The sequence below is a fragment of the Mustela putorius genome, unplaced genomic scaffold, assembly GCF_011764305.1.
Source record: "Mustela putorius furo isolate JIRA1106 unplaced genomic scaffold, ASM1176430v1.1 tig00000135_pilon_pilon_pilon, whole genome shotgun sequence".
In the NCBI taxonomy this organism is placed as follows: domain Eukaryota; kingdom Metazoa; phylum Chordata; class Mammalia; order Carnivora; family Mustelidae; genus Mustela; species Mustela putorius.
The window spans coordinates 2090891-2217641 of NW_025421292.1; the positions used below are offsets into that span (position 1 = coordinate 2090891).

The following is a 126751-nucleotide window of genomic DNA, read 5'->3' on the forward strand; positions in this document are numbered from 1 at the left end:
CCAGGGGTCTCTGTGAAAGAGCCACACACCCAGGGTCTTTTCATTCTCTTGGGTCAGCAGCTGTCTCTTGGCTCTCAGCGGCCTCCACCCGTCCCTGGGTCTCTCTTCTTCCTGCTTCAATCCAATCCCCTCCTCCCTTTCTCCCAGGGACAACCCCCCCACCCCCACCCCCTTCCCAGGAAGTCCGGGTGGGGGTTTCTGAAGACAGTGAACGTGATCCAGTCCGGGTGGCCGTGGGCACTCTGTCCCAGGAGTTAAGATAAAAAGACTAAAAAGAAACACCCAAGCACCCGGGGGCCAGAACGGAAAGTAGGCGAGCTGGGGACGTGGGTTGGAGGGCAGGACTTCGTGAGCCACAGCTCGGCGGCGACACCGCAGCGGGTCACTCCCAGAGAGCCAGTACCGGCCTTGTCATTGTTGGCACTCGGTTCGCTATTAACTAGCGAAGGTAGCTTTCTCTTTTGCCCCCCCCCCCCCCCCACCCCGCTTTAAAAGAAAGATAGAAGGAGCCAAGAGTTTTGGAGCCAACTCCTGGAGAGGGAGCGGCTGAACTGATTCGGAAGTTGGATCTCTTTGTACACAGGAATGCAGAGAGAAAAAAACAAAACCCACCCCATTGCTTCATTTCCCCTCCAAGCCCCAGCGCTTTCTATTGTGCAATGAAAAGGCTTTTTCACGTTAAGAAAAATGAATCCCGATTTGCGCTGTGAAGGCATGAGCGCGCCTCTCGGTGCGAGACGGCTCTCAGCTGGGACGCTCTCGGGTCTTCCGCGCGCGGCGGGAGATAGCGCCTGCGGGGGCGCCGGACCCCGCACCGCGCACCGGCTCTCACCGACCCGAGGGCAGAGGAGTAGATAGCCCAGGGAACCCCGAGAGCCCAGAAAGCCCCCAGCTACGGCTGGGTTTCCCGGGGATGGCGGTTCCGCGAGTCTGTTTGGGAACTCGCTGGAGCTGGAACTCTGAACCGGGGAGCCCGCAGGAGCCCCAGGGCTCCTCGGAGTCGCGCGGGTCAGGAGGCCCGTCCGTGCCCGGGAGGCCTGGCCCTGGACGCACGAGGGGCGCAGGGCACAAGGAGGCGGGCAGGCGCACATGGGTGCCGGCGGGCCGGCTGTGGCGGGGTGCGGGGGGGCCGGGGTGTGGCTTCCCCGCCTCCCGGGCGGGATTTGCATGTGTGTGTGGCGGCCCCAGACTTCCTGCTCCTTCTACGCTGCAGGTACGCGCGGGCCGGGCCGGGCGGGCGGGCGGCGGGCGCGCCGAGACGCGGGCACCTCTTCACCCGGACGCCACCAGCGGCTCCCGGGCCGCCCAGCGCCGCCTTCCGCCCCGGTGGCCGCTAGCCCGTCCCGGCCGCGCGGAGCGTCCTGCTCGCGGGTGGGGGCGCGCCCCTCCGGCCTCCGCGGTCATCTCCGTCCTCTGCACCGAGCCTGGCCGCGCGCCCCTTGGCGCCCTCACCGCCCCGGGCCCCCGGCGGGCCGCAGTCATGAGCGAGATGTCCAGCTTTCTCCACATCGGGGACATCGTCTCCCTGTACGCCGAGGGCTCCGTCAACGGCTTCATCAGCACTTTGGGGTGAGTGAGCCGGGTTGGGGGGGGCGCGGGCAGGGAGGGGGCGCCGTGGGCCCTGGTGCCACTTGCGTGCGTCCTGCCGCCGCCCCCTCCCCCATAGAGAACCTGGAAGTCCCCAACTTCAAGGAGCGAGGTAACGGCTTGCCTCCTTTTTTTAGAGAAAGGAAGTTCAGTGTTTGCCCAGGTAGAAGTCGGGGACCCTGCGGGAGTTGGTAGGGGACACCCCTCCGCGAAGCCTTCACCCTCCTGCGCTCGCCCTTCTTCCGAGCTGGAGGAGAGGCCGAGACTTCCTCTGCAGGTGGTCCCGGGGCGGGGCAGGTGGGTGGCTGGGGCCTGAGTTGGGGAAAGGCATCCGGGCCTGGACGTGACTGGCTCTGGGGGTGGGGCGGAGCAGTGGGGGAAGGCAGGCTCACCACGGAGCCCGGAATCCTCAAGTTATGGTCTGGTCCCGTCACACCTTTGAAGGGTCGCACCTTTCCCTTTTAGCTCTTCGCTGCCCTGTCCCCTCTTCAGTAGGAGTGCCTTCTCTAGTCCTCCCCTAGCAGGAGTCCCAGGTCCTAACCCGCTGCTCCTCTCCCCGCCTCTCCCTGTCAATTTCCTGCGCGGCTCATCTGGCGCCCCTGGGTCCCCGGTCCCAGGATCTAGCGAGCACTTTACAAACATTAATTAACTCTGGCGGTCACCCCCCAGGGTCTGGCTAGCAGGGAATTTATTCAAGTCCCCGGAGAGGGGTAGGCCTGAAGCAGGCCTAGGGCAGGAAAGGAATTAGGCAGAGCGAATAGGTTTATCTTCAAAGGAGCAGCTGGGGGTGGGGGTAGAGTGCTTTCTCTACCTTTCCAGCCAACCTCCAGGGCACAGCCTGCTGCCTTTGTCCCATTTTCAGTCTGGGGACTTGGGTTAAATTGTCTCATCCCCACCACACCCAGCTGTCCTTTGGGATAAACCCACCCTCTTCTGTTCCCCCTACTCATCAGGACACCAGCCAGTCACAATGTGTGTCCTCTTGGGGGTGGGGGTGCTTTCGAGGACCAAAAGTCTGACTCTGGACCTGGCCGGGCCTCACCCTGAGCCTGAGAAGTGGGAGTCACCTGGCTCTTGGTCTCTCCCAGGGTTGTTGGAAGTTTGGTTCTAGTCCTGATGGAAAGGGAGTCCAGCTGGCCTGTGGGGGTTGGAGGGCTGGCTCTGCCAGCAGGGGATTCTGACTGGGAATTCCAGCATACCTGCTCTCCTTATCTCAGCATCCTTTTTGACTCTCTCATTCCCCTCCCTATTCAGATGTGGAATCCCCAGCCACAGGTCATCCCCCGCACCCCATTAAATTTGATCTAGCTCATTTCCGCAGAGGAACCACATGTGGGCCAGCATCTGTGCAGGCCTCCCACAGAGCGCTGACCAGGGGGTCCCGCTGCCAGGCACACAGTAGGCACACAGTAACCCCCCTGATGATGCCGAGGAAGCAGGAGAGGGGTCTGTGGGGGAAATGGGGGGAGATGGTGGAAGCCGCCCTCCCTCCTAGTGTCTGAACGGCACTGGGGGCTTTTGGGAAATGATCAGCTTCTCTGTTGCTTTGAGCCTGGGTCAGGGCTGAGCACAAAGTGGGTGGTTTTTTAAGTACGCGTGAGATCTGTTAGCATCCGGAGACGCACGGGAGATTCTGTCGTCTCTCAACGTAGCTTCTTCCTGCCTTGGCCCTTCCTGCCCCCGGAAGCTGCTTCCTCTGGTCCATTTTGACCCTGGGGCAGGAACTGGTGACCCCCGAGAGGGCTTCTTTCCGGGGTGCCTGTTCCCTGTGCAAACACCTCTGACAGCTCCCAACTTTCCATCGAAAGATGCCCGTCTCCCAGCTTAGAGTTCTAGCACCCTAACTTAATTTTCTATTTTTTCCCCCCACCTTCCCTTTCACAGCCTCTGAAGCTCTAGGTACGTGAGGCTACTCTGATTCCCGGAACCTACCCCATGCTCTAGGTCTCTTTACCTTTGCTCCTGTGTTGCCCCCGCCCTTCAGCCAGCCTCCACCTGGGTAAATCTGACCCACCCTCTAAGACCTAGTACTAAGTGACCTCTTTTGAGAGATCCAGCTCCTCCTCTCACAACATGGCAGTTAACTCTTCTGTGCTTTGCACAGCTTTGCACAGATTTCTCTCTGGTATTGTGTTTTTTCACAGTTAGTTGCAGATTTCTCTGTAGGGCCGTCCAATGCTGGGCCATTTGCCAGGATTAACTAATTTATTACATCGTTCATCCACTCAGCGTGTCCACAGCCAGTGTACTGGGCACTGGGGACTTGGTGGCGACTGAGGGAGCAGTGTGTCCCACCTTCTTGGAACTTAGAGTCAATGAGAGCATGATTTCTAAGCCCTGCTGAGTCTTTGTTACTCGAAGGGTGGTCCGCAGTCCAGCAGCATCGCCATTCCCTAGAAGCTTGCTGGATAGACAGGATCTCAGACCTGTGCCCATCCCTCAGAACCTGCATGCTGATCCCTGTGGGATTTGGTGCCTTAAAGTGTGAGCTGCTTTGCTCTAAGTCAACTCTGCCCCATCCTTGCCAGCATCTGTCTCCGTTCCCTTCCCTTCCCTTTCCTTCCCTTCCTTCCCTTCCCTTCCCTTCCCTTCCCTTCCCTTCCCTTCCCTCTCCTCTCCCCTCCTCTCCTCTCCTTTTCCTCCCTCCCTCCCTTCCTTGATTTATGGGAGCCAGCAGCCTTGGCCCAAGCAGGGGGAGGGGCAGAGGGAGAGGGAAAAGCAGACTCCCCACGGAGCAGAGAGCCTAATGTGGGGTTCAGTCCTAGGCTCTGGAATCATGACCCGAGCTGAAGTCAGACGCTTAACTGACTGAGCCACCCAGGTGCCCCACTCACCAGAATCTTTCTGCCTCTATCCTTAACTCTGGTCCCCATTGGCCTTCATCCTGGCTCATGTCTGTGAACCCTAGAGGCTGATTTGACTGAGGTCCCAGGCTAGCCCAATACTTGGTGTCCAAGAGGTGCCCATTAAGGGCTAGATGAAATGAATGTGTTGAAGACGGGGGGTGGCCTTGGTGGGCAGAGGGGCTGGTCAGCTGGGAGATGGAAAGGGGGTTGTTGGTGGAGCAGGGAATCTGAAGCAGCCTTCAGATTCTGGCCAGACTCTACCGGGAGAAGCAGAGGAGGCCAGTTCGACCTGCCTGAATAATTCGAGCTCTTGGGGAAGATTGTACATTAACTCTGGGTTGGAAGGGTGGGAGGGTCTGGGCAGTAGATCCTGGAGCAGGTCGAGACCTCGACGGGGAAGGGAAAGCAGGCCCACGCCTGTTCTCGGCAGGCGAGTGTGGCCAGGGCCACTGGCTCACACCTCACCCTGGGTGGAAGGCAGTAGAGGCCAGGGCTGGAGTGACTGATTGGGGCCAGGGAAAGGTGGAGGATTCCGTGTGGCTCCTGGCCACATCTGTGTGCAATGTGCGGCCTGGGCCCCTCAGAGTCTGATACCCAGTTCTTTGAAGATTTCTCTTAAAGGCCTCTCTCGCTGAACGGCCAGAGGGGTGGGCTCCAGCCCGTAGTGTGTAAGTTGGGGAGTGTAGGGTACCTGGGTTTTGAGGCTGAGCTCCCAATATTTGTCAGAGTGCCTCGGAGCACCATCTCGAGGCTCTCGGGGCTTCCGGGCCTGTATCCCCAAGGGTTGGGTGATCACAGAGCATAAAATCAGAAGGGTCCCCTCCTCCTTGGGCTTCTCTGTCCACCTTCCAGCCTGATTCACTTCCCCAGGAGGGTGGGCCCTGGAGGCCAGCACCCAAGAAGGGAAATGTGGTAAATGTAGAGGAAACCTTGGGTCCCCAGGGTCAGGACCCTTGAGCTAGTAGCCCCAGGGGTGAGGCTCTCTGCTGCTTTGTCACTAACTTGCTGGGTGATTTTGGCAAAGCCCTGCCTTCTCAGAGTGTGTTTCCCTCAGCCTGGATGTCCTCTAGAGGTGCTCTGTTTGCACCGAGAACCCCTGGGATCTTTAAAAAAATTTCAGCTTCTGAATCCCAGGTCTGACCAACTGCATCAGTATTTTTAGGGCTCTGAGGGTTGGGTTTCTTAAAAGCTCCCCGGTGATTTTACCTGGGGTGGCGCTTCCTGATCTAAGGGCCCTCGGTGGCTGACAGGCTGTGAGGAGGCCTACCTGTTGGATCCACCCGTCCCTTGGTCCAGAGAGCCCATCTTTTAGCCCTCATCAGACTTCAGTAAGTCATTCAACAAACATTAACTGACCACCTACTTTGTGCCAGGCACCTTTCTAATCCTGGGGGAATCCAGAGTAACCAAGATAGAGTTCCAGCCCGTTCTAGTCTCTACACAGGGGAGCTGGGTGAGGATGTCTGTAAGGGCCCTTTGAGCCTGAAGTCCCTGAGACACATAAAATCCCTGTGGTGTGGGGTGTGGGGGAGGGCACTGATCCTTGGTGCAGACTGCATTCCTGGAGCAAATTTCAGACTTGTCCTTGGCTTTCTTTTCATTGTGATTTCCCTGGAGAGGCTGGAACTCCCGCTGTCCTGTGCCCTAAGGCAGGGTCTTGACCGCAGCTAGGCCTAGTCACACAACTCGTTTTTTAAAAAATACATATTTGGGGGCACCTAGGTGGCTCAGAGGGTTAAAGCCTCTGCCTTCGGCTCAGGTCATGATCTCAGGGTCCTGGGATCGAACCCCGCATCGGGCTCTCTGTTCAGCAGGGAGCCTGCTTCTCCCTCTCTCTGCCTGCCTCTCTGCCTACTTGTGATCTCTGTCAAATAAATAAATAAAATCTCTAAAAATACATATTTTGGAGGGGCGCCTGGGTGGCTCTGTCAGTTGAGTGTCTAACTCTTCATCTTAGCTCAGGTCTTGATATCAGGGTGGTGAGTTCAAGCCCCAGGGCTTGAACACAAAAACAAAAAACACACACTTAAAAAATAAAAAGTTTTTTTTTTGTTGTTCAAAAATAATGTGTGTCCCATGGAGAAAACTGGAAAAATGCAAATAAAAAATTATTTGATACTGCTGTGACTTATATGGACATTCTTTTTAAAAAAATTTTTTTTATTTTTTAATTATTTAAAAAACATATAATGTATTTTTATCCTCAGGGGTACAGGTCTGTGAATTGCCAGGTTTACACACTTCACAGCACTCATCATATATGGACATTATTTATGTGGATGTTCTGGGGTGGTTTTTTGGTTTTTTTGGTGTGTTTTTAGTTTTATCTACACAAACATTTACAAACGATGTCAGACGGCAAATATGGCTTTGTATCCTGTCATTTTGGGGAGATACGTTAGGCTCTATTTTCCTACACCAGACAGGCCATTGTTACAGCCCCATAGCATCCCACGGTATGGTAGGATGTATCCTCATTTATTCAAGTGACTCTGGTATTGGGCATTCAGGTTGTTTCTGAATTTCTACATTATAAACAATCTGCCCAGAACATCCGAGTCCATACATGCCCGGACACTTGTCCAATTACCCTCTCAGGCTAAACTCCCAGAAGCAGAACCCTGTTTTCCTCACAGGCTTGGACTGTACTGGTTTCTCTGGTGGTAGAGGTGACCTGCTGAGGTGACCCTGCGTCCCAGGGGGCCTGACTCCGCTTCATATCCTCAGTTTGAGAGTGTTGTCCAAGGGGGTGTGGGGAGAAAGACCAGCCTCCGCCTTTGAAGTTGGGCTTGGTGACTATGATGGAGAGGGGGTAACTCGGGGAGAGGAGCTGGGTGGGGATTGCCTGAGGACACAGTCAGCCCCAGGCTTCCACCGTGGGACCCAGGGACCGAGGCTGCATCCCCTCCCCAGCCCTAAAGAATGTTGCTGTAGTCACTTGCTCCCACTCTGCCCTGCCCTACATTCCTGACCCTACCTCCCCGACTTGGCCTGATGGGGCTGTGGGGTGGGTGGGGCAGTGGCTTGGGTTGGGGGGTGGGGTGCTGTGCTGGATTTTCAGGTGGGGCCACACCAGCTTTCTGCTGTCTGCTTAAGGGGAGGGTCTGGGTTTCCTTTGTCGCTGAGCCGGGGCCTCGAAGGCCCTGTAGTCTTCCTGGGACCTGTGGTCCATGCTTCCTCGCCCCCTATTTGGAACTGGGGGGCTCCTCCCTGGAAGCAGGGGCTGTGAGGGAGGAAAGGAGGAGGTCTGGGAGAGGGGAGGAGGGCAGAGCCCAAATCTATGGTAAGTTCATCACAGGCCTCTGAGAGTGAGCTCTGAGCCACCGTGAGTGTGTCACGTTGGTCCTGCCGGCGGTGGCCCCTGGCATTGGCACCCACACTTACAGTTCCCTGCAGTGGACACTGCTGGTGTAGTGAGGCTTAAAGGACTTGCCCGGGATCACATAGCAGGGGTTGCAGGGCCCTTCACACCAGCGATGGTGGGAGCAGAGATGAGTCTAGGCCTTGACAGCACAGAGAGCCCAGTGTGTGGGTGAGGACACTTGGGGAGACAGGCTGGAGGGACTCGGCAGGGGACTAAAATGACCCTAGTGGTGGCATATGAACTTAGGTATTTTGGGGGCTGGCAGGTGGGCAGAGCCTGAGGAGGCAGTGAACAGAAATCTCAGCCCTGGAGGCCCCTCCCCCACCACTGCCACCCCAAGGTGCAGGTGCTGGTCAGCTGCAGGTGCTGGGGAGACACCTGTGTGTATTTGGTTCGCAAATCTCTTCCTCCCCTCAGCCAGCCAGCTAGCACCCTTTTCTCCAGCCTGCAGGAGTGCTGTCCTCTCCAGGCTGTGAGCTTAGAAATGGGTGACGGGGGATCTAGGTCATGGTAGGCAGAATTAAGTCTGTGTCTCAGAGATGCTGCGGCTGCTGCCACAATGGGTAGACGTCACTGAGCTTTTATGGTGGGTGGCTCTCGCCTTTACATGTCACTGTGGCCCCTCGCCATATATAATCCAAGGAAAGTAGAAAGAACTGTTTAGAATACCCATATGCCTACTACTTAGACTTAATGATTGCCCACATTTTGCCATACGTGATGTATCTATATTTTTGCTGAAGTATTTTATGGTAAATTATATAATTGCACGTTTTTACCTCTCAATACTTCATTACACAGCTGTAAGGAATAAGGATATGTTCCTGGGTAACCACAGTACCTTCATCCCACGCTTTAATAACTTCCTAATGGCACCCAATACCCTGTCTGCACACAGATGTGCTCCCTTGTCCTCAGTCTTTCTTTCTTTGTTCTTTTTTTTAAAGATTTTATTTATTTATTTGATAGCCAGAGAAAGAGAGCATAAGCAGGGCCAATGTCAGCCAGAGAGAAAGGGAGAGGGAGAGGGAGACGATGGCGCCCCACTGAGCAGGGAGTCCGATACGGGGCTCGATCCCGGGACCCTGGAATCATGACCTGGGCTGAAGGCAGACGCTTAAACCTCCGAGCCATCCAGATTCCCCTCTCAGGGGAAACCATTGTCTTCAATCAGTGGTTTCTTTAGTTCAGGGTCCAGTCAAGGTTCACATGTCACATTTGCTTCTTAGGCCCCCACCTCTTTCTTTCCTGCGATGATACTGAGTTCCTGACAAGACAGGGCTGGTTATGCTACAGACGGTCTCACTTTCTGGATTTGTCAGGGCAGCTTTTGCTGCTGTTTTCCAGAGAGCTCTGTGGCAGTCTGGAGCCAGGTGGGCTGGGCCTCAGGGCCTGCTCTGAGGAGTCCTGAGGCCTGAGTTACTCTGTCTTGCAGGACAGGCTGAGTCCAGTTCCGGGTTATGGAGAGCAGGAGAAAGGCCTAGGCTAGGCAAGGCCTGTGGGTGAGGTGAGGGCCGGCCAGCTGGCCGGCCCCTGCTTTCACATTCTTTGTCCTTTCTCAGCTTTCCCTCTTGTCTCTCCAGCTCCCGGTCCCTCTTCTTAGCCTAATGGGTGCGCTTCCCCGTGCACCCAGCAGCTCTGTTGAGATACCAGCACTTGCCAGAGCCCACTAATCCTGAGAGCCAAAAACCCAGGCCTGTGGGCAGAGGCAGCGTCCTGAAGCCATGCACATTAACCAGGCATCTTTATTTGTAGTGGGCCCAAAATTCATTCATTTTTGCCACCACCATGCCTCAGTGGGGAGATTCTTGAGGTTCTCTGAGTGTGTGGCTTACTGTCCTTTTTTTTTTTTTTTTTTTTTTTTTTTAAAGATTTTACCTATTCATTGGAAAGAGAGAGAGACCACAAGTACGCAGAGAGGCAGGCAGAGAGAGAGGAGGAAGCAGGCTCCCCGCTGAGCAGAGAGCCTGATGTGGGGCTCGATCCCAGCACCCTGGGATCACGACCTGAGCTGAAGGCAGAGGCCCAACCCACCGAGCCACCCAGGCACCCCTTACTGTCCTTTTTAGATGTAAGCTCTCTGAAGAGGAAGCCTACCTGCCTGCCCCTTGGTCCAGAGAGTCTATCTCTCTTAGCCTTCATGAGACTTCGTGAAGTCATTCAACAAACATTTAGTCATCCAGGCTTGTTCTGTATACTGGTCCCTCTGGTGGCTAGTGGTGGATCTTTGGTACAGAAAGATATGTAGAGGTTAATTAAGTAAATGGATGGTTTTCAGGGATGCAGAAATGAATTTCTTTTCTCTGATGAGAAGGCATCCCTGCCAATGAACCAGGCAGGGTTCCTGTCCCAATATCCCTCCCCACCCCCATCTAGTGGGTGTGACTTTGGTATTTGGCAAAAGAGACTCCAAGGCCTATGTGAACCACCTGCCAATCCCAGTATTCTAACAGTGCCCACATTTGGGAGTGGCTGTTCTTGGGTCTGGCCTAGATTTGTGAGATGGTGGCCAGTGTCCTGGGCTGGGAGTCAGAGACCTGGGGTCTGGAACTGGCTGTTCCTTTAACTTGTGTGACCTGAGTCGGTCAGTTTCCCCTCCATGCCTCAGTTTCCAAGCTGGCTTGGGGAGGGAATGTCTAGAATCCCTCAGGCATTCCCCAGTCCAGGGTTCCCAGTCTTGTGCCTGCTCTGATGGTGGGTGCAGGCTTTGATTCAAGCTCTTCTGATAGTCACTTGCGCCATTTCTAGCTCCCTTCTTCCTCTCCCTTATCTAATCTTTCCAGACGGCAGCGACCCGCCCCACTACCTTTTCTATTACTCCTGCCTGGATCTCAAAGTCCAGTCAGGGCAGAATGGGGCCACTCAGGTCCCTGGACACATCTGCCCTCTTCTTTTCCCTCTGACCAAGGTCTTGGGGTGCAGACCCTATGGGCATTTCAAGGACAGCACCCTCCTCCACAACTTTGTAGAGCAGAATTGTCAACCATCTCCTCTTCAAAGGGTCCAGGGCAGCCCTGCCCACAGGCCTCCTGCTAGACCCCTCCCCACTAACCCTCATCCCACTGCCCGCTCTGCCCACGCCCTGTTGGGCCATGCAAGTCCAGGCTCAAACTGGCTTTGTGCCTCCCAGCAGATACATCTCCTAGCAGTCTCTGGGCTGGCCCTCTAGGACATGGCTCCTGTCCTTAGGGCACTCAGCATGGTGGGTATGAGCTTCCTGACCCCACCCAAGCACATAATGGCTTCCCTGTAAGTTTTTGTTGAATGGATGGAGACCTAGCTTGTACATGTGTCATCAACTCACCAACTCTGTGGGCTTAGATGGGGGAGGCAGAGGCGGCCTTTAATTTTACTCAGTGAACCTCACACTGAACTGTAGTAAGAATAGAATTAGGTATTGGATGTAAAAACAGCTTATAAATTAAAACACGTTTAGCACTCTGGAAAGTTGGTTTTTCTACTGTGGACGTGTATGGGCTGGTACCTGCTTTTAGATGAGGGGCGGTGTCAGTGGTGGGACCAGGAGGGGAACTCTGCAGGAGCCTAAGCGCGGCCCTGAAGGTGGCAGGACTTGGCAGGACTTGGGACAGGGTTTCTGGTGTGCAAACGTCTGGAGGTGGGGACGATGAGATCAGCGGGCTGGCAGAGGGTGGGAGTCAGCCCTTCCCCGGACCTAGGGAGGAGACGGAGGCGCTCTGGAGGGGAGGGGTCCGGGTGGAGTGAAGCGACGCGGCTACTTCCCCCCGCCCGCAGAGCTCGGCTCTGGTTACAGCGCCAGGTGCTTACCCGAAGCACCTGTGACCCGTGTCCGGCTAGTTTTATAAACCCAGATGTCCCCGTGTGGGAGAGTGAGGGGTACAGCCCGGGACGTGGGTGCCACGTGGGGGGAACAGGTCGAGTCGCGAAGGGGAGGAAAGCGCGGACTCGGCGCACGTCACCCTCCCGCCCCCGCGCGCGCCTGCAGCCGAGACAGGCAGGGGCAAGGCGGCGCGGCGGGGCGACAGCTGCACGAGGGGTGGCGAGTTTCGTTGGGTGGCGGGGGCGGGGCAGGGGCGGGGCATGGAGGCGGGGGCGGGGTAAGAGGTGGGGCCTGGCGGCGGGGGGGCGGGGCCGGCCGGGGCCTTGTGGGTGAGAGCGCAGTGCCCACCCGGGGTAGGAGGGCTCCTTGGGGAGCCCGCGCTGGGCGACCACCGTAGCTGCCCCGACTTGGGCTGCCCCCTGAGGCGCCGCCTCCGTAAGAACTTAACCTGTCATCTTGGGCCTCCTTCTGGCCTCGGGTCTCCCTGCAGCCCATCTGATAAGCGTTTCCCTGTTTATCTATTAATGGTTTCTTGAGGCACCCCTCCCGCCCCTCCCGCCCGATAGCACCTTCCTGGGTTGCCTCAGTCCTCATGAGTACACGCACAGGAAGGGAGGGAGGCTCTCGCGGGGGCGCTTGGGGACATTTGGGACTCTGAACACCCTGCCGATGCCTTCTTTGCTTATGGGCTAGGTGGGGAGCTGCCCTACCTAGCCCTACCAGGTGGGAAATACCAGGTAGGAAATAAAACTACGAGTAGGGCAAGGTGCCACCCCTCAGACGTTTCTGGGAGGATGCACGGAATGTAGTCCAGCGTTCGTGGGCGATGTTGATTCTGCTAGGCTGGGACCCACACCTGGAGGACGGAGGGTGTGAAATGTTAGAGCCAGGAGAACCTCCGAAAGTCCGATCAACTGACCTTGTTCCTCTGATACCTTCGGGAAACACCCCTGCCTCTTTTCTCCTCCTGCCTGGCTTGCTTCTTTGCTCTGGTCCCTCCTACTGACCATTCCTGTCCCTTCTCAGCCTGCAGGTTGAGAGTGTTTTTCTTCTCAACTTTGAGTTCTCTTGGAGGCCGTCTTCCCCTCCTAATCAATCCTTCCCTTTCCCTGTGTTGTCTCAGCTCACACTCCCAATATGTGCCCTGCTTTGCACGCTGGGGCAATGGGGGGGAGGGGCTGAGTTGGAGACATCAGGGCTTCAGAAGCTGTGTTAGAGTGGGAGGGGACAGATGGACATCCGCATAATGACCCGGCAGATTTGTGCCAGGGGGATTAGGAAAAGCACGCCAGGCATCCGAATTTGTGTGTGTTTTTCCTGCACGTGTGGCCCAGATGAGGAGCTCCCAGGGGAGCCGTGGTGGGGTCAGGGTGAAAATGGGTTTTTCCTCAGAGAGTCTCTGAGGAGGTGGCCTCCCCCAAGGCCTTGAGTGCTGTTAATAGGGTCTGTTGGAGATGGCCCCAGCCTGTCCTCAGCTACACTGACTTCCATGATGCCCTGTGGCTGCCCAGCACCCCTGGCAGTGTAGGGTCCCAGGCCAGGGCCTGTACTTCCTCCCTTCCCCCGTCAAAACGCATCCATCCTGTGTCTCCTCCCTTCAGGGCCTTGCTAAGAGACAAGCAGATAATCTGATTCACTAATGTCTTACAGGAAATTCTATGAATTATTCAAGGCTCAGTACAGCTCCTGGCTCTTCTTTCACACTTCCTCTGATTGGCCAAGCTCTGACCTGTTCCTTCCCTGGATTCGGACAAAATCCACAGCTGGTACCACCAGTTGGCACTCATACATATTCTTTATATCATAAACTCTTCTGAGCGTGTGACTTGTCTTCCCAATGAGATTTGAAACTCCCTGAGGCAGGGGCTTTACCTTTTGCTTTTCATCTACTTTTCTTAGAAGCTGGTAAAGTGAATTAATTCGCTCACTGTGTGTTCCGTGTGTGTGCTCTGTGCCAGGCAGTGGTCCAGGTCTGGGGATACTGCAGGAAGCAAAAGGATCCATCCCTGTCCTCATGGCTCTTCCATACCAAGTCAGTCGGGGCTTGCGGGGGTGTAACCAAAATAAAGAAGTAAAAAGTACAGCAGGCCAGGTGGTGAGAAGTACTATGGGAACAGGGAGGCAGGGAGGACCCTAAGGAGTGTGAGAAGGAGCAGTTCCAAGTTTTAAAAAGGAGGGCATTCAGGGTGGTGGGTCATTTGAGCAGCGGATCTGAAGGAAGTGAGGGAGGGAGGGAGGGAGCCAGGAGGGAACTGGGGGCAGACAAAAGAAGCAGCACCAAGTGTCTTCGAAGGTTTGAGGAGCCTGGAGGAGGAGGGCTGTGGGCTGGAGCAGAGTGGGCAAAGGGGCAGGGGAGGGAGATAAGGTCAGAGAGGTGAGGGCTGGATCATGTGGGTTCAGGCCATTGTGAATTCTTGGCTTTTACATGGAGATGGGTAGTTCTGGAGGGTTCTGAGCAGAGGACTGCCCTGATCTGACTCACCTTTTAAAGGAAAGGTATGCGCGCTGTGTAGAGAATGGGTCTTACAGAGATAAGGGGAACATCTGGAGATCGATGAGAAGGTGGTTACCCACATCCAGGGGACAGCTGGCCAAGTGCTGGTGGCAAAGATGAGAAGGGGTAGGATTCCGCACATATGGTGAAGATAGAGCCCACAGGGTTGCCTCACAGATGGGGTGTGAGAAGCAGATGGAAGAGGAGCCAAAGATTGACCCAAGGTTTTTGGCCTAAGCAACGAGAAGAATGAAATTGCTGTCAGCTGAGATGGAGAGAGCTTCAAGAGGAGCACATTTAAGTGGTAGATCAGGAACTCAGTTTTGAACCTGCCGAGTCTGAGATGCCCGTGGACATCCAGGTGGAGGTGTTTAGAGCTGCGGTCTGGAGTTTGTGGGGGAGGTGGCTATGGGAGGCATTGGTCAGTGTCTAAAGCAGTCCTTTGAACCCACGAGTGTGGCTGAGATGCCTGAGGGAGTGCGAGCAGATGGAATGGGGCAGAGGACAAGTGCTGATTTGGTACTGGGGGCTGGGAAAAGGGAAAGAGACCAAGGTGGGGGGGGGGGTGGAATCCTCGAAGAGCAAGCTGCCTTTCCCCTCCCCATCATTGTAAAGTCCTGCCCAACATCCGCTCTGACGCTGCTCAGCCTGGCTTCAAAACCCAGCCCTTCTTGCTGACTGTGTGTCCCTGGCCAGATGGTTTACCTCTCTGGACTTGGGCTTCTCTGCCCGAATGTGGGGCAGAGAATGGAAATAGTAACAATGGAAATAATAACAATAATAACAAAATAGATTTAGGGGCTCCTGGGTGGCTCAGTCGTTAAGCATCTGCCTTGGGCTCAGGTCATGATCCCAGGATCCTGGGATCCAGCCCCGCATCAGGCTCCCTGCTCAGCAAGAAGCCTGCTTCTCCCTCTGCCTGCTGGTCCCCTGCTTGTGTTCCTTCTCTAGCTGTGTCTCTCTCTGTCAAATAAAATCTTTAAAACAACAGCAACAACAATGACAAAATAGATTTAGAAAACTAAATAACAATATATGAAAACATTAGACTCAAAATCCTGCTTGCTTTTGTTATTCTTATGGATCACATTGAGCTAAGTGCTGGTGATGCCCAAGGAAAAACCAGCGGCCTGTCCTCAAGGAACCCAGAGTGTAGATATGGCAAATAGTGGTAGTAGGAAGAGACACGGCAGCAGGAGAGGCCAGGACCAAGTGCTGTGGGAACACGGGGGAAGGGGGCTCAGTGGGAGGGAGGGCATTGGCCAGGGGAGGTTTCATAGAGTAGAAAAAGGGGCTGAGGGCCAAAGAATAAATGAGGTCTGCTAGGCTTGGGTCTTGGTGGGGAGCCAGGGTGGACTGGGCATGAAGGGCATCACGGACTGCCACTGCAGAGGTAGTCACCTCGGTAGGGATGAGAGCTCCAGGGACCTTGGAATCAATGCAGGGTTTAGCATGGTTTGCACAGGAAGTTGTGAGGCTAGCTGGGGGGGGAGTGGGTAGAGGTCAGATCACAAAAGACCTTGTTAGCCAACCCAAGGAGGAGAGGAGGGGGTTTTGGAATCAGCTCTGTGACTTCAGGCAAATTATCTCACCTTCAAACTCAGTTTCCTCTTCTGTAAAAAATGGTGTTAATGACTAGACCCTGTGGGGAAGTTGGTGAGAATTCAGAGGGAACAGCTGTGAAGTGCTGAGATAGACAGCCTCTGAAAGGGTGGATGATCATCACGGTATCCTAGCGCCTGGGATGGCATTAAAGACTTAAATGCAGGAATGGATGGATGGATGGATGGATGGATGGATGGATTGGTGGCTGGATGGATGGTGGGTAGATGGATGAATGGATGGATGGGTAGATGGATAGATCAGTGGGTGGATGGACGGATGGATGGATGGGTGGCTGGGTGGGTGGATGGTTGTCCTCCAGAGATTCAGGATTAATTCCAGTTGTGGCTTAAGAGGGGGGTTTGGGGCCCTAGGGTAGGTCAAAAAGGAGGGTGTGGAATGGGGCCTGACTGGGGTTGAGAAGGTGTTAGGTTTGTTGTCTGGTCTTTGGGACCAAAGGATGGTCCCCCTAGTTTGATGTTTCATAAACTTCTGCCATCTGTCCACCTGTCTCCAGTCTTTCTGTGCCTCTGTTTGTATCCTACTTATTTTTCTGTCTATCTTTTCTCTTCTGCTCTCTCTGTGTCTCCCCTCCACCCTCTCTGAGTCTCTCTTACTTTGTCTGTTTCTCTTAGTCCTCTTCCCTTTCCTTCTTGCTTTGCCCACTGCCCTTTCAGGTCTGGGCAGCAGGGTCTCAGGGCTTTCATGAGCCTTATGTCCACAGTGCGTGGGAGCCCAGACTGGAGGCAGACCCCCTCAAAGGACAGCTCTAGCTCCCTCCGTCCGGCAGAGGGCGGGGGTTGGGGGTGGGTTGGGTGTGTCTCTGGGCTTTTCCTAGGACTCCCCCATCTGTTTTAACAGTGGTGCCAGGAAAGGTAAAGACTTGAGGGGTTGGGAGTTGGACAGTGATGGAGAGGGGTTTTTGGGGAGGCCTCCCTGGTGCCCTGAATCCCTTGCCCCTAAGGAGGGACACCTGGGGGCGCCTGGGTGGCTCAGTGGGTTAGGCCGCTGCCTTCGGCTCAGGTCATGATCTCAGGGTCCTGGGATCGAGTCCCGCATCGGGCTCTCTGCTTGGCGGGGAGCCTGCTTCCCTCTCTCTCTCTCTCTCTGCCTGCCTCTCCATCTACTTGTGATTTCTCTCTGTCAAATAAATAAATAAAATCTTTAAAAAAAAAAAAAAAAAAAAAGGAGGGACACCTGGGGAGATGGTCTCTCCTCTCCCCCTGACTGGGCTACCTTTTCACCCAGGTTGGTGGATGACCGCTGTGTGGTGGAGCCCGCGGCGGGGGACCTGGACAACCCACCTAAGAAGTTCCGAGGTAAGACCCCCACCTCCACACCAGCCTTCCTCCCAGGCTGCAGAGTCCTGGACCAGGGACAGAACCCATTTGATCCCTTCCAGTGCCCATGGGCTGGGTCAGATGAGGCACTGCCTGGCAGTCCTCACACTACTGTAGTCAGTGGGAACCCCCCCATTGGCTTCCACTGCCATCTTGGCACAGATGGCCTCTGCCTTCATTTTCTGGAGGCTGCCTCCACTCTGAGGAGCACACCCACTTTTGGCTGGGAGCCTTTCGCCCCCACAACTCCCCACCAGCCACAAGGCCTTCTCTGTCTGCACGATGGGGCATTTTCGGAGGGAGCAGGGGAGGGAGAATTTTCTCAGGCTTTGGGAGGTCCCGGGGGTCGGGGGGAGAGCTCTTCCATGTGCTCCCATAAGGGTGGTATGGGGATTGGAACCCGTGATCCCTGTCCCACTGTGTCCCCAGGCCCAGGCCGTGGATGACTCCAGCCCTAGGAGAGTTGGTGGAGCCCCGGCCTGGCTCTGCCCCTCAGCCCCACCCTGCAGGCACAGGGGCGCCCAGGGAATTAAATGCTCTCCCGCTGTCACTGTGCCCAGCTGAGGCAAGGTGTTATTGTTGTGATGCCCTGCAAAGCCGAGACAGACAATCAGACAGATCCCGGGTGTGGTGGGCAGGGTGGGAGCAGGCAGGAACATGCCAGGCAGCTGCCGCCTTGTCTGCCCACGGGGCTGCTCCTCTGGGGAGAGATTAGCCGGGATTGTCCTTGAGGGGGGATGCTGGGAGGGAAGCGGGGTTTAAGATAATCCTGTGGCATCCCCAGCCTTCGTCGGTCTGCCGGGGCCTTGTCTATCCATGGGAGGCTGGAGGAGATGGAGGGGGGCCCCCCAGCCCGCAGAGGGGCCCCACACCTGTTGTTCTGCTTCTGTCATGGGCTCTGCTTGGGGGTCTTAGGTCGGGCCTTGCCCCTGGACTTCCCTCCCTTACCACCGTGGACCCCTCAGCCCTGCCATCGGGCCCTGCTGCCTCTCTCACCTCCATTCTGGTTGTTTTGTTCACTGTTTTCTGTGTGGTGTCTGCCACAGAGTGGGGGTCTGCTACACAGCTGAGGAATAAAGGCAGGCATCGGCCCCTCCTCAGGCTTCCTCCCGCCCCTGCTGCCTCTCTCAGGCCTGGCTCCTCTAGTTCCATTGATGTGACCTGTCCCAGAGTCCCTCAGTCAGACCCAGCCTCCAAGGCATTGGGCCCAGGCTTTAGGGGTTTCAGGGCACTCGTGCGGGCCTCCCGCTTGTTGGCCCAGGTCTGATTGCTCTCCGGGTCCTGAAGGTGGAGACAGTGCATGGGCCTCTCCTGGAGCCCGAAGTAGGAGAGCTTTGAGGCTCCTGAGGGAGGGGCCTCCCTGCGCCCAGCCAACTCAGAGAGCTTCCAGCCTGCTCCCTGCCCTTCTGCCCCAGGTCCTGGCCTGTGGTGTCTGGGGGAGGCAGGCAGGGGCCCCTCTGAACTTCCTGGGGCCCTATTTAGACCTGAGAAGAGCCGGCCTTCTGGGCCAGGATGAGGTCTCTGTGCAGCCCAGGGGTTGGTGGGTACAGCCGGAGTATTAGAATTTGGGACAAAGAGACATGGCCTCCAACTTCTTCATTTTGAGGCAGAGGAGAAAAAGAAAAGCAGAGTTTGGCCTCTTGCCTGGGAGTCCCAGTTCTCTCCTGTAAATACCCTGGCACCGGAAGGAGGTCCCGGCAAGGGCACGGCGGCCGTGGGAGGCATGTCAGAAGTGGGCTAGAAGTTATCAGGGATGGCTGTGTCCTAAGGGCCCCCGAGTGCTGTCCTGCCATCCTTGGGTGGGCCCAGCTATTGCTGCGAACCCTGGTCTCTCCCTCTCTCCCCCTGCAGCTTGGTTGTTCTCACCCGCTGGCGCTGGAGACCCCCAGGCTGAGCTGGCAAAGCCCGGGGACGCTCCCAGCCAACCTATAAGCCCCTGATTGGCTTCTCGTTTGTGGTTTCAGCTCTAGCCATCCTCTAAGGCCATTCCAAGCCCCGACATGTTCTGGGAATTCTTTCCAGAGTGTGCAGGGCCTGGGGAGGCCCAGGCTACTGGTTCCCCAATGCGTGGGATAACCCAGTTCAGCCCACCATCTCTAACCTCTGCTTCACCATAGGAATCTTGGGGTTATGGCTGCTCTGAGTTATGAGCTGCTGGTCAGGCCCTGAAGTCTGGGCATGTTCCCTCCCATGAGCCCTTTTTCTATTTCCTCTTCCATGCGGAGCCCGGGGAAATGCAGTGAAGGGCTTGGACAGCTTTCGCCTCCTAGTCAACCTTACTCCCAGCTACAGCGACCCCAGGAGTGTATGCAGGGGCCAGACTGGTGTGGGGGAGGGACAGTGCCGGGGAAGGAGGCCAGTCAGGAGGCTGGGTGCCCTCACCTCCCCCAAGCCTGTGCTTCTGCTCTATCTGCCCCACTTTCCGAGCCCCGTTTATGTATTTATTTTTTTGTTATGATTAAGACATATTTTAACTCTACACAGAAGTAAAGAGAGCTCTGTCAAAATCCTTTTTGCCATGTTCATTTCAAACCTTGTCATTTTTTTAAAAAGATTTTATTTATTTCCCTTAGTGAGAGATAGAGAGCCCGCAGGTGCAGGCACGGGGAGGAGCGGGGCGGGGGGGAGAGGGAGAGGGACACCATCTCCAGCTGACCCTGCGCTGAGCCCAGAGCCTGATGTGGGGCTCAGTCCCACATCCCACCACCCTGAGATCATGACCTGAGACAAAACCAATAGTCCGATGCTCAACTGACCAAGTCACCCAGGCGCCCCCAGACCCTGTCTTTTTTAAAGGCTCTTATGCCTGTAGCGAAAGCCCTCTGGGTCTTCTCCCTGATCCTTTTCCTCTCCCTCCCTCTCCAGAGGCAAATCCTCATCAGAAATTTGTGTATATTTCAGGAGCCTTTTCTTATACTTTTGCTATTAATCCACAGGGCTATACTCACGAGTGATACAGGGTATTATTTCCTGTTTTTATAACCCCGTATATTAAAATCTTTCTGCACATTTTTCATTCTGCATCGTTTGTGAGATTTCTGCACATTGACACATGTGGGTCTAGTTCATCTCGTCGACTGCTATACAATATTCCATTGGGTGAATAAGCAGCAAGCCTTTTATCGGTTCTCCTGCTGATGGCCACTTAGGCCATCTCCAGCTTCTGGCCGTTGCTGGCCATGCTGTGGTGAGTGGTCCCATCCACGTCCTTGGGCTCCGGGCAAGAGTTTCCTGGGTGTGTTCCCAGGGAGGGAGAGTCCTGCTGCGAAGAAGCTCTTCTGAGCCTTCCCATGGGGCTGTGCGTGCTCACCCTCCACAGACTGTGGGTGTGTCCCCCCCCCACCGCTTCCACCTGCATTCTTGCCACACTTGGGTCTATCCCACTTAAATATCTTCCAGCCTGCTGGGTGTGAAATGGCATCTCACTGTGGTTTTAATTTGCATTCCTCTGAGGACTAGTGAGATGGAACATCTTTTCTATGTTTATTGGCCCCTTAAAATTTTGTTCTCCTCACCCCCCCAACCCTGTTTTATAAAAGTAATGCAAATACAGACTCGAGGTTCAAGGTGAAAGCCGTGGTGTCCCACCTCACACTCTCGGACCTTCTGTCCCCCCTTCCTGGGGGCAACCATATAGAAAAACAGACTGGGTAATTTATTCATATGATTAAAATATCAAAACATTGTACAGATAGGGGGACAGGGTCTGCTCCCACCTGCCTGGTCCCCCCACTCCCCTCCTCTATGATCATCCCTTCAGGAGACCACTTTCCTGAGCTCCTTATGCATCCTCCAGTGTTTGCAAATACAAACATATATTTGGAGTCCCTCCTCCTTGTCTTACACAAAGGTAGCATTCTCTATATATTCTTCTGTTTTTTGTTTTGTTTTGACTTTATAAATCTTACTACAGATCCTACTGGAGACCTTTTCATATTAGCATATAGAGATCTTGAACTCTGTTTTGTTTTTGTTTTTTTCATTTAGACACTATTTCTGTTCTGTGTCCTGGACAACTGTGTGAAAATAGTGTTTCTATAACTTAGCTGCTTTGAAACATTTAGGAAATATTTATTTATCTTTAAACTGTGGTAAAGATCTCTAACACAGAGTTTCCCATGTTTTTTTTTTTTTTTTTTTAAGATTTTATTTATTTATTTGACAGAGAGAGATCACAAGTAGGCAGAGAGGCAGGCAGAGAGAGAGAGGAGGAAGCAGGCTCCCTGCTGAGCAGAGAGCCCGATGAGGGACTCGATCCCAGGACCCTGAGATCATGACCTGAGCCGAAGGCAGCGGCTTAAGCCACTGAGCCACCCAGGCGCTCCCAGAGTTTCCCATCTTTAACCATTTTTAGGTGTATGGTTCGGGGCATTAAGCACATTGTCACCGATAGGCAGCCACCGGCACCATCCGCCGTGGAACTTTCGTCTTCCTACAACACTGAAACTCTAAACCCATTGAATAGTTACCACCGCAGCCCCACTCTCCAACCACCATGCTACTTTCACCTCGAACAATTTGACTGTTCTAAGTACCCACACGAGTGCAGTCATCCAGTATTTGTCCTTTTGTGACTGGCTTCTCTCACTTAGCATAATGGCCTCAAGGTTTACTCACATGTAGCACCTGTGGGAATTTCTGACCTCTCCCTCTTACGGCTGCAGAACATTCCATTATTTGGATCGGTTGGAATGTATTTAACCAGTCCCCTCTGATGGACACTTGAGCTCTTCCTAATCTCCATCTTTCCAGACAGTGCTGCAGTGAAGACCCTTGTCCCTTGACATTTTGAACAAACACAGGTTTGCTCCCGGAAGGTTAGACCAGCTGCTGGGGAAGGTTAGACCAGCTGCGAGGTTGCCCCAGGGAGCCGGTGGGGGGGGGGTCAATGTCATAGGAGAAGGTGGTCCCTTCAAGCTCTTCATTGTTTGTTCTGTTTGCTCCCAGGTCTCACCCTGTGTTGCTTATTCCAGGAGAATTCAGCTCCCCTGGGCCACTCTTCCGCTTCCTCTGCCCTGTCCTGAGGGCAGCCTATCTCGGGGGCAGCCTGTCTCGATTCTCTGTTGTCACCTGCTATAAACGCCGGGGAGAGGGGCATGGTTCCACCTTGGTTTCCCCAGCAGGCCAGCAGCCCCTGCACTGCCCCACGCCCCTTCCCTCTGCTGCCAGACGCACATTCAGTTTTACATCAAGACCAAATAACCTTGCCTTCTCTTCTGGAACCACAATGAAGTCTTTTATGTTTTGTTCAGTAGGTAGAGTCTAAATGTTGAAAATAATTAGAAGCAGATGTTTACACGATTTACGACAGAGCTTGGACATTACTGTGGCTGTAGAATTTTATTCCTGTGCTGCGTTCTCACCTCCAGTCCTGGGCACTGGTGTTTTTCAATCTTGATGGAGCGGCAGAACTATTTAGGGTTCAGGGTGCCTTTATATAAGCATATCACCTGCCCGCCCCCCCCACCTCGCCTGGCCTTGCTCCAGCCTGCCGAATTGATGCAGAACCTAGGAGTTTGTATTTTTTTTTTTTAAAGATTGAATTAATTAATTTATTTTAAGGAGACAAGGGGTTGGGGAGGGGGACAGGGAGAGGGAGAGGGCATCTCAAGCAGATCCCCCTGCCCCTGCTGAGCATGGAGCCTCACCGGGGGCTCCATCTCACGACCCTGAGATCATGACCTGAGCCAACTGAGCCACTCTGGTGCCCCAGGACTTTGTGTTTTTTATAGCTCCCCAGTGGCAGTGGCTTTTTGAACTGTTAGGAACTTTAGTTTCAGGGAATGTCGCTAGACTTTGTTTACTACGTGAATATCCTCTTGTCTGCCGCCCCACAGGCTCTGGACCCCCTTAGCCATGAGTGCATGTCCCCCAACACACACCGTCCTGACTGTTGGAAACCTCCCCGGACCCATACTTTTCTCTTGGCCTTTGCTGCTGCTGTTCCTGTGTGAGCCCGGTCTCTTGGTCACCTTCCATCTTTCTTCCTCCCATCCTGCCCTCCTGCCCTGGGGTTTGGGGAGAAGAAAGTTTCCAGCCCCTTCTGGGGTTCTGACAGTGCTGCCGTTAGGCCAACAGCCCCGTAAAAGCCTGGACGTGTGCCACAGATATTGGAGAGGACTCAAGTCATTTATTCATTCAACAAGCATTTCCCGACATGCACTATGGACCAGGATCTAAGGGATGATCTGTGTGAGAGAGAAAAAGTAAAGTTTGACAAGTGCTAGGGAGTCCATTTCCCAGACAAAGACAGAAGAGTCAGGAGCCTGGAGAGATCACGTCTGGTTTCCTTCCCCCTCCTGGGACACTCCAGAACAGTGATTCATTCAGACAAGGGCTCTGACCCATTTGTGGCTGTGCGAAGTCCCTTTAGGGGGGCTCCCCCATCCTTTAAAGACCTGGACACAATGGAATCCGAATGCATCATGATAGTAGGGGTCGTTCCTGTTTCATTCATTCTTCCTTCAGCTCCTTCCTTCTTGGTAAATGCGTTTGATGATTTTTATTTATTTATTTATTTATAAAGATTTTATTTATTTATTTGACAGACAGAGATCACAAGTAGGCAGAGAGAGAGAGGAGGAAGCAGGCTCCCTGCTGAGCAGAGAGCCCAATGCGGAACTTGATCCCAGGATCCTGAGATCATGACCTGGGCTGAAAGTAGAGGCTTAACTCCCTGAGCCACCCAGGTGCCCCTTCGATGAGTATTAAATGTGGTTGTTGAAGCTTTCTCATTTATAGAGATTCCATTTGGTTCTTTTTCAGTCTGAGATGTTACTCTTTACAGTTTCCTCTTCTCTGCGGGGATCCTCGGGCTTTCGTGGATTTAAGCAGAGTAGGCATATCTGTTCTACTGACATCTGTGTCTGGAGTCTCTTCGAGTCTGTTTCTACTGTCTGTTTAGTGGGTTGGTTCTCTCTCACAACAGCTAGTTCTCGAGAGCTCCTGGCTGGCTTTGACTGTATGCTGGCCATTGCATCTGAAGAATTTGCTACAAGTGGTTATAGACCAGGAGGGAGGTACCTTCCTCCAGAGGGGGTTTACATATCCTATTACCAGACTCCTGGGACTCCGTCTGTCCAAGGCTGCCTGAGGCCAGGATCAGATTTGGGGTTTCCTGAACCATCCAGGGGATTCCAACAGGGTTCTAGTTCCTGGAAGGATCTGTTCTGTTTCGGGTTCAGCCTTCACTTGGGAGTGTAACCCTTTGGGGTCCCAGCTTATTGAGTGGGGTGTCTCCTGTTAGACTCCTACCTTCCATGGGCCTGGGCTTGGATTTCTGCACCCCACCCCCTTCCCCTGATGAAGCCACCCACATAAAAAGCCTCTTTTCTGGAATCAGTGACTATTCTCAGGGTGAAAACTTGGGTGTCTCTATAGCTTTCTAACTTCCCTTTGATCCTCTTCTCGGGCCCAATAATTCTTCGCTCGTTTGTCAGCTCTTTCAGAAGTCTTAAAATAATACCCATTTGAAAAATCCGGTTGTGTTAGTTGTTTTCTGGTTGGATTGGTCCAAAAGATATTATAACCATGGTTCTCAGCCCCGTCAGAGCCTGCCCCGCTTACCAGGGGCGGAAGCCCCTCATGTTGTTTCATGAAATGGTGATCCAAAAATATCTTTCCTCGAGGAGTCAGTTCAGAAAAGCTTGAGAACCTCTGCTCTAGGGTGACCTGGGGCCACCTCTCTCTTTCCTTCTGTTCTCCTTTCTGGATTGGGAGTGGTGGGGTAAGGGGGAAGAGTGGAGGTGTAGGGAGACCAGAGAGTTCATGATCGCCAAGGCCTGTGGGCTCCAGGCTCACTCAGGTTCAGGGTCCTGGCCTGGCCCCTCCCGTCCCAGCTCGCCAGACCCAAAGTGACTGGCTGCTATCACTTCACTGCCCCCTCCACGTGGTGCCCTCTGGTCCTTCCCTCCACTTGCAGTGCCCTTATCTTTTCCTCTTTTCTCGGCTATAAATTCAGGTCCCATCTCATCCGCATGAAAGAGTCGTTTCTAGATTCATGCGTTCATCTGGCAGGTATTTGTTGAGCCCCAGGCTAGGCGCTGGCGACAAGGTGATGAGCTCCATGTGGCCCTGCCCACCTGCAGATTAGCCTGTCAGAACCAGAGCATGCTTTGATATTCTTAAGTAGAATTCAAAAGTAATACAACAGATGTATATCTATATTTATATCATATAAAATGGGGGGGGGCGGGGCCAGGGTCTGAGGGAGCCTGGAGCTGGCGGGGGTCAGGGAACGAGGCCAATATAATGTCCTAAGTGTGAGCAAAAAGAGACGTAAAAGGAAAGCGATTTCTAATGAAGTAATAGGCGCTTTAGAAGTCAATGTCGGGCACAACTAGAAGGCCCAAGGACGCAGTCAGAGCTTGCCTGTGAATCATGACTAGGGCAGCCACAAATGCAAGCATCTGGCATGGCCAGGAGTGATGCATTCTCTGAAACAGCCAAAAAAAAAAAACAAACAAAAAAAACCACTCCTGGTAAAGTTTGAACAACACAAAGGACAACACAGATTCCCTCAGCTTATATCTGAGTTGCATTCTTGAAAAATTCACTGATTGCTGAAACCAGGCAAAAAATCCTTTGTGTTTTTGTGTGCCACTCTGGACCCAGAGCACTGCCCGCAGCAGTCCACCCACAAGTGTGTGGCAGAATGTTCTTGGCAGGAGTTGTGCTGGACGATCTTTTTTTTTTTTTTTTAAAGATTTTATTTATTTATTTGACAGACAGAGATCACAAGTAGGCAGAGAGGCAGGCAGAGAGAGAGGAGGAAGCAGGCTCCCTGCTGAGCAGAGAGCCCGATGAGGGACTCGATCCCAGGACCCTGAGATCATGACCTGAGCCGAAGGAAGCGGCTTAACCCACTGAGCCACCCAGGCGCCCCTGTGCTGGACGATCTTTATGGTGCTGATGTCCAGCATCCCTGCCCTGCCCACTAAATGCAAGCTGTTACCTCTCTTGGGACCACCTCCTCCCCCCACTTTGCCAGACAATCCCTGGCTTGGGTCACTGCTCTGACTTTGGCTGGGAACTGGTGGCTTCTAACAAGGCAGTGAGATCGGTGTGGTAAGCTGGGGGTCTGGGGAGCCCTGAGAGCTCCAGCCCAGCCTGAAGAAGCAGGAAGACTTCTTGGAGGAGGTGACACCTGAGCTGCTTCTTGAGGGCTAAGCAGATCCTTGTAAAGACCTACTCTGTCCAACAAACTGAGTGCTTGTTTCTAGAAGCAGTGCCCGCTCCTGCTGGTGGTATCAAGGTGGACCAGGCAGGGCAGGCCTTGGTGACTCTACCCACTTATAGAACTGCTGTTTCCCCCTCTCCCTTTAAGGAAGTTCTGTCTTCTCTGAACTTCGATTCGCTCAGTCTCTCTTCCGGATGGCACCAGGGGGCTGCGTGTTAATGGACTAGTTAGAAAATCCAGTTTTGCTGCTGCTTCTGCTGCTGCTTCTTTTTAAATATTTATTTGAGACAGAGAGAGAGAGGGCACAAGTGGGGAGGAGGGTCAGAGGGAGAGGAAGAAGCAGACTCCTCGCTGAGCAGAGAGCCCAATGCGGGGCTCAATCCCTGGACCCTGAAATCATGACCTGAGCTGAAGGCAGGCGCTTCACTGACTGAGCCACCCAGGAGCACCCAGTTTTGCTTTTTAGTTTTTGGGGGTTGGATGACCAGCCTTGACTACAGTGGGCACCTAGCCTTCCTTTGGAGGGCAGATGAAAAGGACTTGAAGGAGGGACGCTCCAACACAGCCATCCCAGCTCCTGGGCGCCATGCCGCTGGAGCCTATGCAGTCATGGAGGCCCAGCCTGTAGTATGAGAGCATCTTAGAGGCCAGTCCCTTGTCCAGGCTGTGATTCCCTCCTGTGACAGGGAACCCACTGCCTGGGAGTGTAACCCATGCCACTGGCAACCCAGCCCAGCCACTGAGCCATCACTTGACCCTGACCCATAATCCTCCATCCCCTCCTGCCACACTTCAGAATAGGATTTTCCAACTCCTGCTTCTTTCAGATGAGTAGAAACATTGGCTCCCTCTCTGGAGTTTGGGCTTGCGAAAATCAAAGGTGTTTTGTCTGCTTTCCAAAATAAAAATCGGAACAGTGAACATGTTCATGGAGTTTTGAGTGGCTTGGTCTTAGGTCTAGTTCCCTGGAAGCAGAGCCTATGGAGGAGGGGTCTCAGGAGGAGAAAGTGAGGGAGCCTTCCTCATTTAGGGCCAGGGAAGTCCCAGACAAGGATGTGGTTCCAGGGCGATACTGCAGGGAGCTGGGGAATGACCAGACCCCCACACAGGTCACCTCCAGAGGCCCGATGATTCTGTGTCAGCAGCTCACAGTGAGCTGCTCTTGAGGGCGGGGGTCGGGGATGGCATGGGATATAACTTCCCAGGCATCTGTGGGCAAGATGGCAGTGAGTCAGAGAAGGATGTAGGTATTAGCTGTCAGCCACCAATGTCCACAAAAGTGGGCACAGAATGGGCATGGGGTCGGGACTCAAGGGCCTCTGATAAATCCGCCACAGGGAGGAGGGCATGTGTCTGCCTCCCAAGTGAGATCCTGCCCTCGCGCCTTCTCCACGTTCTTTGGGGTTCTTCCAACCACTACCTCTCTGCCCTAGTGGGGCAGGAGGGTGGGGAGGGATGGGTAGAGCGGAGGTGGGATTTGGGGGCCAGGTAGCAGGCCGAGCCCTGCATGAACTGATCTCCCCCTGCCCTTGCCTGCCCTCCCACAGACTGCCTCTTCAAGGTGTGTCCCATGAACCGCTACTCAGCCCAGAAGCAGTACTGGAAGGCCAAGCAGACCAAGCAGGACAAGGAGAAGATCGCCGACGTGGTGTTGCTCCAGAAGTTGCAGGTGGGTTTGCGCGCAGCAGAGCGCCTGTGCGCCTCAGGGAGCTGGGCACACGTGGATGTCAGGGGTTGGATGTTGTTCATCAGAGACAAAGGGGCCCGGTGGCTGAGTCCAGAAGCCCAGCATGCAAGAGAGTGGTATGCGTGGGTGCGAATGCGGTGAAAGAGGGGAAGTAGCGTGCCTTCCCAGTGATCCACTCGTCTGTATGACCCTTTGTGCCAGTTAGAAGGAGGTGCTCCTTCCTTCAGGCTGGCGTGGCCCTCTGCCCAGGACATATGGGTCAGTGAGTGAAAGGTGGACTAGATTTCAGCTCCCACCCAGCCCTTCAGCTGGACAGCGTGGTGCAGTGAACAACCTGTACAGCTGTACGGGAAGTTACCATTAGTTCCTGGTGATAGTGGCTCCAGGGAACCTGACTTGACAACCAGTCTTAACCACCTCCCTCATTTTATCGATTTGGATCCTGGGGCCCTTAGAGGGGGCTGGGCTGTCTATGCTCAACCAGAGACTTTGTGGTAGGCCCCAAATGGCTCCCAGGTCTCTGACCCACCTTGGGCTCGTTGGACACATGGACAGTGCACCATGGAAGGGTTTGGTGGTTGCTCATGGGTCTCTTGGGGGCAGTGGCTCAGTGGACATCCTAGGTAGTGCTCTCTGGACAGACTCTCAGGGCCCCTAGCCCAGTCCCCATGAAAAAGCGAATAGGAGGCTTTGGCTGTGGTCAGCAGCTTCGAAGCCTGTTTCTGAGGTCCTCCCTCAGGCCTGGTGTGCCCCTCACTGTCATGGAGACTTGCTTCTCTGTGGGCCCCTTCCCTGAGGAGGTGGAAATGAAATGGGGAAGGATGGGCCTCACCCCACAGCTATGAACTGGGCTGGAAAGAGGGGGTTCAGGGGTGGGCTGCCAGAGCTCTGTCATAAATATCTCATCTTTCTTCCTGGGTTGGGTGCTGTCACCGGCATCCTTCCTGCGGCTGAACTGGGGATCTGGCCTGGGTATAGGGCATTTCCATGTGCATGTGCATGCACGCAGACACACACACACACACGCATGCACACACGCACGCATGCACACACACAGTCATGTCGTCACACACTGTAGGTTTGTGGGAAGTCACATGGTACACGGCCAGTTTCCCTCACAGCCACCCTTGCCCCCGCCTCAGTCATGAGGCCTAGAGAGTGGGGCTGAGGAGAAGCAAGGCACAGAGGGGCCAGTGCTTTCAGGGAAAGCTGATGGAGGAGACAGAGCCCTGTCTCCAGAAACCCCCAATCTGATGGAGGAGATAGAGTCAGTCTATCCTTAGGCAGCTTCCTGGTTAAAGTGAGAGAAGTGCCTAAAAAGGGTCCTAGTGGGAAGCCAACCAAATCCTGAGGGCCACTGGGGTTGGATCTGTCAGAGCTGGATGTGGCCCAATAGTGGGGGCTTCCAGGAGGCAGTGGCTAGGAGCACATACAGTTTTGGGAGGGAGGGTCACGGAGGAGAGGGGTGGAGGAGGAGGAGAAGAAGGAGGAGGAAGGAGCACTAGGCGCATCTGTCAGGGTTAGGGCTGGGGCAGGTGTCCCATGTTGGGGGCATCAGGACTCTGCTAAGATGGGGGCAGTGAGGTACAGCTTAGGTTGTCCGAGAGCATAGGGAGCTCCCGGGCCTGTTGGCCGGTACCCTCCAGAGGAGGTGGGGGGAGGGGGCAGGGGATCAGGATTCAGTTCCCCTGGGCTTCCTGCTGTCTGACTTCAGGCTGCCCCTCCACACTCTGAGGATCAGTCCCTTCTCAATAGAGGGAGGGAATGGGCCAGATTGTCTCTGGGGGGTCACTCTAGGTACAGTGCCAGGAGCTGTGCATGTGTGTGTTTGTGTTTATGTGCATCCGTGCACACATGTGTGTGCAGGTCGGGGATGTGGCCCCGCAGGAGCAGGCTTCTGAGCCTGCTGTCCACCTTTGCATGTGTCCAAGCAGCATGCGGCCCAGATGGAGCAGAAGCAGAACGACACAGAGAACAAGAAAGTGCATGGGGACGTGGTGAAGTACGGCAGCGTGATCCAGGTGAGACCGCATTGCCCCCTGGAGACACTGGGCTGGTGATGACATGCCCTGGGGTGGCTGGTGGCTGACATGCCCTGGGGTGGCTGGTGGCTGACATGCCCTGGGGCGGCGGCGGGGAGTGCTGTGTCCCCAGCGGGTGGCCCCGGCACTGTCTCGGAGACTGCATATCGTGCCTCCTACCGCCTGGCCTGAGGAACTGTGCCCATGCGTGGCTTCTGTGCTCACCGGTCACCAGTGCAAATGCTGGAATCTGAGTTCCAGTCTTGGCTCTGGGAACTCGGGGGCAAGTTCCTTAACTTTCCAGTGCCTCTGTTTCCCCATCTGTAAAATCAGGCCGGTGATAGCGCTTCCCTTTTGGTCGTTGTAAGATTACATGAGCAAACACACAGAGAGTGTTTAGAAATGCTGGCTTCTTTTGTGATCACCCAGGTGCTGGACGGGGGGCGTGTGTTCGTGTGCGTGGCTGCATGTCTCTCAGTTTGGGTGTTTACGTCTGTGTATCTGACACTGTATGTGTGTCCAGCTGTGACCAATGTCCACTGGGTCCTAAGAGCCCCCCTCCCTGCGGGGCTGGCCTCCTGGGGCCCAGCACCCTCACTTGCACCCCGCCTGCCCTCCAGCTCCTGCATATGAAGAGCAACAAGTACCTGACCGTGAATAAGCGGCTGCCGGCGCTGCTGGAGAAGAACGCCATGCGCGTGACGCTGGATGCGACAGGCAATGAGGGCTCCTGGCTCTTCATCCAGCCCTTCTGGAAGCTGCGGAGCAATGGGGACAATGTAAGGACCGGCCAGGGCTGGAGGGGCCCAGTGGGAGATGCAGGCCACAGCTCCAGAGGGGCTTCTATGGGGCCTCCGATGGGGGGACTGGGGGAGGTTGTGCCCATTTCTCAGAGGGACAGACTGAGATCAGAGAGATGCCCTTCCCACCTGCCCCCTGTTGCTCCTGTGCCCATAGGTAGTGGTGGGGGACAAGGTGATCCTGAACCCTGTCAATGCCGGGCAGCCCCTGCATGCCAGCAGTTACGAGCTCAGTGACAACGTGGGCTGCAAGGAGGTGAGCGCTCGGGGGGCGGGGGGGGCCCTGAGGGCATAGACATCCCCTCCTCACCCTGCTCTCGGCCTCCAGTCCTGCCTTGGCCTCCTGCCGCTCCTCTGCCCCATTCTCCACCCTCCAGGCCAGCAGCCCCAGGGCAGCTGGGCTGGGACCTCAGGGTGGGGGGTGGACCCTGGCTGAGAGATAGCACTTGCTCCTTGTGCTCTGACGGGAGCTGGGCTGGTCCGCCCCCAACCCCCTCACCTCGGGCCTTTCTGCACCCCAGCCTCTACCTTCTGGGGATCCACCTGGTGTCAGTCAGCGTTCTCTCTGCCCTTCCTCAGGTCAACTCCGTGAACTGCAACACCAGCTGGAAGATCAACCTGTTCATGCAGTTCCGAGACCACCTGGAGGAGGTGTTGAAAGGGGTAAGAACTGCCGCCCCCCACCTCCCTCACCCCCGTTGCCACCTGCCGGGGCCCCCTTCCCCTACCTCCCCCTGCCCAGCTCTGCTCCTCGTCTGAGTCTCCTCCTCTGTGTGCCCCCTTCTCAGGCTCTGCACCCTCTTCAGCCTTCCTCCACCCCGCAGCACCCCAAACCCCGCTCCCCCAAGCTGGACCACCCCTTCTCTGTCTCTGGACTCAGAGCCTCCCTCTGCATCCTTTCTGGGTCCCTGCTAGCCTCCGTTTTTTTCTCTTGCTAAGGGTGTGCCAGAGGACTAGGGGTCCCCATCCCCTCACCATGGGGCCCAGATCCTTTGAGCACCCTATCCCCTCCCCAACGCTGGCTCTGTGGAGCCAGGCTAGGCACCCTGCCCTTTGCCCTGTGCCCTCTTAGGCAAGGGCCTGAGGTTGCTGAGTCAGGACCTGTGCCCTGGTTCCAGACCCGCTAGCATGGGTGCTGGGGCATAGGGGTTGGCAGGCGCCGAGGGGCTCAGCACCCCCCCTCCCCCCTCTACCCATGCTCTGTCCAAATAACTTTCTTTTTTATTTTTTAAAAAGATTTTTATTTAAAGATTTTTTATTTGCGAGAGAGAGGAGCAAGAGAGGGGGAGGGTCAGAAGGAGAAGCAGACTCCCTGCTGAGCAGAGAGCCCCATGTGGGACTCAATCCCAGGACTCTAGGATCATGACCTGAGCCCAAGGCAGTCGCCTAACCACCTGAGCCACCCAGGCACCCCCAAAGGCCTTTCTCTCCCTCCCTTAAGCCTGTACATCATCCACATATCAACCAAGCCTCAGCCTGTGCGCCACCTCTTCCCAGAAGCCTTCTCTGATAACACATTCCTGCCCCCAAATCTGTGTGTGGCCTTTAGACAGTGAAGCATCACTGGGCTGAACCCCAGGGTTTCGGTGAACCGGTCACGGCTTGGATGTTGGAGGTCAGGCAGCCTAGTTCACAGAGCCCATCCCGTTTTTGGCTCTTGCCCTATACCGTGTGCATACAGAAGTCCTGACGTTCTGCCAAAGTAACGGGTTTAATCTGTGTATCTTCACCCGCTCGCTCCCTGGCGCGTTCACGCGCAGAGCTAGGTGCTGGGTAGGGAAGCCAGAGAATGTCATTAGGGACAGGAACAGGGGTGGCAGCCATGCCCTGAGAGCCTGCCGGTTGCAGGCCCGTTGCCAGAGGAAGTGTGGTGGAAAGGTGAGGGTTCCGAAGCTGCACCACAGGTTCACCACGAGCTGTGTGACCCTTGGCAGGACACTTACTTACCTTCTCTGCCTGAGTCTTTCCACCTGTAAAATGGGGATAATGATATAGGTACCCAGGCAGTTTGGGTGAGGATGGGGTGAGGAAGTCCCTGTAAAGGGCTCACACGGCAGCCGGCATGTGGGAAATGGGCAGGGTTACTTCATCATACAAATCATGGCCCTCACAATTTCTGCAAGGAGGTCCTAATATCCCCATTTTGCACGAGAGGAAACCGAGGCTCAGAGATCTTAAGGGATTTATCCAAGGTCACACAGCTTGGAAAGTAGAACCAGGGTCCAGACTTGATCTCTGTGTCCAGAGCTCTGGAGATGAATAGGCCACAGTCTCTGCACTCCAGCTGTTTCAGGCCCACGGGAGCAGAAGAAATGGGCAAGAATTACCCATATTCACCTAGGGGGGTGCAGCTGTGGGTCTGGGGGAACCCCAGGAGGTGATATCCCTCCAGCCTTAATAGAGAGGGTGACTCGAGATTGGCCCTTAGAGGTCAGGTGGGGTCCCCAGAGATACAAATCAGGGAAGGAGACAGTCAATGGTGGGCTTGACATAGGAAGCTGGGAAAGCTTCTGGATAGGAGCATGCCCTGCCCTGGAGGGTCTCAATCTGGGGTCTGGGCAGAGTGCCTGGCTGAGGGTCCGGCCCCTGGCCCTAGCCACCCTCCAGGGGGGCTCGGCCCGTGTTCGGCCCTTTGCTTGCTGGCTCTGCAAGGAGCACAAGGGCCGTGCCAGCTACGCCCACATCTGAGGTGGGGTGGGGAAGGGGGGGCTGGCCCCCAGGGAAGTCCTGGTTCAACCTGAGCCCATGGCCCATGGCTGCAGGGAGATGTGGTGCGACTGTTCCACGCGGAGCAGGAGAAGTTCCTGACGTGCGACGAGTACAAGGGCAAGCTGCAGGTGTTTCTGCGTACCACACTGCGTCAGTCTGCCACCTCGGCCACCAGCTCCAATGCCCTCTGGGAAGTGGAGGTCAGAGCTTGCCTCTTACCCAGGACCCAGCCCTCCTCGCTAGCCGTGGGGCCCGCCCCTTTTCCCCCCAACACCCTGGAGGGTAGGACATGTAGAGCCCGGTGTGGGGGTCCGGGTGCCACTTACCCAGAGCTCTCCAGGCCTCCCTGGGGTCTGAGTACCCCTCCCTGGCCACCAGTCTCTCTTCCTTGCCTCACCCCTGTGCCCCCCCAAGGTGGTCCACCACGACCCCTGCCGTGGAGGAGCTGGCCACTGGAACGGCCTGTACCGCTTCAAGCACCTGGCCACGGGCAACTACTTGGCTGCCGAGGTGAGCGGGGTGGGAGAGGGCGCCTGGGAGCTCAGGCTGTGTGGGCACATGGGCGCATGTGAGCCTGGAAGTCGGGCTCACGTCTGCACACATGGACACACGTGTCTTTGGACCCTGGCTTAGCCGCACCCTTGGATTTAACAAATACTATCAAATAAGTGCTTGATGCAAATAAGTCCGTTGAATATTACTGTGCCTCTGTTCTGTGTCAGGAGCTCCTTTGGGCATTGGGGAGTCACCAGCAAGCCAGGTTCCCACCCCTCATATGACTTACAGTCCACATGTATGTCTGTCCATAATATGCAGGCTTGTGCATACTGGGGCGTTTGCATGTGTGTGTTTGTATGTGTGTGTTCTCATCTGTGGGTCCATGAAAAGGGCGAGAAGGGCAGGGCCTGGGAGCTCTCATTAGTGGCTTCCTCAGGAGTGATTTGGGCTTTAGCACTGGGGTGGGCATCTCCAGGAGGGTGAGGGACCGTCTGCCCCAACATAGGGCCCTATGTGGACCTTGTTTTGGGGTGGGGGTCATGTGAGCATAGCTCCATATCCAGTAGCTGTGCCCATCCTTTTTGTCTGTCCAGGAGAACCCCAGCTACAAGGGTGAGGCCTGTGATCCCAAGGCAGCAGGAATGGTGAGGAGCAGGGCTCCAGGGCCCGCCGTGGGGAGGGACCGTGGGGGTTAGCCAGGAAATCCTGGGAGGTGAGCTGGAGGGAGAAGGCCTCTTGGGTGGGATCCCAGATGGTTTGGGGGGGACCTGAGAGCAGGGAGGGGCTTCTGTCTGAGCTGGGGTCCTCATCCCAGGGTGCCCAGAGTCGTGTAGGTCGCCGGAACGCTGGAGAGAAGATCAAGTACCGCCTGGTGGCTGTGCCCCATGGCAATGACATCGCCTCCCTCTTTGAGCTGGACCCCACTACGCTGCAGAAAACTGACTCCTTTGTGCCCCGGTGAGTAGGTGCCGTGAGCCTGGGGGCTGACAGGGGTGCCCAGGCTGTGCCGTCCTGTCCCTGGGCTCCCTGCATCCCATGCTCCTCTGTCCTCCTGAGCTCTGGCCTCAGGACCTGCCTGTCCTGCCCCTCTGGGGACCAAGCTCTCAGAGCGGTAGGCAACTATCCTTTACTTAACGCATGTCGTGTGCCCGGCCCTGGGTTCTGGTCACACGCGGTGCTGCCTTGTGCTGGCTGCTTCATCAAAATGCCTTCTCTCCGGTGTTCTTCATCAGCCACCTGCCCCCCTCGCGCTCTGCACATTCAAGCACAGGCTGCACAAGTTTGTCCACGGGGTGGGAGGGAGGGGGGGGACCGGGATCCCCAATCTTTAAGGCCCCCCAACCCTAGATGCTAGGACATAATGTCAAGAAACTCCCCAGGTGTCAGTCAGGCTTTGGCATTTACTAGGTGTCTGACCTCAGGCCCTTTGCCCTGACTGCCTGATCTGACAGTGGGCGTATCAAGTGTACCCAAAACAGGGCTGACGGGAGATGTAATGGCATCCCTCACTGTAGGCCCACCAGCCCTCACCTGAAGCTCTTGGGGCCAGGTGCGTTTTGAGATTCAGATTGTTTTTCATTTCAGAAAGGTAATTACATTTTGTAATCAGACAAGAATGTTTCTGCTCTGAGACGCACGCATCTTGCCGTGAAGTGGGATAAATATCTAAGTAGTCTCATTTGTCCAAATGAATCTTGGTTTCAAGTTTACAAACAAGCTCCAGCTTTTGGAACGCTCTGGGTTTGGGGCTGCAGGCGAGGCATATGCGGAGGAGCAGCACAGGGCCTGGGGCCATTTGCTGGCCACTCTTCTCTGGCTTGGGCTTCTCCTGGGAGGGGACCGGTCTCCCTTGTCCCATGGCCCCATGGAGTCATGTGGAGATGTGGCACCCTTGTGGGGCGAGGCGGGCTGCTGGGATTCACTCTGAGGCCTGCCCCCGGCCCCACCTCCAGGAACTCCTATGTCCGGCTGCGGCACCTCTGCACCAACACGTGGATCCAGAGCACTAACGTGCCCATTGACATTGAGGAGGAGCGGCCCATTCGGCTCATGGTGCGAGCCGCCCGGGGTTGCGGGGCTGGGGCTGGGGCTGGGAGACCAAGGCAGGGTCCTTGGCTTGTCCCTCGGTGCCCAGCTGACATCTCTCCCTTTAGCTGGGCACCTGCCCCACCAAGGAGGACAAGGAGGCCTTTGCCATCGTGTCCGTGCCCGTGTCTGAGATCCGAGACCTGGACTTTGCCAATGATGCCAGCTCCATGCTGGCCAGTGCTGTGGAGAAACTCAATGAGGGCTTCATCAGCCAAAATGACCGCAGGTGGGCCGCACGGCTGGGTCCTTGAAGGGTCTGCATTTCATGAACCAAGAAGTCACAAAGCAGAAGCCGGGCAGTCTTGGCTGGCTGTGGTTGGGGAGACAGAGGTGGGGACCGGTTCCTACAAGTTTTGGTGGCCCCTGGCTCTTGCCTCACAGCTCATGTGCTCCCAGAACTAATCCTGATGAAGGGTTCAGACTCAGAGAGGTTAAGAGACTTGTCTATGGTCACAAAGCTAGTAAGTGGCAGGATCTGGACAGAAATGCAGAGCCCTTCACCCCAGACACCTTGTGCCCTGTTGTTCCTTTCCAGATCTGAGTACAGAGAGATTCTTTGTCCCGGGGCACTTTGGAATCCAGGGTGGGTGGGGTGAGGGGTGTGTTTTGAGAGCCTTTTGGGGTGAAGCTGGGGAGCAAAGTTGAAAGCCGATGATGGGCTTTGTGCTCTGGATAATAGCAGGGCAGGCGAGTGGCTTGATGAGAGCATGTTTGGGGCAGGGCTAGTTGCCTTTGAGGGGCGTGTGGCCCTGGGTCCTGGGGATGTTTCCCTAGGTCGGTGCCTCACACTTGTCATCCCTGGTGTCCCTTCATGAAGGTTTGTCATCCAGCTGCTGGAGGACCTGGTGTTCTTCGTCAGCGACGTCCCAAACAATGGGCAGAATGTGCTGGACATCATGGTCACCAAGCCCAACCGGGAACGGCAGAAGCTGATGAGAGAACAGAACATCCTCAAACAGGTGTGTGCATCCTCAAACAGGAGGGGCGGGTCTGGGCCTTGGGGGAGGGGCCGGGTGTCCAGAAGAGGAACCTTTTCCCATCCGCAGTGGAGCTTCAGTCTCTCTGTAGCTTCTCTTCACCCCTTTTTGGAAAATGAGTATTTGTTGAGCCCTGGCCACATGCCCCCGACACTGCCCTAAGTGCCCTACACCTATTGGCTTGGTTGATCCTGTCCACCTTGGGGAGATAACTATTATTATCCCATGTTACCTGTGAGGAGACTGACACGTGGAGGTTGGAACGACTTGACAGAGAGTCTGCAGCTAGAAAGCAGCGGGGTCAGGATCTGAACTCAGGATGTCTGTTCTGGAACTTGTGCTTTTTTTTTCTTTCTTTCTTTTTTTTTTTTTTTTAAAGTAAGGTCTATGTCCAGTGTGGGGCCTGAACTCACAACCTGGAGATCAACAGTCGAATGCTCTGCAGATTGATCCAGCCAGGAGCCCCCAGAACTTGTGCTTTAATAAAAGGGGGGCGCCTGGGTGGCTCAGTTTTTAAGTATCTGCCTTTGACTCAGGTCATGATCCCGGGGTTCTGGGATCGAGCCCCACATCGGGCTCCCCGATGCGTAGGGAGTCTGCTTTTTCCTCTCCCTCTGCCACTCCCTGCAGCTCCCGCTGTCTCTCCCTCTCTCTCTCTCAAATAAATAAATAATATCCTTTAAAAAATACTATTTCTGAGGCACCTGGCTGGCTGAGCCAATCCGTGGCATGTGACTCTTGATTTCGGGGTCGTGGGTTCGAGTCCCACACTGGGTGTGGGGATAACTTAAAAAAATATTTTTTTCTAAGTTTTGATTGTAAAACTTTTATCTCTCTTTTAAATTAAGTTAAAGTTTTCTTTTAGATTTTTATTTATTTATTTGACAGAGGGAGAGGGAACACAAGCAGGGTGAGTGGGAGAGGGAGAAGCAGGCTTCCCATGGAGCAGGGAACCTGATGTGGGGCTTGATCCCAGAACGCTGGGATCATGACCCAAGCCAAAGGCAGACAGACACTTAACCTACTGAGGCACCCACCCATGTGCCCCTGATTGTGAAACTTTTCAAATAGTGAGAAAGTAGTGCAAGAATAGTACAGTGAACACTGTACAAACACGGCCCGAATCCACTTGTTAACATTTTGCCAGTTTGGCTTTGACGTAACTGTGCGTCTGTACATCTGTCCTTGCATCTGTGGATTTCCAAACGGGGTGAGCCTCACCCTTACGTTTTTCAGTGTTCATCTCCTGGAATAAGGGTATTGTCCTCCGTAAGCACAATACTGTCAGCACAATAAGAAAATTAGTAATGATACCAGTCCATATCAGATTCTTTTACTTTACCCAAAGTGTTTTTTAAAGCTTGTTTTTTGATCCAGGATCCCACGAAGGTTTTCTTATTCCATTTGGTTGTATTTCTTTGGTTTCTAGAAAAGTTTTTCACACTCACCCAATCTTTGCTTTTAAAATTTATTGATTACATTAACATTTTTTAAAAAAGAATTAGTGTTTTTTTTTTTTTTTTAAAGATTTTATTTATTTGACAGAGAGACAGCCAGAGAAGGAACATAAGCAAGGGGAGTAGGAGAGGGAGAAGCGCAAGGAGCTGGATGTGGGGCTTGATCCCAGGATCCTGGGATCATGACCTGAGCCAAAGGCAGACGCTTGACAACTCAGCCACCCAGGCATCCTACATTAACATTTTTAAAAAGATTTTACTTATTTGAGGGGGGCGGGTGTCAGAAGGGAAAGCAGACTCCCTGCTGAGCAAGGAGCCTGCCTTGGGAATTGATCCTGGGACTCTAGGATCATGACTTGAGCCCAAGGCAGACGATTAATGACTGAGCCACCTTGGTGCCCTACATTATTGTTTTTTGTTTTTGTTTTTTTTTTTAATGAAGTTGGCTCTGGCCACACTGGCCTGCCTTTTCTCTTAACCGCAGACCCATGAGCTATGGCAGCCCTGAGCTCTTCCCCCAGACTCTGAGCCAGGCCCAGGATCAGAGTTGGCATTCGTCACGTGGGGATGGGTGGGCTGAGGCCAGCAGTGGCATCCCAGCCAGAAGAAGGGAGTGGGGGCTGGAAGTGGGGCTGATGGTGGGTGGGCTCGGTTCTCTGTCCAGCTTAGAATCAGCTAGGGGTTCCTGTCAGTGTGGCTTTGGGGCAGGGTGACTTTGGGGCCAAGGGTTCCTGGGATAATGAGGGATGCAGATAGGTGTAGGGGGATCGCTTCTCATATTCTCTACTCCCCCAGATCTTTGGCATTCTGAAGGCCCCTTTCCGTGAGAAGGGGGGTGAGGGCCCCCTGGTGCGACTGGAAGAGCTGTCGGACCAGAAGAACGCCCCGTACCAGCACATGTTCCGTCTCTGCTACCGGGTGCTGCGGCATTCCCAGGAGGATTACCGCAAGAACCAGGTGTGCTGCCACACCTGGCCTGAGCCTTCCCGGCTGGGGTGGCCCCGCTCATGCTCACCCGCTTGCCAGCTTGCTCCCCCCCACCCACCACCACTCTGCAGGTAGTTGCTGCGGAGTGCACACCTGCTATGTACCAGGCCCTGTTTTAGGCTCTGGGGATACCTTAGGGACCCAGACAGTAGGGCCCGCTTTAAGCAGTCAGTCTCCGTACCCAGAAGGGCCTCGAGCTGGGTTCGATGCTCTGCTGTGGCCATCTTGAAAGTCCCAATGTTCGAAGAAGGGTTCTGCTGTTTCATTTTGCCCCGGGCCCCACAGATAAGGCAGCCAGTCCTACAAGGCAATTCCCCCCTCACGGAGGCTTTGCTCTGGTCGGGAGATAGGCTGCGTGAGCTGAAGAAGTCTGTTAGGCAAACCCAGTCTGCTGCTCAGAGCGGGTTTCCTCCCCCGGACCTCCGCCTTGCTAGTGGGAGTACCCAGGCCCTGGGGGGGGGGGCGGCTTGTGGGAGCAGAGCCGGGCCCCCTGCCACTCGGCTCATCTGTTCTCCAGGAGCACATCGCCAAGCAGTTCGGGATGATGCAATCTCAGATCGGCTACGACATCCTGGCGGAGGACACCATCACCGCCCTCCTGCACAACAATCGTAAACTGCTGGAGAAGCACATCACCAAGACCGAGGTGGAGACCTTCGTCAGCCTCGTGCGCAAGAACCGGGAGCCCCGGTGAGCCCACCAGCCCACCTCCCGTGCTGCACCTGCCCCCGTTTTCCCAGGGTATAGGGGTGGCGGGCGCTGATTGTGATCATTCAAACAGTGAAAGACCCTTGCCTCCACTGGTAAAGTGCCTCATGTCTGAGGCCTTGGCCTCTGCAGCCCTTCCCTGGGGACCCTCCTGATTGTGGCCCAATCTCGAAACCAGAGGATTGATGCCTGTATTGAACCAGTTGTGCAATATTTTGGAGGAGAGTGGGGTGCATCCCCACCAGGGACTGGTGTCTGAGCCCCCTCCTCACCCCCACGGTCCCCACCCCAGGTTCCTGGACTACCTCTCTGACCTGTGTGTGTCCAACCACATCGCCATCCCTGTCACCCAAGAGCTCATCTGCAAGTGTGTGCTGGACCCCAAGAACAGCGACATTCTCATCCAGACCGAGTGAGCCATTGCGCTGTCCCCTGCCCACAGCCCCGCCTCTTCCCTGCCCTGCTCCTCAGGCCCTTTACAGCTCGGGCCCCGGGTGCGTACAGACTGGAACCATCCCTCTGGCTGTCTATGCTCTGTGCCCGCACTGTGCGAGCAAGGACGCCTTGGGGACTGAGCCAGATCCTCTGTCCTTGAGAAGCTCGTGGTCTGAGGAGTGTGTTTATTTGAACTGGCACTCGGCCAAACTCCAGGAGGGGGTCTGTGCGGCTGGGCACCCATGCGGGGGCGCTCTGGCCTGGCATCCTAGCCGCCCTTTCCCCCCCGGCCCCCCACCGCCCCCACTCTCTGTGACGCACGGCCCTGGTTCGCAGGCTTCGGCCAGTGAAGGAGATGGCTCAGTCCCACGAGTACCTGAGCATCGAGTATTCAGAGGAGGAGGTGTGGCTCACGTGGACGGACAAGAATAACGAGCACCACGAGAAGAGCGTGAGGCAGCTGGCGCAGGAGGCACGGGCAGGCAATGCTCACGACGAGAACGTGCTTAGCTACTACAGGTGCCTCTGGGGGCCCAGCTCCTTCCTCGTCCTCAGCGCTTCTGCTGCCCTTGGGCCTTCTTGGAAGGCCGGCAGCCAATCCCGGCTGAGGGATGAGCTCCAGCAGCTGTGTGGCCTTCCCTGGGGAGGCTGAGTGTCGCCCAAAGAGCTCAGTCCAGGGACGGGGCTTGAATGAACCTGAACCTGTGTACACGCATATTTATTTAAAAAATAAGATTACTAGATAACCACTTAGCCAGTGCCTGCCATAATTCAAAGTGTTTCCCCTGGCCACTCACGAAAGCCTCACCGCAGCCCCATGACTACTGTCACCCTCAGAATTGGGGAGATAGGCACAGGAGGTGAAAGGACTTGCCCAAGGTCACACTTCTTTCATAAGGGGCCATGGTTCAAACCCAGGCCATCTGGGCTCTGAGCAGAAAGCTGAGGGCAGGCCAGCACCCCATGCAGAGCAGGGCCGTTTGCAGGCCTCCTTTCAGCTGATCTCCTGTCGGGGCTCTGTACCCGCTGCTCTGCGGAGACCTGTGCCCCTGCTGCGCGTCCCTCGCCTGCCTCTCCCAGCCTCTCGCTCAGCCAGCTCTCCTCCCGTGAACACCTGTCCTGGCTGAGCCAGAAGTGGTTTTCTTTGCAAGGAAGGGGAGGGCTGTAAACGCTCGCTCAGAATTGTGTCTTTTCTGTGACGCTGGTGGGTGCCTGGTTTGACCTAAGTCCCTCTGCCATTCTCCCAAGGCCTCCGCCCGGCCTGAGCCCAAGTGCTGGTGGCCCTCACCAGCACCTGCCTGCCGAAGGCTCACCCTCCACCCTGCCCTGCAGGTACCAGCTGAAGCTCTTTGCCCGCATGTGCCTGGACCGCCAGTACCTGGCCATCGATGAGATCTCCCAGCAGCTGGGCGTTGAGCTCATCTTCCTATGCATGGCAGATGAGATGCTGCCCTTTGATCTGCGCGCCTCCTTCTGCCACCTGATGCTGCACGTGCACGTGGACAGGGACCCCCAGGAGCTGGTCACGCCAGTCAAGTTCGCCCGCCTCTGGACTGAGATCCCCACAGCCATCACCATCAAGGAGTGAGATGGGGAGCAGAGGGGTGGGCCAGGCAAGGCTGGGCTGGGGGGATCTCAGCGACCCTTATCCCTCACTGCCTCCCCTGACCCCCAGCTACGACTCCAACCTCAACGCCTCTCGCGATGACAAGAAGAACAAGTTTGCCAGCACCATGGACTTCGTGGAGGACTACCTCAACAATGTGGTCAGCGAGGCCGTGCCCTTTGCCAACGAGGAGAAGAACAAGCTCACCTTCGAGGTTGCAGGGCGGGGGGCGGCAAGGGGTTGGCGTTGCGGGGGCTCTAGGTCTCCATCACCACAATGTCCACCTCAGCTGCCCCCAGCGGTGCTTTGAGGGCTCCATGACCTAACTTGCCACCGTGCCCCAGCCAGTTCAGGGAGCCCACATAGACAGCCGGGGCTCCCCAAGGGGGAAGATTCTCCCCGGCCACCTGAGAGAGGACTTGTGGGGGGGCCCTCCATTCACCCCTGCAGGCCCCTTCGAGGATCACCCCACTTCCTGCATTTCTGCTCTTTCCCTCCAACCTCCCAGTAGCTTTCCTTGCAGGCCTCGCTTCCTCAGTAGCCCACTGGGGGCAGCTGCGGTCCTCTCAGACCCACGCCCCCAGAGGTCCCGCCTTTTCCAAGGACCTTCGTCACACCCTCCTGTCACACCCTCCTGACAGGGGCTCAGCCCTGCTTTCCCATCCTGGCCCCGCCCCTTGCGAGGCCCCGCCCCCACTCACCTCGGGCCCTGCCTCCTCCCCCCGCAGGTGGTCAGCCTGGCGCACAACCTCATCTACTTCGGCTTCTACAGCTTCAGTGAGCTGCTGCGGCTCACTCGCACGCTGCTGGGCATCATCGACTGCGTGCAGGGCCCCCCGGCCATGCTGCAGGCCTACGATGACTCAGGCGGTGAGACCTAGTGGCCAGGGCCACACATCCCCACCCTCACCCAGCCCGGGCCTTCCTCCTCCTCCTCCTAGCACCACAGTCCACTCTGATCAGCCCCCTGTGCAGCCTGCCTCCTGGCTTCTGCTGGACCAGAGGGGCCCCTGTCCCAGCGCCGTGGAGACTCTGGGGCCCTGGGCAGTTGTCTTCCAACACAACTTGGTCCAGATGGGAGATAATGCGGGAGGAGGGGAGACACAGGCCCTGCCCAAGGAGCTCCCAGTCAGACAGGGGAGTGGGCGGGAGACATGTGACCACAGACACAGCCCAGTTCTCAGGGACACGCCCAGGGGTGGCACAAAAACCTCTAATCAAAAAGTGCGTTGTCTGACACCTGGTGCATCCTGCTCCCTGCACGGTATCCCCTGTGTCCCCCAGGCTCTGTAGCAGCTCTCATGATGCCCCATGAGATAATTCTCACTGCTCTCCCCACACAGTTAACCTTTGCCCTGGCCAGTCCCTCTTTACCCAGGTTTGGCTTAAAGCTCACCTCCCACAGAAAGCCTTTCTGGGTTAGCCCTGCCTCTGACAGAGCCAGAGCCAGAGCCAGAGCCAGAGCCAGAGCTCCTGAAGGGCACCCTGCAACCCCCTGGTGCTTCTCGCTCTGCAGGCAAGAACGTGCGCCGGTCCATCCAGGGCGTGGGCCACATGATGTCCACCATGGTGCTGAACCGCAAGCAGTCTGTCTTTGGGGCCCCCAGCCTATCTGCTGGCGCTGGTGCCACTGAGCCACTGGACAGAAGCAAGTTCGAGGACAATGAGGACATTGTGGTGATGGAGACCAAGCTGAAGATCCTGGAAATCTTGCAGGTGGCTGGGCCAGGACAGTGGTAGAGAGTGTTGGGAATAGAGCAGGAGAGTGGGGGCCTAGGACAGGGAGGTTGGGGCTGGTGAGCCCCTGCTCAGATCACAGTATCCAGTAGTGGGAGCTCTGCAGTGATTGGTTATGTAGCTCAGTGGTTTCCAAAGCGTGGCCCTTGGACCAGCAGCAGCATGGGCCTCACCGGGGAACTCAATAATGCGTGTTCTTGGGCCCCGTCCCAGACCCACATACTGATCAGAGGCATCCGAGGCAGTCCCACTGTGCTGTGATTGGCCTCCCAGGTGATTCTGGGGGACAGTAAAGCCTAGCTCCATCCCTCCACTGTACAGATGAGGAAGGGAAGGGGGAGGGGATTAACTGCCTTCCTGCAGAGATTTTAGAGCAGAAGTAGAGCTTTGAGGGTTCATTCCCTGGTGAGGCAGACACGGTCTTTCCTGTTCTGGGTCTTGTCTGAGACCCCCTAGCAAAACTGGGAGAAGGGGCTGGTAGGACCCTGAGGGTGGTCAGAATGCCTGCTTTTGCCTTGCTTCCACCAGAAGATGGGAGGGCTAATGCAGTGACCACCATGGGGACCCAGTCTGGGCAGGGCCTGGTTAAGGAGTTGGAGGGTTCTGGTTCATTCTAGGAACTAAGGGCTTCCGGATCTACGTCCTGGGGTGTGGCCAAAGGATAGAGGCCAGTGAGGGGTGTCTGTAAACCCTCTGTCCTCACCACTCCACCCACTCCAAACTGGCCTCTCCTGCTCCCTGCTAATCTTCAGTTCCACACCCCCCTGCCCTTCAGCCCCGGGCAGAGCAGGGGAGGAGGATGAGAGCTGGCCTCTGCTTTCCTGTCAGCATCCTCCCTGGGAAGGAGGGACGAGTGATCTATGCCTCATTTGGAGAATAGGTGTCATCCCTCATCACTGGGGCAGGAGAGGAGCAGAGGGCACTCCAGGCCTCCCCGGGGAGAGGAGCCTTGATTTTTTAGGTTGTGATGTTCTACGGTAGCTGGAATATCTATGCCGAGATCCCTGAGTGCTAGAGTTCATTCGGGGTACCCCTTCCCCCTTCCTGGGGTGCGACTGGCCTTCTGACTGCATCCCAGTCCTCACCCCATCCCTCCCTGCTTCTCCAGTTCATCCTCAACGTCCGCCTGGACTACCGCATCTCCTACCTGCTCTCTGTCTTCAAGAAGGAGTTTGTGGAAGTGTTTCCCATGCAGGACAGTGGGGCTGACGGCACAGCTCCGGCCTTCGACTCCACAAGTGAGCCTTGACCCCTGCCTTCCCCCACCTTCAGGCTAAAGCTGTGTGACTCACCCAGGGGTACACATTAGTGGGGTGGGGGCTGGGGGCACCTCGGGTCCAGCTCCCCAGCCCTGCCTCTGTTTCCCACCCAGCCCATTTAATTGCCATGGTGAGAGGCAGAGGCAAACATCATTCTCTCCATCTCCTAAATGGAGAAATTGAGGCCCAGAGAGAGGTGGGGACTTGCCTGAGGTCACGCTGTCAGGTGCTGAACCAGAGCAGGACCCAGGTCCCCTGGTGTCCAGCTCAGAACTCTGCTGGGCCCTGCAGGGTAGTGGGGCTGCTCTGGTCCCCGCCGCGGCTGGCTTCCACCCTCACCCTGGGAAGGAGCATGAAGGTGCGGCTGCCACCCAACCAGTGCAGGGAACAGGGTGGTTCGGGTGCCTCCCTGCTCCCTCACCCCTGTGTTCCCCATATTTCCTGGGCACGGACCTGCCACCTGCCCCCATCCACTCACCCTTGCTCCCCACAGCCGCCAACATGAACCTGGACCGCATCGGGGAGCAGGCGGAGGCCATGTTCGGAGTGGGGTGAGGCCAGGGTTCAGTTGGGGGCTGGTGTGTGGGGTTGGGTGGGTGATGCTGACACAGGTGTGCAAACTCCCCTCCTTGGGGTTCTCTAAGCGGCCCCTCCTCCTGGGTCTGCAGGACCTTTACTGGGCTCTGGGGCGGGAGTCTCCTTGGCTCTGTGCTTTTGCCCTCTCATGCCTATCTAGCCCCAGGGACATAGGGGCCACTTGGGCCCTCGTGTCACCTTGGTCATTCCCCTGCCCTTACCCAGAGCAGTCGTGGCTCTATCTACATTGGGACTTGGCTCAGGTAGCTGGAGGGGAGCAGCGGGAGGCATGGGGGACAGCCCGCTGTACACAGTGCTGGGATGGGGAGAGGTCGCCTGGGAGCTGGGGGCAGCACAGTCTCTGTGCTGTGCCCTTGGCATTTAGTGAAGCCCAGGGACCACGACTCAGAAGGACATTTTTAAATTCATAAAATAAAGCACATCAGTTACAAAGGAAACCAAGAGCTTTGAGAAGCAGTTATCAAAATATTGAAGAAAACAAATTTGAAGTGACAGTTAGATCTGTGGATCTTTATTAACACATTAAGTAACCAGCTGAGCTGGGGGGGGTAATTAGTACCGTGATTTCGAAGGAACAGTGCATGTGAACGGGATTCACAATTTCTGTAACCACTGTAAGGCGATGCGCGAACATCTGTGACTGTCACTGGTGACAGAATCGCTGGTACCCCAGCTTCTCCTCACTGAAGGAAAGGCTGCATTTTACTTAGTAAACTGATGGGAATTTTCCCCACCTCCATTCCTGACCCTCAGCCCATCTCCACGAACCCTTTGGTGGAGGGAGTCCTGTGGGTCGGGTCCCCTGCAGAGTCCCCGCTTCAGCTGCGTGATCAAGGGGAGTCCTGCGGGATCTCAGGGAACACGGGGCTTCCTTGGAATTTCGGGACGTGGCTGGGGTCACTATCCCGAGTGCAAATTCCACGGGGTGCGGCGTCTGCTGGTGGGTGGCAGGGTGGGCGGTGGGGAGCTCGGTGCCCAGCGCCCAGCATGGCTGTCCCTGGCGCCGCAGGAAGACCAGCAGCATGCTGGAGGTGGACGACGAGGGCGGCCGCACGTTCCTGCGTGTGCTCATTCACCTCACCATGCACGACTACGCGCCGCTGGTCTCAGGGGCCTTGCAGCTGCTCTTCAAGCACTTCAGCCAGCGCCAGGAGGCCGTGCACACCTTCAAGCAGGTGCTGCTCCTGCCTGAGCCCCCGGACAGGCCTTGGGGAGCGGGGCAGAGGCCCCAGGGGGCTTCCAGGGTGTGTGGGTGGGGGACTCTGAGGACCATCTGGCCCAGGCCCTGAGTGGGTTGGTATCCTGGCCGGGCTTTGGCCTGTGCTGGGCACTGGGGGGTTAACTGGGGTTAACCATGGGGGGTGGGGTGGAGCTTGCTGCTCAGGGGAGCTCAAGAGGCTGGTTTGGGGGTTTTTGGCCTGGCCTTGCTGAGCTCCTGAAAGGTGAAGGCCAAGTGTTGGCCACCTTTAGGACCTCTCTGCCTGACTCGAGGCTTGTCACTTTTCATGAGGCGGACAGACTCGAGTGTTTCATAAATGATACCATGTGCACCTTTGCTAAGGGCTTCAGATCACGCCTGGCACACAGCCTGCACTGAGGTGACTGGTTCTGTGACCATGATGTCGCATGGTGTCGACAGCGCCCTGTGAAACACGCCTGCCGTCTAATGAGCACATGCCAGGCGCAGAGCCTTGGCCTTGTCTTATTGGGTTGGGGGGAGCCTTAAGGCCTGGGAAGCTTTCCTGCTTTACCCTGACCAAAGTGAGTGTGGTGGGAGCCGAGGCTGTCCTGCCACGGGGAATCAGTGCTGCCAGGATTCTTTGTCCTGCCCTGACAGCCTTAGCAGCACCAGTCAATGAGCAACTGAAGCCCGCTGATGGGGCAGCTCATGACAGGCAGTGCAGAGAGACCTTTGGCCATCAGGGAAGTCTTACTAGAGGTGACGGACCATAGCCAACATTGAGGAGGAGCAGAGGCCTGGAATAGGGCAGGCATCGGGGGTCTCCGTGCGGCAGTGGAACGGGAGTGCTCATCTCACCTGGCATGCCCACGGTCAACCTTCAGGTGCAGCTGCTGATCTCGGCTCAGGATGTAGAGAACTACAAGGTGATCAAGTCGGAGCTGGACCGGCTGCGGACCATGGTGGAGAAGTCGGAACTATGGGTGGACAAGAAGGGTAGCAGCAAGGGTGAGGAGGTGGACACAGGTGCTTCTAAAGACAAGAAGGAGGTGAGTAGGGTGGCAGGGAGCTGGGATGCCAGGGCTGCCAGCAAGGGCTGGGCCCAGCTGACCCCCGCCCCGTTCCCTGTGTCCCCAGCGGCCCACAGACGAGGAGGGCTTTCTGCACCAACCTGGGGAGAAGAGCAGTGAGAACTACCAGATCGTCAAGGGCGTGAGTGGCCTGGGGCCCTAAGGCAACTCCCCACGCCCTGCCTCTCCCCCACCCCACCCCAGCTGGAGGCTCTGGGGCCTGGCCTCTCCTGCCTCCCCATTCTGCTGGCCACTTGCGTTCTAAATACACATTTTCTGGCTTTGCCTGCACATTAAAGACAATCCTGCCCAGGTCCAGATGGAATTATTTTAAAGCTGAAGGAATTTAATGAAATTCCATTTCACAGTCATATTGTTCTATTTACTTTTATGGGTGGAATTGGGTTTTTAGTGCTTGCCTGCCTTGTTGTGGTGATATGACTCAGTGAGCGTGACCTCCTCCCCCTTCCTGTCCCCGATGTGAGCTGGGCTTGGCCAGGGACTCCCACCAGCCTGAGGGAGGCGGCGGGGTGGCTGGAGGAGGAGGGAAGGGGCAGGGGCTCTGGGCTCACCCCCCATGCTCCCCAGATCCTGGAACGGCTGAATAAGATGTGCGGTGTTGGCGAGCAGATGAGGAAGAAGCAGCAGAGGCTGCTCAAGAACATGGATGCCCACAAGGTCATGCTGGATCTGCTGCAGATCCCCTATGACAAGGTGACCTCTGACTTCTGACCTCTGACTTGCCCCTAACCCTGGCCCAAGCCAAACCACGCACTAATACCCAGCGCTGACCTAACCCAGCCTCACCCTGACCCCAGCTTCTGTTGCCCTCTCTGGCCTCGTCCTAATTATCTTAGCTTCATTGTAAACTCTGACTGTTGCCTCCTCATCTTTCTGTCTTTTTTTTTTTTCTAAAGATTTTATTTATTTGACAGAGACAGAGCTTGAGAGAGAGATCACAAGCAGGGGGGAGGGGTAGAGGGAGAAGCCGACTCCCTGCTGAGCAGGGAGGTCTATGTGAGGCTCCATCCCAGGACCCTGGGATCAGGACCTGAGGCAAAGGCAGACGCTTAACCGACTGAACCACCCAGGTGCCCTGTCTCCTCCTTATCCTGATCCATGTTAAAGCTTAACTGACCCCTGCCTCTTTTTGACTCTTGATGTCAACTCGGACCTCATACTGACCCCTGACTTTGATTTCACACTCTAGCCTCACTCTGACCTCTTACCTTGACCTGTTCCCAGGGCACATCTGGTCCTGGACTCCAAATTTAGCATCATTTCAACCTTTGATCTTCTACACCTTGCCTCACCTGACCATGATCTTGATATGTCTCAAGCCTCACACTGGCTTTTGAGCATGACACCCAGCATTCACCTGACCCTGACACCTCACCCCTCAGCCTAGCTTCCCCAAGCTGGCCTCTCGTCAGCCTCTGCCCCTCAGCCCTTTACATATTTCCTATTTATTTATTTTGAGAGAGAGAAAGAGAGAGCACAGCAGGGGAAGGGACAGGGGGAGAGAAGCATCCCTTCCACCCCCCACTGAGCAGGGAGCCTGATGAGGGACTCCATCTCAGGACCCCAGGATCATGACCTGAGTCGAACTCAGACGCTTAACTTGACTGAGCCACCCCGGCGCCCAAGACACATTTTCTTATCTTGACCTGGAGGCCCTCTTTCACCTTGAACATGGCCTCCCCTTGGTCCCAGTCCCAAGCCCTGCCCCCTCCTTCCGGCCATGCCCGCTGGAGCTCAGGCACGAGGCCCGGCGTCACCTTCCTCCTCCCATCCGGATGCCCAGGGTGATGCCAAGATGATGGAGATCCTGCGCTACACCCACCAGTTCCTGCAGAAGTTCTGCGCGGGGAACCCGGGCAACCAGGCCCTGCTGCATAAGCACCTGCACCTCTTCCTCACGCCTGGGGTAAGGGCGTGAGGCCCGGGGGGTGGGGGTGGCGGTATGGGGCTGGCAGCAGGGGGGCGGGGCGGGCCGGGATCCCTCCACGTGACGGCTGCCCGCCCTCCTGCAGCTTCTGGAGGCCGAGACCATGCAGCATATCTTCCTGAACAACTACCAGCTGTGCTCGGAGATCAGCGAGCCGGTGCTGCAGCACTTCGTGCACCTGCTGGCCACCCACGGGCGCCACGTGCAGTACCTGGACTTCCTGCACACCGTCATCAAGGCCGAGGGCAAGTACGTCAAGAAGTGCCAGGACATGATCATGACCGAGGTGAGGACGGGGCCGGGGCCAGGGGGGCGCCGGGGGCTCAGGCAGCTGGACTCAGAGTGAAGACGAGTCAGACAGAGAGTCGTGAGAGGGGCCTGGCCTGTGGAGAGAGGACAGAGGCTACAGAGGCAGAACTTACAGCCCTGTCCCACTATTTATCCTTGTATTTTCATGCATTTCAAAACCGTGAGGCACCCGCTGGGGGGCCAAGGAGCACGTGTACCCAGGGGTACACGGGTGGGGTGTACTCAGGGAAGGGACCACATCCTGTGTGCTTCTGCATGGGCCCCAGCGTCTGGTGCACTGTAGGTGCCTGGTAGGCCTGTTAGCCGAAGGCATGAAGGAGGAAGGGCCGAGTCTAAATCCGGAACAGAGACGGTCTCAGCCCGGGAGGGGGTGTGTGTGTGTGTGGGGGGGGGGTGGGTAGCACAGTAAATGGAGATGAGGGACCTGACAAATGGGGTACTGGTAGTGCCCTATAGGCCGAACTATTAATTGCTGTTATTATTATTACCATGAATAACATAATCACTGACACGAGAGGATGCAGCAAGTGCTCTGGGAGGCTTTAAGTTCCACTGTGGGAGCACAGGGGAGGCAGGGGGTGAGGCAGGCAGGAATGGGATTAGAAAGGGCTTCCTGAAGGAAGCACCTGTGAAATAAGACTGAGTGTGGGATTTTTTTTTTCCTTAGGGGAGGAGGAGTCTCTTTTTGTTGGTCCAGGGATTGGCCCTGATGGCAGGTGGCCTGAGACATCAGCCTATGGCCCCATGGGCTAGGCAGGGGAGGGCTTTCCGAGTGTCAGGTGAGGGCTGGAGTCAGAGTCCTAATCTCTCCCTGCTGACAGGGGGCGTCTGATCGGGCACCCTTCCTCCCTGCAGCTGACCAATGCGGGTGATGACGTGGTGGTGTTCTACAATGACAAGGCCTCGCTGGCCCACCTGCTGGACATGATGAAGGCTGCTCGGGATGGCGTGGAGGACCACAGCCCCCTCATGTACCATATCTCCCTGGTGGACTTGCTAGCTGCCTGTGCTGAGGGCAAAAACGTCTACACGGAGATCAAGTGCACCTCCCTGCTACCCCTGGAGGACGTGGTGTCTGTGGTGACACATGAGGACTGTATCACCGAGGTCTGGGATTTGGGAGAGCTGGCAGGAGTGGGGGGGGTGTGTGTGTGTAAGGGCTGGTGGAGCCAGGCCAGGGCAGCTGTCAGTCTTGCATGGTGGGGCAGGAAGAGGGAAGTAAGAAAAGTGGGGGAATGGAAGGTGTGGGCAGAGGAACAGGTGGAGGTCAGGAGATTGGCGGAGCACAGAGAAGGAGAGCCTGGGTTGGTGGTCTGGCTCATGCCCCTGACCTTGCTCCCGGCTGCTCAGGTGAAAATGGCATACGTGAACTTTGTGAATCACTGCTATGTGGATACAGAGGTGGAGATGAAGGAGATCTATACCAGCAACCACATCTGGACACTCTTTGAGAACTTCACCCTGGATATGGCTCGGGTCTGTCCGCCGGGAGGCTGTGGGCTTGTGGTTGGGAGCCCAGTTAGCCTGCCAAGGACTGTGCGTGGAGGGGTCCCCAAGGCATCGCTCTTTCCTGCCCCAGGTGTGCAGTAAGCGGGAGAAGCGTCTGGCTGACCCCACACTGGAGAAGTACGTGCTGACCGTCGTGCTGGACACCATCAATGCGTTCTTCAGCTCCCCATTCTCTGAGAACAGCACCTCCCTGCAGGTGCGCTTGTCCTGCGTGCGCAGTTCTTGTGCGGGGAAGGAGGGAAGGAGAACATATATTCCTGTTTGCTTGTGGTGCATAGAGACATAGCGGAGGGACATAGACAAGTGTGTTAGTTACATATGCTGTGTAACAAATTACCCCCAAAGTTAGCGGTTTAAAACAAACGTTTATTCTCCTATTACTTCTGTAAGTCGGGAATTACTGTGGGGACAGTACCCTAGAACGGGAATTCCTAAATTGACTTGGTGTGACGGGTCCTAGGGTGGCAGGGGACGGCTGGCAGCCCTTACCTCCTGAAGACAAGACAGTCATGTGTACCACAGTGGTTAGCAGAGCCCGAGCAGTAATCCAGAGGTTCCAAGGCCCAGAGAACTTTGGTGTCAGCTTAATCAATCAGGTGCCCCTAGGACTGAAGTCCTACTACAGCAGAGAAGCTCTACGTTAGGGAACAGAAGTTGGCCTTAAATCACTGAAGAGTCCTGGACACTCAGTCAATTCCCAGATTCCCAGACTTCCTAGCCCAGACCCCCTTGAAGGCAAGAGAAGCAGACTTCCTGGAGGAGGGAGCCTGAGACAATACCTAAACCATAATACCATAAATCACTGGATGGACACAAGAGCCCAACAAAGGGGTTACTTATAGGTAGAGGAACTGGGGCCAGAGTGGGTCCTGGTCTCAGCAAGGGTGGGTTCATTTTGACACACAGGCGTTTGGGCCCTGGGACCTCTCTGAGACTATGAGTAATTTGTATAAGCTTTTCCCACCTTTCATCAGTCCCAGGACAGAGGTGGGAGAATGGGCTGATGGGATCAAGGCTGGGGTGAGACTTCTCAAAGCCTACCTTTCTATAGCGTATTTCAGTTTTTGAACCATGGAACTATATCACCTTTTCACAATATTAATTTATTTTAAAAAATTTTTTAAAGGAAGGAAAGGATTAGCAATACAGGATTATAAACCTCGGTGTGAACTTTGGGGAGTTCTCTCACTATGGTTGGGCAGGTTGTGCACTGCTGAGAGGAAAGGCAGTGCCTTTTTCCAGTTGGCACAAAGATATATGGTAGCTCTTGGAAGCCTTGTTGCTCCATCTTGCCCATCCTCAGGGGGTCCTGGTCACAGGGCTTGGGGCTGCCAGGGTGGAGGGTGGGCCAGGCTATAGCAGTAGGCATGTTGCTTTTGCAGACACATCAGACGATCGTGGTGCAGCTGCTGCAGTCTACCACACGGCTGCTTGAGTGTCCGTGGCTGCAGCAGCAGCACAAGGGCTCCGTGGAGGCCTGCATCCGGACCCTCGCCATGGTGGGTGAGTGTGCCAGGGGCACTGGTTAGCGCCAACCACCCCTCCCTTCCCTTTACCGCAGGGCCACCTGCCCTCAACACAAACACCTTATTCCTAAGCTTGCCCATCATCTGCTCCCAGGTTGTTCCCAGTAAGTCCTTCTTGGTGTCTCACTGGCATCTTAGCAATTGAGAAGCTGTTTTCTCCTTTGAGCTTTGAGTCATTTCCCCAGACGGTAAAGCCGGGGGACATCCCCCAACCAAAGTTTCTTACGCTTGCAAATGGTTGCAGGCAGAAGGGAGGCCTGGAGGTGGTTAGGGAGCATCGGGGAAGAGGAGAGAGCAGGTGGGAAAGAGAGGAGAGGGCTCAGGGTGGAGCCAGGGTAGAATCAAAGAGGCAGAAACTCCCTCTTTTTATTCCAAAAGTTGGTCCCAGTGGGGGCCAACACATACCCCAGAATCTTGGGGAGTTCACCCTGTCTCCCAGTTCAGCAGCCTGGAGCCTGACTGCTCTGGCTGGCCGAGCTCCCCCAACCCCCACCTGCCCTCGAGCACCCCGTTGTCTCTCTCCTCCAGCTAAAGGCCGGGCCATCTCACTGCCCATGGACCTGGATGCACATATCAGCTCGCTGCTCAGCAGTGGGACCAGCTGTATAGCCGCTGCCCAGCGCAACGCCTCCAACTACAAGGCGACCACACGGGCCTTCCCCCGTGTCACGCCCACCGCCAACCAATGGGACTACAAGAACATCATCGAAAAGCTGCAGGTGGGTGCGGGGCTGCCCGGCGTCTGCCACGACAGGGAAGCCTGCCTCCCCATGCTGCCTGGACTTCCCGGGAAAGAGGCCCCTGCTTAGGGCAGGCCCTGGGCAGGGGACTGAGAGGCCTCATTCCAGGGGAAGCCAGGAGAACCCAGGCCTCCGCTAGGTAGAGTCGGTGCTCATGAAGGGGATCAGAACACCTCTCAGTCCTGAGAGCATGTTCCTGTTTATGTGACACGCTCTTGGCCACTATCACACACTTCTGAGGGGGATGCGGTGGCTCACTACACCCACATGGCAGGAGACCGAGGCTCAGAGAGGGAGAAGAGCTTGCCCCAGGTCACACAGATAGAGGGGCTGGGAGAGAAGCCCTGGCTTGTGGCTACCCGCTAGGTGCTCTAAGCAGGCAGATGACCTGCATGGTTCAGGGTGGTTCTGTGGGTGCAGGGCCCCTCAGACAGATTCGGAGAAATCCACAGGGCCATTTGGTGTTGGTGTTGGGGCGGGCCGATTGGCAGTCCAGCCCCACTCATCTCTTGGGCCTGGGTGGCCCGCATCTGGCCCTGTAGTGACTTTGCTGTGCCCACCCCAGGACATTATCACAGCCCTGGAGGAGCGACTGAGGCCCCTGGTACAGGCGGAGCTGTCGGTGCTGGTGGACGTCCTGCACTGGCCCGAGCTGCTCTTCCTGGAGGGCAGTGAGGCCTACCAGCGCTGCGAGAGCGGGGGTTTCCTGTCCAAGTGAGCCGGACGCCAGGCCCGGGCAGGGGGCGGTGGCCAGGGTGAGGCTGTTGGGGGCAGGGCCGGACCGGACAGCCCACAGGGCAGGGAGCTGGGGCAGGGTAGGTGGCTGGAAGGAGGTGGCCACGGCTGGCCCCAGCATTTCCTCTTCCCTCACGGGCCAGGCTGATCCAGCACACCAAGGACCTCATGGAGTCAGAGGAGAAGCTGTGTGTCAAGGTGCTGCGGACCCTGCAGCAGATGCTGCTCAAGAAGACCAAGTACGGGGACCGGGTGAGTGTCCGGGGCAAGCCGGATGCCCTGCAAGACTGGCCGGTGGGGGCCAGGGGCTCGGAGCCAGTGCGGGCTGGCCCGTGGTCGGTCTGATGGTGAACCGTGCCACTGTGGGGCCTCACACCTTCCCCCGCAGGGCAACCAGCTGCGCAAGATGCTGCTACAGAACTACCTCCAGAACCGGAAGTCCAGCTCGAGGGGGGACCTTCCAGACCCCGTGGGCGCTGGTCAGTACCATTTCCCTGCCGCCACTGTGCCTCTCTGTGGCCCATGTGCCTAGGCCCTGGGCCTGCCCTTCTGTTCGCCTGCCTCCCACTATCCCCGGCTCCCTTCAATGTGGGTTCCCCAACTCCAGGCCTGGACCAGGACTGGTCAGCCATTGCGGCCACCCAGTGCCGGCTGGACAAGGAGGGGGCCACCAAACTGGTATGCGACCTGATCACCAGCACCAAGAATGAGAAGATCTTCCAGGAGAGCATTGGCCTGGCCATCCGCCTGCTGGATGGCGGCAACACCGAGATCCAGGTGTGTAGGGGCTGGGGGTGCTGGGGGCTCACCTCTTCTTGTGGGGGTGCCTTGTGCTTGGGAGAAGGTATGAGGCGGCACGTTGCTGAGGCTGCCGGGCCAGGTGCTGGTGGCCTGCACGAGTCCGGCTACATGTGGGCGCGTCTACCTTCCCCCGTGTCATGTGGCTTCTTTCTGCCCACGCAGACTATTCTGCTTAAGCCAGGCCTGAGCCTGACTCTCCACCACGCTGCCCACACTGCGTCCATCATTCCTGCCTCTCGGTCTCTGCTCAGGCTTCCTTCCCTCCTCTCCCCCATCCTCCTCAGCCTTTGGTGCCCAGTCGAAGAACTGCCTCCTCTGAAAAGTCCCTGTGATTGCCTTATCCCCATTCTTTCATTCATGACTTGTGTTTTTGTTATTCTTTTTTTATGATTTATTTATTTGAGAGTGAGAGAGTCTGGGAGAGTCAGAGGGAGAAGGAGAAAGGGTCTTAAGGTGACTCTGTACTAGATGCAGGACCCAATCCGAGGCTTGAACTCACAACCCTAAGACCATGACCTGAGCTGAAACCCCAAAACCAAGAGTTGGACACTTAGCCGACTGAGCCACCCAGGCGCCCCTCATGCCCTGTTTTTTTGTTTGTTTGTTTTAAGATTTTATTTATTTGACAGAGAGATCACAAGTAGTCTGAGAGGCAGGCAGAGAGAGAGGGAGAAGCAGGCTCCCTGCTGAGCAGAGAGCCAGATGCGGGACTCAATCCCAGGACCCTGAGATCATGACCTAAGCTGAAGGCAGAGGCTTAACCCACTGAGCCACCCAAGTGCCCCCTCATGCCCTGTTTTAATAAGTCTGCACTTAGTGTTTTCCATGTGCTTAGGCACTAAGATTTTAGCCGTGAACAGAAAAGACAAAATCCACATATCCTCTAAATTGGTCCTATAGCCTAGTGGTGTAACAGCCCATGACTGTAACCCCTACATGGAGTGGAGAGTGTTGGATAGTGCTAATGCCAGCGAGGGGTCTGGGGGTGCCAGGGCAGGGATGGGGGAAGGCTCCTGAAGAGGGGCCAGTGCAGCGAGAGCCCCGAGGTAAGCCTGTGGACAGGAGGGGCGGGCTGCACCAGGCAGAGCAGGCAACTGGTGCCAAGAGAGGTGGCAGGCCGTCAGATGGCCTCATGGGTGCTGGGAGGTGGGGCTTCTCCTGTGGGTGAGATGGGGCCACTGTGGGCAGAGGAGGGATGAGATTTAGACTTCCAAGGGCACCTCTGCGGCTGTGTGGGGGGCAGATAGAGGAGCAAGAGCAGATGTAGATGGTGTGAGGACACTTGTGCAGGCCCCTAGCTTCACAGTGACAGCAGTTATGGACACTTCCACTCCGCCTCTGACAATCCTGACCGCCCCTGCACCAGTCATAGTCCCAGGGCACGTCCAGGGACCTGTCTGCAGCCCAACCTTGTCCCTGAACCATGGGAGAGAGCCCTCCAGGGACTCACCGAGGACTGCTTAGCACCTGACTCTGTGCTGAGGCTGTCCCCCATCCTCTTGCCCAGAAATCCTTCTACAACCTGATGACGAGTGACAAGAAGTCAGAGCGCTTCTTCAAAGTGTTACACGACCGCATGAAGCGGGCCCAGCAGGAGACCAAGTCCACAGTGGCTGTCAACATGAACGACCTGGGCAGCCAGCCACGGGAGGACCGGGAGCCCGCAGACCCTACCACCAAAGGTCAGAGGTCATGGCCATAGAGGATGGGGGTGCTGGGCCCGGGTCAGAGGGTGCAGGGTGAGGGTGAGGGTCTGGTCCCTCCTGGCGGCCCCAAGCCTCAGCAGGCCTCCCCCTGCAGGCCGTGTAGCTTCCTTCTCGATGCCGGGCTCCCCGTCCCGCTATTCGCTGGGCCCCAGCCTGCGCCGGGGCCATGAGGTGGGCGAGCGCGTACAGAGCAACGAGATGGGCACGTCCGTACTCATCATGCAGCCCATCCTTCGCTTCCTGCAGCTGCTGTGTGAGAATCACAACCGGGACCTGCAGGTGTGTGCTGGCCCTGCCCCCACCCCCCTGGCCAGTGCGTGGATCCCCACCCTTGCCGCCTGCCCGCAGGCCACTGCTCTGTGCCTACACAGGGCAGGGCCCCCCAGGCCTGGCCTCTAGCCCCTGTGAGAGCCTCGCCATGCCCGCCCTCTTGTGCCATGCAGAACTTCCTGCGCTCTCAGAACAACAAGACCAACTACAACCTGGTGTGCGAGACACTCCAGTTTCTGGACATCATGTGCGGCAGCACCACCGGTGGCCTGGGGCTGCTGGGCCTTTACATCAATGAGGACAACGTGGGCCTTGTCATCCAGACCCTGGAGACCCTCACCGAGTACTGCCAGGGCCCCTGCCATGAGAACCAGGTGAGCGGTCACATTGGTGCCCATGGCCGACAGGGAGTGTGGACATGTGGGTGCAGGGAGCAGCGTGGGCAGGGGAGAGCCAGGGGCATTGGGAGCCACCAGAGGTCTGAAGGGCCTGGGCCCCACGTCCCCCGCACTGCCCCCTGCCAGACTTGCATCGTGACGCACGAGTCCAATGGCATCGACATCATCACGGCACTGATTCTCAATGACATCAGTCCCCTGTGCAAGTACCGTATGGACCTGGTGCTGCAGCTCAAGGTGGGGCCCATGGCAGCCCACGGGCATGTGCGTGCGAAGGGTGTGCATGTGCGCAGGTGATGTGTGTGCTGAGCATGCGTCCTGAGGTGTGCTGGGGGGTTTAACATGCATACACAGATGAGTTTGTGAGCAAATGTGGTGCATATACGCTCCAGGAGCAAGTGAATTCTGGGTTTCCCCCGGGGTCTCCTATGCGTGTGTCTGCTCTCTGGGGGATTGTGTGCGCCCACTGTGGGGTGGGGGTGAAGGCAATGGGAGGGGTGGGGGGTGGTCTGGATTTGCAGGACACTTCTCAGAGAGTCCTGGGGGATAGTGGGGAATGGGAAGGCCCTGGAATATCTTCCAGGCCAGGAGAGGCTGTTATGGAGTACAGGGGGTTGTTGTGGGGCATGGTGGGGGCCCTCAGACTGTGACCTGTCCCCCTTTCCCACCTCCCCGCAGGACAATGCGTCCAAGCTGCTCTTGGCTCTGATGGAGAGCCGGCACGACAGTGAGAACGCGGAGCGAATCCTCATCAGTCTGCGGCCCCAAGAGCTGGTGAGGCTGGGCCCGGGGTCAGGTTGGGAAGGAGTGATTGGTGGGGTGTGGAGGGGGGATTGGGGCATTCCCTACGCCCCGGGAAAACGGCGTTCAGACAGGCAGTGCCCCGCCAGGTGGACGTCATCAAGAAAGCCTACCTGCAGGAGGAGGAGCGGGAAAACTCAGAGGTGAGCCCACGGGAAGTGGGCCACAACATCTACATCCTGGCGCTGCAGGTACCAGCCCCGCCCTGTGGCCCCGCCCCCCAAATGCCCCTCTCCCCCGTGACCACGCCCCGTGACTCCGCACCGCCCTCGCCCGCAGCTCTCCAGGCACAACAAGCAGCTGCAGCACCTGTTGAAGCCGGTGAAGCGCATCCAGGAGGAAGAGGCCGAGGGCATCTCTTCCATGGTGGGGGCCCCGGGACAGGGCTGGGTGCGGGGCGGGGCTTAGATCTAGGGGCGGGGCGGGGCGAGAGTTTCGTTGGGCTGGTATTTGGGGGCAAGGCTAGGGAGGGAAGGCCGGAAAGAGCGCAGAGCTAAGATCTGAAGGCCCGTGGGAATTGGGATGAGCCTCAGAGCGGGGCCGGTACTCTGCGCGGAGCGCGGCCGGGGGCGTGGCCTGAACCTGAGTAAAGAGCTGGAATTGGGGGGTGGAGGGCGGGGCTCAGGGCTGGAAGAGCGACACCGGTGGCCTGGCCGAGGTGAAACCTAGACGTACAAGTGGGAGTGAAGCTCTGGGGCTGTTCTGGAAGCCTAGAGCAGGACAGCGGAGGACGGTTTATGTCCTTATTGTCTGGACATTGCTCTCCCACTACCCACTTCTTAATTTGGAGCTGCACCCTAGTTGGGCTGGGCTGCGTCTGGTCTGGGTGGGGAACCCTCGCGCAGGTAGGGCTGGGTGGCGGGCGTAGCCGTGGGAAATTGTGGGGCCTGACCTCAGTGGCCACTCTACTCCCAGCTCAGTCTCAACAACAAGCAGCTGTCCCAGATGCTCAAGTCCTCAGCACCCGCCCAGGAGGAGGAGGAGGACCCCCTGGCCTACTACGAGAACCACACGTCCCAGATAGAGGTAGGGCCAGAGGGCAGTAGGGGCACTGTGGGTGAGGGCTGTGACCCTGGCCCTTGGTGGCAGTGGCCTAGTTGTGACCCGGTGCCTGTGCGCGCCCAGATCGTGAGGCAGGACCGCAGCATGGAGCAGATCGTGTTCCCCGTGCCTGGCATCTGCCAATTCCTGACGGAGGAGACCAAGCATCGGCTCTTCACCACCACCGAGCAGGATGAGCAGGGCAGCAAAGTGAGCGATTTCTTCGACCAGTCCTCCTTCCTGCACAACGAAATGGAATGGCAGCGCAAGCTCCGCAGTGAGGACTGGGCGGGGCCGGACAGGGAGGCAGGGCTGGAGCTGCTTAGTGCTGCCCCCTTGAGCCCCCCCTCCTCCAGCCTGCTGCTGGTTGCCACACTCCGCCCCCACCTCCGCCCCACCGCTAGGAGGGCTCTGGTCATGGTTGCTCAAGTGGGACCTGGAGCTTGTGCTGGCGCCTAGGTGCCCCTGTGGGGTGGGAGAACAATATGAAGGTGAGAAACCCCTCATGCCAGCCTGCTGCCCCCCTCCTCCCCCAGGCATGCCACTGATCTACTGGTTCTCCCGCCGCATGACCCTGTGGGGCAGCATTTCCTTCAACCTGGCGGTGTTTATCAACATCATCATCGCCTTCTTCTACCCCTACATGGAGGGCGCATCCACAGGTGGGGACCCAAGGGTGGCAGACTGAGGCCTCAGAGTCCACCATGCCCCCTCCCTGGGCTTGGGCAGAGCCTCGGTGCCGGCCAGGCTCTGCGGGGACCAGATGCAGAGTGGGGAACATCACCTGCACTGCCCTTTGGGCTCTGCACCTGTGGGAGACACAGTCATGGTCCCGTGGGATGGACAGCTTCCTTAATCTCTGGAGACAGTGCATGTCTCTTGCCATCTCTCTAACGCACAAACATGAGCCAGAGATCAGACAGGGTAGCAGCAGCTGAACAGGACCTCCTGCCTTAAGCCTGAATGAGCAGGTGTGATGGGGGGGGGTGCCTAAAACCAGGTGACTAAGAACATTAGAGGGAAGGCTTCCAGGAGGAGGTGGCTTCTTGGGATGTGTTGGGGCTGGGGCTATGCTGGGCTTCACTGCCCAGGGCTCACCTCTGCATCCCGGCCTCCAGGCGTGCTGGGCTCCCCACTCATCTCACTGCTGTTCTGGATCCTCATCTGTTTCTCCATCGCGGCTCTGTTCACCAAGCGCTACAGCGTCCGCCCCCTCATTGTGGCACTCATCCTGCGCTCCATCTACTACCTGGGCATTGGGCCCACACTCAATATCCTGGGCGCCCTCAATGTGAGTGCTGGAGGGAGCCCCCACCCCACCCCACCCCTGCGCTCACGGGGCAGTAGGACTTCATGCTGGCCGTCTGCCTCCCCACAGTCCACTGCTCTGCCCTACCCCCCACCCCGTCCCTGTGAATGGGGCCAAGTTTGTTAAAGACCCACGGGTGGGGCTGTTCTGAGCCTCCTCCGTCGCCCGTGATCAACTGGGGCAACTGACACTCTGAGCCAGTTGTGGGGAGTCACGGTGGGAGTCACTGTGGGGCCCCAGCTCCAGGGCTGCTGTGTACATGGGGTTAGTGGAGCACTGCCCAGAGGCACTGTTCACACCGTAGACGTCAAAGATTTGTAATGTGATGACAGTTCCTGGCAGCTGGAAATAAAGCATACTTGGAGCAAGGCAGGGTGGCGGGGCAGGCCCAGCAGCAGGGAGTGGAGATCCGGGGTGGGTGGTGGGACACTGATCCCACTGCCCTGTCCATGCCTCCAGCTGACCAACAAGATTGTCTTTGTGGTGAGCTTCGTGGGCAACCGCGGTACCTTCATCCGGGGCTATAAGGCCATGGTCATGGACATGGAGTTCCTCTACCATGTGGGCTACATCCTGACTAGTGTCCTGGGCCTCTTTGTCCACGAGCTCTTCTACAGTATCCTGGTGAGCCTGCTGGGGGCAGGTACTGGCAGGGGTGTGGGAGTGATCGGGGCTCCCCTCAAGCTTCTGGAAGAGCCTGTGGGAAACCAGTGGGAGCAGGGCAGCCCTGGGATCCAGCAGCACCTGCGGTCCCACAGGCCCAGGTCCCATGGCCCTGTCCCTGCCCGGCAGCTCTTTGACCTCATCTACCGTGAGGAGACACTGTTCAACGTCATCAAGAGCGTGACTCGCAATGGCCGCTCCATCCTGCTGACTGCCCTACTGGCCCTCATCCTTGTCTACCTCTTCTCCATCGTTGGCTTCCTCTTCCTCAAGGACGACTTCATCCTCGAGGTCGACCGGCTGCCGGGCAATCACTCTGGAGGTCTGACGGCTCCTCTCCTTGGCGGGGGTGGGAGCCTGGGGGGCGTGGTCCACAAATGACCTATGTCAGGCCCAGGCCCTGGGAGTGTTTCTCCACCAGGCTCCGTGCCTCAGTTTCTCCTCTTGGGTTCCAGGGAGGTCTGGCTCACACCATTCTGCCTCTCTCTTGCCTGGCACAGACTGAGGGGGGTGGGAGAGCCTCTTGCTTACAGACCCCGGCGTTCGTGTTCAACTCGGTATTTGCTGGGACTGCCTATGTGCCAGGCTCAGGGGTGCAGACCCCCCTTCTGCCCATTGTGCACAGCCCAGTGGGGGCAAGGGCACAAAGACCCTTCCCTTGTCGTCTGGCAGAGTTGGGAGCTCACAGGATGGAAGGGTTCGTGGAGGGTATGATGCTAGGGACACAACCAGGGGAATGGTAAGGCCTGCTGTGTCCTCATCCTGGTGACCTCCTCTGTGTCCTTTCTAGCCAGCCCCCTGGGGATGCCACATGGAGCTGCCACGCTCATGGGTACATGCAGTGGGGACAAGCTGAACTGTGTCTCGGGGGTCTCGGTGCCTGAGGTCCCGGAAGGTGAGGGCAGTGTGTTTCAGGAGCCTGGGGAAGGGGGCACAGAGGCAGGGGGCTCGGCCTGGGTCTGAGCACACGCTCCGTGTGTAGGGAACGGAGAGCTGGAGAGCACGGAGCGGGCCTGTGACACTTTGCTGATGTGCATCGTCACTGTCATGAATCACGGGCTGCGCAATGGTGGCGGCGTGGGCGACATTCTCCGAAAGCCCTCCAAAGACGTGAGCATCCCTTGCCCTGCTCCCAGATCCATGTGGCCCAAGCCCTGGCCCAGTCAGCCACGGTGAGGTCCTGCCATGGGGTCATGGCCTGGCAGAGCAGCTTGGTCCCCGAAGCCACCCAGTCTTCAGTGTCTCAAGCCCCCGTCAGGCGTCCACTTTCCCTGCTCTCCCACCAGTCAGCGCGCAGTCACGTGGATGTTGAGAAACGCCCCCCTCTGCTCCCACATCCCACCAGCTCACCATGGTTGCTCTCAGGAGAGACCTTGGCAATCAAGCTTTGCCCAGGCTAGGGAAGGTGTGAGTCAGATGTCAGGCGGATCCCCGGCTACACTGGCTTCATCTGTGAGGCAGAGCCCTCACCCACAGGGGGTTGGGCAGGGCGGGGAAGCTGAGTTGGCTCCATGAGGAGGCCTCAGAGTTTGACTCAGGCAGCCAGGCATTACCGGTAGCCAGTCTTCCCCAGTCACGTGGGGGCAAGAAGCCGCTTCCTGGCGAAAGTTCTAGAATGTGTGAGGCCAGGCATCCCCAGGGCAGGGCAGAGGAGTTTGGAGCTGGCTCTGCCCCCATGTAAAAATCGGGGGCAGAGACAAGCCTCCACCTGCAACCTTAGTGCCCCACGCCAAGCTATGTCCACAGGGCTCAGGCCTAGCTGGTATCCTGAGTCCGCTCTTTCCTGACCCGCAGTCCAGGCCTGCAGCTTCAGTGACAAGGGTGTGGGAGTGAAGCTGGGTCAGCATTGCTGCCTTTAGGGCTGTAGGAGCTGGGGGCCTTCATTCCCCTCTGTCCTGGCCCTGACCCCCCCCCCCCCAGCCTGAGTCTGGCCTGCTTGGGTGAACTGGGCCCTGCCCACCCCCTGCAGGAGTCTCTCTTCCCAGCCCGGGTGGTCTACGATCTCCTGTTCTTCTTCATCGTCATCATCATTGTGCTGAACCTCATCTTCGGAGTGATCATCGACACCTTCGCCGATCTGCGCAGTGAGAAGCAGAAGAAGGAAGAGATTCTCAAGACCACGTGCTTCATCTGTGGTGAGGCCCTGCTCTTGCCCCTCGGGGGGCCGAGGCGGGTCTGGGGCGGCCTCAGTTGGGCCCTTCCCTGGTTCCCACGGTCCCTGGGGGGCTGACAGCTTGATGGCGGTTTGCTCCTCCTATCCCTGGGGAGAACAGGACCCTGCCTGAGCTTGGGGTAATAGAAGGGAGTGGGAAAGAGCTTCAGAGGAAACCGAAGCTCTCTGGTCTCTGTCCAAAGCTTTTCCCACTCGTGGTTTGAGGTGCTAGTCCCCTCACCCCAGGCAGAGGAGCCAGTGGCACCTGCGGGACAAGATTCCTTCTCAGCTATCCCTGTTTCCTCCCCCTGGGCTCGGAAAGCTGGCTGCCTCAGTCCTCGGCCTGTGGAGGGCTGCAGCTGTGGCGGGGGGGGGGGGTTGGGGGGGTGGGGGCTCTCCACGGCTAAGTGGCTAGAGCCTTAAATAGAAGTGATCTACATAGGCCGGGGTGGGCTGTCACATGTGTTTACCAGACCCATCAGCCTGAGACCAGATGCCCCCCCACTGCACCCAGAGGCGGTATCTGGTCGACCAGGGAGCCCTGTGATGGCTGTGGGAGGCTGACGGTCTCATCCTCACCCCCCACACCCTCAGGGTTGGAGAGAGACAAGTTTGATAACAAGACGGTATCCTTTGAGGAGCACATCAAGTTCGAACACAACATGTGGAACTACCTGTACTTCATCGTGCTAGTCCGTGTGAAAAACAAGACAGACTACACGGGGCCCGAGAGCTACGTGGCCCAGATGATCAAGGTGTGGCCCTGGAGACGAGCAACCATGGCCACTGGGGTGGGATATCTGGGAACACTTGTGGGAAGGCTGGAGAGGCCTCTGAGCTCTCCTTCACAGGCTCAGTTGTCCGGGAAAAGCCCACAGCAAACCTGTCAGCCCCAAAGGACGTGCACGGGGTTCCCCAGGCCCTTGGTTGCCCGATACTGAGGAATCAGGGGATTCCACCCGGCTGCTGCTCTGTGGACGTTCTCAAGGGGCCTTTTCCAGCTCAGCGAGAGGAATGGCAGCTTCCCAAAAGCTTTGGATGGTCTAGGCTGAGAGGGAGGCTGGGATAACTTGCAACTATCAGATCTAGGAGGGATCAGAGATAATCTGTCCAATTTCTGTAGTGAGGGAGGCAGTGACAGCAGTGAAAAATAATAATAATTAAAAAAAGGTCTCATAGTGTTTCGGGAAGAGGAAGCCCGTCCATTCCATCAGATGTAGTGCAGCTTCTAATCACCGCACAATGGATAAATTGCAGGCTAAAAGGAAAGACCTATTTAGTTGGGGAGAAATGGGGGAGTTCTACTATTTCTTAAGTCTATAATTTGATCTTTGAGTACAGGTTTATCTGATGGTCTGAGAACTTCCAGCTTGTGACAAGGAGCCAGACACCTGGTGGCCCCCTTCCCCTCCTCCCCCATCCTGGGAAATGTGGCCTTGCCTCTCAGACACATCAGATGCCAGCTGTCCTCGGCAGACCTCCCCTTGCTCGATGAGCCATGTGTCTGACTCGAATCTTCCTGGGGTGTGGAGCATGAGGGGCAGACGGGGCTGGGCGGAAGGAAGGAGCTTCGGGGTCTGGTGCAGAGGCCCCCCTCCTCCTCTCGTGGGGTGTCAGGCGAGTAAAAACAGACGGTGCTGATAGCAGTGAGACTTGAGGCTGTGGAACGGAAGTTAGCCTGTCCCAGGGCACTGGTCTCTCCGCCCTGCCCAGGGTCAGAGAGAACCCCAGTCGGTTCAGATTTTCCCCTGACAAGTCCCCGGGGAGTAATTTGTCCAGGGTGTGACAGCAGGCTCCCCTCCCTTATTGCTTTTCTAAATGAGGCCGTCCTAGGCTGGGCCCAGCTTGCTTATCCCGTGGGGGACCTTTTTCAGAACAAGAACCTGGACTGGTTCCCCCGGATGAGGGCCATGTCCCTAGTGTGCAATGAGGGGGAAGGGGAGCAGAATGAGATCCGGATTCTTCAGGACAAGCTCAACTCCACCATGAAGCTTGTGTCCCACCTCACTGCCCAGCTCAACGAGCTCAAGGAGCAGGTGTGTACCCAGTCCCACCCTTGGGGTCCCCAGCTTCAGAGCCTCACTGGGGGTGGGGTCACAGCCCAGCCTGCCATGGGGGAGAGGGGGAGGGTGCTGGGCCTTCACACCCCTTCCTTTCCTTCTTGGGTCTGGGGTGGAAGACTGAAGGTTTCAGAGACACTCTCTCCCTCATGGAAAACCAGACTTGAGGTTGGCAGCTCCTGTCTGTGAGCCCCTGGAAGAAAGGGCCAAGTGGACACTTGGTAGAGGTGTGAGAGGTCTTTCCCCCTCACTCCCCACCTCACCCCTGGCAGCTGCTAGGGAGGCTGTCTGAAGGGCTCACTGGTGATCAGGGAGGTCAGGGCATCCTTCCACTTGTCAAGGTCCCCTCTTGCCCAGAGCATCCTCCTCGCCATCTGGCAGTGGCTAAATGAGGTTAGGCAGCCCCTCTTTTAGGTGGGGTGGTTCCCCAGCTGCACCACATCAGGGGTTCGTGATGCACTAATTGAGGACAAGGGTTTGGGGCTGACATCCTCAGTGCACCCTGGGGGGGCCTTGGCCTGCTGCCAGCGCTGAACAGCAGCTGGGCCCACTAGGCAGGGGGTGGGGGGCGGGCACTGGCCCCTCCCCGGTGCCCACGGTGGGAGTGAGTGCCAGGCTCCCTGACCGGACGCGTGGGCCCGTTTAATCCTAGATGACAGAGCAGCGGAAACGCAGGCAACGCCTGGGCTTCGTGGACGTCCAGAACTGCATGAGCCGCTGAGAGCCGCTGGAAGCCCCGATGGGGGATGGTCATCACGGACAGTGGCGACTGGAATGCTGCCCCTTCCTGTGGGTCAGGGGGCCCAGCCAGTTTGCCAGCCTCTCCAGGCCAGGGGCCCACTTGGTCTCCAGATCCCACTCTGCCGGACACCCCCGAGCCATCCCAGGCTCTGGCCGGTGCGGTGTGGGGGGCCATGGGGCTGCCAGTCCTGCCTAGAGCCCTTAGAGACAACTCAGAATGTCCCTGGGACTCCGCTTACCTTAATGCCTTAGAGGAAGAGAAGCCGTCTTGAAAGACAATCGCTTTGTCCCTTAAAGCAGTAACTGACATTCCTGTGTTCCTCCTTGTGGGGGTCGTTAGGAGTGGGGTCCCCTCTCTGTTCTAAGCACTACATTTTGGCCTCTGCCCGCACCCCAGGGAGGTGCCGTAATGCTGCCGTTGCTAGTGATTTTAGTGCTGGTATTTAACTTATTCAAAGGGGGCCATGCCTGGGCCTCGAATCTGCTGTGGACAGCACGAAGACCTCACCGTTCAGGCCACCACTCTGGCTCTGCCCCAGGGAGACTGACCTGAGGATGAAGAGCCTTGCTCCTGGGACCTGCCCCTTCCTAGTAGGCCTGCTGACAACAATCGCTGGCCCACATGACAGGGCCTGGGTGTGTTTGAGTGGCTGGTTTTGGACTGCTTGTTTTATCTCTTGGTGTAACATTTTACAAATCCTTTGGCCTAAGAACTAATATGTTAATTGCCTTAAATAAATTAATAGAACTCCAGGCTGTGGGGAAAGGATGCGGATTCCTATGCTCCCCGGGGGCTGTGCGGGTTCCTGCGGCGCACGGGCAGGGGACAGAATATGAGCCCTTCCCCACCAGCCCAGCCTCACCTCGGGTTCTTGGTAGATACCTGAGTGCATCCCATCTTGCAGCACTACCGGAGAACTGTGTTGCAGGGGAACTGGGTGTATTTTATTGTCTGTACTTCAGCACACACTGAGGAGTCTAGGTACAGATGGGGTTAAGAGCTCATGTTCACTTCCCCCTGAGGGGTGCCATCAGCCCCTGCCCTATCCCTTCTCTCAGCTCTGTGCTTAACAGAAGAAAGCTCAAGTGGGGAACATGAACATTTACGGAAGAGCTAAGGTTCTGTGGAATAATAAGGTGACCCCGTGTGGCTCCGGCCCCAGGCGTTTTTGTCCTGTGACCTCCCACACAACCTGCCCAGAGGGCTGAAGCCCAGTGATCTGAGGCCCCGCCTGGCCAAGGCCCGTCCGTAGCTTTACTCTGGCCCTTAAGCCAACCAGGAACATGGGTTTTCTGCAAGGTCAGGAGCAGAGGACTGGGCTCCGTCCTTCTGAGTCAGTCAGTGGGAATGAGGGCCAAGCCGGCTCTTCTCATCTCTCCGCGACACCACCTCCTGCTGCTCTCTGCTGGCAACAGAATGCCTTCTTCGATATTTACCACTATTTCTGGCTCTCCCCCAGGAGCTCTTACAACAAAAGCGAGCCTGAGATTTTCGCCAGGAGCCAGCCAGAACCCCGCTGGCAGGTGGGGCTCCCCTGGCTGCGCAGGAAGCACCTTGCCCAGAGGTCCCGGCACCTTCCCTTCTCCGGCCCAGACAGAGACCCACATTTCCTCTCTTCTGGAGACTTCCCTACCCTGACTGGCGGGCAGGGCGGACGCTCGACGGCATCCCTTCTCAGGCAGCTTTCTTTAGAGCAGCAAGGGCTTCCTTCTTGTGAGGCTGAGGAGATTCCCAAACTGTGACGATGGGGAAATTAGGGCGGTTTTATTTATGATGACAATCAATGTACAAGACTCCACACTTAGGTGCGCGGGCGAGATAAGGGCCGAGCCCAGGCCTTCTGCTTCTCCTCGGGATTCCTGGGGGCAAACTTCTCCTGCAGTTTCTTCCACATGCCTTTATTCATTTCCTTAAACTCTTCCAAGGTGTCTGCAAGAGGGGAACACAAGAAATAGACTGAAGTCGGCAATATGATTATGTAAATTGGCCCCACGGGCTCTTGCCATCTGAGCACACCTTGATTTTTACACAGCGTGGTCTGTGAGAGGGAGTACCTGCGTAGCAGGCCCACACGAAGCACCCTGTGACTTACTGTGCCCTCTGCCCACATCTACATGCCCCCCACCCCCCGATGCCCGGTTCCACAGGACCAGCAAAGGAATGGCACCATCCCATCAGCAACATATCCCATGGGCCCAGAGGCCTCCTCTTAAAACTTGGCAGGCCTTACTGTCTCCACTTCTCAGATGTGGAAATTAAGGCTGAGGGAGGCCAGGTAACTTGCTCAGGTCACACAGCTCAGAAGCAGCAGAGCTGGGACATGAAGCCGGGCAGAGTGGGCCCACCATATGCTGTGGGCTTGAGCAGGCCCAGGGCGGGGGGCAGCGGGAGATGGACCCGGGATCCCCACCGATCATCTCACTGGGCCACAAATGATTCAACCCTGTTAGCCTCAGAATCCTCATCTGTAAGGTGGAGGTCAAAACACCCGCCTCCAAAGTTGTGGACTAAAGAAAGTAAGAGGAAAATCTGCTTGGCGCTTGGCCTGCACTCAGGAAAAGCTGGCCATCTTCTCAGCTACGAAGGTGGCAGGGAGCTGGTCGGTGAGAGCTAGTGGGGCCCTTGTTTAAGGACACACACACAACACACACATCCCAGAGACCCCAAAACCAGCTGTCTCAGTCTCGGTGCTACTGACATTTTGGGTCACCAAGTCCTTTGTTGTGGGGCTGACCTGCTCACTCTAAGACGTTTAGCAGCAACTTGGCCTCTCCCCACTAGATGTCAGTAGCAGCCCCCCTACCAGGCCCTGAGCAGGGACATCTAAAAATGTCTCCAGACGTCGTCACACAGCGATGTGGCAGATTTGCAACCCCCCCCAACCAACCACCCATCTAAAGGCTCTCTAGGGCTAAAGTTCTATGCTGCCTAATTTTATCTGTACTGTAAATTTAGATTTTCACATAGTATTGTTTTAATTTCATAGCCTAGATTTTCCTTGGTTAACAAAACTTCTGGAGAAGAAAAAGAAGAGCTTTTCTGAACAAAAAGGCAACTTACATTTATGGTCGATGGGCTCTTGACTAAATGAGGACATACGCTCTACCTCAGCCATGAGCCCAACATCCCATACTGAAATCTTTCCAGAAGTCTAGGTTGTCTTGTGGGCACAAAGGGAGGCTGAGGGGTCCTCGCCCACTTGCGAGCCACGAGGACTCTCTCAGAGTCTACCATGACCCCAAGCCCAGGGGAACACACTTGGGCCCGAGACCTTGGCCACATTTCGGACTCGCCAAGCCCTCAAACACTGTAAGGTGTGTATTCTTGCCGTGTTAGAAGAAACAATCAGGAGCTTGTGCCAAACAGTTGCAACAAAAACATATGAGGCTTATTGTGAAAACAAATTATCAGCAAATTTCCCAGAGTCGAGCTCCCAGCCACAACAAGTTGGAACCACAGGTCAGTGGTGGAAGTCTTCCAACTCCCTGTCCTTTGCTGCCGAGTCTGTTGCCCCTTCCTCACCCCCCTGCCCCACTCGCAGATGTGTCCAGAGGCTAAGGGCGGAGGCTGGGCCTCTGGAACTTATTTCCATTCTAATTTCAAGTTCAAACTTTGTTCAAACCCTCTGGGGCCCTCAGAGTGACACAGTGCATCATTGCTGGTAACTGCATGGGCCTAGGGACAGGGGAATACATTTATGTACGTATTTTTAAAAACTGTCGATAAAGTAATTCTGCCTGGCCAAAATATCTTTACCCCAGTTTTCCAGAGTACTGTAACAAAAATAGGATCAGAGCTGACATACGATAGCAGGTGATACCACTTCTGTTCAGAAGGTTAAGTGTTCTCTGGAAGGCCAAATCCCCAAAACTCAGTCACTGAAAGGCTGTCAGAGGAATAGGAAAGAGAAGTTTCTAGGGTACCAGAAGGCAAATATTTCAGGGCCGTGCCCTTGCAGAAAAGGTTAGCCTATTTTTGTATATGGTATCCTTGGCAGTAAAAATAGTAATTTTCCAGACCCTCCCTACTTCAACCCAGGCTCCCCTTGCCACTACCCTCAACTCCCCTTTTGGTGACAATGGATATGGGGAAGTAAGGAGGGGACGGCTAGGCAAGGTATTTCCTTTCCTGTTAATTGAGGTTTGTCAACAACTCCCAAATGTACCTAGTTAAACCCATATCTAACCCACAAACCACGTCCCCTGGGTCAGATAACTCTTCCACGGATATCCCCATACAAGTTTATTGAATGGCTTTTTGTTTTAATTAAAACCCTCATTGTTTATAAGGCCCCCTTAGGACCATAAAAATAAAATCATTTTCCTTCCATCCTGATTTCAACTACTTCCATTTGGCAAATATGAATTCCCCTGTTCCCTGCTGCCCAGGCTTGAATTTAAAAGCTCTAAAGATGGATTTTCTTTTTTAAAATAATGCCTTTGACCTTCTTCATATTCCATGGCCAAAAAGCATGAGCCCTCAAGCTTCAGATTTTCCTCTAGGCTATTCCACAAGACTTTCCATCATGCAGCGTGGTCTTATTAGACAATTCCCCTTGGCTGCTCGAACTCAAAGAATCATTTGCAAACCGACCAGAAAGGGCAGCGGGGCTGTCAATACCTGTGGACAGGATCAGCTTGTACTCTTCCACAGAGAGGCCACTGAAGCTTGTGTCTCTGGGCCGAGGGTACTGGTCACATGGGGCAGAGAGGACAGAGAAGGTGGGGGAGAGATTAGTTCTGCAGCAAAACGTCAGAGACCTGATGATCCTTGAGAAGCCTTACTCTTCTGCACAGTTCCCCAGCGTGGGCCTCCGCAAGTCAGGGGCCCGGCTAGAAGAGCAGCGCCACCTAGAGGTCAAAAACTTGGCCTCGCCTGAATGGATCCAAGAAGCCTGGGGGGAAAAAGCCTGTGTGATTTAGGAAGTCTGGGTGTGGTCCCCCCCATTCTGCATTTCTAACCAGTTGGGGGCAGGGGCAGGGAGATGCGTGCATGGCTGCTCACAGACCCCACTCTGAGTTGCGAGGATTTAGAAGAAATCCCTTTTCCCTGTAGGCTAGGCATTTGGTGTGTGTATCTCTAGAGAGTTACTGAACACATTGTTCCAGTCTGGGGAAAACCACGCTGAACGGAATTTGACAGTAATCACATCAGGGCTGAGGAAAAGCCCAGCTTTGTCTGACAGGACGTTCCCGAAGCACCCATCTTTATCACGAATGTGGGGAAATGCCAGCTCCATCAGAGAAGATGGGAAAATAACAGGTAAGGCTCAATAGGCGTCAGATACACCCGGAGCACACACTGGTCTATAAAACACATGGCTGTTATTCAAAATTATAAATAGCTTTTATTTAGGTGACCTAAAAGCCTCTACCAGGCGCCCTTGTTGGCTTGGTTGAAATTACTGGTTGCATTTAAAAGGCGCAAAACCACACTTCTTCACAAAGCACCATATAATCAGATTTTTCACTCACTCTCATTGGTCATTTCCAGTCTGAGGGCTGGGGATATAAAAAAGACTGACCCACTCACCTTGTGTTTGTAATAGTTTGAATGAAGTCGTGCTAGGCTTTCATACATCTGATCACAGGCCTCAGGCTCTGCAATCTGAAAAACAAAGAGCCCCCCAAGGAAGTAAGCAAACAAGCCGGCTTCCAGCTTCCACCCTGCCCTGCGTCTGCACCTCCAGTTAGGACCCCGCTTCCACAATGCAAATGAAGCAGCCTGCCGCTTAGCACCAGTTTTTCCCCTCCATGGGAAGCCAATTTGGCCTCCAGCTCCAGTGATGAGAAAGCTATTAGAAATCACCTTTCCGTGATGGCTTGACCTCATCCACTCCCCAGCCTGCGGAAAAACTCCATCAATGGCAAACAAATGTTTGTTGAGCATCTGTGACTAGTGGACCACCACACCAGCGGCAGTGGAGCCACGGCAATGAAAATATAGTATCAGAAGGGTGAACCTCATGGTGGTGTGGGAAGCAACCAGGGTCGGGGGGCGAAGGGGTGATTCATAGGCTCAGCGTATGGTGAGAGTGAGACTGAGCTGGGTTCTGAAGGATGCACAGGAGTTGGGGAGCAGAAGCGAGAGCGGTGAGGCCTTCTAGGTGGAGGGATGGTGTGAGCAAGAGACCCGGATGCTGTCTATGTTTCACACCAGATCAGTCTGGCTGATGGCCTGAATATGCAGTAAGAGCTTGGGTGGAAGAAAGAGCAAGAGTTTTTTGAGTTAAACCTTCAATATAAAATGTATTAAATACTCTTTTATGAAAGGCAAAAAAAAAAAAAAAAATTTGTCTGCGCTTTTATCTATGGTGAGCCATTACAATTTTACAAGGAAAGAAACATGATGAAGGCAGTAGTTAAAGATGAGATAGTTGAATTGAGAATCCAGAGGGAGAGTCCAATTAGGTCCTGCTAGAAAGGAAAGGGCGCAAACACTGAGGCCTTGCAAATAGAGGGAGAAAAATCAGGACACCCTGGTGCCCTTGCTGGAAACTGCAAGAAACATGGACACACGTAGACGTGAGGTGGTTTGCCCGTTCATCCCACTTTTTAGTTTTCCCTTCCTTCTGCCCTCACTATTATTTTACCTATGGTTCCTTGCACGATTCCAAGAATTCTGAAAGTTCCCCTGAAAAAAAAACTTTCTCGTTTATGTTTTTCCCTAGAATTCAAATGATGGATTTTTCCAACTTAAATCCTTTCTCGAAGAAGGCAAAGCATAAATAAATAAGTAATTAAGTGTTTTAATAAGGTCGCTCTGTTTCTGCCTCTGTGCACGTGTCAAATGAGGTCCCCCCTTTCACAGCCAACCAAAAAAGACAATCCATCATGTAATTTTACTTGATCCATCCCCGGGTTCAGGCCACTCACCACGACAAGGCCCAGGTAGCCACATCAGAAGAGAGAGGATTTGGGGCTGAGGAGGTAGCCAGGGTTCACTGAGTAATAATCAAAGGCATTACTTGGGTGGACTGGCGCAGAGGGCTGAACAAAAGGAAGGAATGGAAAAAACTAAGGCTGGGACTGGGTCCTGAGCCCTGTAGGGCAGTGTTCTTGGGGCGGGGGAGAGGGGAAGTCCAGCTGGAACTGAATTCTGCAGCACACACTTCAGAGGAAAGCATTTCAAACATTGTGGTTTCAGTGGAACGTGCATAACCACGAGCTAACACGGAAGGGAGAACAGAGTGTGCGAGACACAAAAGGAAACAGAATAACGCCAGCACCAAGTTTTAAATATTATGTCAATTATCAAAAGAAAATCGTGCCATTTCATCTTTTGCCTGCGGTCTTCATTCTTGTGTGCATGGGCTCACTTACAAATTTAAAAATAAGGCACCAAGGGGCGCCTGGGTGGCTCAGTGGGTTGAGCCTCTGCCTTCGGCTCAGGTCATGGTCTCAGGGTCCTGGGATCAAGCCCCGCATCGGGCTCTCTGCTCAGTGGGAGCCTGCTTCCCCGCCTGCTTGTGATCTGTCAAATAAATAAAATCTTTAAAAAAAAAAAAAAGGAAAAGAGAGAAAATCTTTAAAAAAAAAAAAACAAAAAACCACGCACCAAGAACCTGCAGTGTGCTCGGCCCTGTGTATGAGCAGGTCTCCATGGCTGTGAAGAGCAGTGGAGTCACACCTCCTGCCTTGGAATCTTGGCTCCTTCACTTATCAGACCCAGGATGCTGGGCAAATCATGCAATCTCCCCGTCCCCCACACTTTAGAAAAAACCTGCCACATTTGCTTTATCACTCTCTCTATATATACGTATTTTCCTTCTGATCCATTTGAGAGTAAGTTGGAGCGTGACGCTCCTTCGTGCCATAATATTTCCGTGGGTTTCCTGAGAACAAGGGCATTTCTCTTACATAACCACGGTTCAGTGATCAAATTCAGGACACCTGACATTGATGCAACACTTTTATCTAGTTCATCATCCATATTCCAGTTCTGTCCATTGTTTCCGTTATAATCCTTACATTTAAAAAAAAAAAAAATTTCCTTTTGGCCCAGGATTACCAACAGCATTTATCTGTCATGTAGCTTTCTCCTTTCAGCCGGGACGGTTCCCCGGCCTTTCGTCTTTCAAGCACTGACATTTTTGAAGCATACCCGCCAACTTAACCTTTTAAAAGGAAAGATAATAATAGTCCCTATTTCTGAGGGCGGTGTGAGGAAAAACGAGGCGATGCCTGGATTGCTCTGAAGTTGGGGCCTGGGACGCTGATCAATGTGAGTGATTCGCTTTTCTTAGTGTTAGTGGTAGTGAACAGTTCTGGCAGGCAATGCCTGTCTCCACCTCACGGACTACAAGGGGAAGAAGGGAAGTGTTCGGGACAGCCCTGGGGACAGGTAATCCTGGTGGCAGTGCAACGAGGACTGCTATGGACACTGCCAGGGGAGACCGGCCAGTGGGAGGGTCATGGCTGAGGACGAGCAGGGGCTACCTGAAGGAAGTGGGGGCTCTGCAGGCAGGGGGTCGGCTAGAAAGCACAACCCTGGGGGAGATGAGGCAGTGAGAGTGTCCTCAGCAGATCAGTGTTGCCCTCACCGATGTGACCACCGGGGTGTGGCTAGGCATGGAAGTAATGGAGGCATGGGAGATCACTCCACGCAAGTTCCCCTCCTGCTTCTCCTCCAACTTCTCTAATGGTGACCATGGGGCAACTCGGAAACCTCCTACTAAAGCCTTGAGAGAATGAGGTATCCTCTTCCTTCCCGTCTCTGCAGCGGCACAGAGGGAGGCCGGGGTCACCCCTGTAGAGCACTGCTCCTAGGAGGGCAAAGAGCATAGGGTCTGAATGTAAAAACAATGGGATGGTCTGAGCTCCCTCAACCTCTTAAAATTCCTTCAGTATTTACAACACAGCCTCCTAGATATTTTATATAATGCCCCGTGCTCCATTAACAATCCGAGAAGGAACCAAACACCTAACAAGAACCAAACACCAAAAAATGAATTGGTCACCCAACCTCTTATCTGAGGCCAGAAGGTGTGCATATGAGGCTGTAAGAGCAGCTCCAAGGAGGTGATGAGGAGGTGATGAGAGGCCGGAGTGCTCATTTCTGGCCAGGTGTGACTGCCTAAGGGCAGATGCAGCTCCAGCCAATTCCAGTCCCGGGCACATCCAACCCAAGCTCCCCACAAAAAAAGTCTTATTTACCATTTAAAAGGATTATTGGTAGAAATATCTGTCTGATTCCAGAAGCCTTGCCACACTCCTACATCCTACACTTTATTCACAGACTCCAGCACAAATGTTTCTGAATTTGGAAATATACAGTTTGCCTGATGAAATGTTCTGTGCACTTTTAGAAATATTCTTATATACAAGCTTTAAATTACCTGATTTTGCATTCACACCTAATGAGATTACGGACATTTTAGAACTAATAGCAGCTGTGGGTTTGAAGAAGGCAGCCGTGGGACATTATGAAAAATTCAGCTCTGCTCCCTAAATGTGAATGAAATAGATGTTCAACTGACATAGTGTCCTTTATAGCTCTATTTTTGCTCCTTTTGCATTTCCCCTTCTCAGTCGTCAGTAAATTTCTCTTTACCATATTAAACTTTTATACATACAAATCTACATCAGTGCCGCAGGCACTGATTTCGATTTTCAAAATTGAATTTTGGGTGGTGACTGCAATCGGTCCACACAGCGGCCCGGATTCTAGTCACACAAAGGGACGCATAAGCACTTTTGGGAAAGGGTGTTGCAAATTGCTTTGCTAATTAAGGTAGAGCTGGATTTGGTCCAGGAGGATCTATGAAAAAGGTTTTCATGGCTTGGTAATGAACTTCTGAAATGAGTTCATTCCGTTATGGGAGCCTGCCCCCTTCAATTCTAGTGCAAATCTATTTCTTGAGCACCTACTAGGCAGAGTGCTCTGCTGGGGGGCTGTGAGGAGACAATAAAGACCCAGCCTCGACCCTGGAGAAATTGGAAATCAAGTAGAGGAGACAAGTCAGGCATGCGTTAAATATCAAACATGGCCCCAGGGGTAGTGTGTAACTGAGCACCAGGATACAGGACATCGGGGGTGGGAGCAGGTCACCAGGCCTGGCTGACAGGGCAGGGCTGGCAGGGGTCTTGAGTTTCAGCGCAGTGACAGTTCAGAGGGAGAGCCAGAGTCCCACAGTGCGCAGAGCAAGGAGCTGAGGGTGGGTGGAATGGGGATCTGAATGGCTGGAGGACGTGTGAAAAAGCAGGGGACAAGGATGTTTTAGGCAAAGCAGGGTCTTAAGCTGAGCCAAGGAGTGCTTCAAGGGCCGGGGTTGGGGCAGGGGCAGCAAATCTTGGCAAGCCTTGTGCATTTTGGGCGGTGGTGTCCACGGTGCACTAGATTCTGAGGTTAAGAACCACTTGACGGCAGCCCATTTGAGAGGCAATGGGAGGCCAGGGCACAGGCTTCCGTGTGGTGAGAAGCAGAACACGGGCTGGCACGAATGATCGGAGGACAGTGAAGACCTCACACACCTGCCTGTCACTCATCAGGGAGGCAAGAGGCAGACCCACAGGGCTCCAAGTAAAGCAGGGACCCACCTAAAGTGGTCCCTAATTTATGCCTCTAGGAGGACGAGCACCTGTATCTTTAACTGAGCACAGAAAGTTGCCATCCCGTAGCCTAAACACTACCTTGGGTCGCTCTAGCTCTGCCTGGAACTGGGAGAGGAGGAAAAAGATGGAGACGTCTGCATTCCCTCTCACAGATGAGTCTCTTCACAACTCCAGTTTTGCAGTGGGTTCCAGATTGTAGCTAAAAATAGCACCATCTGTCCTTAGGCCATGCCTCGGATACTGGCCTTCTGGGGCCCCACAGAGCGGGGCATGGGCATGGCTGAGGTGCTGTCCCCGAAACCAGCACCGACCAGGCAATGGTGGATGGAGCTGGCTCCCTGCCACACTGAGGAAAGCCAGAGTCCAGGGCTCCGCCTGGTGACTGAGACAACAGAATTACATACAACCTTTACACTCTCCCGAGACCTGAAACTATCACTTACATTACTGCAAACCCAAGACACCGTTCAACTTTTCTCAAACGAGGCTGATAGGATTTAAAGGTATGATGCAAGAACTCACTGGTGGGGCGCCTGGGTGGCTCAGTGGGTTAAGCTGCTGCCTTCGGCTCAGGTCATGATCTCAGGGTTCTGGGATCGAGTCCCACATCGGGCTCTCTGCTCATCGGGGAGCCTGCTTCCTCCTCTCTCTCTGCCTTCCTCTCTGCCTACTTGTGATCTCTCTCTGTCGAATAAATAAATAAAATCTTTAAAAAAAAAAAAAAAAAAAAGAACTCACTGGTGGGTGAGCCCCTTCCTGGGTGGCCGTGTTTCCAAGCTGTTCCCCAGAGCCATGCCCCATGCTAGATTAGTGGGTGTGGGTGTGCAGCCAGGGATCTTTCAGGAAGCTGCCTGTGCGCCTAAAGAACTCATGAGAAGGACTGGCCCCTTTCCCTGTACTTAAGTCAACAATCAGAGTTGTTTTCCACCTGCCCCCACGTCGTGATTCTTTTATTGAGCGCTTGGTGCTGCAGGGGACGTGTTTCCTTGAAGAAACTGCATTCAGAAGGGGCAAAACCCATAACTATTAACTTTCAAAATACTGCACAAAAGGCCCAAGGGTGTAAGAGGTGTTAAGTGTGTTCCTGCTTCCCACCATCGCCTCCTTCTTGGTGGGTTCTGGGTGGACCGTGAGGCTCCCCAAAGGGCAAAGTGAAGTGGTATTAATGGAGGCGGAGGTTTTTGTACTCTGCATTCAAGTCTGAATGACTGATTTGTTTTCTAGTGAGTCCGGCCCTTCTGCACTGATATCCTACCTGAGGGTCATCTTTCTTCCAATCTGTACGAGGGGGATCGTGGCTGGGGCAAAGCAAGGCAGGTAGGGAAACAAGCAGGAGATATTTACTTCTTTGGTAAAGCTGTCATTGGCTTGAAGAAGGCATGAGGGGAAAGGGGTGGTGGCTTCATGTTCACGGAACAAGGGGTCTTTTCAGCAAGAAAGAACTCAGGAGAAAAGGCAGCTGAGGGAAGAGGAGGCACCAAGGAAGCAACGCCGGATCAGGACTGGCACAGCTGGTTCTGTTGCTTACTTGTCTCGCCACTGATTCCCCGAGGACCCTGAATAAGTTGTTTTAGGTTTCTGATTTTGTTTCCTTGTCTGCAAAATGGGAATTAAGTGATGGCCACCTTCCTCAGCTGCACTGAGGATTAAATTAAATGAGAATACGCCTGCAAAAGCATGCCAGGCCATGTGTTCAGTGGTACTGTTAACATGCAGGAAGCCAGGAGGTCGACAGGATTGCCTGCCTCTCTCCTCGACAGGAACAAGGAGGCTGGGGAGCAGAGCTGCGTCCACCTCTAGTCCGATCTTTCTGGCAACTGGCATAACCAAGGAGGAGCTCCCCACCCATCGGCCAGCTGGGTCTAATGCTCGCTGCCGGCTGCCAGCTTCATGAAGAGTTTACCAGAACCTCCTTTCTTTCTCAAGCTTTATAAATGATCCAGGGTGTCAGTGGGAGTGACTCACAGTGCTGTTTTCCGTTCTGGCAAGGGGCTGCTCCCTCTACAAATGATCACCAAGATTTACTAAGCCCAGGAGCATTCTCAGGTGCCACGAGGATGAGGTACCATGACAATGGTCCTGAGTAATGGGCTTGCTGCCCCCATCATATACTGGTTTGCTTTACTAGGGATGCATTCATCAGTGGCTCCAGAACCATCAACAAAGCCATGACTTGCATTTAAAACTATGACTCAAATCTTGGTGGGCCTTTGGCTAATTAGAACTATCTCCCCAGGTGATGACAAAAGATGACAACTCCAAAAGAGAAAGCTTTTCTGGGTCCTCTAACACTAAGTCAAGTAGGCAAACGTCGCACTCTCTTACCTCCTCAGGTCTCTGCCTGCCTCCATCTGAATCTCAGTCCAGTAAATTGCATGTCTACCTGACTGGTAAGTTTCTTGACGGTAAGGACCAGGCTCTGACCCCCTTCTGGAGTCCCCGCACACAGCAAGCTTTCAAATTCTCACCACTCAGGACACAGAACTATTCCTTCTCACTCTTCGCTATTTCTCTCTACCTAGCTCTGCCACACCTGCAACTGTATTGAAATGATTTTTGTATCATGAGTCATAACCGATCATTTATTCAATCTGTTCATCCAGACATTTACTGGTTGTCCTTTATGTGCCAAGAACCATGCTAGACACTGGCGCGGGGGGAGAAAATAAATGGCACCCTCTCTAGTCCCAGGAGGCTCACACTAAAAATACGTAGGGAGCAGAGCCCTAGAAAAGTCTACGGAGTTTGTAAAGTTGGAACTAGATAACAATTCTTGCCTTCAAGATCTTGATTTATGTCAGAACAGTGAAGACCACTGTAAAAGGTGTGTCAGCATAGTGGCCCCTCACTCCTTCCCCCAAGCCCATAGCCAGGCACTTCATCCACGGCCTCCCCCAAGTCTGAACTTTGGTTTCAATGATACCACTGGGCATGTTCTTGCTCCTGGAGGTGGTCTGGCTTGGCTCTTTGTTGGGGCTAAGCTGCAAAAAAACATGTTCCTGCTTTGACAGGTAGTGGCCAACTTTGGCAAAAGTCATTTCTTCAGGTTGTGTGTTTATGTATCGTATTTCCTACCTCTGACCTCTTGCCTGAGCCCCAGGCTCAAATATCTCACTGCCTCCTTGACATTTTCACTTGGAGGTAAGTCCACTTGGCATCTCAAATTTAACATGTCTAACACCGAACTCAAGACGTTCTTCCCACACCTGCTCCTCATCTAGTCTTTCTCATCCCAGTAAACGGCACCTCCTCCCACCCAGTTGCTCAGGCCAAAAAAATCTAGATGTTCTCATTGGTTTCTTTACCCCTTTACGTCACATCCACTGTATTAGCAAGTCTCACTGAAGCAACCTTCACAGTGCACCACTCCGTCTCCTGTGCTGCCTCCTTCATCCAAACCACTATTATTTCTTGCCAGAGTAGCCTTTTCTCCAGCTGCCTTGTTCCTATCCTTGCCCGCTATAATCCATTCACCACATGCAACCAGAATGATCTTTTAAAACAAATAAATTAGGTCACGTCAGTTTTCACAAACCTCCCCAATGGCTTCTCACCGCCCTTATGATAAAATCCAACTCCTAACCAGAGCCTGTTAACACCCTATTGCGCCTGGCTCTTGTCCTCCTCTGACCTCAACTCTTAGCAACTCCATCTCACTCACTCCCCTTCAGCAACTCTGGCTTCCTTTCTGTTCCTTAACATGCCAGTCTGCTTCCTGCCTAGGACCTTTGCCTGGAATGCCCTTCCCACCAAGTGTACAGCCAGCTCATCTTCTTCATGCGTCATCTATGTGTCACCTTCTGGGCCAGGCCTTCTGTATCAGAACCAGTATTACTCTTTTATCATGCTACTCTATTTGACATCCAACACAGGACTGATCTGGACTCTCTTACCATTGTCTACTTGCTTACTGTGTCCCAGACGAGAATGTAAACTTCAACTTCAGTTGAAGCTGAAGAGGACAGAAGAGGACACGCCCTCTTCTAATTCACTGCTGTCTCCCCCAGCACCTAGCACAGTTCCCAGCACATGGCGGGTGATCGATGAGTATGAGCTGTGTATGAATGAGCCCCACAGCCGCCCTAGCACCAACCTGGAGGAGAGCGAGAAGGTAGGGTCATGACTCACACAGGGGAGGGGGTTGAGGTCCAAACCTGCTGCATGGACTTACAGGGGCCCAGAGAGCACACAAAGGCTTAGCTGGGGCCCTGCAGAGGACCTTGAGGTTCGGCTCAGTCACTGCACAACACTGCGAGGTGACAGCACCATGTCAGGGAAGCTCTAAGCCTGCGACAGACACCATCTCAACTCTGGCTGCACCCAGAATCAGCTGGTGAAAGTTACCAAATATTGAGCACAAGGCCCCAACCCCAGAGGTTCTAATTCAATAAGGCTGTACGGTTCCGGACACCTATATTTTAAAAAAGCGTCTTCAGTAATTCCACAGTGCAGCCAGAGGAGAACACTGAATAAAAAGGCTGGGTCGTCGCTCTCTGAAGTTCCGGGAGGGGTGGTGGGGTGTACAGGAGGGGCCGCGCGCACGTGCGGCCAGGGAGGGAAGGCTCGCGCATGCGTGGACCCCACTGCTTGCCCGCTCGTCAGCCCCGCCCGTGCCTCGTCGTTTCCGCCCCTCGCCCCAACCGCCACCCCGCTGCAGACGGACCCCACAGTCCGGTCACCTGGGTGTTCTCTCCCTCCCGAAAGGCCTGTGCTACCCGCTGCCGCAGGTAAGCGCCCAAGTCCCGGCCCCGTTTGGTCTCGTCCACTGGCCATTCCTCACAGAGCTTAAGGAAACGCCGGTAGCGGCTGGCCGCCATTTTGGGCCCCGTTTGTCCCCGCCCTTGAGGGAGGAGTCGGAGCGAAAGTTGGCGCTTGCGCACATAGGCTCGCCAGTTTCCCGGGGGGGCGGGAAAGTAGGAAAGAAGGAGTGAGCATGCGTGAGTTCGCGGGCGCCCGCGCGCTCTCCGGAGAGGGGCGCTGCTCTCCTGTCTCTGCGAGCCGAGCTAATTCAGTGTTACTCCTCCTGGAACCGGCTCAGCTCCCAGGGGCCCGTCAGACGCGGTGTACCCCAGGGACAGGTTTGCTTCTCTTTTTTCAATGCTTGCACAAGCTCCAGACTAACAAACTTCCTCCGAGACCTCTGCTAATTTGCATAAACGAATACATTTGCATGTAAATACAGGTTGTTATTCGATGAAGATGTGTATGAATTTAATCACATAGCACGCGCAATTTAATCACATTCGCCTCCCTATCTCTCCTATCGCAGCCCCTGTGCTTGTCATTACCACTAGGTACTGCTTCTTAGCTCTAATTCCTCTGTCCCCAGCCCTTCAGTATCGTTCAGAGCTCCCCTCCCCACACTGGGCACGTGTCCCTGGGAGGCACAGATTTCCCAGCTTGAGCAAAGTCAGCTGGGTTGATTCAGCCTGGGAAACTTGTTTTACCAATTCTTTTCTTATACATCTCCAGCTGCAGCATCATGTGGGATGTCATCATTTTTCTTTTCAAGATACCCCCACCAGTTTCCTTAAGCTGAGTCGGGCTCTGTCTTCACTATCCTGCTTTGAGCCAGGACCATCCGATGCATACAACACCCAGCTTTCCCCAAACCTCTTCCTTCTTACCTGCCTACTTTGTAAAGGTAAATCCAGGAGACTCTTGCCTTCAAGGAGTGGACTGTTGAGTAGTGGATAGACAACCCGAATACAAGTTCAAAGTGACAGGGACTTTAATGGAAGTGTCAGAGAATGCTGAGGAGTTTGGAGAAAGAAATACTACTTCTAGCTGTTCAGGGGAATAAGGGGAGAAAGATTGGAGATGGCTTCTTCAGGAGATGGCATTTGGGCCAGACCATGAAGGATGGTTAGGATCTGGATAAGAGGGAATGAAAGGTTCTTGAGCAGCAAGAGCCAGGCCTGGGGGAGGAATGGGAGAGAGAAGAGGAGGAAGGGGTTTAATCTGAGGAAAGATAAATGGGTGGTTTTAACAAGGATCAGCTTTGAAGTGTTCTGAAAGCCATAAGAGTAAAGACCTATTATTGAATGAGAACCTCTGGGGATCTGAGGTGTGCAATGTCCACTTGAGGTAAATGAGTTCAGGGAGTAGTACCTGCCTGAGGTTAGGAGAGCTCAGGAGGAGTAGAAAATGAGGCTTTTGGGGGGGCACCCCCGCCTTCGTTCCCAGTCCAGCAGTACCTCCCAGCTCTATCTTCCTCATTAGCTGTTTAGCCGCGAAGTTTTGATGGCTGCCATGAGACCTAAAGGTCAAGGATTATACCTGTTTACTGTCAAGTTCCAGGCGCCTAGGGCTGTGCTGGGTGCCTAGAGGCCTGGTCATTCTGCTTGAGGCCTGACCACAGCTGTGGCTTTGAAGAGCACCTTGTTGGCTGACAGTGTCCCTAGGACGCGGGGTCTGAGGTCCCTCTCTCTTCAGTGAGAGGAGGAGTATCTTGAGGTGGCAGCAAATGGTCTTTACTCCACTTGAGGCACAAGTGAAATGAGAGGTTGAGAAGAACAACTAGGCATCCGGGAAACTCAAGTCAGTGTCTCCTTCTAAGGCTCTCCCCTCCACAGCACAGCTTCTAGGTGAGTTGTGGTTGTTCCCGGTTCAGACTGCCCTGCCCACCTCTCTTATCTCCACTGGAGGCTTGTTTGGTTTGGTGGTTCAGGAGTGAGGCCTTGGAGTCTTACAGACCTGGGTTGGAATGTGGGCTTGCCCATTCATTCCTTCATCCATTCATTGATTACACTATCTGTGTAATTTGTGGAGGCCCAGTAGAAGGTGAAAATAGAAAGGTCCTTGTTAAAATAGTAAGAATTTCAAGACAGGGGCACCTGGATAGCTTGGTCAGTTAAACATTTGCCTTTGGCTCAGGTCATGATCTTGGTGTCCTGGGATTGAGCCCTGTGTAGAGCTCCCTTATCAGCGGGGAGTCTGCTACTCCCTCTCCCTCTTCCTTTGCGTACCCCCCCCCCTTGTGCTTTCTTGCATGCTCTCTCTCAAATAAATAAAATCTCTTAAAAAAAAAAAAAAGGAATTTTGAGACAGTAACCATGGAGCATTAAGCCAAGTGTGGGGCTCTTTGGAGTTCAGAGCACTGTGTGACTGCAGAGGTTACACACCCATGAAGCAGCCCCTGAGCTCCTTCCCAGTGGTGGACAGGACAGGCGAGGGCCCAGATCCCGTGGGGTTTACATGTAAGTGGGTGGAGACAGACAACAACTGAACAGACCTATAATAATGATAATAACAGTGTTTTATATATATTAAGTCATTTAGTAAATGAGTAAGATAATTTCAGATACAATAAGTGCTAGGGAGAGATTCAAAGCAGGGTGATGGGTCCACAGCGATTGGGGCAGGGGTGGGTCTGGGTGGTCTGGAGGAGGCCTGTGTATGAGAGAGACCCTAGTCACAGAAGGGGCAAGAGTGGCTTCCCCGCAGAGGGAGCACAGAAGCCTTCAGAACAGCCAGTGTATGATAGGTTATTTAATCTCTCTGATCTTCAGTTCTTCGTCTTAAAAAAACAGGCATTCTAATGATAAAGTGACACCTGACTATTTGCTCTGTGTCAGACTCTGTTCTAAATGCCTCATACAGTAGTGACTCATTCGTGCTTGAAATGGCTCTCAGAGAGAAGGACTACTATTATCCCCATTTTACAGAGGTGATGACTCAGGTAAAGAGAGGATGCGGACTTGCCAAGGTCACTGGGTGGTAAGTGACGGAACCTGGACTCGAACCCCAGCCAACTGACTCCAGAGCCTATACTCTCACCCCCGCCATCAGGATGCCCCTTCAGTATCATCACAGGAGCTGCGTGAATGGCGTCTTTCGGGATGCATTATAGTTTCCTAAGGGGCTCTAGGGCCCTCTCCAGTCTTGTGTTACCTGTGCCCCGCCCCACCCCCGCCTTCTCATGTGTGTGGGTGTTTGGAGCCAGAGTCCGGGCCCACTGGCTTGTCAGTCACCCAGCGTCCTTCTGGACACATTTATAGGCACCGCCTGGAATATGGTTTGGCAGGGCCAGTCCCCAGGGAGTTGATGACCATTTAATACCCACCTGCTGACTGTCACTCATTCTACACTGAATGCAAGCTCCCCTGGCTTCTTGAAGTCCCCCACCAGGGCTGTACCTCAGGATCCATTTGGAACGGGGCGGGTATTTCAGCTCCGTAGAGTCCTTTGGTAGCTCTTTATAGAAACAGGCACCTCGGGGAGGGAGCACGGCTTCAGTGTTTCAAGTTCTAACGATCCCAGTAATTGAGACACTGAATTGCACATTTAAATCATTGCACATTGCAAGTAAAAATACCGTTTTGTAATGCTGGTGTTAATAATGTAAACATTCAAAACGAATTAAATACTTAGCTGTATTGTGGGGCATGACTGCCTGATTTTTCTTCTTTCAACTTATTCAACCGGAGGAAATGATCAGCTGCCCATTCCAGCTGTTACCATAAAAAATGGGCGTGGACTTGCAAGGGAAAAGTTAGGTTCCTGCCCCCCGCATAAAGTTGAATTGGAAGGGGCAGGCCAGTGGGAGATAGCTGCCTTTGTCTGGAGGGGAGCTGTTTTTCAAGACTCAGAGGTGTTCACGGTGTTCCAGGGTAGGCTCACAGTGGCCTAAAGCTCAGCCCAGCGTACCAAAAAGCCCCACCACTTGTTGGAGACATCTGTCATCTGCCTTAGGCCCTGCCTCACTCCTTTCACTCTAGTGGATGTCCCTTCAGAGAGGCCTTCCCTGTCGCCCATTTCAAGGAGTGGCCCTGCCACTCCGGGTCCCTGTAGAACACTAGCCACTCTCTGACAACAGGCCCTGACAGAGGCTCTCCCACTAAATGCCTCTGAAGAGAACAGGTCACATCAGAGTCTGGACCGGGGCTCCCCACCTGCCCCCGTGAGACACTCCTCTCTAGAGGTCTGAGGGAGAAAGGTGAAGGGCACATCGGGAGCAGGTAGATGTCTGGATTTGGTCCTCGGATTAGCTCTTGAAGCTCCTGTCCCATTTTACGGCAGCCTCATAACAGAAGGGAGAAGTTCTGAGCAATGCATAATGAAAAGGACCCAACCTGGCTGCAAGTCAGCCCGCCTGGCTGGCACTCAACTTGGTATTGTCCCAGGGCTGTCTATGCCTCCCTCCCTCCCCTCTAGTTCTTGGCACCCAAGCCTTCATTCTGGTTCTTTCCCTCATCTTCTGTTTTATGTTTTTGGCCACAGTGAATGCAGATTTAAATCAAAAGTCAGAAGTTTAGATCATTTTGAAGAGCTGCTGATGAGTGGTCCTGCCATGCCTTTTGTTTTATGAGCCTGCTTCCTGCCCTTTCCAGCATGGGCTACAAGGCTCTGTGCAGCTGGAAAGAGTGATGGGACCTGCCAGGGTGCTGCCCAGAGGCCCAGGGCTTCCTGATGACATTGCATCATGGAAAAGCTGTAATAACATTCTACTCTTCAGCCTCCTCTTCCATCGCACCGGGAGCATCAGAGGGAGGAGGCAGGCCTGGGTGACTGTCTCCCTGGCTGTCCTTGGCCTCCCTGCTGGGGAGGGCAGGAGTGGTTGCCACTCTTCAGCACCTGTCTTAGGGACCAAGTGAGAGTTCCTGGGGGGCAGATGGGGCAACTGAGGTGGGGAGACGGGAAGAAGTCTGTCAGCTCTCTGGACTCAGGCGGACCGTCAGAAGATGCAGCTGAAGGGGAAGGATCTACGTCAGAGCCCACAGCCCTGGCACTGGCAGGCCCTTGCTTCTGCCCCTCCATGTCCTCACTCATTCTTTATGTCTCTCCTTCTCCCTCCTTAAATCAGGTATCAATTCGACTTGAGGATTTTGGAGGTAATAACAGACTGGCTAGCTTCTCATCAAACCCAGTTCCTTTTCCAGGCATATGGTTAAACGACATCTCAGCCTGCTGGCCTCTGGGCAGGGTGCATGGCTGGTTCTTGTCTCTGGAATGGGGGTGTGCCTCCTGGGTGCCGTCTGACTTTCAGGCCTCATGGTCGACTAGAGGTGCTGGAGTTACGAGATGGAAGGTTCGTGGGTGACCGTGCAGAGCTGAGGCCCTTTCTCTGCTGACCAAACCCGACTGGAATGCAAAGCTACTGTTGCTTGGGGATTGTTTGTTGTAACAGTTAGCCCACCCTGACTAACACGCCTGTGTTTCTTAATTCAGAAGAGAGCTCCCCAGTTTGGGGGAAGGAAGGCCAGGCGGGAGGAGGCCCTTCCAGACTTCCAGACAAGAGGGAGTGGTAGAAGCAGAAGGTTCGGAGGTCCCTGACAGTTCTCAGTGCTGGGCTTTCTCCATTTTCATCTTAATCTCTCCTGGTGCCTCTTCACATCAACCCCTGCAGCCAGTCCCGACCCCGCCGTTCCCTGAGCAAAATGCTTGATTACTTTTGCTGTGCTTGTCCCTAATGCTTGCCTTCTTGATCACCTCTCAGTCTTGCCTCCCTTTCAAGGCACAGCTCAGACACCACCTCTGTGATCTCCCCATGTGGCACTGAGCCCTCACTGTCTCTCCTGGCCAGCACTCTGGATGGCTGAGCAAACGGCCCCCAGGCCTTGTTGAAGCACCCCTGATATTTTCACATGAGGGTTTTCATCTTCTCATTAAGTCATAAGGTTTTTTCAGGATAATGACCTGACTCTCACCCTTCCTTGTTTCTTGCCTAGGTCCCAGCACTGGGCCATATGTACCGCGCGCTCGGAGAATATTCCTTGGTTGGATGAATGGAGGGAAGGAAGGACAGATTAATGTAATCACAAACACATGAGCTCCTCAGCCAGATTTTCAAGTATCTCCACCCTCTGGGCTCACTCCGTTTCTCTCTTCTTTGCTCTACTACTCCCAGCCACCAAACCCCCGTTCTGGATGGGTTGGTCTCTCCACAGACTCCTGAATAGGCTGGTCTTCTCCTTCCCTCCGCTCAGCCAGCCCCTTCTCCATTCTTGTCACTGTTCAGGGTCTAAGTGAAGTCTCACCTCCTCCAGAAACTTCCACAGACAGTTTCTGTGATGAGGGTCGGCTGTCAGGTGATGTGCATTTCTCTGTTGTCTGTGGGCTGACCTCTTCATCGTGTAGGACTGATCCTCTGTACCACACAGATGAGTCCTCTGTATCCCAGGGTACTGTCTCTGTGTGGTTTGTTATCAGATCATGTGCGGAATCTTTGCCTCCTTGCCTAGAATCTTCACTCCCAAGTGCTGGATCTTCGCCAGTACTTGGCAAAAAGATCAGCAGGGGAGAGCTGCCTAGTTTGGTGTATACTTGCCGGATACTGGATTTTTAGGGCCCCCTCACCTCTTTTGCCATTTGAACGCGAACTCTCTCTGACGATCAAATACATCCATGCCTGCCATCTTCTCTTTTCATACCTCTCTGTTCTTCCCCCTTGGCCTGGGTTTGCAGTGCTTGGGTGGACTCATTCAGCTGAGTCAGGAAAACCTTGTGCACATTTCCAGAAAGCAGCAACCCCTCTGAGCCCGGGGGTCTGGGAAGCACAGCCTGGAACCAGCTTTGCGCCTCGTAGCAAACTGCACTTTTGTTGGCAACATCCTCTGGGGCATGTGGGAGTTTGGTCTGGACCTGGAGGGATTGGCAGAGTGGGGAGAAGGGCTCCTGTGAAGGGCGTTGCTGGATAAAGGAGGAACTGAGGGAAGATAGGTCACATGGATGAGGCCAGGAGAGTGAGTGTGGCACAGTTACGGATATGGGCCAGCCAGCCCTAAAAGACTTCCATTCTAGCTGAGGCTTGTCCTTGCCCCCTGCTGTCCCCCCCCACCCCCATCCTCAGGTAGGTCCCACAGCGCCCAGGGCTGAGAACGGGGCCAGGAAGCAGAAGCTTTGGACTTAGTTGAAGCAGATTTTCCAGCAAGGAAGTGGCCTAGTAAAAGCAATATTTAGGGCTCCATTTTGTCATTAGCAAATATTTAGTTTTCGGCTGACTTCCTTTTTGCCACCCAATGTACTTTGACTCAATTCTCCCACCATGGGTGCAGAAAATGCAAATTAATCATGTCGTTACCTCAGCCAAACATAATTAGGGAAGTTAACTTACTTCGAAATCCATATAATATATCGTACAATTAAACAACCAAAAAAAAATTTTTTTTTTTTAATCCAGGACTCTTTCCTTCTGTGAGTGTGGCTTTTTTGAAGGTTGATTGTAATTAGCCAGGAGAATATAAAAATTATTTGACTTTGCATTGTAGAAAGAAGTTTAGATAAAAGGACAACTTACGAGGTCTGGTACGTGCCTTGTAGATACATGGAAATATTTGATTAGCTCCCATTTCCCCCCTGGGACCCCCAAAGGATTGCAGGAGATCGGTGAACTGTTCTAGTCACCCATAAAGTGGAAATGCCATACAGTGTGATGACCAGAATAAACAAACAGAAAGAGTAATAAGGTACACCAAATAATCACTGGTGACCTCAGCAATTTTATTAACAAATTTATTTCCCTAATTGGGTAACGTATCTTCGTGCTCGACTCAAGGGCATTGTAATAGGTTTCCACGCTGCAGAAGAAGGAATTAATTAGAACTGTTTGCTCTTTGTTCCGTATTTACACTTGTCCACCAGTCTTGTAAACATTGCGCCTGGATTGCTTGGCCCTTCAGGCTTCTCTCTCCCGACTCCCCACCCCACCCCCAAAATAAATAAATAGAAAGCAGATAGTGTGATTTAACAGCACTGCTCATCCTTCCGGCAGCCCCCCCCCCCCCGCCACCAGAACTGTGCTTTATGAGCTGGTTTGTGGCCAGAACTGCACAGAGGCATCACTTCCAATAGGTACCCGGAAGTCTAGAAAGAGACCCTCATTTCCTCAGGCAGAAATGGAGAACCCAGGGGCTCGATTTGCCAGGACTGTGTGTGGTTTGCCCTTGCCCATTCAGACCCTGGGTAGGAAGCTGGCAAGACGGGCAGATCAGTCCCATGTGTTCCTGCCCCACCGAAATGCCTCCTAGGAAGGTAAGAGACAGTCATTCGTGAGCTCTGTCTGCTCTTGGGGTGGGCTGCCTGTGTGAGCAGAAAAAACCATACACTTGTGACCTCACTCTTCTGGTCTTCTTCAAGTAGAGTTTTTTGCCTCATAGCTTGCCAAGACGTCAGCACAACAACAAAAAAGCATTTTTCAACGCAAATTCTCTAGAATCTTACTGTAACGCTGGCTTCTCCCTCATGCCACAGCCCTCCAGTGTACTCCATGATAGTGCCATTCCACTCTGGCTGTCCAGCCTTGGATAACCGGCATTAGCAGAAGATGCCAGAGGATGTGAACTTACTTCCAGAGCTAGTTTCTGTAGCAGCCATTAATATCCTCTGGCCTGTGTGGCTCTTGAATGTGGCTAGCATTATCACAAAAAGACATCTGACCGTGTCTGGAGTACCCTGGCTACCAGTAGGTCCCTTGTGAGAACTATACTCTAGAAAAATCTGGATAGGCCCAACAAGCCTCATTCTCCCTCTTGAATATCCTGCAGGATCTGGATGAGGTTCTCTAGGCCAAAAATATAGCCTGTATCTGGTCCATCGTAAGAGTTGCGCTCGTCCCAGGAGCCTTTGTATGTTGTGTGGGCAAAGTCGATCATCCGGATGTCAACTTTGCTGACACCTCCAGAAGAGCTGCCGTGGGCTGTCCTTTCTGGTGGCTCCTGCCCATCATAGATGATGAGGAGAGAGCTGGAGTAGAACCGGTAGGAACTCTGGCTTCTAATGACCGAGAGGAGGGCACGGAGCTGGCACTGGATGGGCTCCAGGAGCTCCATCCGGAGGCGGGTTCCGTCATGCAGGAACTGATGGAGGGCCTGTCGGAAGCCCTCGACAGAGAGTTTTCTTCCGTAGTACTTGTCTTTGCAGAGAAAGTGCTTCTTATCAACTTGATAAACCTGATAATAAAAAAAGAAAGAAAACGTGAAGAATTGCCAACTCAAGAGAAAGCTTGCCACTGCTGTGGTTGCGGGGTTACAAGCTAGCGTGATATATAAACAGATTTCTGGGAGATGCAGGGCAGGAATGGCTGAAATGAATGGAAGGATGATCTTCCATCAAGCGCCAGGGGAACTTTCACATTTTAAAATGCTTTCTCTGCAAGCCCTTAATAGGAATTCAAGGTCTACATATCCTTCACCACATGAAGGTGACCCTCCACCCGTAACAAAAAGCTCTGGATCGCCTTTGCTTTGAATTTCCAGTGTCATCCTCCAAATCGTGATTTAAACCCTGGCTCCTGGCCTTCTTCAATTCAAATATTAGCGAATCCAAGCTAGAACGCTTTAGCAGGAATCTGAGATCGCAGCCAATGGCCTTGGAAAGCCAACTAGATTCAATTTTCCCCAGTAAAGTTTGTAAAATCCTTTCTCTGCAGATTCTAAGGAAACTGTCATGGCTTTTGGGGTAGAGCAGGGTTGACTGAAGATAAAACAATAAGAAGATAGGCTGGATGAGGAAGGGATGGGGTTTTCCAGGAGCCAGTGCCACTGAGGGGAACCCAGGGAGGAGGATCGCAGCAGCTCTGCGGGGCTGGTGGCTCCTACTTGGCACCAGCTCCTCCCCCCTCCCCCCGTCATGTCTTGGCCACCAGAAGGAAGCAGATGGAGAAGATGCTGATGGGGGGACAGTGGCAGCTGCTCCCATTCATTCAGAGGCTGTACTGAGGCCAGTGGCTGGCGTGGCCGTGACTTGGCTTACTTCTGTCTGGCACACCTGGAAAGGGCAGCCCATATGTGGCCAAGACAGTTTCTCAAGTCTTTCCCACCTTCAGATTACGTGGTATGTGTATGGAAAATCAGTGTAGGGGGAAAAAAAATCAGAAGGCTATGATAGACTTGCTTTGGAGGGCGGGAGATGGGCTGTTAAATTAGCCATCATAAACACATGACACTTGTCACTATCTAAATAAATCAGATCGTTTTCAGAAGATTGGAGGTCCGGAGAGAGATTCCGTTTACACCCCGAATCATCACACTCCATTCTCTTGAGGACTGCATTCCAAGCCTTCCGAGGGACATCTGTGCAACAAATTTATAGACTCCACTTCCAGCTTCAAGGGGTGGCAGTTTCAATTAAGGAAAGCCTCAACGTGTACCATCAAATCAGTGTCTGGTTTTGCTTTGAGAAGATAGACGGTAAGAGCAAACGAGTGGGGGAAAGTTGATTTCTTCTGGTTCTGTAGCCCCTGCCATGAGCCATGTCAGCTGCAAAAATGGGGTAGAGTCTGGGCAATAAAAAAATGAACTGTTCCTTTGCCTCAGCTGAACAGGCCACGACCTTCCCACTTCTTTAACCAGAACAGACAGCAAAAAAACCCCAGAAGACATGCAGTAGGAATTTGAAGAGCAGAGTGCCTTATGGCCCCTGAGAAGGAGAGTGTTCAGCTCTACCCTTCCAGAGACCAAGGAAGCCACGGAGTGCACAGAGAAGCTCTTTTTCTGTTCTCTCCCCAGCCCCTGCTCACACACCGTCACCAGAGGTCTGCTCTCCACGTGGACAGGCCCCACGTGGCCCCTGGGAAATTCCACCTACCGCAAACCCTCCTTTGTGGCTGGCTTTGTGGGCGGTGGTGTCCGCAGTGGACACACCAGGACCCCCAGCCCCACGACGGGCCCTCTGCCGCCTACCTGCATCCCACAGATGCGCACACCCAGGCAGGCCGAGGTGCTCTGCGCGCACTTGTGCATGTGACGAGCCTTCTTCTCCTCAGATGCGTCATCCCCGTGCTGCCGGGTCCCCATCTTCAGGTCCAGGATACAGGGGTGCTTGTACTGTGACACGACATTTTCCAGCAGCAGAAACCCTGGTCAGGCTAAGTTCAGGAAGGCTCTGTGGACTGGAAGGCTGCGGCCCCTATGGAGGCAGTTCACACGGCCCCATGACTGCCCGGGACCCCCTTTTCAGAGTGCCATTCCTTCTCCCCCTGCTCCGCACGGACAAGCCCATCACCTCTCTTAAGAATGCAAAGTATTAGCCTAGCAGGCTGCTTTAAGAAGTCCATTTATTTAGGGGGAGTTTATGACTCTGGGAGCTTCTTTTCCTTTCTGCTCGGAGGTTGAAATTTAAATGCAGGCGTGAAATCCCTGGCAGGCCATGCCCAATTTACATTTTACGGCAGAAAATCATAAGGCTAAAACCTTGAGTCACTGAATGGGCCAATACCTTTTGGGAGAAGTGGGTTGATGTTAGCTTTGGAGATGAGTTGCAGGAATATTAATTTCAGCGGAGTAATTATCCTGCAAAAGCTTCTTAGGGATTAGGGTTGCAGATGTGTCTTAGTAAATACTGTGGAACCAGTCACCCGTTTGCAGAAGGAGCCCAGCATTGACAAAAGGGTATTTCAAGCCTAAATGTACTCACTGAGAACATGGCAGCCTGAGGTGGTAGTGGGGAGTGCCTCCCCTAAGAGTCTCCCTCTCGGGCACTGCCCTGAGGGGGCACTGCACCCCCACACCCCATCAGCTCCACAGGGAGACATCTGCGGGGAGAATTTGGAGGGCTAGAAGGGAGGCTGGGGTGTGGGGAACCCACCCAGCCCTCTGAGCCCCCTGCCACCCCCACCCAGCATGGCTGTCATAGTTCCTGTCTGCCAACAGACACCCTCAGCCCAGCCCCTCTGCTCAGGTGGGAGCCGCGACATAGCCAGAGGCCTGGCCATGGGCATTATGTTCAGCTTAATTCCCAGTCCGACTTCCCCCATAATCTCTGATTTTCTTTTTCTTTTTTCTTTCTTTTTTTATTTTTTGGAGGGATTAGATGTCTTCTAGGTCCCAGATTTGAGGGCTTGTGCCTCCATGTCTCCCTTGAACTGGTCTCTCCCTGCCCCCCCCCCCGTCCTGGCACCCATGTCTGTGTCTCCCCCTCCCACCCCTGCTCCCCTGTCTGCCTGTCTTTGTCACCCCCTTCCCCCCGCTGCCCTGGCCTCTGACAGGCAGCAGGGAGTGCCGGCAAGGATACGGTGCCGCTGGTTCTCCGGGTACTCGGTGCACAGGCGGGTCAGGTGGGCTTGGTGGCACTGCAATCCCCACGGGTTAAAGCTTCTCCTCTCAGCCTGGTTCCCTTTAACGTCTTCCACGAGCGTGGAGACTGGGGCATTGAGATGGAACTCGGACCTCAAGAGCGACGTGGCCGGTCTGTGGGAGAGGGAAGCACATGGCAGTCAGAGCAGCCATGGCCAGCAGCTGTGGCCGGAGGGCTGGGGGTAGGTGCCCGTCCCTCGGACAGGGCTCTCCTGGGCTGGGCTCTGATAGGGACAGCCCCTAGCTGCTCTCCAGGCTGCCTACAGGGCCTCAGAGTGCCCCTGCTGCCCCATTCAGGCCTTGGGCACCAGATCGGGCCACATTGCAGCCCTGGCAGGGCGTCTCTCCGAACCCCAGAAGAATTCATTAGAGCCTGGCGCCTCCTCAGAGGGCTGAGGTGGTTTAAGTTCACTCATAAGTGATCTGGATTCCTCTTGCACTCTCGAGATGATGCAGTGTGGGGACCGCAACCCTGCCTGGAATCAGAAGGCTGGGATTTTAGGCTGTGAGTGTGTTGTGGCACTATTTCCTTAAGACCTCAAAATGCCCTTAGGGCCGGGAATCCTGCATCTTTGGTCTGCCTTCTCTCCAGTCCTCTGCATCTCGGCTTCCCCATCTGTGAAATGGTGATAATACGTACCCGCTTCCTGACGCTGAGCCAAGAGAGGTAATTAGATCTGCTGTGCTCCTTGGAGAAAGGAGGCACTTTCATTGTATTAGCTCCCTTTTGTTTCCTATAAATGTTTTGTAAGTCCCCAGGGGTCCTTTTCATCTGAGAAAGGTCGGCTAACATTATCAGAGAGGTTTTGGAGACTTCTCTGGGAACTTGGGTGCCCTGAGCTGCCTGGTCTCTGAGATCCACGGTGGGGGTGAGGGGTGCAGGGGGATTGTGTTGACCTCTCTCCTAGTCCCTTCCTGACTGCTGGGGAATGGTGACTTCGGACTGCCATTAGCCATTTGTCCCTTGCGTCAACTTTTCTGGGTTTCTGTATTCCCCCCCACCCCCACCCGGAGACACTGCACAGTCTCCGTAAAATAAGTATTTAATTAAACAAGTATGTGCTGAAATGCCTGTTCCGTATAGGACCCTGCCTATGTGCCAGCTTCTGAGATAAATACATTGTGGAGTCCCCCCTCTGAAACCACATAAAGGAAAACTCATGCCTTCCTTTGGTCACCTGGATGTTTCTAGAAGGAGATTCCTGGGAATGTGTCACTTCCTCGGCCCTGTTGGGAAGCTGTGGGCCTTGGCGCAGATGGGAGCAGAGCTGGTCCCTGCTAGGTTAGCTGTCATCCTGCCATGCGGCCCTTACCTCTCCTCGAGCGAGTGAGCCAGCTGCCACTGGACGAGGGGGTGGGCACCACCACTGCTGCCGGTGGTCTGCTGGAGCGTCTGCCATATTGCCACTGCTGCCGATTCCGTGGAGACCTTGAAGGGCCCCCGGTTCTCCTTCAGCGGGGTGGCCACCAGGCTGAGATGGCCTCGGCTGTCTTTTTGGAGGTGCACCGTGATGGTGCCTGCAGAGCACACAGGGGGAGGGGAAGGGGGGAAACCAGATAGAATTTACCTGGTGGACATGTTGCAAGGCGTGACATCCTTCTGAATTGCAGTTTAAGGGCACTGATCAACACTCCCCCCACTTCCCTAACTGCTCTCTCAAGGAAGAGCTACGGGGACCGTTCCAAAATGAGCCCAGGGCCGCGGAGCCTGCAGAAAATAGCCTTGGGCTGGTCAGGGCGTTAGCTCTCCTTCCCTGTATCTCTCTGCCCTTATGAGCTTTGAACAAAGCCAGCCCCGTACATTTTGTCCTCACCTTCTGATTCCTTGGTGCACACTGGCACCTTCCCAGGCACAACAGAGCTGTTCCAGTGGGGCCCAACCCAGGGTCATCGGAGCCGGTCTTCCGCCAAGAGGGCCCCTGTGCCTCAGGAAGGCCGTGAGGGAAGTTGGGGCCCATCCCATAACTTCCTGTGCCTCCTTCATCATCCTTTCTCTCTCCCTTCCCATTCTGTCTGACCAGTTTCTTCCAGGAAGCCTGCCTCAGACAGCCTTCCTGGGCTCGGCCTCTCTGTCCCCATCCTTTAGACCTCTCCCATACCCACCATCCTGGCTTCAACACGGATGCCCGCCATCTCCTTCAGTTAGACCCACAGCCTATGAATATTACTGACAGAACATGGTTCTCTGATAGAAAACAGGAGGCTGGTGGGATTTCTCCAGCTACGGTAACTCCTGCCCATCGAGTTTGTAATCAAGGCACAGCAGCCCGCTCTGAACGCTGCTTGTGAGCGTGGAGAGTGTGAGGAGACCCAGTGAACAAACATGCTAATTGGCTTCTCCGGGACAGGGGCCAGGTTGGGTAATTAGGTCTGGCACGCATGTCAGCGGCTCTGTGGTCACCCCTGTTGGATTTCTTGCTCTGGCGGCACAGTCCAGGCCTTCCCCCATGGGGCTCAGCATCTGCCCTAAATGGGTGCCCGGCCTCGCCCAAGTTCTGCTGGAGGTGGAGCTATGCTCTTGGCAGTGTCAGGGGAAATAGCCCCGCAAGTAGCTTTGGAGTCCTCGGTTCCCTGTTCTTCCTGCCCCTGATCCCTGACTGTTCCAGTGGCTCCTTCTCTCTCCAGGCCACCCGGCACCTGGCTCCACCCTGCTTTGTGCCTGGCAGGCTGACCCTGTGAAGTGCACCAGTGGCTTCTGTGCCCCTGATTTCCCAGGGGCTGGGCCAACGAAGGACATCGGCAGGAGATGGACTGGAGCCAAAGAAAGATCGAGGTGTTTATCTTCCTGGTTTCCTCCCTGTCACAGCATGGTCCTGTCCTTCTGTGGCCTCCCTCTCACTGGGTCCGTGAACCCATTCCCTTCAGGCCTAGGGGTGGTCACAGCCTTTCAGGGGTGCTGGTCCCTGCGTGCCTCATCGCCCCCAGTTCCCTTAATCCCACGTGCATGTCTATGAGCCATCCTTTTGAAAACTCTCTTCATTTAAAGCCCGTTCGGCACACCACTCATTGCCTGCTGGGACTCTGACCTGGGTGGGCTGCATGTGATCAGGTCCCCCTCAGGTATTTATTTTCTCCCCTGCCACTTGGTCACTTTCTCAGCACGAGTGGTAATTTTTGCTGAACCAGCGCTCAAGGCAGCTGATTTCTCTGCTTGCGTCCCTGCCCAGGCTGGTCAGTGCAGACGTTCATTTCCAGGGCTGCTCTCTAATTCAGCAAGTCGCTCTTCAGGGCCATCTGTGCCTAGCTCAGCGGCCTTTCTGGGCTAGTCCTGTCATCTCAGATTCCCAGTGCCCTAATTTCGCAGCCCGAGAGTGACATTCAGTTTTTTCTAGCTCCTTAAAAAAATTCTGTGTTGCCTCAGCTCATCTCAGGCCCCTGAATCTTGTGAATTAATAATGATACAACTAATAATACTATCCCTGAACCTGGCATTTTGTCGTTTACCTGAACCCAGGGGTTCCACCTGGGAGAGTGAGGGGCTGATGGCAGGTTGGGGAAGGAACTGCAGTCATGCTAATCAGTGCCGTGTTCGTCTGTTACCACTGAGTGACAGCAAGCCTGCGAGGCCCTTGCCTGTATCACGGGGACTCGGGGAGATGGAATGACTTGCCCAAGGTCACACAGTAAGGGGCGGAGCTCTGAGAAAGGCCACAGCAGACATGGCTATGGAAGAGGGAACAAGCTGTAACACGGAGCCAAGGACGTTATTGGGAAACTCCAGTGTTGTCATGCTGTGTTTACTTGTGTGTGGATGAGGAACGCTCCTGCTGTGTCCTCATCACATTTGGTTTGGCCCTTCTGTTCCATGGGAGCGAACAGAGAAACCTGTTTTGAGAAGGCCATTGGTTCAGAGGGGTGGGAGTGCCAAGAAGCCTAAGGACGCGGCGTTTCTCTTGCCATTCCTCTTTCCTCAGGCAGGAGGGCCACTCTGCTTGCTCCAGGGAGGGCCAACCTGGAAGCTGGCGCTGGCCCCAGAGCCCACCCCTCCACCATGGGGAAAGGAGAGCGCGCTAGCTCCCCCTGAACCCACCTTGGGGAGCTTGGAGCCTCGTGGCTGCTGGGGAGCCCAGGACGGTGTGCCAGCCAAGGGCATGGCCCTTTTGGGTCTTTTGTAAAGTTCAGCTCACCCTCTGGCCTTTTCTGCTGTGGGACTGTGGGATTGGGACACGCTCACCAGAAACCACTGTCTTGGGGAGCCCCAGCCCCAGGAGGCCTCCCTGGAAGGACAAGAAACATGACCTTCTCCTGCTTCTCTAGGCTCCAGCTCTTGTCTGATCTCATCAGATCTGACTGTCTCAATAAATGGAGGCGAGGAGAGGTGCAAAATAACCCAAAACCAATAAAATCCAAAAATCATTTCTATTTCTCATATTGTCAGAGCTACCCAGCCAGACTTCGTGTTCCTGCCTCTCCGTCTTCCTGCACGCCTCTGGTTCTGTGTCTCCACCTATCTGTCTTCTCCCCTCTCCCACATCTCTCTCCAGCTCAGCCCAGACTTTGCTCTGAAGCCGGAGATGCATAGCAGATTGCTGCAGATGATCTCAGGTTGCCTTCTCTAAACCTAAGCAGCCGGTCATTGGAATCCAAACGTCTTGGGGCTTGGCTTGGTTTTTAGTCAAGATTGTGCTGGTCCCAGCCTGGCTTCCAGCTTGCTTTGTGTGTCCATGGGAGCTAGGCCCGGAGGGACATGGGCCCCCCACACTCTGCCGCCTCTGCCTGGCTGGGGGTAAGTGGGGGACAGCCACAGCTTTGCCTGCAGTCACGCCAGCCGGGCAGACAAGAGTGCTTACTGCCACAATTGCCATGCCCAGAGCATCTCAGCAATTTTGGCTTGGCCAAGCAGCTTCCCCAGCCTCCGGGAATGTTCTGTCATGTATTTATTTTTAAGCTCATGAGAGCATTTATTTGCCGGCATGTATAATATGAATCTGGCTCGTCTGTTAACCAGCCAGACTTAGGAGTATGTCTTTGCTCACCCAAAGCTGACAGGTACACTGGGAGGCAGAGAGATGCAGGTCCAAAATGTTATCCTGCCCTAGGAGCCCATCAAAAGGTCTGGACAAGCTCCTGGCATGGGGAGGCTAGCCTTGGGAGTGACGTTCCTGCCCAGCACTCTCTGATTTCATCACAGTGCAGAGCTATGAGAAGGGAGAGGCTGTGCTCCATGGCACACAGTGGCCACTACAGAAACAGCGCCTCTCTGGGGGAAACCCCCTGTGTCAGCCTTGTGGGCATTCAAGTCCCCCTGACCTGAGGTCACTCATTGAGTGACTCTGGGTAAGGCACATCACGTCCTTATTGGGCTAGATGACCCCCTGACCTAGCTTGGGAGGCAGGCTAGAGTAGGGGTCTGGACAGTAGACTAGTGCCCGAGAGTGCCCAGGAGGGGTGCTGTTCTCCCCCTCCTCCCTCAGAGGAATGGGCACTTGTAGACAGGACCCAGGGAGGGCATCAGAATGGGGTCCTGCAGACCAAGCAGCCTCTTTCACTTTCCTGCTCTGCCTGTGGCTGCCCCGGCCATCTGCCTCAGCTCCAGAGCCATGTCCAACAGGCGTGAAATGCTGCGGGCAGGAGGCCCCTCCACGCAGGGTCCTGCCACCCCTTTGGTAGATTGAGTTCCGTTGCGAAAGGACAGACATTCATTCCAGTGGGTGCTCTGACGACATGGGCAGTGACCACAACGGATGGGCAACCCCGGCCTGCAGCCCCAGAGGCCCCAGGGGAGGCCTGCACAGGCCACGCACCAGCCACCTGCCTCCCTCTCTCCCAGCATGTGGTGCTCACAGGCCTCATCTCAGACTCTCAGAAGGTCTTCGCAAGCCGGCACTGAAGCGGTGCTTGGGGCTCAAGGCCTTGGCCCCCAACAGTGGATCTCAGTCTGAATGCTGGATACAGATTCTTGGGCCCTGCCCCCAGGGGTTCTGGTTCATAGGAGTAGAAGGGAGCCTGGGAATCTCCATGTGAACCCCTATACCAGCCTTGGTCAGTCCCAGAGCACACTCTAAGAAACACCCACAGAGCTAGGCCCCATTTTTCCTGGTTATTTTGATCATTGAAATTCAAGTAAGTTTTTGACTGACTTGCTTGGATATTATCATTACTTTTACTGCTGATGCATATTCGAGGGCAGAAGCTTGTAGTCACAACATTTAAAACCTTTAAAAGAGATCTTTTCTCTGGGGACTCGTCCCATTGAGGGGTTCAAGGCCAGCGTTCTTGCCCTGAGCCCTGTGAGCCGCATTTACTGAAGGCTGGGTGTGATCAAAAGGCCTGCCTCGTGGATGCTGGCCAGCTGCCCAGAGGGCCTCTGCCTGGAGGCCCACAGCTGGCGGCCAGCCAGCTTCACCTCCAACCAGCCTTCACCCCCCTGAACCCACCTTGTACTCAGATCTAGAACACACACGGCTCTGTGCCCCGCTTCCCCAGCTCTACCTGGAAGGCAGCCCATGGCCCCGGCTTGGTCACTAGGTGAGAATGAGGAATTCTCATCTCTTAGACATGTCAGGTCCCTGCTCCTTCATGCCCTGACCCAGGCCTGAGGCTCCAACCATCCACCTGGGTCTCCAGATGGAGGGACAAGAGGCCTTGGCCTGCCCTGTCTTCCCCAGCCCCAGTCACATGGCCCAGCCATGGCACCCCTGAACCACAGAGCAGACTCCCTAGCAGAGCAGGGTGGGGCCGGGGTATCATTTCACCCCACGCTCAATTCTTCGAAGCCTAGTGGCTTGAGCTCGTTTGTAGGGATGCCAAATGGTATTAGACTCCAGGCCTGGAGGCTTGAAGAGTTCAGAGAAACTAGGACAGTGAGGGCCAGCCAGACTGTGGGGAGGGGGCCTGTCTCCATGGCAACCTGGGGAGGCGGTGGGGGTTGGGGGGGCGTCCAGGAGCCTGGCCTGCGATGGCGGCACGATGGCACACAGAGCTGCAGCCGGCTGCCGGGAACACTCACCTTTGTACTGCGGGGTGAAGCGCTTCATGGCCAGAGGCAGAGACTCGTAGAACCTCTGCTCCTGGGAGATGAGAGGCTTGCACACGGTGTGCTCATCGTACTTCATCACGCTCAGGTGCCCCCCGACCTGGTGCAGGAAGGGCTCTAGCCGCACGCCCACTCTGGCCTCCCCAGCATCTTTGCTGTCCTGCACAACCATGTGTCCACTAGAGGAAGGCCTGGGCAGCTCCCGTACAGGGGGTGGGGCCGTCAGTGGGGCTCAGCTGTCTCCTTAGTGGCCTTGATCCTCATCATAGCACAGCTGTCCCTCTGTCTGTTGGCCTGGGAGGGAGCCCCTGGAAAGCAGAGGAGGAAGGTGGAAATGGTGTGAGGGAGACAAGGTCCTGGGAGGAGTGGAAGGACACACAGTTCCCAGCCATGCCCACTGGTAGTTGAACAGATTGTACAGAGGCTTCCGTCACTTCTAGAATAATCCATTACAAGAAACTGGTACTGTGGTTGCTCTGGGGAGCCAGGATGAGAGATAGACTTCTCTGAATCCCATCCTGTTTAGCATTTTTGAAAAAGCAAATAACACACACAACCATAGGCTTCCAGAGTGCCGAGATTGTGTTTAACTCCTCATATCGTGTTTCCTGCCTGCTTTTGGGAACGTTGGTTGCAGGCCCAAGGAGAGAGCAAAGTTTCTGCTGCCAGGGTGCTTGGTGTCTCGCAGGGGCCCGGGGGGCACAGCAAAACTTTGGTTTTGTCAGCACAGCTGTGCACACCCGTCTGCGTCACATCTTCAAGACATAATTGCCATGTGACTCTAAGAAGTTACCAAACCTCTTTGGGCCTCAGTTTCCCCATCTGTAAAGTGAAATAGTAAGGATACTTTATGGACATAGGACAACATTGAGATAAAGCCCATGAAAAGGTTGGCTGAGGGCCCAGAGCTAAGTCCTCAATAAATGTGATTTGTTGTAATTATTTCTAGCCTTATTGCCTTAGTGATCATATTTTTCCAACAGCTCTGGGTTGGAAGGAAGGCCGTGTTTCTCACCGCCACTTTGCACAAGAGGGAAGTGGGGCCTGCAGTGCCTTGACCGGGCTCTGGTGCAGGCCAGGGGCAAGAAAGGAGGAAGTGGGGACTGTTGGTCTTGGGGCCTTATTCCTTATGAACTTCTGCTCCCTTTTCCTCCTGCCGGAACTCTGGGCTGGGAATACAGCCCCGAAAGACACCCTGGCTTTGTCTTAGTGCCCAAGGAGACACTGTGAGGGGAGGATCTTCTGGCCACATTTGTCCTGTCCCGCCTGAGAGGACATTCCCACAGGGGTGCCCATCACCGCCAAGTTATTAATACTCTCTCCTCCGCTGGACTCCTGGCCAAAGATGCCACCAAGCTAGGCAGCCCTGGACATGATTAACGCTCTAAACGACCTTCAGTGTAGACCATGAGCATGGCCAGCCAACTCCATGCGTGGAGTGCCTATCAGTTTGTTCAGGACCCCAGCTCAGAGAGACCCCCTGCTCGCCCCCAGGGGTTTTTCTCTCTCTCTCTCTCTCTCACTGGCTACTGATTTTCAGGCCACAGAGTGCCCCTCTAGGAAGGGGGAGGTGTGTTGTCTGGTGTGTGCATTTGCTCTGCTGGGTGCAGGACGAGGCTTCTGAGAGCTGCACGTGTGGCCAGAGCAGGACTGGGGAGGTTAGGGTGGCCGGGCCAGGTGGCCAGGGCAGGGGGAGCCTGAGGCCTGATGGCGAGGGGCTGTGCTGACGCAGCAGGCTCGGCCTCCCTCCGGGTCTGCTCCCAGATAGCACAGAGGGAGCCCCACTTGGAGCCTGTTCCACGAGCTGAGAAGTCAGTAGGAGGCATCTAGATGCAGAGGCAAATCTGAAATCAGTGCAGGGACAAGCTGATACAGGACAAGGTAGCCCAGTTGCTTGGCAAACCCAGTCCTACTTGGCAGATGTGGTGAAGGCAAGAAGGAAGGTAGGAGAGAAAAACCCAGGTGGCCCAGCACCAACCAACCAACCAACCAGGCGTGGCCTTGCCAGGACTGCTTAGCAGTGCTGACACCTCCAGGTGGCGTCCCAGGCGAGCCCTCCTGCGTACCCTTCTTACCCATGCTCCTGTCTCCCTAATGCAAACTTAGGGTGGGTCGGTAGTGAGGTAGTGGGTCTGCTGGATAATCAGCTTGTACTTCTAAAAAAATCTAGATTTGGGGCACCTGGCTGGCTCCGTCATAGAGCTTGTGACCCTTGATCTTGCAGTCGTGAGTCTGAGTCCCATGTTGTGCAAAGAACTTCCTTAAAAAAAAAAGTCTATACCCAGCAGGTCAGGAAACTGAGGCTATTTCTGTCAGGGCTCACCTTAGGGTACAGATGAGGTGATCTCTGAGGGTCGTCCTGCTCCTGAGCTCTGTGGTCTGTGGTTCTGACATGGGTCGGCGCGAAGGGGCAGCGGGAGCAGAGGCATCAGTACCTGAGCTAGGCAGGTGGGCTCTGCTGCCGCTCATGGAGGTACTCTGTGGCTTCCCCTTGGCACTGATGCTGACCTTCTGTTCCCAAGGTTGTCTCTCTGTCACTGGGTATAGTCTTCTGCTCTATGGGAATGAGCTAGGGAAGACCTCCATTTTTCTCAGTTCTCACCCTTAAGTTCCAAATAAATAATTCAAGCAGACAGATCTTTCTCAACCAGACCTTCCTTTTGCCACACACAGGTACATCTGTCATCGGTGTGGGCCTTGGCCTTTGATCAATGCCCTGTTTCCTCAGAGCACTGGGCAGGGAGTCAGGAACCCAGATCTTTCCCAAGTGTTCCCACCAGCTTGCTGAGGCCCCTGGGATGAACTTGGTAATGTTCGTCTGAGTCTTGGTTTCCCACCCACTGCCACAGCCTTGTCACGATGCTCAGATGACAGAACGCACAGCATTCCTTTGTGGAGTCCTTTTCCCAAGCATCCCCACCCCTCGAGGCTTGTCACTGCGTGGGTTATTCTCAGGACTGACTCAGCTCGGGTGCTGGGAAGGCAGGTGAGGCGCCTGCCTGAGACAGGACCTTACGCCCCCTCTGACACCCTCGCTAAGTACACTGGTCTCCCTTCAGTGCGTCAGAGGGAGACAAATGTCCGCTCTCCAGCCCACACTTCCCTCCATAGCCCCACAGCTGGACCCTCACTCAGCATCCTGCCCTGGTGTTCCATGGGAAGGAGAAGAGGGAGAGAGCGAGGGAGGGAGGGGAGAGAGTGAGATGCCCCCAGCCAGAAGAGCTCAGCTAGAAGCCCCTTCCCCAGGAGTCATGGACAAACGGCCCAGGTCCCCGCATCCTATCCTGTCACTGGCTTGTATCCTGAATGAAATAACTCTGGGCTCACTCCAGGAGACTCAAGGGCTGAAATTTCTGATGGGCCCCACTGTCCAGCTGGTGGTTGAATGAGGCCCCATGGTGCTGTCTGTGTCTGTGCAGCCCCACGGGGCCCGGGTGACAGCCAGCCTGCCCCCGGTCTGAAAGGAAGGTTACGGACAGCAGGGCCTGCAGTTGTGTTTGGCTTCCAGAGTGGGGACAGATGATGGTATCAGTGATGCTAGACACAGGGACAGAGGCCACCAGGCCGAGGTGGATGAGTGCCTCTCTGGCTTATCACTAGCAGCTGGCACCTTTTCTTCCCGGAGAATCTGTGTTTATGTAATCTTTTGCCCCAGGCTGAACCCGAGTTCATTAAAAATTACAGAAGATAAGCCCCTGTTCCAGCTTGCTGCTCGCATTTTAGGCAAGATGGCAGATGAGGCCACCAATCAGACTTCTACCGGCTCTAACTTAGACTAAGTTCGTCATGAACCTGGTCTTACGAAATCCTGTCAGCTCCCTGTAATATGGAAACAAGCTGGCTGACTGTGGTCCTTGTTGGTGCTGTTCACAAACACTCGGGTTTTCCTGCGGGGATGTGGTGTGATTGCACTTCCTTGCCCTTGGAGGATAGGCGCAGCCCCATGACTTGCTTCCGCTGACATATGCGGATGGGAGTGCCCTGTGCCACTGCCGGTGGGATCCTGGAGGGCAAGCCATTGCCGCGTCCTCTCTCCCTGGCCTGCCTTGGAACGTTCTGGATATGTATGTAGCCTGACAGAGAGGTACATCTTTGCTCTCAGAGGCCGCTGTGACTCGGGGCTGGTTTGTGAGGCTGGCGGCCTCGTGCCCACAACTGGATGCCCAGCAGGGAGCCTGGAAGTTGCAAGGGATCCCACTGGAACCAGGCACTCAAAGACTTCCTGCAGAAATGCACCCTGTATGACATGAGCCGCTCCTCTGAAGCATATCCTGGGGTCATGGGCTCTGTAGTCCCCATCTCCATTTCTGAAGTCCCCATCTCTGGTGGAGAAACTGAGGGGCTGAATTGGCAAAGGCCACTGGCTCACTTGGGAGCTAGAGAGCATTCCCTCTCCTCTAAAGGCCTCAGGGCTAGGGTCCCATCCGAGGCCCTCTCCACTCTTTGTGCCGCTGTGGCCTGCCTACCTGGAGCTCACACCCGGTGGACAGGGTCCAGAGGCCCACTCAGCAGTGTGGGTTCACAGGGCCATGGGTGAAGGGCTCCCACCAGCAGGCCCCTCACGACCTTCCTAACCCTACACCACCACAAGCGTCATCCTCAGACCAGAGCAGTAGGACCCTCAGAGTGTGATAACCTCTCACATGTACACGAACACATCTGTGATTACCAAAATACAAATTCATTTCAAGGCACTCTTGAGCCTCTAGTAGTTTTAATCTTCATCCATTCTCTCAATCAGCGGATACTAAAAGTATAATGAGTATCACAGGGGGATGCGTAGGGAACAAATTATGCTGAAATGGAGTCCTAGCTGAAAAGTTTAGCAGAGGTACTGCTGTCTCCTAAGGTGGGTGTGGTGTCACGGGTTTTGGATGGAGTCTTAGTTGGGGTAGGCCATCAAGGCCTGAGGAGGGGCTGTCTCCAGTGAGGGTGGGGCAACAGTAAAGTGGTCTGGGCCAGCCAGGAGACCAGAGGGAAGGCTGTGAGCGGGGGTAAGCCTGGCCTGCTTCACTCGCAGGCCTAGAGGGGGCCTGGCCACATAGACCCGGGGTGCCCAGCTTGTCTGGCTCCTGATCAGGCCAGGGAGGAGGGGGTTGCCTGAGAGGGTGAGGTGTGGAAGGAAGCCTTCAGCATCGCATCCCAGTAAATCTGATGGGGTGAGGAGGGTGCTGGGAAGTGTTCTGAGGAAAAGATAATTAAGAAGCAGCTTGTAGCAAAAGAAGACTGCTGTATAGGCAGGGTCAGCTGCAGATTCAAAGGCTGCATGGTTTATGGCCTGCCCTCTTGCCTCTGAAGTCCTATCGTGCATTTTGCAGGCCTGCTGGAGCCAGAGGTTTGGTACAAGTACCATTCAATGTCTGCAATGCCCGAGGGAGCATTTTTTTAAGATCTATTCGAGAGGAGAGGACCCAAAAACCATTTAAAACTGCTTAGGTTGTAATGGGCAGGAGGATTTTTGGAGTTTCTCATGTGGCAGAGGTCTGTGTATCATCTGGGGCCATCCAGGCTGGGAAATCAAGAGATTATTTCCTGTGGGGGTGGGGGGCATGTTTTAAAATCCATTCTAAAAATGACTCAAGGGCCATGGAATGGTGGGCCCTCTGTGTGCGTGGCCACTCCCTGACCCCCCGGCCCAACAGGATCAATAACGAGCCCTGGTGGACGTCACATCTCACCTTCTCAGCCGTGGCTGAGATATGTGGCTTGGCAAAGCGTCTGTTCCCCAGGGAAGGCTTGATCCCCATAACCCCAGAGCAATGCTTCATATTCCTCTATCACACAGACTTCTTTCGGGGCTGATTTTATCCTTTGAGAGATTTCTTTTGTCTCTCTCCTTTTCTCTTAACATTTAAAATCTCCCAATGTTCCTCCAGTTTGAGGACCAAATGCGATTTTAATACAGCGATTATTAGTTTAGAAGCCCTTCAGCCACTGACAAATGTTCTTAGCGGCGGCAGCAGCAGCAGCAGCAGCAATGTTCTGAGCTTGCTGTCAGGGCGGGAGACGCATGGGGCAAAGATGACTCCAGAATCCCAGTGGCCCTGGAAGGGCTGCTCCAGGGAAGGCAGAGGCTGGAGACTTCTCCCTCCCTGATCCCTACCTTGTTTTGACCTCATAACAGCACCCCAGGTCCTTGGGGATGTTGGGCATGGCTAATAATGGCTCCAGCAGCATTGCCCAACTCCCTCAGGACCTCACCCCCTTGAAGCTGCATCCAGGATCTTGGATACCGCTAACCATCTAGACGTGCACATTTCCCAACCTCTGACCCCCTTCCCCGCACCTCCCCACCTTTCTCTAAGCACTGCGGTCAGCAGCCACCTGCCTTACGTAAGAGGTCTTTGAGCCAGAGACAGAAGGTTTTGGCAGTGGTTAGCATGGCAACTTTATGGATGCAGGAAGAAACAGCCTTGTAAGGTCAAAATGCAGTCATGGGTGGAGCAGACATGTGAGCGTGCAGACGAGTGCGTGCGTGCGTGCGTGTGAGCGTGTGGTCGTGGTCCTTCACACCACGGGCTGGAACTGGCCAACTCTGAGGAGCCTGCCGCCTGTTCAGGGAGAAGGTGAGTGGGCCTTCCCCCAGCAGAGGGCAGCAGCAGACGGGCCAGAACCGCCCTGAGCAGGAGTCCCTGGCCCAAACCCCACAGCTGGCCAGCCCTGGTCCTGACAGGGAACACATCCGGGACCTGGCTTTGCCAGGCATGCCCTCATAGAGCCCAGGACAGTGGCTTGGGGGCCACTGCCTTCCCAAGGGGCAGTTTTTCAAGAGCTCAAAAGTTACCATCGAGGGGCGCCTGGGTGGCTCAGTGGGTTAAAGGCGGAGGCTTTGGCTCAGGTCATGATCCCAGGGTGCTGGGATCAAGCCCCGCATCGGGCTCTCTGCTCAGCAGGGAGCCTGCTTCCTTCCTCTCTCTCTGCCTGCCTCTCACATACTTGTGATCTCTATCAAATAAATAAATAAAATCTTTAAAAAAAAAAGTTACCATCGAGGTTGATGACCCTCTCTCTTCTCTCACCACGCCCTACTTTTTCTGAGGAGTGTCTGGCTGGTGGCAAGGGGAGGCATGTTCTGAGGAGTGGGGTGCCTGGCCCCATTCACAGTATGAGGGACCTCAAAGCCAGGGACAGGTCTTGCTGAAGAGGGGACAAGGCGTATGAGCTGGAGGGCACATCCGAGCTGAGGGGAACATGGTCCTTCGCAACCCGACTCAACCACTTCCTCCCCGTAGCAGCTGGACCCCACAGTCCCAGCCCTGCTGGATAAGGAAGAGTATTGGCTTTCAGTGAGCCCCTGTATTCCCCATTCCTGGACTCCTCCTGGCCTCTCATCTCACTTCCCAGAACAACCCAATGCTCATAAAGTTGATTGACATTCCCTGTGGCTGCTGGTGAACAAGATAGCAACCATATGTAAAGAATTTTTTCAGGTCCCCTGCTCAGAGCAGAAGAACGCAGGGAGAGACACGGGATGGCTCAGCCTGGCCTGCTACCCCAGAGCACACCGGCAGGGTCCCAGCGGCCACAGGCCCTTCACAATGGACGAGCTTCTCAGATTCCTGATACGGAGCTGGCTCTGGGGGAGCACAGCACAGGAGGGGACCAGGAGACCTGGTTCTGCCTCAGATTCCCTGTCCCTTTCTCCATGGGCCTCAGTTTCCCTTTCTGTACTGAGAGCTGTCTGACTCAGCCATATTCTCACCCTCCTATGGGACAGCTGGCCCTTTAATTCAGGAAGTCAATGTGGTGGGCGGGGGTATGGAGACAGGTGGTTGGAATAGACAGTTTGGGATTGAAAGGGACTTAAAAGACATACTGACCCATATACCTTGATTGGATCCTGGTCTAAACAAAGCGATAAAAAACATCCAGGGGGCCACTGGGGAAATTTGAATATGAACTCCATGTGGCCATTCTTCAGGAGCTGTTAGTTTTGTTAGTGGGATAATGGCATTGGGGTTATGTAAGAGCCTCCTGAGGTACGTTGGGGGGAAATGCTATGATGTCCCAAAATTACTTCAAATACTTTAGCCTTAGAGCAGTCAATGAAGCGTATGGCAAAGGTCAAACAACCGTGTAAATCCTGGGGTAGGATATGCAAGGTTCGTGATATCACTCCCTCTACATTTTACTGTGGGCTTAACATTTTTCATAGTAAAAAAGGTTCAGATATAAACTGGTAGCTTTTAAAAAACTTGGAAGCCTGGGTCCTGCCCCACTGGATCTGAATCTCTGGGGAAGGAATCTGGCATGGAGGTTTTTAGATTCCCAGAGGTCCCAAGGACCATGCCAGGCTCAGACAGGTTCAGGTCTCAAGTTTACTGAAGGCCAAGAAGAGCCCAGAGAGAGGAGGCCCCCCAAAATTCTGCCACTGCTCAGGGCAGGGGCCCTTGGTAGGGACCGTGGTCTACCAGCCCTGCATGGGAGCGCCCCGCACCCAGGCCATGGATGGCTGGTCACAGGAGCTGACGTCACCCCAGCCTGGTGCACCCCTCCCCCTGGCGGAAGGGTGGGGCTGCCAGGACAGGACACGCTGTTCCTGGAGCCCCAGGGTTGCTGTCCACGTCTCCTGGGACAGCTGCCTCTGTGAAGGGTTAAACAGTGCGAATCACTGGCTCCAGCCCCTATACACAGCTTCCTCTGCAGTCCCAGCTCCCCAGAACCGGCCCTGCCTCTGTGCAGGAGCTGAGGTTAGAGACCTGGGGACGCCCTAGGAAGGGTTGGAATCACTCCAGGGGTTGGGGGATAGAGATGGGAGACAAGTGAACGACAGAATCTCTGTGTTTCTGACTTGACCCAACAGCACCCCCAGACACATAGGTGCACACAGAGGTACAGACACCCCCAGAAAGACTGGCCCCTCTGCAGGGTGGGCCCCTTGTTGAGGGGTGGGGTCATCCCAACCTGGGTGGACCCTCACTCCAGCACCATGAAGGGTTCAGCAAGGCCCTCCCTGCCCTATCCTCCCTGGGGCGGCACTCACCAGGGGCTTCTTCCTGGAAGGATGGCAGGGAGCGTGTGGAAGGGAAGGTCCAGGGGGAAGTGATCTCCTCGTTCGGTGCCTGCTGATGGCAGGCTCTTCCCAGCGTCCCAGCACCGAGAACTCACTATCCACGGCAGTGCCGCTGGAGAGGTCTGCCTAGACTCCAGTCTGCCCACGGGCCTGGATAGGGAAGTCACATGACCCTGGGGAAGGGCTGGCAGGGGCTGGCACATCCAGCTGTCAGCTGGTGTATGGCTGCCCTGAGCAGGGCCTGAGGGCCTAGGAGGGAGGGGAATGAAGAGGAGGCAGAGGAGGAGAGGTCTGAAGGGGAGAAGCAGTCAGCTCCGCTGCCTGGATGGATGTCAGGCCCCACGCACCCAGGGCCCAGTGCGTCAGGCCCCTGGTGGGTTTTTGATGCCTTGAGGTAAGAGTAGGCTAGGGAGTCTTATTCCCCCGCCCCCAAACCTATTCCCCCATAATTTTACTGTCAGTTTGCCCCAAGCTGTGGTCGCCAGAGAGAAAGTCATGCAAGAAGACAGCCAGTCAACAATCAGCTTAAAGACAGTCAAGTAGTTTTTGAGACCCTTATGTGTTCTGGACTTGCTCCTTGCTCAGCTGAGCTGACCCAGGAACCTGTCTGACCTGACCAGTGATGGTTGTCAGGGAATTATGGTGAGGGCAGAGGAAGGAGTGTTTATCAAGTCGAAGGGCAATCCCAGTGTATTTCGTGGGCAAACATGGAGCTTGGGGCAGGGGGCAACTTGCCCAGCCTGGGGAAGCAAAGAAGGCATCCTGGAGGAAGCAGCCATCAGAGAGACCTGAAGGACAAACAGGATCATCCAGGTTGGGGTGGGGAGAGAGGGTGTGGGAAGAGCATGCTAGCTAAGGGAAGAGTATGTGCAAAGGCCCAGAGGCAGCGGGGAAGAGGGTATAGTCCAGGAGGTGGAGCCACTCAGAGTGCCCAGAGCATGCGAGAGGTGGGTAGTAATGACAGAAGGGCCTGAGGTCGGAGATGCAGGCTTCAAAGGTCTCTTGGCTTCTCAGGAAAAACCGAAGGGCTTTATATCAGGAAGGGCCGGGTCCAGATTGGCATTTTGAGCACGTCCACTCTGCTTTGGGGAGAGTGGATCAGGTCAAAGATGGGCAGGCAGGTTAGGAGGCTGCCAGGTGCTGTCCTCCAGGTTAGCCCAGCCTGGTGACAGGGCTGAGGCAGTGGAGTGGAAGGGAATGGTGAGTTCCTGAGATGTTGAGACAGGCTCGACAAGGTCTGGGGACATGTAAATGGGGAGAGATGTGGTGTGGACAAAAGATAGAGGCTCATCAATGCCAGGCTTCAGGTCTCAGCAACTCTGGACCAAGTATTAGGTCTGAAGTCTGCTGCCCCAAACTTCTGATTGTAGTTCCCTTGGGTCCTGGATGCCCCACTAGCCTGAGGCCCCAGCCTGCCCCTTCCCAGGCTTCTCCAAATATGGGCACTAGGCCTCTGAGGCTACAGTTCAGCTCTGAGGCTCAGCTTTCTCTCAGGCCACAGGCTCTTCCCCAGGCCCCTTGGTCTGGTCCAGCCTTCTTCTGACTCTGGGCCACTTCCCCCAGATCCCTGCCTCCCTCAGGGTGCCCTCACCTGTCTCCTGGTTTTAACAGGGCTCCCCCAGATTTACTGCTGCAGCACTGAGAGCCACGATGGCTGTTCCATCCCCTCACCCCCGTTTCCGTGTGTCTGTGGAGAACTCCTTCCGCACAGACAACCTGTCTGCCCTCACTGCTCACGCACAGAGCACATGAGCCCTGGGCTTTGATAGGAGTCGAAGTGGGAGGTGAGACAGGCCTGGAACGCAGGTCTCCTGGCCCTTGTCCCTGAGGTCCCATGGTCACTGTGTGCTCGGGGTGCTCTGCGCCCACTCTGGGATCTGGCTTCTCACCAGCTGCCCGACAGATGTGTTAGCAGCAGAAAACAGTGTCACGGCAAGGCCATGGCAGCCTTGGGGGCTGTCAGCAGCTGCCCTTCCTGTGGCCAGCCTCCTTTCCGGTCCCCACCCTGAGTCCTCCCCACACCCAGACGGAGTAGAGCCCTGCAAGCATGACAGGGATTCCTGGGCACCCTGAGGATGTTGGTTTAATGGGCTGAGGATCCCATGCCCCTGCTTGCTCCCCAGGGCAGGGGATCGCATTTCACTGGGACAGGCGGATGCTCAGGCTGTTCCAGGAGCCTCCTGTGTCCTTGGTCTCCTATGCTGCCCAGCTATGTGCTGGGCTCCGGTTACCAGGCCCTGGAAGAGAGGGTGTGACCTCCTTTCCCCCCAGCCCTCCCCCACCTCCTCATTCCCACCTGCTGGACTCAAAGCCCCGTTCTGGGAAACCTTGAATCAACACAGGGCTGAGCCGCAGGCCCTTGAGGGCGGAGGAGAAGGGACCTCCCATCAGAGCCATTTGGCCAGTGAGTGGCTGAACCCAGGGCCTCGGGAGGGTGGAAGCACATTCCAGTACTTGCTTTCTGGTGTCCTTTTGTTGTTGTAAAGAGCAAAGTTGCATACTGACTTCTGACACATCTATTTATTGAACGTCATTTTTGAGCCCCTACTATGTGATCCTCTCAAGACACACGGTAGTAAACAAAACACACAGGGCCCTGGGGTCACAGAGCCAGTGATCTGGTGCTTTCCATTATGCAATCACATGAGCCACTTTGTTTTCCCACTGTGGCCAAGTTCTCTTCCTGGTCATTTTTCCAAAGCTCAGCTTTCCCTGCCAGATACCTGCAGCTAAGCCTCCTTCTACAACCATGGCTGGGACCAGCTCTGCCCCAAAACTCCCAGCTCACTCTCCCTCTGGGCCTGATCCTGCCTCTCCTCTAGGCAATCAGCCCTGACCCATGAGGCTTGTCTGTGGACATGCCATTCCAGGCCAGCTCCTGGATGCCACCATTTGGAGACAGAAAATGCCTGGGGGCTCATAAGCACACAGCTACCTTATTGGGGGCCAGCCTGCTGGCTCAAGGCACAGGGGTGTTCCCCCTTCAGCCCTCCCCACCCAACTGAACTACTTTTAGGACCCCCCACCCCAATTGCTGCATTCTCGGGCAATTTACCCATTACCACATCCTGTGAATTTTAAGTCCCAAACTGGACTCCTTTACTCCATCTCCACGGCCGCCAGCCTGGCTCACCACCCTGCCATCTCCCACATGGATGGCTTCAGTGGGTCCTCATGGCGTCTTCCTTTCTCATCACACCTTTGCTCCTACAGTCCAGCCTCCCCAGAGCAATGCTTGGAGACAATTCAGGTCATGTCACTTGCCTGCTTAATTCTCTTCAGGGGCTCCCTGTCCTTAGAATAAAGTCCAAAGCCCTCCCTAGGGCCCAGCCCTGCCCACCTTCCCAGCCCGAACTCCAGGGGTGCCTCTTCGCCTTCTGTGGTCTACCACACCTTGTGGGGGGCCTTTGTACCTGCTGTCCCTTCTGCTTAGGACACCCTTCCCTCACCTCTCTGTGTGGCTAATTCCTCTTCACACTTCAAACACTAGCTCAAGTGTCACCTCTTCCAAGAAGCCCTCCCTGACCTCTTGGACATGGTCTGCTACCCAAGACCTTTCTTTAGAAGCACTCATCTCAGACAGAGTTGAGTTTGTACTTGTATGATTATTTGCTCCCCGCATGTTTTCCTTCCATGAGGGCAGTGACCTGGATCATTGTGCTTAACACTAGGTCCCCGGACATGTAGTGTAGCGCCAATTGCCTGGTACCTGTTTGGTGGCTGAAAGAAGGAATAAATGTATGAACTCATTCTGGGTCTACAGCTCCCCTTTCCAGCCTCTTGATGCCCCTGACTTTCACAGCTGGGGGTGTGTGGGGTCATGAGCTGGTCTCCAGGGGTTCCTTTTCTCTTCCTGGCCTCCGGTGTGGAGGCCCTGCCTGGTCACTGTGACCTGGGACACCCTTCCCCCTCTGCCTCCCCTCTACTGCCCCCATGACCCAGTTTTCCTGCTCTGGAGACAACAACATGTTCCAGAACATGTCGTCACCCCCTTCTCGAGGCATAAACATCGTGGCTGTTGTGGTTGCTGCTGACCCACCTGGGCTCCCGCAGAAGTCCTGCCCTGTGCTGGGCCCCTCTTGCTGTACCCCAGCGTGGCATGCCGCTCTCCCCTCCCTTCCCCTCTTCTGCTCTCTGGCTGGGTGGGGCCCTCCAAGCCCAGTGAGTCCATCGCCCCCTTCACAGCCCTCCCCCATGTCCACTCTGTGTGAGGAGACCCATTTTATAGGCTAGCATATTGAGGCTCAGAGAGGAAAGCACCTCAATCTTGCAATTCCCTCCACAATCTCCTTTCTTCCTCCTTTTGCCTTCCTGTGGGTTATTTCCTGTGCTGTCCTGGCCTTTTCTGTCTCTGGTTTTCCTTTTTTCTCTCACATTCTCTTGTCACCTTTTCTGTTTCTGCTGGTACTTCCTGTTCTACTCTGCTGTGTTCAGGCCTCATGCGGGTGCGTGAGGGTCTCGATGTGGTAGAGCCCATTGGGCTGAAAAAGTATGTCCTCGTTAGTGGGCTTTTGGGAATGGGAGCCCTGAGGAAGGCAGGGCTATGAGCTTCTGCCCAGAAACCTGGGTGCCGGGGGGCCTCACCCAGGCTCTGGGTGCCTCGAAGGGAATCCCAGAGCAAGGCGGCTGGCATGGAGGCCCTTAGCTTCTTTTGTGGTTGACACGTTAGTCTCACCTGCCCGCCAGTCATCCAGAGCCTCCCCAGATGACGGTGAACTGGGCCCCCCACATCAGCGGCCACCCCATTCCCTGGAAAGCCCGGGATACAGCACACACAGAACGAGGCCACTGTCCAGCCCCTTGCCATCGGTGAAGGGCTCTGCCAGCAAGTGGTCCCACCTGGGAACTTCTAGCCTGGGCATTAGGATCCCGTCCCAGAGCCCGCCTGGACCTGTGGTGGACTCCCAAATGGCTGATGCTCAGAGACCCCTTGGTGGGGAGGGGCGCCGGCCATGGCAGTCACTTCCCCCCTTACTGACCTCCTCCTGCCTCCTAGAAGCCTGGAATCTGAGGAGACAGTACACAGTTGGTCAGGCAGGACACCCTCTGTATGTCCAATGGACTCCCTTGTCTAAGAAGCAGAGGGCGTGTCATCACTCCCCCTTCACCAGCTTGGGAGAAGCATCAGGAGCCCCCAAGATGCCAGCCAGGTGCTGGGGGGTCAGGGTGCTGGCTCAGCATCATGGGGGGCTCCAAGGGAGCCGCCACAGACCCCTACAGGGTTATCATTCCATGGGGGCAGCTAACATTGATGTATTTTGTGGCCACCTGTTCTTTACACACACACACACAACCTCACTGGATTCTCACAAGAGCCCTGTGAGGGAGGGGCCTCTATTACTCTCTCTCTATAGAGGAGAAACGGAGGCTCAGAGAGGCCTCTGGTCATACAGTGGCAGAGCGGGGACTTGAACCTAGGGTCCCCATTCCTAACGCCTATTTCACTACCCAGACAGCCCCCTAGACACATGCTGATGTAAGGACACAGCCCCACGCCCCAGGGGAAAGCCGGGGGTTATCCCTCTACTTGCCCAGTCAAGCCCACACAGGCCAGCCCTGGGCATGGGAGGTGGCAGGAGTGAGGTGTTGGCTGTTCTGGGCGTGTGTGTGGACACAGCTGCGGACCCTGGCTTGGGACTGGTTTTCCCTGCGGCCTGGGCTTACTGGCCGAGTCCCCCAGCTCATGTCTGGCTGAGGCACGGAGAAGACGCCTTCCCCAGACAGCTCCCAGGAGAAGCCGCTGACGTGTGTCACAGAGAGCCTGGTTCCAGCCCGCAGTGCGAGGCTCCTCTGCCCCACACAGTCACGGTAACAGCAGCCACCATCAAAGGCCACCAGAGGAAGGACCCTGCCCTGCCCACAAATGCCCAGAGGACTTTGCCCCCACCACTAGACTCAGGAGCTGCCATCCTTGACAGAACAGGCTGCCACCTGCCTTCCCGGCCCACGGGCAGGACCACTGGCAGGGCTCTGCTCCAAAACATTCCCCAGGAGATGAACCCACCATTCCAGCTTTGTGGGTCCCGCTGGTCTGAGCCATGCTTTACAGAAAGAAACGGAATTCCAGAACATCGGAGCTGGAGGTTCCCTCAGAAGCCATCTCTTACCATCTTTTCATTTCACAGCAGGGAAGAGACTGAGAGAGGCTGCAGAGGGAGGCCTGGAGTCGTGTGGAGGCCAGTGGAAGAGCCACACTTGAACCCACGTCCTGAGACTGCTAGTTCTCCCTCCCCAACAGGGAGAGGCGGGCACAGAGCCTGGCCTGCAGGTGTGGAGCCCCCACCCTGCTGTTCCCCGGTGATGTGATGTTGGACCAGCATCTTACACTTACCGAGCCTCCATTTCCTCCTCTTTAAAGCCGGATTAATTTTCTTAGGGTGAATATAATACTGTAATGACAAAATGCCGGTGAAAAACCATTTAGCACAGTGTGTGACCCCAGGCCTCCATGATACTGGCTATTTGTGCCATTATAACTGGCCAGCAAGGTCTCACGCAGACGGGACTGTCAGGGAGGGACCCCACAGTGGCTACCCTTCCCAAATTAAGATTCATGCCCTGACATGGTTATGGGGACAGTGGCCCAGAATATTTGATCCTGGGACTGTCTCCCAAATGCAGAAACTGTAGGAACCACAGAGGCATGTAGCATGCTGTGGGAGCCTGAGGAGGGAGACGTCAACACGCTAGCCGCCGGGGGCAGACCTCTGGCCCTCCAGGGATGTGGCGTCCAAGCTGGACCTTAAAGGGGGCCGAGAGTCCCCAGGCCGAGAAGTGAAGGAAGGGAACAGCAAAGGCGGTAGCATCCACAAAGGCCTGCAGGCTAGAAGAGCAGGGAATTTCTGGAAGCCTGGAGTGGAGGTGAGGGTGAGGCAGGTAGGGAAGACACCTTGTCTCACCCTTGACCCTGCCTTGACCCTGCCCACGTTCTGACCGCGAAGCCAAGTCCATAGCTTTTTGCAAGGGCAACGCTCCCAGCTCCCACACAATGTTCTGTCATTTCACAGATGAGGAGCCAGAGACCTGCCGGAGGATGCAGCCCCCCAGAGGTGCACAGCTGGGCAGCCAGAGCCACAAGGGACCAGATCTCCCAGCTCTGCGGCCAGGGCTCGATTCCAGATGCGGGTGGGAGAGCTGAGGAGGACTGACTCGGGACAGGGCTGCGCACGGCGATGGCCCGGTGCTCCCAGGCAAGTCCGGCCCGGGCGGTGACTGATGCACAAGGATGACGGCCTGGGGGGGGCAGCTGATGCGGGTTATTTATGGCTGTTTCTCTGTGAGTCCTTCAGGGCCGCGGAGGTAATTGAATAAGTGAGCGTGAGCAAACTCGAGCGATCATTTAATTGTGACAGAAAATGAAGTTGGTTGCAGCCGGGGGCCGCCAGCCCATTACCGCCGGCCCAGCTTTCTGCTGAGTCGGGCAAGCAGGGCTGCAGCGGCGATCCGTCCTTGGTCTGCCCCCGCCCCATCCCCTGGCAGCCGTCCCTAGGTCCCTATACAGGCAGGGCCTGGGGGTGTTGGCGGTCAGGGAGTTTGTCCTCTGGGCAGGCCACTCCCTGTGCCCCCTTCTCTGCCCCAGGAGAAAACCCCAGAAGCTGGTGCAGACATTGAGGGGGCTGGAAGGACCTGGGAGCTCCGGGGGAGGCTGGTGGCCTAGTGGGGGAGGGAAGGGTCTCAAATCATGAGGTCTGGAACAGCAACTTCAGCGCGTACATGGGAAGCCCTTGTTAGGTGCCAGGCACTGCTGTAGACATGAATTCTCTCAACTTAGTTAAGCCTCCAGTCACACTGAGATGAAAGCAACATTATTATCCCCATTTCAGGGATGAGGAGACTGAGGCCCTGGCTCGTGACTCAGGGCACTTCTCCTTGCGAAGCTCCTGGGAGGCACTGAGGTTCTGGGAGTACAGCGATGATCCAGGTGAGATGCAGTGAGGACCTGGCCAGATGGCTCCTGCAGGGCCCAGCAAGCGTTCTCTCTCACCTCCTTTTCAGCCGGTCGGCCCCCACAGCCTGGCCCCTCTAGGGAAGACCAGGTTAGAAGCCTGGCCCCCAAGTTCTGGAGCTAAAAGAGGCCCTTGCAGCCCTGGACCAGCCTAGCCACCAGAGCTCTGGCCCTCTGGCCTTGTGTCCTCTGGCCCTGGTCCGGCTCTTCTGAAGAAGTGGATAAAATTAGACCTGCAACGTGAGAAGCCAGTCCACCTTCCCAGGCTGGGTGGCCACAGGGGCCCTAGGGCAAGGCCGGGGAAGGCAGACCCGGGCCCATTGGCAGCCAGAGCAGGGGTGGGCTTGGGTTTAGACCCAAACTGAAGTAGACCTTAGGCAAGTCCCTGGGCTGCTGCATGTTATCCAACAACACTCAGGGTGGCCCGGGCCTCAATTTCCTTCCCTATGAAGCAAGATGTGACTGCTCCATGCCACTTTCTCTGGGTGACCCTGTCATGAGGAGCTGGAGAGACATCAGGAGGGGCTCCTTATTCATTCATTCAATTCATTCATTCATTCATTCATTCATTCATTTATTCATTCATGGGACACATGTTATGTACTATCTGTGAAACACTATTTGACTTAAAAAATGATTCCCCTGCGTTATTTTTGTAAAAATTGAACTTACTTCAAAGGAAGGGGAGGCTGTTTCACCACAATTAAAAAAGAAAAAAGAAGGAAAAGGAGTCCGGTATATTGGCCCAGTGCACTAAAGTGGGCCCTCCCCCTGCCCCACTCCCTTCCCTCCTCCCCCATTCCCTGCCGGAGCCCACAAAGAAATAGCCTTGGGGCAGGAGTTTCCCTGCAGGGGAATCTGGCTGAGCTTGGAGAAGGCAAGGAGGGCAAGGAGGGGCACCACAGGAGGTGCCAGGCCCCTGCGATTGTGGAAAACTCACCCTTGATAATGGGTTCCTCGAATGGGTTCTTCACTGCGCCTCTCAGATGTCACAAGCATACTTCTGCAGCTTCCTGCAAACTCTCCGTAAATATTCACTGGCTGAGAGCTTTGAGCCCAAAACGGAAAGCAATTCCAGGTGGGGATACTGCTCCCGGTGACCACCCTGGAGAGATGCTGGGCAGGGAGTGGGGGTGGGTGGGGAGTGGTCTGGGCCCAGAGTCTTCTTGGTTTCTGGATTCCAAGTCAGGTGCAGAACCTGAAGGGTAGGAGTGGTGATGGGAGTCGGGGTCATGTTTGCCTGTGGAGTCTCTCAGAAGTGCCCCGAGTACCGGGGTGGGGGGTGCATGTGTGAATGGTGTCTTTGGTTGGCGTATTGGGAGTCTGTTCTGTCCAGTTTCACTCCCTGAACACAGGAACAGCACCAGGAGACTCATGCAGGTGAGTCCTTCCCATGCAGGTGCCTTTAGAGCTGGCCCTTGGCCAAAGCTGTGTAGCAGGTGAAGTAAATCCTGGGAAATCCGCCCCGGCTGCTGCCCTCTCCACTGACCTCCTCACAGTGTCCCCCGCTGCTGCTCTCCCTGCTGGTCTCTTCACGGTGTTTCTTCACAGGGGATACTATGCATTTTCCCTTTTCTTTCCTCTGACAAACCTACTTGTAGGTGAGGCTCTGATAGGTCTGCATTTTTAAAAAGGACAAAGTGTTAAGCTAAAGGAATGAATCTTTAATGGTGGAATTTCAGACCTCTTCCTCTTAGGAGAGGTTTTATTTGTTTTGGCTTTGGTTTGGTTTTGTCAGGGAAGCTTCCCTGTGTCCCCAGAGCCACCCTGCTGTCCCAGGCACACCTTTGGTCAAGTCACTTTCTCCATCACTTGCCAGAGCATTTGGGGGTAGGGGTGGGGATCAGTAGCTCCCTCTGGCTCTGAAATGGGCCCCCAGCCGGGGAAAAGCCACTTTTTGCTCCTGCCTTCAACCTGTAACTTTCCCACGTGCCCTGGCACACCCTCCCTGCCACTCTGGGAGTCAGGAGTGGGAAGAGGGAGAAATGCCATCTTTTTTTTTTTTTTTTCCCTTTTAAAAGCTGTATTTATTTATTTATTTATTTATTTATTTATTTATTTATTTATTTATCTGGGGGAAGGGTTGGAGGAAGAGGGAGAATCCCAAGCAGACTCCCTGCTGAATAAAAGCCAGGGCTCCATCTCACAACCCCAAGATCGTGATATGAGCCAGAATTCAGACACTTAACCCACTGAGCCACCCAGGTGCCCCAAGCAGCACCATCTGTAGGGATCTCTGGCTGTACCAGTTGGGGCAGGGTCTGGGGACACAGCTGAATCCCTGGCCCTCCCAGCCCATCTCCTCATCCTCAGTCTCCTGGCCCTGGGAGGCCCCTGGTGGAGCTAAGGGAGGGCTCAGTACGGACCCTGTCAGCCCTTGCTGTGGAGATCAGAAGGGAAGAAGGCCCCAGCTCTGACCACCCGAGGGACCCTTCTGAAGGCCTGTACTTAGAGTTTCAGATCCTGGGGTGCCAGCACCGTGTTCTTACCTCCCCAATTGGCTCAGACCTCAGCTGCAGGGCCCCTCACTGGAAGTCTCAGAGCTTGTCTTTCCCATCACCCCAACCCAGCCCCGCTGGGGGTTAGGACTCTGGCCTGACCCTACAGGACACGCCACAGCCTGGGCCAGGTCCTGTGGATCCTGTCTGCCTGGAAGCAAGGCAGCCTGAGCCAGTTGTCACTACTATCCCCAGAGAGCTGGGGGTGTGGGGGGTAGGGAAGTTTACTGGCCATACCTTCCTCTGTCCTGCTGTGTTGCTGACCCCTGCTGGCCATCTCCACACACCCCTCCCTGCACAGGTATCCCTCCACAGAGCCCTAGTGCTTAAATGCTCCCAGAGACAGGGGGCTCACCACCTCATGCAGGAGCCTGTTCCAGGCAGAGGTGCTTTGTTTCTTAGGAAAGTTCTTTGTGTTAGCCGAAGTCTGAATATTTGGTGGCAGCCATCTGTTTACTTATAGTCACATGCCGTGAGTAAATTCTCATCATTGTGCACTATCCGCATAGCAGGCTCAGTGCAACATGTCATTTAACCCATCCAACACCTGTAAGGTTGGTACCTGTGTAATCCCCATTATATAGATGGGAAACCTGAGGTCCAGAGAAAGCATGTCTCCTAAGTGGGTCACAAAGCCAAGCAGTTACAGAACCTGGGTTTCAAATCCAGAGCCCACGCCCTTGCCAGCCAGGGATCTCCCCAGCTCACCCCACCTCCCGCTTGGCTCCATCTTGTTGTTGCTTTTCCGCCAAGCCCTTATCTCCCATGTAAGCTCCCACCTTCCCCCAAGAACCTAAAGTAGATTCACTCCTCTTCCAGGAAGCCCTCCTAGACAGCAAAGGAGTAAGGAAGGAGACTTCTTCCCTAGGCATCTTCTCACAATGAGAGGAGGGGAGGGGAGGGAAGGAGATAGGGAGCCCATGTCTATGATGTGGGTGAGTCTGTGGTGACACAGTCAGGAGGTCTGTTCCTACAGCTCCTCTCCCCTCTAGGCCAGATTTGGTCAAGGACCTACTTGGTGCCTGGCCAGACCTCAGGAATCCACATTTGGGAGGCCTGCCTGGGCCTGGTCTCATATGGACCCTTGGCAGGACGGCAGGGTTGGTGGCAATGGGGGTGGCCTCTCCCTGCCTGGTACACGAGGTTCTGTTGGGGTTAGTGCTTGAGGGCAGGGCTGGGGGTACAGAATTCCTGGCCCCTCAAAGGACAAGGAGCTGGGAGGGGGCATGGAGAGGTTTCCTCAGTTTAGCCAGCCCTTGCAGGGTGAGAAGCTGCACAGGTGTGGGGGTGGGACACAGGACACTCTAGTTACCAGGGGTCTGGATTCTCCCCCTTCCTTTGACGACCTCTGGCCATCTTCCATGGCCTCAGTGCCCTCAATCATGCTCAGGCACTCCCCTCTCTGGCTGCCACCTTAAGCTCCTTCCATTTTCCAGTCTCACTGTTGAGACCACAAGGAACAGCCCTGCTTTCAGAAGGATTCCCATGGGTGAAAAACTCTTCAAACTTTAACCAAAAGCATCTCAAGGTAGGACAACACTTTCAGACTACTCTAGTTCCATCCATTCATTCCAGGCTAGCATATCTGCTGAGTACTAAGGCAGCCTCTGCTTACATACCTCCAGTGACATGAGGCTTACTACCTTTCGAGGCAGCCCAAGGCTCAAAATAGTGAGGACCTTCTTTCTCCTACAGAGCTGAGCTTTGTCTCCCTGAGGCTTCCACTCTCAAAGCCTCAGAATCCCCGACCCTTCCCCTGATGATGTTTGGAGTGAGTGACCACTTTATTTGCTGAAGAGTTTGAAGGAAGAGGCTGCTCTAGGGGTGTCCTGGCCATAGGAAAGGAAAGACAGGGGTGCCTGGGTAGCTCAGTCGGTTGAGTGTCTACCTTCAGCTCAGATTATGATCCCCAGATTTTGAGATCGAGCCCCATGTCAGGTTCCCTGCTTCTCCTTCTCCCTCTGCCCCTCCCATCCATTCATGCTCTCTCTCAAATAAATTTAAATTTTTTTTTTTTATTTTAAAGAGAGGTGGATGTGGGGACCTGATCCCAGGTGGATGGCGTGGAAGGAGGCCAGGTTTGAGCTGCCTGAAAGGCCCCTGCCCAACAGGAGACCTGACCATCCTAGACTTCAGACTCAGGCACCCCAGTCCTCACTACTCTCCTTAACCTGGATGCTATGCCTTTATTGATGCAGCCACAGACCCACGGCCCCCATTGCTGCCTGTGGAGCTGACCATCATCCCTGGACCCCCAAGCCCACACCAGAGTTCGGTCCCCACCCCCTTCCCCTGGGCCCCCAGTTCTGTGCAGTCAGCTCTGTGGCCCTGCGTGCCATAGTTACACTTCCCTCCTCCCATGAGCCACTGTCCTTCCCCCATTCCTCTGCGTGTGGAGGCAGGGCACAAATAGATAAATAAAACGAAATAAACACGTTCGTCCCTGTTAAGTTTCATCTCGTTAGATCCACCCCGTCGCTCCGGCCTGTCAACTTCCCTTTAGATCCCAGCTCTGTCATCTGGTGTATTTGCCATCATCCCCCCCAGCTGTGTGGCATCTGCAAATTTGATAAAGTACATGGAGCGTGTTTGTCTCAGAGGAAGCCCCCTCCCCTGCATTGGGTGGCTGGAGCACAGGCGTGCACAGGCGTGCACAGGCGCGTGTGTACGTACACACACACACACACACACACACACACACACACACTTGCGCTTTCCCCTTTCTTTTCTGGCTGAGGCTTGTTAGCCCTGTCCAGTCACCCGGATCCTGGTGGGGATCCTGGGCACCTGTATCCCATAGAGGGTTTGGCACTCTCAGCCACTTGCTGTGCACGTGTCCCTGCGGTGGATGGGATGCTCTGGGGACGTCCTCATGTCCTCGCCGCCATCAGCAGGTGTTTAAAGAGCCTTTGCCCCGGCAAGACCCCACTGGCCCCTTCCTTCAAGCTTAAGGCGAGGCTGGTGAACCAGCATGGACCTTGGCTCTCCCGGCCAGCTGTGCATCCCTCCCACTGCCGCTAGACACACCAGACGCAGCATCCAGATGTGTAGCTCTTCCCCCTCTTGGCTGTGGCTGCTGATGGTGAAGTCAGCACAACTGCTTGGGGTGAGAGCTCCTTCTTGCCAGTGTACCTGCTGTGTGCTGTTTCTCTGATCCTTCTCTTCGGGGGACCCCAGACCTTCTCTTTGGGGTAATCGCATAGCAGGCATAGCCAGCTTGGAAAGATCCAGATCTTTCCTGCAGAGCCTGGCAGACATTGCCTAAATAGAATGAAAAAGATCGCAGGGCCTAGACAGACCTTCCAGAATCTTCTAGGCCATGCCCCAACCTCCAGGCACTGCATGTTAGACCACGGAAGACTCAGGCATATTCCTCTAGCTCCCCTCCTGCGATGGGAGCTGTTCGTTCTTCCGGCATCGAAGGTGGTAGAAGATGGTTACCTGGGTCAGGGAGCTGAGGTTGGTAATAAACCAGCCCAGGTTCTTGGTAGCGGCTTCTACCAACATGCATTGATTTCTTGCTCACATCGCTGCATTGCAGGTCCGCTGGGGATTCCGTCCAGGCCACCATGGCTTTGGGTCCCAGGCCAAGAGGGTGGGAGTACCACACCCCAGCAGAAGGAAAGACATCATAGATCACGTGCTAGCTCGTAGGCTTTCCGCCTCCGTGCGCCATTTGTCACTTCCATTCAACATATCACTGGCCAAAGCAAGTCATGTGGCTATGCTTCATTGCAAAGGGACTGAGGCAGTTCTGAGCTTTTCTAGTGCCAGAAATTCTGGCAAACGGCCTTCGTGATGTCTCTGGATACTGGCTGCTTCTGTCCCACAGACCCGTCGTGAGTTCCCATCATACCACTCGGATGCTCATTCTGAGTCTAGTGTGGAATGTTCTACTTCCCACCCGAGGAACTGTGTCATACACACTCCTGGGAGGTTTTGTCCAAGCCTGGATCAGGTATCCATTATGTGTCACATACCACCCCAAAACTTAGTGGTTCTGTGTGACAAAATATCATAGAACTATACACACACACACACACACACGAAGTGCCTAAATCAGGTCTGTGCGTGAGTTAGTAGTATTGGATCAAGGTCAATGTCCTGGTTTTGACAATCGGGCACAATCATGTGGGACATTATCACTGGGAGGAGCTGGGTGAAGGGTACCCGAGAAGTCTCTGCACTCTTTTTGCATCTTCTTGTGGATCTTCAACTATTTCAAATTAAAAAGTTATAATGGTAATAATATGGACTTAGTGGCTTAACACAGCAACCTTGTATACATTCATGACTCTGCCATGTGGGCAGTGCTGGGTGGGAACAGCTTATCCCTGCTCCCGTGGGACACACTCACGCGTCCAGGGTGCCAGCTGGCGACGCTGGAACAGCTAGGGGCAGGCGTGCAGCTGTCCCCCACAAGCTCTGTCCAGCAGGACAGCTGGGCCACTTTATGTGGTGGCTCAGGGCCCCAGGGATAAAAGCGGAAGTGGTCAGGCCTTGGGCTGGCCCTGGCCAGTGTCCCCCTAACCATCTCCCTTCCGTAGATTTCAAGAAGAGGTAGACACGCCCTCTTGATGATGGGAGGGGCGGCGTGTTCAGTTCATTGCCTTCACCAGCTGGGTCAGAGGCTTCTCAATCACCCCCCCACCACTCGGGCTCCAGTCCAGCTCCTTGACCTGTGATATGGGGGCTGGAGAAGGCAATGGCGGCAGCCACGAAGATAGTGTCACCGATGCGGGGATGGAGCTGGACTCACACCCCAGGGCTTAGCCCACCTTACCGCTTGAAGCCCCGGCTGGTGGCGGGCGGGACCCAACTCCTCAGCCTGCCACCGCTGGGGAGTCTGTTTTGCACATGCTGGTGTTTGCAATCAGAAAGTTCAGCGGCCCTTCCAGTGTGCTTAAATTAGTCCCCATGAAAACCAAATCATTTCATTTGCAGAGAAGGGCTTAATTGCAAGGGGAAGGAGGCAAAGGGAATTCTGTTGCCTGTTTTCATTGAAGAAAATTGCTGTACTTTCCCCTGTCTCCTTCCTAAACAGAAGCGGCTCAGAAATTGGGCTGTAATCACCAGCGATACCTCTGTTCCCCTCGCTTCTCAGAGCTTGTTCAGGTCCTCTGCTCCCAAGCCCCTGCTCTGGACTGTCCCCACCTGCAGCCTGGTACCTGCAGGAGGCAGTCCCTCCACGGTGGCCAGCAGTCTCAGCACACTGCTGCTGCCCGGTTGAGGGGTGCGCCCTTGAGGTCCTGGGAGGCGTCAGCCCTGGATGCCCCAACTCTTGGCAGGAGAAAACATCCTGTCACTTCCTTTAGAAATCTTGGCCCATCTGCTCCAAGCCCCCACTCCAGGAGAGGAAGAGAGAGCCGCCTGGCGCCCTGGAGGAAGAGCAGACCGGGTGGAACAGCAAATGCAGAGGCTTGGCAGCCGTGGGCTTGGCAGCCGTGGGCCCCGGGCAAGGTGAGGGCAGCAAGCTGTGTGGCCAGAAAGCATAATGGGGGCAGGCATGTGGGCACGTCAGAGGAGCCTCCCAGAGCCATTTTGAGGTCCTGGCATAGTTTTACTGTTCTGGCAAACCCAGCACAGCTCAAAAAATTGTGAGTGGCTCCCATTGCTTTCTTTGGAGAAGGGAAGAGAGCAGGGCTAAGGACACAGGCTCTGGGCTGTTGTGCTTGGATTCAAACTGCAGCTCTGCTACTTGCCCGTCAACCCTTGCCTCAGTTTCCTCCAGCCCCCATAAAGGGGATAACAATAGCAACTACCGTGTGCGGTGTCATGGCCCCACAGTGGGCTACGGCTCACTAGGAGCATGTCATGATGTTATCATGTGTTGGCTAATTTTACCATTTCTTTCTCAGTGACGTCCCTTGGTACAGGGATAAAGTGATTGATCTGCCTGAGGTCTCAGCCAATAAGGGACAGAGCCGGTCCTGAGGATGCTGAGTGCCTGCCTGCCTCGCACTGTTCAAGCCCCAGGTGGCATGCTACCCCCACCCCCCACTCATTCCCTCTGTCTCT

The 126751-nt window shown here is 55.0% G+C and overlaps 3 protein-coding genes and 1 long non-coding RNA gene across 8 annotated transcripts; 2 read left to right on the top strand and 2 right to left on the bottom strand.

Moving 5' to 3' along the window:
- The first annotated feature begins 666 nt into the window (after positions 1-666).
- Positions 667-67488, top strand: ITPR3 (inositol 1,4,5-trisphosphate receptor type 3). Of its 3 annotated transcripts, none has more exons than XM_045074716.1 (58): positions 670-1569; positions 16941-17011; positions 27758-27879; positions 29832-29918; positions 30539-30697; positions 30876-30974; positions 31298-31381; positions 33481-33627; positions 33842-33937; positions 34519-34569; positions 34740-34882; positions 35878-35977; positions 36079-36239; positions 36831-36972; positions 39243-39404; positions 39952-40124; positions 40435-40554; positions 40914-41096; positions 41910-42161; positions 42253-42397; positions 42912-43053; positions 43700-43899; positions 45029-45158; positions 45673-45730; positions 46786-46951; positions 47841-48005; positions 48094-48168; positions 48615-48740; positions 49831-49953; positions 50060-50260; positions 51139-51390; positions 51634-51759; positions 51863-51988; positions 53175-53295; positions 53847-54037; positions 54624-54772; positions 54937-55045; positions 55182-55272; positions 55401-55570; positions 57102-57276; positions 57395-57579; positions 57744-57944; positions 58095-58205; positions 58647-58742; positions 58859-58960; positions 59049-59135; positions 59685-59795; positions 59895-60087; positions 60347-60472; positions 60929-61101; positions 61579-61743; positions 61912-62104; positions 62573-62677; positions 62765-62892; positions 63752-63917; positions 64529-64689; positions 65809-65970; positions 66647-67488. In XM_045074716.1, the coding sequence occupies exons 1-58, from the start codon at positions 914-916 to the stop codon at positions 66713-66715; spliced, it is 8583 nt and encodes a 2860-aa protein (XP_044930651.1). In that variant the 5' UTR covers positions 670-913; the 3' UTR covers positions 66716-67488. The 3 variants fall into 3 exon arrangements, with proteins under 3 accessions (XP_044930653.1, XP_044930651.1, XP_044930652.1); XM_045074717.1 differs by having other exon boundaries at positions 34749-34882; XM_045074718.1 differs by lacking the exons at positions 62573-62677; positions 62765-62892; positions 63752-63917; ... (1 more) ...; positions 65809-65970; positions 66647-67488 and having other exon boundaries at positions 667-1569; positions 61878-62055.
- A 991-nt stretch (positions 67489-68479) lies between these two features.
- Positions 68480-82116, bottom strand: LOC101690338 (ubiquinol-cytochrome-c reductase complex assembly factor 2). Its single transcript, XM_004770638.3, has 4 exons — positions 81969-82116; positions 72269-72343; positions 71357-71426; positions 68480-68665 (listed from the first exon to the last, which is right to left on the bottom strand). The coding sequence occupies exons 1-4, from the start codon at positions 82104-82106 to the stop codon at positions 68538-68540; spliced, it is 411 nt and encodes a 136-aa protein (XP_004770695.1). The 5' UTR covers positions 82107-82116; the 3' UTR covers positions 68480-68537.
- Positions 77693-92938, top strand: LOC123390644. Of its 3 annotated transcripts, none has more exons than XR_006605186.1 (4): positions 77693-77792; positions 79623-79679; positions 81297-81400; positions 92197-92938. It is a non-coding gene; the product is annotated as an uncharacterized LOC123390644 (long non-coding RNA). The 3 variants fall into 3 exon arrangements; XR_006605184.1 differs by lacking the exon at positions 92197-92938 and adding an exon at positions 84957-85667 and having other exon boundaries at positions 81297-82933; XR_006605185.1 differs by lacking the exon at positions 92197-92938 and adding an exon at positions 84957-85667.
- On the bottom strand, positions 89445-101449 carry IP6K3 (inositol hexakisphosphate kinase 3). The gene is made up of 5 exons (XM_004770639.3): positions 101251-101449; positions 95615-95819; positions 94240-94415; positions 92910-93085; positions 89445-91178 (listed from the first exon to the last, which is right to left on the bottom strand). Exons 1-5 carry the CDS (start codon positions 101447-101449, stop codon positions 90747-90749), a joined length of 1188 nt encoding a protein of 395 aa, XP_004770696.1. The 3' UTR covers positions 89445-90746.
- Positions 101450-126751: the final 25302 nt, after the last annotated feature.

What these genes read in the sequence shown, in the direction of transcription:
- IP6K3 (XM_004770639.3), bottom strand. Translation starts at nt 101,449, where the DNA reads ATGGTTGTGCAGGACAGCAAAGATGCTGGGGAGGCCAGAGTGGGCGTG. An exon ending in CCCGGAGAACCAGCGGCACC is followed by an intron (nt 93,086 to 94,239) that starts GTATCCTTGCCG and finishes TAGCCTGACCAG; the next exon opens with GGTTTCTGCTGCTGGAAAAT. An exon ending in TGCGCATCTGTGGGATGCAG is followed by an intron (nt 91,179 to 92,909) that starts GTAGGCGGCAGA and finishes TTTTATTATCAG; the next exon opens with GTTTATCAAGTTGATAAGAA.
- LOC101690338 (XM_004770638.3), bottom strand. Translation starts at nt 82,106, where the DNA reads ATGGCGGCCAGCCGCTACCGGCGTTTCCTTAAGCTCTGTGAGGAATGG. An exon ending in CAAACTATTACAAACACAAG is followed by an intron (nt 71,427 to 72,268) that starts GTGAGTGGGTCA and finishes CCATGTGACCAG; the next exon opens with TACCCTCGGCCCAGAGACAC. An exon ending in CAAGCTGATCCTGTCCACAG is followed by an intron (nt 68,666 to 71,356) that starts GTATTGACAGCC and finishes CCCCTCTTGCAG; the next exon opens with ACACCTTGGAAGAGTTTAAG.
- ITPR3 (XM_045074716.1), top strand. Translation starts at nt 914, where the DNA reads ATGGCGGTTCCGCGAGTCTGTTTGGGAACTCGCTGGAGCTGGAACTCT. An exon ending in ATCAGCCAAAATGACCGCAG is followed by an intron (nt 36,240 to 36,830) that starts GTGGGCCGCACG and finishes CCCTTCATGAAG; the next exon opens with GTTTGTCATCCAGCTGCTGG. An exon ending in GCCGGGCAATCACTCTGGAG is followed by an intron (nt 62,105 to 62,572) that starts GTCTGACGGCTC and finishes TGTCCTTTCTAG; the next exon opens with CCAGCCCCCTGGGGATGCCA.